Below are 121,896 nucleotides of genomic sequence, written 5' to 3'. Positions count from 1 at the left end.
GGACAAGCAAGAAATGCCTGGGCCTCACATCGCCTGCCACTTGCCCCCTGCCCAGCCCGTCCCCGGAGGTCGCCTTCCATTCAGGCACTTGCTAAATTTGAATAAAGCTGCGGAGACCTCCTGATGCGCTCCGGCAATTTGCTCAGGAGGCCAAGCTGAAAATTAAGTCCTTTCCTGAGTGTGCCGCAGAAGAAGCCAAGGGAAGCGCCCAAAGAAAAGCCTGGCAGCGCCCTGGATGTGCAAGGAGTGGGAGGGCAGGGTTCCCATCCTGCTCAGACCCCCATCCAGCTCATCCCATGCCCATCAGTCACCCCACAGCCCCCTTTGCCCCTGGGACGGGCTCCGGAGCAGCTCTGCCTCCTCTGTCCCCCAGCACATCAGCCCCTGCAAGGTCACCCCAATTCACCTCCCCACCCCAATTCACTGCTCACTTGAGGACATGATTATTTCCCAAATCACTAAACATCAGGAGCCGCTTTGTAATTTGCATGGTTCTTTATTACATTTATTGATTTTAAAATATTTTAACGGCTCGTTTATTGCTGTGTTAAAGAGCTCGGAAAGGCAATAAAGTCACGTGGCATCCCTAGTGATAAAAGAAATAATCCTTTGAGCTGCAGAAATCGTGCCTTCTCCCTTCCCCTCCGAGCTTCTTTCAAGCGAAAAACCAAGAGCAACAGTACCCGAAAGGCAAAATCCCCACACCCAAAGCAGGAAGATAGAATAAGTTGTAATAAACTGTAGCCAAAACTCTGGAGGACCAATGCAACCTGCTGCAGCTAAGAAACAAAGAAACCTTACTCATCCCCCTTGGTTAAGGTGCTTGACGTACACAGTAATTTTTTGCACATTTATTTACAGAGCTGAGGTGATTGGCCATGGGCTATCTCTGTCTGTCCAACATCAGCAGCGATGCTAAAACAGTGATGCGCCTCCAGGTCCAGCGCAAGGAGGTTTCGTCGATACCAGCTGGGGCGTACCACACTGTCTTATCCACACATATTTCCTAATGAGGGTCTCTTGAGACCCAGTGTACAGGAATCTGCTGGGGCGGAGCTGAAGTGTCCAGGCTGGTGCTGCCATGGACCTGTTGGAAAGGGTCCAGCAGAGGGCCACGAAGATGGTCAGAGGGCTGGGGCACCTCTGCTATGAGGACAGGCTGAGAGAGTTGGGGTTGTTCAGCCTGGAGAAGAGAAGGCTCCAGGGAGACCTTACAGCAGCCTTCCAGTACCTAAAGGGGGCCTACAGGAAAGACAGGGAGGGAATTTTTATCAGGGAGTGGAGCAATAGGATGAGGGGTAACAATTTTAAACTGAAAGAAGGTAGATTTAGATTAGATATCAGGAAGAAATTCTTTACTGTGAGGGTGGTGAGACGCTGGCACAGGTTGCCCACAGAAGCTGTGGATGCCCCATCCCTGGAAGTGTTCAAGGCCAGGCTGGATGGGGCTTTGAGCAGCCTGGTCTAGTGGGAGGTGTCCCTGCCCATGGCAGGGGGTTAGAACTGCGTGATCTTTAAGGTCCCTTCCAGCCTGAACCACTCCATGATTCTATGATTCAGCACTAACTCAGCAGATGCTGAGCAGAGGATCTTGCTCCAGGAACGCTGACATGGATGGCAGTTAACATGTCTCACTCCACGGAAAGTTGAAGGAGCAGTCAGGATTAGTTTTTGCGTGACTTCCTCCTGCTAATTACATGAGAAGTGCCTGACAAGGGCAAGGCATCGAAAGGTTGAATTAGAAACTCGTCGCCGAGTAGGCACCGTTGCTGTTTGTGAGGCAGCGCACTGAAACATTAGCTTTTTCTTGTAAGAACCAGAATAATAGACAGGCAGAGGGATTTCACTCAGCCAGCACATTCCCTGCCCCCCCCTGCAGATACTGTAAATGCCACCAGGCATACCCAGCACCGTGCTCCCCTCGGACCGGCCGGGGGAGACCCAGGGGTGACCTTGCAGCGGACGCAGCCCGTTTCCCTCCCGTGCACAGGGCACAGGACGGAGGGTACTTGTCCTCGCAGCGATGCTCGCAGGATGGAGCAGGGAGCTTGGGTTCAATTTGGGTGCGTGTTTTACAGCAGCTCGTACCTTGCAGCGCCCCAAAGGCTTGCACGCTGCTTTTACAGGGAAAAATTCGATCATCCTTTTACCATCGCAGAAAGCAAAGTGGTTTAAACAGCGTTAGGGTATCTTTCCCAAATGTTTTTTTTTTCCCTGATGCGGGGAAATTTCCAGGAGTTAATTCACCAGCATCTTATTTCTTAATTTTTGGCTTTTGTATAGTGAGGGATTGTGAGCTGGGAATTGTTATCATCTAACAAATAAAAAGGATCTATTTTAATAAATATGGTATCATAGCACAATAATAAATTAAATTAATAGCCCAATGAAATGAAAACAGAAGCTATGATCTAAACATTTCCTATTTACTTCGAGCGTCTTTCTCAAGTAACTTGGCTCCAATAGCATAACTTTCTGCAGTAGAGATAACTGGGTCTGGGCTGTAATTATGAAAAAAAAAAAATAAATCCTCCAGATGAGGGGTTTTGTTCCTTGGATTACTCTGCTAGTTTTACAGTCATTTCCAGCCCAGGGCATCTCCAGGCACTTGACCAACTAAACACTTACAGCTCAGCAGTGGGAGACGGCGGCCAGCAAAACCTGTTCCTGAGCAAGGTACCACTGGATTTCATTAATCGGCCCCCATCCGGCACACGGGTGGCACAGATGCCCGTGCTCTGCTTCCCAGCCTGTCTGTCCCTGCCTTACAGTCTGAGCTGCTGGGCTTGCTGCATGGGTACGATTAAAAGAGAAGCAACGGCGAGCTGTTGTTCAGCAGAGGGGTGTATCAAACGGGGCTCTTCTCCCTCCCCAGCATCCACCGTGGTGCCTGCCGTGCCCTTGTGCGGGCTCTTCCCACCCTCTCCAGTTTCCCCCTCTCCTCTCTCAGGCTCGGAAAACTGCTCTGGCACCGGGAAAGCAGATGTTATTCCCATCCCAAAAAGTACAGCACCCCTGAGAGCATGTTAGCCCAGAAATCCTAGAAGATATAGTGCTGGAGATGCTAGGCAGGGTGTTGGTAACAGCTGATGCGTGCCGCACACACCTGAGGGGGGGAGAAAGCCAGGAAAGCCATCCCCAACAAGGGGTTCAGTCCCAAAAAACTTGGTCTCTGAACATTAATGACTGCAGCAGGGGGGAAGCTTCCACTGCACGGCCAAGTCACGCAGAAAGCCTCTTCCCCAGACTGAACGCTTGCTCACGCACCAGGAAGAGCGGGGAAAGGAGGTGTGACGGTGCCATCTCCTGACTCCTGCCACACGCAGAGAGGGCTGCATCTCGCTAGCTGGGGCGGGCTCAGCTGCCACCCCCAGGCAAAGCTCGTCAGAGAGAAAGACATTAATAGCAACTTCTTACAATAATATTGTATACAAATGTCCAAGTCCGGTAGATTTGATTTTTCTCCATAGCTAAAAGAGCAGTAAAGATATATGTCTCTGTAAAAACTATGTTTGCATACTCCTTTTCCTTAATTCAATAGAAAAAATAAAATCAGTTGCTATCCAAATTCACTGTAATTATCTTTTTTTTTTTCTCTTGGCAAGCGCTATTTTTAGTCAATATGCATGCATAGTCATACTATAGCATAGCTATTTTTTAAATTACATATGCCAGCGTAGTTTATAGATTTTAATTAACCGGGGAGTTGGATAGCCATCAGCAGTCAGGAGCTGTATGTTGTTTGCATACAAACTCAGTGGAGAAACTTCCCCACGCAGCATCTGCTTGTACGACCGAGGAGGAGCAGACCCTCTCCGGCAGCCAAACAGTTTGGAGCCTGTTGAATGGTAATCGTGATCCAAGGGCTCAAACGCCACGGCTCTTCACTTGGAGAAAGGGGGCCTGGGTGGAAGAGGGTACTTCAGCTATGAGCGTGGATTTAGGAACACAAACACAGCGCACCACTTCCCAAAGAACCTGAAGGATGGGCACATGGGACAGGCACCCCTCCGCTGTCAGCGTATCATAATGCCACAGCCAACACTGGTCGTAGAGGCCAGTTTGTGCCCAGAGCACGCCATGCATATGCCCAAGCTGAAGCCATTACACAGATGCCTCTCCATAAACACATCGGGGGTCAGCGGTGGCCGTGGGAGACACAGGGAGCCCCGTGTGCCGATGGGTGTGATACCTGTGAGCAGAGCCAGGGAGCAGGGCTGTCCTGCCACCGGAGTGAAATGCAGCTGTACAGCCCCCCCGGGCGGCTGTGGCACCCACGCACTCACGTGCCTCGCTAACAAAACTGGCACCGGCTACATCTCTTGGCCATACAGCACTTTGTTTTAAAACAAAAAAATACTAGCAGAGATCAGAAATACATCAAAGTTTTCATCATTCGCTTAGCTTCTGAGGATGATTAGGTGGGATTGTCGACCTGCTTGAGGGTAGAAAGGCTTTGCAGAGGGATCAGGACAGGCTGGATCGATGGGCTGAAGCCAACGGTATGAGGTTGCACAAGGCCAAGTGCCGGGTCCTGCACTTGGTCACAACAACCCCGTGCATCGATACAGGCCTGGGGAAGAGTGGCGGGAGAGCTGCCTGGCAGTAAAGGACCTGGGGGTGTTGGTTGACAGCCAGCTGAACACGAGCCAGCAGTGTGCCCAGGTGGCCAAGAAGGCCAACAGCAACCTGGCCTGTATCAGGAATAGTGTGGTGAGTGGGACTATGGAAATGATTGTCCTCCTGTACTCAGCACTGAGGCCCCACCTCGAGTGCTGCGTCCGGTTTTGGGCCCCTCACCAGAAAAAAGTGATTGAAGTGCTGGAGTGGGTCCAGAGAAGGGCAACAAAGCTGTTGAGGGGTCTGGAGAACAAGTCTTATGAGGAGAGGCTGAGGGAGCTGCGGTGGTTCAGCCTGGAGAAAAGGAGGCTGAGGGGAGACCTTATCGGTCTCTAATACGACTTGAAAGGAGGTTGTAGGGAGGTGGGGGTCGGTCTCTTCTCCCAGGTGACAGGCGATAGGACAAGAGGAAATGGCCTCAAGTTGTGCCAGGGGAGGTTTAGGTTGGATATTAGAAAAAATTGTTACACAGAAAGGGTTGTCAAGCATTGGAACAGGCTGCCCAGGGAAGTGGTGGAATCATCATCCCTGGAGGTATTGAAAAGACGGGTAGACATAGTGCTTAGAGATAATGGCTTAGTGACGGTTTTTGTCAGAGTCAGGTTGATGGTTGGGCTAGATGATCTGAAAGGTCCCTTCCAACCCAGGCAATTCTATGATTCTATCTGTAGCTGGGTTTTATTTTAGTGGTGGTGGGGGAAGTACTTTAGTACAGTTTAGCCCCAAAGTACCCCAAAGTCGCGTGAAATCCAGAATCCCAGGACAGGCTCTGTTGTCCTTCGTCCACATCCAACTCTGCAATGACTTGTCGGATCCTGTCACAGGCGAGCAATTAGTTTACCTAGCAAAAGAGGTTTAAACTTCGCAAGTGGCCTCTGCTCTATGCCAGAGATGGGACAAATTTTCTTTCCAGCTGTGGAAAAGCTGCCAACAGAAAAAAGGAAAAAAAAAACAGAACCGAACATACTTCCCAGTCATTATCTGAGGTAGCTCATCAATTGCTCACAGGCTAAACTTCAGAAATCATATTGTGGTTATAATAAAACTAATCCAATTTTAGTGGTGATATTTTTTAAATAAAAGGCTTGATTTTAGGGTTTTCCTCATATTTTCCCTCCTCTGCTATTTTGACACTTCCATCATTTTTGAGGCTGGCATGATGTGCATACCAAAAAGCCTCTCCTGTGTCTAACAAGCTGAATTATCTTATTATTGCCTAGCCTACAACCTCGCCTCTACAGAGACCTGGATTACAAAGGCTGGTGTCAGCCTCCGCGTTGGTGCCGTTGTAATATTTAACACTGAGCACTTACATAAAGATTCAAAGCAGCGTGGTGATTAATTGCTGTCATTCCTGCGAGTCTCCCCGGCTCACATTTGACCGGCAGGGCCATGCTTCCCTTTTAAGAGATGCTGGGTTTTGAACAATATCGCTCTATTTTTTTGTTTTAATTGGCTTTTAGCGGCGAGCGCAGAGGAGGCGGCGCTGGGCAGGGCTGGCCGGGCAGCTGGGGCTGACCCACGGCTGCTGCCTGGCACGGACGCCCCGGTGACACCTCATGGGCACCGCTCCAGGCAGCTCCATCCAACAGTATTTCAGAGGAAAAGGTTAGAGGTGCATCAGGCAGGGCTGGCTTTGGCGTTGACGCTGCAAGGAGGCAATGGGCTGGACAAACTATGCTGCTTTCATCCCGACTGTTTCTCTTTTAAGGCCTCTGCTTCTGTTGGGCTCATAATGGAGATGGTCTCTCCTGCCTCACAGCCCAGCTCTCCCTTGCTTTTAGTGCTTGGCTTGTCTCATTGTTTCCAAAGGGCTCGATGCAGCACCCTGTGTTGCTGCGTGCCCGGCAGAGCAAGGAGGTCTGGTGGCACCACAGGGGGAACCAGGTCATCGCGTGAGGAGCAGCAGCACCCAGCCATCCCCCACCGACACCCTCTTTCCCACGGTGACAGCCCTTCAGGTGGCGGGGGACCATCGTCCTGACTTTCAGAGCTAGCAGACAAAAATGACAACGGGAGAAGAGAGAGGTTCTTCGCTTGTCCAAAACAGCCTGACCCCCCCACACTGGCACCCAGGGGCAGAGGGTCTCTGTGGGGGACAAGCAGGTGACATGGGCCACATGTACCCCACTGCAATGTCCAGCCCCAGCTGCTCTGCCTCGTCACCTCTGAGTCTTATAAGCTCGCTGCGAGATGGGCCAGACGTTTTAAAGGCAGTTCTTGCCAAGAAATGAAGAGCCTGTATATAGAAGTCTCTGCGTTTTAAATCCCCGGTAACTTTTAGCATACATACTATATATTAAACGTGAATTTGAATGTAAAATATAATGGGGCAGCTTTTCAACATCTGAATGCACTATTCATCCCCGATTGCAATGAAGGAGGAGGAAAAAAAAAAAGAGGAACCAAATACACCTAACAAATCTACATCAAGAAGGAACCATAAAAAGATACAACCGAGATAAAACCTTATGTGAGGAAGTTAACTGCAAAGAGTAAATCCTCATAGCTTTCGGAAGAAATACCTGTAGGCAGCAGTGCCTTCTGCCACGTGACGCTTAAGGGAAGACGCTAATGACGTAAATGGGGTTGCCCAAATTGTCTCGCGATGGGAAGCTGCCACCCATGGGCCGTACACGAGACCAAGGGAGCAACAGGCTCTCCTGCGCCTGAATTGATTTGGAGGGACCTGCAGAGCCAGGCAGTTTGGACGGACCAAATGCCCCATGCAAAACGAAGCAAGGACTATCACATTTCACCTCTTCATTTCAAACGACCAAAGTGATTGTCACCTGGGCCTCCAAATCTCGCCACCCTGTCATGGACAGTGTCTATTTTAGAGCCATTATAACCCAATCTCAGCTAATGTGATTTACACATAGTAATTAATGGAGCTTCAGCTGTAAGGAAATTGGTCATTCAATTTGAGGTTAATTTACTGCACATGAATACATTAGAAAGCACAAATTCCATTGCTGTGATGTGGCCATGGAGAAAGGGTTGTGCACCGGGAAGGAAAAAATAAAATGCCCAATAAACATTAGGCTGCTGGTCTTCCACATTTCCCGCTCCTGAAGGGTCTGCTCGGTGGGAGAGGGGAACGCAAATCCAGGCATGTCAGTACAGATGCTTAGAGGTATGAAGGCAGAGTCCCTGCTGCTACTGTTATCCCATTTCCCAGCTGCGGGAAACATCAGCCTGGCCTATTGGTGATATGGAGCCATTCTGACCCCTGCGTATGTTTGGGGGTGTATCCCTCCGGGAGAGCAGCTGAGTCAAGGGGGTATAATGGTATGGGGTATAATGTCTGAAAAAGCTGCTGTATCTGTGGCATACGCATGAACAACTCCAGTGATGGAAAACTATGCCAGGACAGCCTTTCACAGCAAGGACAGTATTTCATTTTCAGGTACCTTAAGGTAAAGGTGGCCTCACACCAGCCTGGCCTTTGGAGCATCTAATAACCGTGCCCAAGCAAAGCCAAAAGCAATGCCTGGGCGATCCTCGCTGCCCCGTGTGGGACCGGGAATGCCCTGGTGCTCTCCCGGCCCATGGTCTGCCCCGCAGGAGATACCCATATGATGTCCAGCTTTTCTATAGTTTCTCCCTCGAATGCCTCCAGCTTTGTGCCATGAAGCGTCTACCTACGTTGCTGGCATAAAAAAGAAAGCACTCGCACCTTATTTTAAAGTAAAGTCGGACGAATTAAAAACGATTGCTCAAGGTGGTCCATGCAGACTCCTTCGTGCCTACGAAATTCCACGCACGCAATGCAACTGTAACGTCTTCCCCGTTTAATTATTAGAGCATATACGTGGAAGGCTTATACACAGTGAAAGGCTGAAAATGCTTCCTGATTCTGCACACGCTGAAAATCAAATTCTAGGTAGAGTGTATGCAATTTGGCTTAAAAATACTATCATTAGCTTTAGAATCTATTGCGCTAATTAGATTTATTAATCGGGTTCATTGCCGGTAACAGTTCTGTTATTTAACTGAATGATAAATACAAACAATTTTGGCAGAAAATTGTTTCTACCAACTAAATAGTTTCTGTGTGGGCTCAAACTGCATCTTAAACCAAAACGTTGACGTGAAAGAAACGAAGGGCAAGCCATGAACATCCCCCAGATGTACGGTGTGTGCAAACTTGGTATCCCGTCCAGAGTTCAATACTGAAGGCGAGTCACCCAAAGTTTTCTCTCCTATCTGTTCCCCGGTACTTGCTAAGACCCCAACAGAGCACAGACAGCAGAGCTCCTGCTTACCTTAGTGAATAGAAATGAGTTTAAGCACACGCTCAACCTCTAATCCAGCACTCGGGTGCTCTGCCAAGCCTTCGACAAACCCTCAGAAGAGAGGGCGCCGTGGCCCTGTGCAGGTTTTAAAGACGATACCGCCAGGGGCATCTTTAAATGTGTCTCTGCAGGGAACGTAAAACTCAAGTGAACAGGGCACCCAGGTACCCCGTAAACCACCCCTTCGAGGCACAGGCATCCTCATGGTAGAACCACCTAACGTATCTCACTTTGCACAGCTTAAAACGCAGCCGAACTGGAGACACCTTCACGACGTCCACCGTACGCAAACGCATTTCCAAAAACTAATGCAAAGCAAGATGTAAGGCTCAAAACGGACTCAGTAACACCCCAATTGCTGCTACAAAAGGAAGCTCTGCCTTTCTTTCTCTGCCACGTTTTTATTTTTTAATAATAATAATATTAATAATTATTATTTCAATCTTAAAATAGGTTTCCTTCCGCAGTTTTTAAATGACGAGTCAGCAAGGTGTTTGGGGGAAACCCCCCCAGATAAACAGATACACAAATAGGGGGAATGCACATGTAACAACAGTTTATTTAAAAGAAAAGAAATAGAGAAAATGAAACCTCCACCTATGTCTCCCTCCTCCAAAAAGCGGGAAAAACAAAACCAAACCTACAGCTCAAAACACGCTAGGTATCCCCCTGGAAGAATCCCAGGGTTTCCTGAAGAAATCCATGCCCCTGCCTCCCCCTGCTGGAGTCCGGCCGGGAACTACACCCCGGCGCTGGGAAAAGCACCTTCTCTTCCTCTACAGGTGAAGGGTTTTCCACACTCACAAGACGTTTGCAATTTAGAGAGGGTTTATCAGTTTTTTTGCACAAGTGTAACTCTCTAGTCAGCCAGCATTAGAACAGAAAAAAGTTGACGCTCCCTTTAATATTAATTAAAGGTGGGAGGAAATGTTAAATCATTTTACATTTTAAAAAAACAAAACAAAACAAAAAAGAACAAAACCACACCAAACCCCTTTTATAACTCATTCCTTTCACCTACGCACATCTACTTCAGATTTACCCCATATTTCAACAAGCAGCGTTTATCTGCCCTAGATCATGGTACCGCCATCTACTAGTCAGCTGGGCCAGGAGGAGGAGGGCCGGTTGCACTTGCATCACCCTCCTGCCTATTCCAGCCAAGTCCCTTTTTTCCCCTTGGAAGCAGCTTCTGCCAGCCCTGAAGTGTTTGCAGCATCTCTGGGCAGACAGTCCAGCTACAGAGAGGAGCGCGACAGCAGGAGGGCAGAAATAAATCTATTCACACCAAAACAACGCTAGACGCTTTGAATTTATGCTTTGGCTACTATTGCACAGGGGGTGCAGCAGCAAAGCAGATTTTACTTCCAGAACTTTTTTTTTTTTTTTACTCTTCAGTTACTATTCCAGAGTTCCAGAAGAGTCAGGTGTAAAATCAGTTAGGTGTAAAATCAGGTAAAATCAGTCCTAAGCCCCATCAAAAAGCAAGATGTATACAACAGTGAACACAAAACGCTGCTGCTTCCTGCAGTTTTCCCCGTGCTGGTAACTCTTATTCAAGAGACAGTTACTGAACCTTTGAATGGCAACTCGAATTGTTCTCCAAAAAGTTATTATTAACGGTCACACCCCACCACAGACCAACCAACAGTCCAATAATCTACTAATGTTCCTAAGACTTGCGCGCCTGCAGTGGTGTTTTTAATTGCGTGAAGCTCTTAAATCTCTCCTCAGCCCCACTTTTGCATCTGTCTTGGAAGGTGCTGTAAAATGGTGCGCAACCATATAGCTTGTATTTTTAGGAGAAAAAACAGCAGCACGCCTTCTTCACATTATGAAGATTTCCAAGACCACCGTAATTCTTTTCCTCGCATCTTCTATTAAGTTACCTTGACTTTGCAAGAGGCTCACATTTGAAGAAGTATTAGGTTTTTGCCTTTGTTAGCTCAACAGAATTATCCTTGGTTTGCAGACTTTCAGTGTAATCCCAGCTGTCAGCTTCGATCTTTAAGAAGAAAATACTTGAAGTGTTCAGACCAGGGACATGATTCTTTCTTTTTTTTTAAATCACTTCAATGCATTCACATCTTGCAAGTACATACCTTGACTTTTAATAGTAACATTTAGGGATCAGTAGTGAGAGTATGCCCCCCCCTCTCCTGCCGTGCTCTTATTATCAATTATATCTCCTAACTATAATCACCTCCCAACTTTTAACAACCACAGCAGTTCACTATGAATTGTTCCGACAGACCAATGTAAGTTCAGCATTCATTTTGCATACGGAGTCTGGTGACTATTCCTCAAGCATTTCTCTCATCAGTGCAGAATTTGGCTTGAAAGCCTACGGACTGCAACCAGTACTTTTTAATTGTTATTTCTCTACTGTATTTTGCAAATAGAAATATGAGTTAAAAGGTATCAAGTGTGCACGGCATTTAATTTAAACCCAGTCTTCATTCTTGAGTGTGAACACCTGACACTGCTTATGCTTTGCAAGAGATTTTCCTGCACAATATGCACTTCAGAAGTACTTCGAAAGATACCATAATCTCATTTAGAACATTTTCAAATTTTATTTGCAACTATTGCAATTACAAAGAATATTGACAATGTAAATTTGCATTTAAAGTGACAACCCTTTCTAATAAACAAGGTCACAAATTAGTGTGCAACTATTCTGGCTTCGGGCAATTTTCATAGGATGGAAATTTTCCTGCATGATATTTTGTCACGTTTTACAGCATTGCATTTTCATAGTTCAATGCATAGGAACAGAAATACATCTGTTCCTACTTGCAGAACACTCCTACATATTTCTGAAATACGGAAATAGAACTTTCAATTAATCACCTTTGTTTGTTTTATTGAGAGGAAGAAAAGGAAGAATCCAGTTGTGGTTTTTGTCAAGTCATGCAGTGCTCTAACAGCCCTGATTCTCTCCTCCCTGAATTTATTCTCTAATTAGACTTGTGTTTTTTGCTTTTTGTTTTTCTTTTCCTTTTTTTTTTTTTTTTTGAACAGGGGTAAGGGAAGTATCACTGTCTTGTTCACAGCCCTGCAGGAGACTGAGGTAAAAAAAAAAAAACTCAGAGATGCACGCTATTACAAATGCAAACAGCCATCAAATTGTCCAGTTTATTGATGGGAATTCAAAATTGATACAAAACATGCTCTCTTTGCATGTTGTATTTTACCCTTAAAATGCTTCCAACTGTGTCAGGTAGATTCAGAGTTAAGAATATACTTCGGCTTCCAGCATGTACCTTTCATGCACAAAAGCCACCAAACTTCCGTAACACGTGGTCCCAAAATTGCTTTCAGACATTTTGTTTATCAAAAGACTCAGATCTTCTGCTGATCTGAGGAAATAAAGGCTTAAAAATGTTTTAAGCCATTAATAAGTATCCTATGGCAGAGTCACGAAAGTTTATGATTTCCATTATAATCTTGGGCGTAAAAAGGCAACAGTCCTAAAAAAGCAGCCCTCCAGAATATACGAAATGTGGCAATGGTTATGATGCCAATTTATAATGATCGAGTTAAGTCAAACAGATTTTTAAAGCTATGAATGATGTGAGCAGTATCACAGCAAAATATTTAATGAATACCACAGAACCAATCAAGTTTGAAAGTTGAGCAGATGTTGTTGCAATCAACAGAGATTTGTAATGTCAAATATACCAAAACGTTTTCTAAAATAATTTTCTAATGCAGAAAAACTGATTTAAAGTTTGCTCCTAGCTAATAGTACCTTTTATTTAAATTGGACCCTAAACTGATCAGACAATACATAGCCCACACTTTCGGACATTTATAATAAAAAAGCTTTTATTTTCAATTGAAACAAATGCACCATCCTGCACTCGAAGGCTATAATGAGCCATAAGCATATTCCAAGGTGTACCAATGGCAACAGATTTGTTCACCTCCACTGAGAAGTTACATAATGCACTCTTAATTGGTAAAGAAAAATTAAACTCAGCCTTCTCAAAGCTTCTGTACTGTGTTTCTTGGTTATTGTACAGTTCCACAGTCAGACCAAGAGTTTGCAGTGTGTGCAGATATTGTAGTCAATCAACAGTATTGTTTAATCATCATCTTCCTCCTCTTCCTCTTCCTCCTCAAAACTGTCTTCAAAGCCCTCGCTGTCTTCCTGGTCCTCATCACCTTCTATTGCTGTATCCCACTGTGGATGATTTTCTGGCACTGGTTTTGCTTCATGAACTTCCAGCTGTAATTGAATAAAGAAAAAGAAAGAAAAAGGAAGGGGAAAGGTTACAGACAATACACATTAAATTTGGGAAAACAAAAACAAGCCCCAAAAGAAATGACACCACACACAAAATTGGCAGTTAAAAACCCCAAACGCACACAAAAGAAATTGAAAACCACCGAACAAACAAACAAAAAAAACAATCTACAGAAAAAAATAAAACAAAACCAACAACTGCTTCCAGAAATAAGGCATGCATCTCATTAACTGGATGGATCTAGGACTAAGGGCAGGGAAATGGCACGGCAGGACTCAAGGTATAAAGCCAGAGCCAACTACACTGAAGAAACTGAATAAATATGAGAAAACATGTATTAAAATATGCAGGCACTGGAAAGCATTGCAAACTTTAGTCCCATCTAACCCATCATAAAACTGCCATCATAAAACGGCATTAGGCAGAAACCGCTTGTAAGTCCCTCCTTGCCACTGTTTTAAATAGGACAGCTTGAATTCTTAAAGATAACCGGACCTTTGGGGTTTAAATAGCCATATGAAGTAGTTTTCAATATAATACAAATACATAACACAATTATACATCACCTTCAATGGTTTAATCTGGTCCAATCCCATATATGAATCCGATCTTAAATAAACTGTGTACTGATAGTTTCCAGGCTTGCCTGGTGCTGGGAACTTCAGCTCTACCTACAAAACGTAATTCACGCCTTAAATTCTTACTGCTTTCAAGTGACACATTAGAATAAGTATCTAAGTACGCTAATGAGCAATAAATACTACTACAGAATAATATTTTTTTTCTTAACAAATAATTATTAATTTCTTACAAGTTACACTTCTCTGAAAATCTCTATATAATAAAACACTCGCAGAAGAGAGACAGAATACCCAAGCACAATACCTTCCATGAAAGACGAATAATCGGGTCACATTTTTTTCTGAATTAGATCAAAGTAACTCTACGTTTTTAAGTACACTCTCTTGTATGCTTCCTAAATCTCAAAAACCCGAACAGGTTAAAATATTTAGCCTGCTGAAAGCGTTAGTTCAACTCTACTGTTATTTGGAATTGCACATAAAATCTACTTTGAAAGAACACAATACATCAAATCTCCATTTTTCAGAAAAGCAAAGAACACAGCCAAAGGTTACAGTCTCAGAAAGGTTCATATGAGCCGAAGCTAATTAATTTGTCACAGCCTCTGCTTTACAGCAAAAGAACACTTAGTATTTCTCACACATTTGAATAACTTTAAGAATGATCATTGTGTAGGAATACTGGCTTTCATCAGCTTTTCGTATCAGGGAAAAAAATCATATTCTGCAAAGAAACTCGAAAGTCGTCTTAAATTATCTCTTCTTTCTCCATTATCAATTTTCTTTTATCAGAAGAGTAAAATTTGTCTTCCATCTTAAGAAATAAGCATGAAAAAATTAAAATCTAAATGTATTTGCATACCATAAGACACTTCAGTACAGTTTTGCAATGCCCCAAAAGAAAATTCTCCATGTACTTTACCTCTTCTTTATCTTTTAGTGTACAAACGTGATACGGCATACATATTAGCATCTGCTCCTTCCGATCTGCAATATATAGCCACCACCATTCTTGTTTTTCCTTTCATAAAAGAAAAAACAAAAACAAAACCACAAAACAAGATTATTGAAATCATATAAAACGATGTCCCTACATTTTATAACAGGTAATTATGATTCACTGGTCCTTACAATACTGATAGAAAGAAGGTGGTTTGTGTTCGTTTGGTTGGATTTTTTTTTAAACTCTTGGTTGTGTCTGAATAAAATATCTAGCATATACTGCACGCCGAAAGAAAACAGGTTATCACAAGTAACTGCCGGTCTCCAAAGGCTATATTCTGCCTAAGCTACCATGTGAGGCATGGAACCGTTCCGAAGAACTGTGTCGAGCGAGCATTAATGAGCAGCTTCATGCAATGTAACACTACCTTAGGTGCTTCAACAGAAGTCCAGCCTGGGCAAAAAGGTTGGCATATAAAGCAAGGCCTGCCAAAAGACAGATAAAGTACTCTTCCCAGTAAACAATCTTTCTCAGGAAAGTATGATTTGCCCCACTTCCCACTTTTTGGAGGGGGAGAGAATTTAATGAAAGTTGGTATTTCACAGAATGGTAGGGGTTGGAAGGGACCTCTGGAGATCATCTAGTCCAACCCCCCTGCCAGAGCAGGGTCACCTAGAGCAGGCTGGACAGGAACGCGTCCCCGCAGGTTTTGAATATCTCCAGAGAAGATATTTGGACATATTGCGATTGCACTTCAAGGAAGTACGAAAGGTCTTGCCACTGCACATGCTAAAGCATAGCTCCTAAACTAAATGAAATTAAACGAGTGCAGTTCTTCATAAAAGACAAAAACACCGTACAAAAGTAATAGTTTATCCCTCATTTGGAGTCAGATTTTTAAGACTGTGGTGCAGTTCAGCAGCACAGACACAACCATTCTCAAATGGGAAAGACTACAGCTCTTCAACGTCAACTGCTCTTCATTTAACCACTATTCCTTGATGATTAATCCTCTGGCAAACATTTTAAGGCAAAATCCACTTTGTTTTAATAGAAGCTGAAACGTTTCCATTGCAAAGAAGTTAGTTTAGTACTGCAAAGCAAGTTTCTACAACTACCTGAAAGGAGGTTGTAGAGAGGTGGGTGCTGGCCTCTTCTCCCAGGCAAATAATGACAGGATCAGAGGAAATGGTCTGAAGTTGCGGCAGGGGAGGTTTAGATTAGATATTAGGAAGAATTACTTTACTGAAAGAGTGGTCAGGCACTGGAACAGCCTGCCCAGGGAGGTGGTTGAGTCACCATCCCTAGAGGTGTTTAAGAAACATGTAGATTTGGCAGAGACTGTTGGACTCGATGATCTTAAGGGTCCTTTCCAACCATGAAGATTCTATGATTCTGTTCCTTCACCTCCTTAAGTCTTTTCTTTAAAAAAGTGGGGGAGGATGAGGGGAAGACTTCAATTTTATGAAAAAGTATTTTAGTAGATAGGTAACAGTCACAACTGCATAATCTTATCCTTGGGGGGGGGGGGGGGAAGGAGGGGGGGGAAACCCCACACCTTTTAGACAATGCAAAAGATATATTGCTGAAGTGTGTCCCAAAACAATTTTTATCCACCCCTGATGGTCTGGAAACTGATCACATTTGTAACAGAGTGCAGCCCTAAAGAGCACATCTTATAACAGTTACAAGTTAAGCTCCAAACAAGGAGACCAATTTTTTATATATTTACACCAACAACAATCAGTTCATTGTGTTGGTGCCACATCAAAGGGGTTGTTTTGTTTTGTTTGTAATCTAACAGCATTAGAAGGACTGAATGAAAGCACACAGTGGACTTCAACACCACCACTGAGCCCCTTCCAAATTCCACAGGTGGGAAGCAAATGCTGTTAATATGTAGAATTTGAAGAATTTTTGTCTCTACTCAAAGAGTCAAAAGTTAAATAGTTTTGGTGTGGTGGGGTTTTTTGGGGTTTTTTTGGGGTTTTTTGGGGTTTTTTTGTGTTTTTGTTGTTTTTTTGTTGTTTTTTTTTTTTTTTTTTTTGTTAAACACTTCAGAAGCCAGTGTTTGGTGATCTGAAATTTAAATAATGCAGGTTGAAAACTTACAAACGCTAAATTAACTCCTCTCTTTTCAAGTGACTAATTGTTATGCTAGTAATAGTTACCATCACCTCACTGAAATATTCAGCTAGCAAACTACAGATTTACAACGGCAAGACACTCACACCAGCAGCCGCAACACCCTGATTAGCACTGTTGAATCCCAGAGCAGGGGAGTTTAAAATTAACTCAATGCGTTAATGCCCATTTTACAGCGTATAAAAGTAAAAGCAACTGCATCACAGTAAAGCAACAGCATTCCTTCACGTGTTCAGCACAATAGGCAACTGAGAACAGGACAAAACCCTACTCACATAGTATTTAAGACCAGAATTTGAAGAATGATAAAAAGTCCTTTTAACAACTATACTAGGTGATTTTCTTTAGGAAAAACTGTCCCATGTGATTATAAGGCATAAGTTATTTTATCTGTAAGTTGCAACAATAAATATAATGTCAATCTGCTCGACAGCTGCAGCAAAGAAGAATCTTATGCAGTCTAAGTGTTTATTTCCTAGCCAAGGGGCCTCTAGGAATAGAAGGATAAACAGCATAAACAGTACAGACGAACAAGAACTACAGGAGCTAGCTCCATTACAGAAATGGCTACTCGCCATTTTGGGCCTATAAGGACTCTGATCACAGAAAAAAGAAACTGCATTTGTATCAATATGTTATTTTTGATGCTACCAAAACACTGTGCTGACTTACTATGCGTTGTGCATATTTCCACCACTCTCAATGGCAAGGAATAATTTTTTTTAGAACAAAGACAAAAACTGTCAACTGGATTTTCACAAAAACTGGTAAAAATAACAGCCGGGGTTAGGGGGGGAGGGGAGGGGAAAAAATACCAGAACAAATGACATCCACTGATCTAATGCTCAAAGGGATCTATAGAGTAAACTCATTGGAAGTAAAGCTCCTGACCCCAAAGCATCACTGCTTTTTTATAGAAAGGACAACTTGCAGGAGTGTCATTTTCCTCTCACTTATTGGGTGGAATTTAAAGTTTATGCCTGTGAGAATCTGGCAAGCTAACAGGCACGCGGGCAAAATGCCCTTTAACAGATGGGTGCAAGGTTTGGCATGCCAGAGAACCAGTATGTTCATGAAATTGGAACACCAGGGCCAGTTTCTACCTAAAAATGTCAAAACTACAATCTGTGCAGTTTCTGGATCCATGGATGTAGGAGTAGAAGATAATTATTTAGGAACCTGCATAGATAAAAGATGCATCTCTGGCAGAGTAATCAACTGCCCAAAAACTTAGATGAAACAGCGTTAAGGCTACCTCCTGAGAATAAATATATTAGGCTCAGCTACACTCAAACATCCGTAAATTCTGGAAACACAGAGATTCACACAACTACAGCATTTCATCCTTAACCAGCATCTCTGAACCAGCCATGACCAAAATACACAAAATACTCTAAATGACAGATGAAAAAAACGCCCAGGAAGTATGATGGATTCTGCTCTTCAGATGTTGCAAATCAGCTCTATCTGAACATGCTCCAACTGCAGCTACAGCACTATGTACAGCTGCATTCAACTTTCAGGGAATCGGTGAAGAAAGGTTGGAAAACTTACAACTGTGGTACCATGAGATAATACGCGTGTATCTTTCAAGTTCAAGTATTCAGTTCAGCCCTAGATACATTTTTTTAGCATAGTACTGCATTTAGGTTTTATCAGAAAACCCACCAGCAGCTTGGTTACACACAGCTGAAGCTTAAGCAGCTTTGTACAGAGTAAGAATAAGCAAAGTCTCCAAAGGAATCCTCAGTGCAGTAAAAAAGAAATACAAATAGTGCCCCTGTGGCACTGGGCATAGCATGTACTCACTGTTTGAGCTCAGACCAATGACCAAAGCCAGCTGCCTTCGCAGCAAGGAGGTATTAAGACTCAGCTGCATCTTTGACATGATCTAAGGCAGCCAGAAAAGCAGAATGCCAGTACACCTTTTCCTGTTATACTGGTGTACTGCTGGAAACTGTACTGAGAGACAGGAGCGTACCTCCAAGTGTCAGGAAAATACAGCATTAAGATCAGCCATTACGGAACTAGACGTCGTGAGGCCACACGACTCTCAGCTAAGGGCTTCTGGAAAACAATTTCTTTGGTTTATTTGTATATCCTTGCATATATATATATGCATATGCCTTGCATCCCGCCTCCCTGTTATTGGAGATAGCGTGATGGGAGAGAAGAGATCCTACGTAAGTTCCCCAGACAGACAGCAGGGAAGCAAAGGAAACCCTCTGAACCACTGGCCTGGAAAGAAGGCGTGGCCAAATACTGCTTCCTCCTGGTTCCAATCTGGTCACCTCCCAAAGACCTAACTTATTTGCTCAGAACACAAAACCCATGCTTTAAAAAAATCCCATCTTTTTGGAGGTTTCATTGCTGTAATGGGTTTTCAGACACTTAGTGAGTGGTTAGTTGTTTGTGTAACAACTGGTGTATCAGAACATACTTTCAACACCAAAGGCTGCTGTAGAGACACCTTGGCCTATCTACTATACTGAGTCACCACTCTCAAGTACATCCCTTTCTCTGATAGCCATCCACAATATATCTGAATATATCTTAAAGGTTTCATTCTGAATCTATCTTTATGTAGCAGATCAGCAGAAAAAAAACTTTAGCATTATTGCCATCAAAAAGGAACCTTAAATTGTATTCAAGTTTGCAAATGTCTGGGAACTGGACAGAAAGAATAATACATTAAAAGCTTTTAGGGAAGTACCTGAAGGAGTTTAAGAGGATTTTATAAATGAAGACTTTTTTTTAAAGTCAAGATTAGCAATTTTTTCACGTACTAGACTTTAAGAGTCCACTATTTACAGTAAAAATATAAAAACAGCAATTAATTTGTATTATATTAATTCTCACGTTTCACAACTGTAATGTTTTCTATTACTGACCTCAGGGAAAAAAAGACTGTAAACGGGATGCGTTATCTTTGACTTCGTTTCAAGAAGGGCTCGTTCCTTTCTCTGTATACTTTGCTGTAATTCTTGCCACTCCTGTCAAAGATAAGTTTAAAGAGTTACTGTGCACTAGCCATCTTTTGCATTAAAATAAACAGACATTTTAGCCCATGGAAATGATACATATGACAAGTTCTTGTGCAATAAGAAACAATACAAAAGGGAAAAGCACGCAGAGATTAAGTTATACAGTACGATGAAAAGCAAAAAAAATCAAGCAATCGTAAAACTAAAGAGACCATCCATGTTAATAGTAAAAACCAAAAAACATCCTCAAAACATGGGTCTGTGGGACTGCCACATGTTCTAAACTCAGTTCTACAGCACTGCCTATAAACACTCACTACTTGAGCTGTAAGACTCCTAATTACAAGCTTGATGATTATTTTCCCATGAGAAGCTTATTCTCACCCTGTACAGGACTTCCAGCTGTCACTCTCAAGTCTTCCACTCTAAGACCTGTGGTGCAGAAATCATCTACCACCACAATGCCTCATTCTCAATTACAATCTCTTAACCTACAATTTTGAATAACTAACTTAATAATTAATAGTTACTGGAGTCTATTAAGCCCATGTACAAGTTTGTTCAACTACTGCATGCTCATAGTGTCAGTATGCAACAGCCACTGCATGTAAAGAACGAAGTCCAAAGCACAGGCCGTATCTCACAAAATCTGCAGCAGCTACTAATCAAATTAAGCTGAAACATTACAATCTCTCCTTGAAATTAAGCTATTTTTCTCATGCCACTTTTAAGTTTTCTATCTATTCTGCAAAGACTCTTCACTGCTCTCTCTGAGACAGGCTTGCAATGACAAAGCTCTTATGCCTGAATGAGGTCTGGAAACCTCTGGAGAACAGATATTACTCCTTCATCCTAGTGTTGCCTAGCCTGAGGGGATGCTAGAGGATTAAAACGCATTTTCTCTCATCCCCAGAGGCAACATTACCCTTCAAGAAAAAGTAAGGCTTACAGCTTCATCATCTTTGTTTTGCTTCTCATCTTGCTCTCTGTCAGACTCTCTGTCACTTCCATCATCTTTTTCACTTTGAGAGTCCCTGTTTGTTTCTTCTTCTTCAGATTCACTTCCTTTATCAGAGATCTCCTCCTCTTCTTCCTTCGCAACTACTTCCTAATGGAAAAGAAAAAAAAAGCAACCACCAAAAACGTCTAACTTAGTCTGCATTTCTGTAGTACGCAGCATTCACAGCACCTGTCTGAAGGTCGTAGCCCTTATTTTCTATTTTGATCTACACTCTTCTGGTGTCACAGAGTATATCTACAGTGAAGTTTAATCCTTTTCACCTCATGTGTTAAGAGGAGCAGGGAAGCAATTTTCCTTCTCCATATGGCATCCACAACACAAATAGGAGAAAACAGCATTTGATTCTGGGGTCACGTTTCAAAAAGCCATTAAGAAAAGAAGAGAGAATACAAGAAAGTACCTACAACATGGCCCATGAGGTGGAGAAAACACCATGTAGTGGGAGCATAGAGGTAGTAAAGCTACTTAATTTACCAGAAGAAAGTCTCATTTCAGTTTTTTCCTTTAGAGGAAAAGTAGAAAGTACAGAACAATTCACTTCCCAGAAGACAGCATAACAAGAACTAATAAGAAGGGACTACGAAGCCAGACTTCTCAAGTAGTTGGGCACAACTTTCAGCAGGCCACTGGAAGCGTCACTGTGGTGGCACCCTGATTATTTTACTAGTAATTTTGAAATGTAAAGAAAAAAATGCTATTTTAGGAGATGTGCTTTACAAAAGCAACAGACAGATACAAAAAACCCATCAGATTAGGAATGAAAAACTGAACTAAATACTAAAATATCAATGAATCTATGAGCTACCCCATTAGCTTGTTTTTGCTTCTGCTGTTTCGGTGGCTGCAATGAAGGCGGCACAGGTTTCTTTTTCACTGGCTTCTTTTTCTTTGATTTTGAAGCTTTCTTGGTTCCTTTATTCTTTTGCTGCCATCCTTTGCTCTTAACTTTGTTGACATCTCCTTGCTGTAGGAAAGCAGTATTTAAAATATTTATTCTGTTCATTAAATTTCAGGCATTCACTGTACTTTAAGCATTTTAAAGTTAGATGTAACTTAGGAAGTTAGAAAGCATAGCTGAAAAGACACTTCAGTAGGCATTCCTGAAAAAAAAAAATACGCTTGAGAAGCGCACAATTAGCAACTCAAGATCTGAAAGGAAGTTCCCTTTAGCCAGCACAAGGAATATTCATTGTTCACTTACCCCATCTTCTGCTGGTTGCTCTTCTGCTGCACATATAGACTGTTCCTTTTCAAACACTTCCTGGTTAGAGAAAGATGTGAAAACTATTAATGCCTCTCTGTACAAAAAGAGCAAGTTATTATTTTATATTTGAACTTAAACTAAGTCATCTTAATCGGGTCTGAAGGTTTTACAAATTCTTTTATCAGTGACAAACACAACAGGAGATTAACAGATCAAAATTGAACAACGTTTCGAACATTTGGTCTAGGATTTTTCCATCACTAGCACTATAAAGAAATTCAGTAACAACATGTCATCTTGTTCCAAAGAATCTACTTGTTTTATAAAGCACAGAAATCCCGTATCACAAAAGCAAGCAGTAGTAAAAATGCAGATTCTGCTCCAGTTGCCAGAGCATTAAAAACTTCAACAGCTGCACTGCTACTCAGGGACACAGGACAAAAATCAAACCAGAAATATGAAACGTTAAGACAAAACACAATGTTAGTATTATGTAGACTAGAACATCTCTATGCAAATGGAATTTTTTCATGCATTTCTTTCTTCGAAACATACTACATGCCATTTAAAATAAAAATAAAAATCAGTAATAAGGAGCTGTCTTACATAAATACGGCAAATATGAGATACCACCATAAAAAAAGCATCACACAAAAGGCTAGCTCTAGGTTTTTAGGTTATGCATCTCAATGCCAGAGTGCCTAGCAGCATTCTCATAGAAAACTCATTTAAGATGTTTTCTATGTGATGTCAGATGTTTTAACTAATGTCAATAAGCTCACAATTTTCAGTTTCCTTCATTTATAAGGTCCAGCACAGCGACACAGTGCTTTTACTTTCTACCTACTGTGTCCTCAGTTATCATTGAGATGATGCATTCTGAAATCCATAGTGTGAACACACGGTACTTATATATACAGACTGCTTTCTGCTGAACTGGCTTCGATGGCTAGGCTGACCAACTGTCATACTCATGCTCGTATGCTTTACCTTAGAGGCATAACTCAGGCTTTCCATTTACTTAAGACGATTATCTGCACAGTACGGATGCAAAAATTGACACTGTGGGCTTCATTAGGTACTAAGTTTGTTTAGTTTCTGTGCTTCAAGTTTTTTGTTCAAAGAAAGCCATTGCTACATTTTAAGCTAAAAATAAAGCACAAGTCAGAACTTTAACTACGAGGGTGTAGTATTATTGTGGTTATGCCACATTGCTACCCATTCAGCAGTCCACTTTCTTGATGTGGCACTGGTATACCTCCTTTTTATTAAGTTATGTATATTCTGCTGGACTGAGTTTCTTTCATAAAAGTGTCTAAAACACCCAAGAGATTTGTAACATTATGAGCCCACATAAAGTGAAATCAAACACTGTCCTAAGGACTTGAGTGAATACTTTCTTCTAGTTCAAAAACTAAGTTTCTGAATGTCTCTTTTCCTGTTATTTACAAACCTCAGGGCAGTACCGCTTGCCATATTCTTTTACTGTTCCCTAGACAACTGCAACGGGTCAGACTGAACTTTGGTTTGATTCCAGGAAAACTTTCTAATTCAGAAAAAAAAAAAAAACATAAGGGAGGATTAAGAGCATAAGTTCTCAATTTCAAATCTTAATTTTACTGTTAAATCTACAAAATGCTATGTTAGCTTGCAAAGAAGAAATGCCTGTTTATTAGCATATACTTGCCATTACCCTGAAAGAACAAGTATTCTTAATACTTACTGCCATGGTCTGTCTTGTTAGTGTGACCAGAACAGTGACAAGAGAACCCACTGTAATATTGTTGCTGTCTTCATCATCCAAAACTAGTGTAAAAAGAAAAGCAACACATCTATTAAACTTCTTTAAAGCCTTGTTTGTCCATTAGACATTGTTTCTGTCTAAATATAAGCATACAAATTCCAGATTTTTTTAACAAAAAATAATTTCAAAATATTATTAAATAAGTCTCCTACAACCTCAAATATACTATTAGGATGAGGGCTGGTAATTCAGCAAACTATAAAACAGCAACATTGAGTTTGAAATTTTAATTGCATGAAAGTTAGAAAATTCAAAGTTATAGCTGCTGTGGGAACCATAACTCTGTAATATTGTGCATTATATATTAAAGCATAAAACTTCAGAAACGTGAAATACCACACATGACCAAAGGGACCCTGTTATATTTGTTCTGGGAATCATAACTTTGATTTTCCTGACTTTCATGTGATTAACAACTCAATTTCAATGCCACATTAACCATCATGCATTTAATTCTTTTTTAAATAGAAAGCAAAGGAAAATAAAAGAACAGCAATGATTATTTTAACTAAAACATCAAACATAAAATCCACAGGAAAGCCACTGAGGAGTTTATATATCCAGTAGATGAACTGGATATTGTCCCAGGCTGGGGAGGAATAGAGTTATATCCCAGTGTGGATTTCCTACCACCACCACCCGAGAAGGCAGTTTTACTACTCACTAGTTTTACATGTATATTTTATAAAATGGTAATATCAAGCTAAATAGAAAAGCATGTGTAATGTTTAATCCTCCATATCACACCCGAGTACAGTTGTGTGACAAATGAAGACTACAGGGAGAAAAGGACTGCTTGCCAAAATACGGAAAAGTACTCCAATACTAAATTTTAGGCAGATTTACGACTGCGTACAATTCTGTGCTACAAGATAAAGTCTTTTTTGTGTTTGTCTTTAAAATAACATTTAGAAATACCAAGCTCAACAGACTTTTGCTTCTTTCCATTAATGTTTGCTTCTCACAGAGGACTATACATAAGCCAAATTACAAATCAGGCTACCCAAACAAAACATACCACATTGTGAATTTCTAATTCGCATTGTTACCACAACTAACAATGCAAATTAGAAACAACCTTTCACATATCTCATATTTACTAGTACTAGTCTTCTACAAAGGAAAGGCGACCGCAGAACCAATTCACTTTCCACTGAAAGGCTGCCTAACAGGAACTGCTTAATATTATACCTCATCTTCAGAGAGCCAGAGCATTATACATTCATTGAAACAGTGCACACAAAACATAGCTAAGCAAAGCACGGACAAATTCTGCCAGATATAAAAACCATACACGGATTATCACAAAGGAACCCATGAATATTTAGTCACCAGGGTCTCCAACTCAAAAATCTCACAAAGGACTCTCCATGCTGGAGTAAGCTGAGCATAAATTCTGGAATAAGCACAACTTTTTAAGACAGCTAATAAAAGTGGTATTTCAACCAGAAATCCACATTGCTCACGAAATATTAAATCAACGGATGAAATACCAGAGAAGCTCCTGCAGGAGAAACTACTGCTGGCTTGGGAATCTGTGAAATGTTTTAATGTACTTTATCTCCTCAGACTATAAATCTTACGTGCAACAGCCCGCCACTCAAAAAAACATGTAATTGCCAGGCCACATAAATAACACTGAGTTGTGTTTCAGCATCCTCCAAAAGCTTACTGCCAACAGACTATCAAAATGTCAGAGGAGCAACATATACAGAACAAAAGGACCTCCCACTCACCCTGGGGTTTTATATCCATAGTGACATACGGAAAGCTGCCAAGGACAGCCATAACTTCATCATATTTCTTATCTTCTAGGAAATGCAGCAAATTACGACGATCAGAACCTTTCAAACTCACCAAATCCTGAATACTTTTGATTTTATACTGAATTTAAAAAAAGAAAAAGGAAGTCACATAGTAGCAGAGAACACAGTCCACAAAACCTCTTGAAAACACATCATTTGTATCCCCACATTACTAACGCATACACAGCATTAGATTTGTTCTTATAAAAAACATGCTTTAGGAAACTAGCAAGCATATGTTTTGAGAAACAATAAAACAAAGAGGTTGCATTCAAACCTGCTAAATAGTACTGCTTTGAACATTGGTGTGTCCCATACTATGTCAACCCCTTAGACACTGAACGTGTTCCTTTTAAAAGTACTACTTCAGACAGCTTCCTCAGAAAGCTGAGCCAAGAAAGTTTTACTAACTGGGTTCTTTATTTAGAGTAATCCAATGCTTTGTGATTTATATTAGCAGGAAGAAGTTACTTTTTTTTTTTCTTTCTTTCTTTTTAATACCAAATTGCAAACAAATCCAAAACCATTCATTTTAAGATCTGAAAGCCTGAGTAAAAAGGATAAAACAAACACAGATTTGTCTGAACACTTGATTACTTCGGTCCACTAGAAAGATGTGTATTTCATTTAAAACTACTTAATGCATCTAGGTAGACTAACCATACCTCCACTCCAGAGGACTGTCTTTTTGAAAAGTTCAATGAATGGGAATTCTGTACAAATAAGCCAAATAAACTGGTCTCATCCCTCTTCCAGGGGAAGGACAGGTAGGATTATGAGATGGCCAAATTCTTGATTTCTGTACTTTGTTACACTGCACACGTCAAAAAATACATTTAAAATGGTGCACTTTTTTGTAGGCTCCCTGTAGTTCAGGGCTGGATTAAGAAAAGTAAGTGTCTGTTGATACCTATAAGAGAATGGTTCTTTTATTTCGCCCAAGGAAAAGACCACTTGACTATTTGATGAATCTTCAAAGGGGATTAAAAAAAAATCAGTACTTAAGAATTCTCTATCTTCACACTAACACAGAAACATTTAAACACCACCTAAGGCTGTAGTTAGAGCTAAACAAAATTCCATTAGATAAAAAGAACATTTTTAAGATGGATAAGAATTAATCATTGTAATAAGACTATCACAAAAGTCAACAGCTTCTACTAGAAGAGAACTGCTTGTTTCTAACAAAGAATTCCTAGAAGATACACTACAGTCAAACAGACGAGCCGGTTTGAATACAGTGATGCAGTCAGTGCAACAGGAGTGAAGATACATATGCAGGTATTCAGACACGACTGTTCTCTTTCATGCTTAAATTCTACAAATACCAATTCTTATCCACGTAGTAGCAGTGCTACTACTATGTTATGCGGTTGCATGCTACATATCTATGCAGTATGCAACTACGTAACAATAGGTTTTTAAAGCATCCTCTTTCACACATAAAGGATGACAAAATCTGAAATACTTCCTACAGTAATTGATTTATATTTTTTCGTTTTATGAACTCCTCTGTGCTACCTCCCAAATATATTTTCTATCAAACCAGATTAAGAATTTTGTAAAGCCAAACAAGGAGGAAAAAAAAAATCCCAGTTGGGTATTCCAGCTCTATACTGGAAAAATGTTATATTAAATAGGAGATAGTACTCTGTAATAAGAAAGAAACTCTGTTTCTTCTGATTGCAAGGCCTACGTAGACTGATCTTTTACATGACAAGACCTCTGTTCTTAATTCCCACCTCCTGGTCTAGTGGGAGGTGTCCCTCCCCACGGCTGGGGGGTTGCAGCTAGATGATCTTCAAGGTCCCTTGTAACCCGAACCATCCTATGATTCTATGAGATGGCCTTTAAAGAAACATTTTTATTCTCTTAGGTAATTCATGACCTTCCTACCTTATAGGCAAACAGGTAAAGAAGTAACGGAAAATGTTTTAAAATGTTACCAAGTATCACTCATAGTTTTATACCTTTTTATGATTGGAGACCCGCCTAAGGTTGTCCTCTTCAATGTGAGGCAGCTGCAAAAGGGGAGACTTGAACTGCTGAAGTCCCTGGACAGTCATCTGGGAAAGCTTCATGCAATTTTCCAAAGATCCCAAAGATGGAGCACGGAACTCCCTTTCTTGGGGAGAATGAAACAGATAATAGAATTTTTAATTTTTTTTTCTTACACTTTTACAATGTATACTTATGTTACAGACTACAGAAAACCTCGGTTTTAGTCAAGCAAAAGAAAGAGGCATCTTAAAATGTTCAGCACAATTAAGCAGGCAGCCTTTTTACTCTCATTGCAGTCACACAGCTCAGCAGACATTTTCTTCCCTCTATATAGACTATCACACCTGAACTCTAAGAAAGGGAAAGACTTCCATCCAACATTGTCTCAGGAAAGAGCAGCACCGTGTATCTAATGCAATTATTATAAGAACTCCACCACTTAAGTTTAAAACAAAAAAAAAAAAGCAAGGGGAAAAAACCCCACAAAATTCGTAAGCATATCATTAAATACAGTTTATCATTAAACATTAATCTTTTACAATACAATACATTATTTATAAGATTTTTATCTTGAGATAAACATAAAGGTAGCAGCCTTTACGTGCAAAAAAAAAAATGGGTATAACTGAAACTAAGCAGGGCATATTATGTTAGAAGGCAGTACAAGTAACTATAAAAATATCAAAGGCATGGCTTTTATAAGTAAACCTAGAGGTTAAACACAGTATTTGAGCAAACATCTATTTGACTTTTATTTTAGAAATTACCTGTAATTCCTTTAATGTTTTAAAGTACAAAGAGGGATATACTCTACATAATTAAAATAATCAAAAGACAGACAAGGAGAAAGTCTTAGCCAGAACAGAGCAAAAGAAAAAAAAAAATCAATTATTTAATACTCTTCTTCATGTCTGCAGAGAAACAGAAAAGCAAAGGAGACAGGTTTCCATATAGCGCTACTTAACTTTGTTAGAGAACTGTCCATTCATAAATAAGACTTCTCAGAACCCTGTTTAGAAAACTCATTTCAGAATTCCCCTGCAGCTCATGAGCAATGTTCGGGTCACTCTATATATACACTTTACCATGAAACAGAAAAATAAGTTAGATTCTCTTCAGCGAGCCAAGCGAAAATTAAGGTACTTCATTCTTAATTTTTTTTCTGAACTCATATGCGGCACATAAAGGATTGAAAGCAATTTTAAACAAGTATTACAGAAAGCACTGGTAATTTATGATGCCTGTCATTTTATTTAAGAGTCAGCATGTGTATTTTCCCTACCATTTAAAACCTTTGCTCAGAAAGAAGAAAAAAACCCCAGCCTTTGATTACCTTGACTGTTACAGGTATATTCTGCATATAAATATATAAAAATAAGCATGGATACAAGTATCTCTGTGTGTACATACACAAATATATACATATGCAAATACGCAGATTTGGTAATGGATGTATTTGGCTGGTATCGGTATATTTGTGACACCACAACAGGGGCAGAGAGGCATCTTTCAATAGAAGGCTTAGACAGATGGTCAGAAGGAATACGCCCACTCTGTCAGGGCTGCGCGATCGCGCTTACCACACAATAAAGACAATTAGGGACGTGGATAAAAGCAGGTTTACTTACACCTGGGTGAGAAGGCAGACAGGCTGCAACCTGCACCTGACCAAAAGGGTACCAAAGCAAAAACTGCTGAAGGTTTAAGTGCCAATGGCCACGTATTTTGATAAAAAGCAAGTTTAAGTTAATTTTAAAACATTTTACAGAGTAACTATGAAAAGGTAACAAATCTGACCAAAAAAAAAAAAAAAAATCCAAATTCGGTGTTTTCAGTTTGTCTTGTCCTTCAGCATGTTAAATGCATATGAAAGATCACTCCACCACCTCTGCTCCACCTGCCCTTGTCCCCTCAAATGGCCTGTTTATTCATTAATTACACCAAGCTATAAATATATCAGTCATCAAATCAAATTACATGGCAGAAGCTGTGTTGGTTTTTTTTTTTTTTTTAAACCCATTATACTAATAAACACTGTGAAGATTATACACAAAGCAAAGAGAAAAAATAACACCAGAGGGTGGGTGTCAGGAGGATGGGGCCAGGCTCTTTTCAGTGGTGCCCAGCGACAGGACAAGAGGTAACAGGCACAAACTTGAGCATAGGAAGTTCCACCTGAACATGAGGAGGAACTTCTTTCCTTTGAGGGTGGCAGAGCACTGGCACAGGCTGCCCACAGAGGTGGTGGAGTCTCCAACTCTGGAGACATTCCAAACCCGCCTGGACGCGTTCCTGTGCAACCTGCTCTGGGTGACCCTGCTCTGGCAGGGGGGTTGGACTAGATGATCTCCAGAGGTCCCTTCCAACCCCTACCATTCTGTGATTATGAATGGAACTCCCAGCTAGAAATGCTGATAAGTAACAAAGATGTTAACTTCTACCTTTCAAAAAAAGTAGTAATGGAAAGACTAATTTTCCAACTAAACAGCAAAAAAATTTACTTTCCATCTTACCTATCCTTCACCTCCCCCATAATTTTTTGGCTGCTGCTAAGGAAAGTCATAGGATATTTAAATTAAAAAAAAAAACCATACTGAAAACCAAGTTAATAAAAGAATCCTACATATTCTCTGACAAACTGGGCTTTTGCAGGAAATTCACCAAGAGCTTTGAGACCACAGAGCGCTAGTCAAAATAGAAATGCTTCTCTTTTTTAAAGCATTGACTCATCATCTATATGACAGTAAAAAAATATTTTAACAAAGTTGTAGAACATTATTTTGGTTTCCTGAAAAATAACACAGGACTTCCTATTCCCCAAGAGCGGATTTGAGGAGAGACAGTATAGCTTTTAACAACACCCAACAGCCCCACCATAAAATGAAAGCTATTACTGCACATGTTTTGACAACTTCTGCTTGTCAAAAGCGCACAAGACAAGATGACCTTTAATCATCCAAAACATATGACGTTAAAGTAGTCAATCACAAATTTAAACGCAAATCATAGCTGCTTGTGAAGGAATGGTCTATACCTGGGTCAAACCACAACCTCTAAGTGACACTCCAGCTTCCCACCTGAATTAAGAAATGCACTTGGACTGGCAGCTGAATGCAACTGAACTGACACCTAACCTTTCTTCAGACAGTTACTAGAGCACATTCCATGTTTTTTGGCAGGAAACGCCTCACTTGGCAGAGCAGCCACCTGCTTACGATACTTAAGGATGATCTCAAAGAAGCCAGCAAGATAATTGAGACCCCCTGATTATCAACTACCAGTTAATCGTCACAAAACAAGGGATGCCACAGAGCATAGCGTATTTTCAGAGAGCTGCATGTAAAAAGAAAGTCTCACAGACTATGTGGAAATCAGGAAAGAGAGTACATTTTATCTAAAGGTAGCTCATAATTGCCACATATTCCACCGTGCTGGAAAAAGCTTAGCAGTAACTAAAATCTGACTGAACTGAAATGAAAATAGTATCAATTTTGGTTTTATGAAAGCAAATTAAAACTGTTCCTTACGAACAACAAAACCCAAATCATAACAAATTCAAACTCACTCGCAAAGAATGATAGCTCTGTTAAAAGTTAAGAAGTAACCATGATTAAACGTCTTTTATGCCAAACCTACACTCTTTCTTTGATGACAGATTGTTTCTAACGGGGTCTGATACGAAAGGCAGCGTCTGTGGCTTTTATGGGGATGCATAAGCAGCCTGAGGTACCACTTTTCGCTATCTGGGGAGGCAGGATGCTTGTCCTGGTGAAGGGCTCAGACAGCAGAGCTTCGTAAGTCTCATTCTGTGATGTGCTGTCCTTCATGTATCTCAGTCTTTCTTGCATCTCCTTCAAGAACAGCTGATACTGGACCAACAGTTGAATGCTACATGGACATTTTTAAAATTAACTAGGAAAACAAAGTGCCAAGATTATGAAGATCCATCCAAGGTGCTTTCCCTCAAAAGACGTGATCACGAAGTATGCGTAAATGGTTAAGGATAAACTTTTAAGGTAATTATAATAATAATATAGGATATTTGAAAAACAAATGAATGTAGCATGAAATGAGTCTCCTCATCCCATCATCAATTTAGGCTTCACAAAAGATTTCTCCACAAAATATTTCTTTAGCTAATGTTAATGCATGCCATCATCTTTGTATTTTCACAGATCAGGACTGAACATCTACGGCTAATTACAGCATGTGATAATTTTATGTACCATGTCAAGGCTGACATAAGTGAAAATTAGAACTAAACGCAGAAACATCTGTAGTTAAGTTTTAAGCCACTTAAAATTATGTTAATATGACAAATACATAAACTTAAACAAAATAGTCTCTCAAAATTTTCAATATTAAAGTTAATTTTACTCATATCTTTAAAAAAGTAAACAAATAATGACACCTTTTCAATTTCCATTTTTTTCCCCCCACCAGTAGTCAGCAGGGGGGCAAAATTCTCTCTACATGTACAGTCATCAAAAAACAGGGCCAACATTTAAAATTTGCTAAGTGACAAGTAGTAAAAATTGCAATTTTCCTTTAGATCAAAGACAAAATTCTGAAACAGTTTACCTTCAAGTCCTCAAATTCATTATTGTTGGCCTGATGGGTAACTGTTTGTTATCACCTTCCTTTTAACGCTTTGTGCTGAGAGCACTGGCATGGAAGTGAGAGGAAGTGTTTGGTACAAATGTCTGAATACTGCCATTTTAAAACTTTGGAAATAATTTTGAGAAAAATCTGATAAATTCCAAACAAATCCTCAACTATACCCATGATACACTTCTACTTTTTTTTCAAATCTACAGAAGTAACTTCTACCTTACATAACGACAGCTATAAATTCTTATCCGCCTTCACAGACTCATTGCTGGAACTCCAAAGCAGTTTATTAAATACACTGCATCTATAAATAATCATTTTACTGTCAAATTAAAAAGGCATCTCCAAAAGGTATATACAGAACTAGAGGAGAATAATACAGCTACCTGGAGGTCATTCAAGCTGTAAAGTATATCATGTACTCTGTTAAGTATCTTATTTCAGCTTCTACAAGAACAGCTATAGGTGCCTTGCATTTTTCAAAGGCTCCCAGTTCTGTTCCATAAAAAAAGCTTCTGGCTGTATTATTTTGGTTTTATTTTGCATAAGACCAAACAAGTACTTGCTATCTAATATATACATAGGCCATCCTAAAAGACATCTTCCAGAGGTTTGAAGAACTTTTATAAAAAGCCTATCCAGATTTAAAAAAAAAAAAAACCAAGACAACACAAACCTTACATTTGGCACACGCAAGGGCTTAGAAACAAGTAAAAAGATGTCTTCATTCAAGCTCTTTTCATAATTAGCTATAATACATGGACTCGGTCTGGCTGAGCTAGCAAAACTTTAAAAAAAAAAAAAAAAACAAACTAACCACACTTCCAAAACAGCTACTCAACTACTTGGCTTTTTATGAAATATATTATTAAACTAATAGTTTTTTTGCAACTTCGTTACAAAACTAGTCTGGAGAATATTCACAAAAACATATCCACAGCTGAGCTCTTAATTGATACTCACTAACAAATAAATATAATCTAATGTCTGGTGAAGACTACTTCCATAATGAAAAATATGGCTACTGTTTACTTCCAGGTTTCAAGTTTTCTCCCCAGCAGTCTCGCAGACAAATAAAGATAGGGTTTAAAAGAGAACTAGAAATATACTTCATCAATACTTCTTTCTAAAATAAAACACGGAAGCCAGCATGCAACGTCCTTATCTGTTCACGTCCCCCCTCTCATACTTTATCTGGTTAGGAACACGATTTCCAGCACCACTTGCAATAGTGCTGGGAAAGATACTCCCCAAAACCATTCTTGTTAGGAGGCTATCAATGCTTGTTAAAGGAGTTTTGGTATAGTAAAGATCAACCAGTAAGTATTATTTGATAGCAAACAAATTACTAGTTCGGCATTAAAAAAAAAAAAAAGCCTTGCCTATGTTTGTTGGAATAAAGGAATAAGATCCCAGTCTTTGTTTCTCTACACTGCAAGCAACCATTTCCAGTGTAATTGCCTTTTTTACAGTAAAAATAAAAAAGCTTAAATATGACATTTCAATTAAATTATAATTTCTATGGGAATTACAGCAAAGCACCTGCCCCTACAAGTTCAGAAAAAAAAACCTACTTAACAGGCTAAACAGCACAGGATCCTGAAATGGAGAAATATAAGCAACATACAAAGAAATGATCCAAAACACAAGTGACACTCATAACAGGAGGGGAAGAACCGTCAAAGTGTGAATGAAAAGATGGATGAACACAAGGTTTAATCTGTCTTATACTAAGTGCTTTACTACCAAAAATGGATGAGATCTTTAAGAAAAGGTTTTCAATTGCATTTAAGGAGAAACTTGTAATTGCAAAAATTACAAGATGAACACACATACTAAAGATGAATTTCACAGTAGGGCTTGGCAGCGGCTGCAGCATTTCAATCCTCAAAATAGAGAGCGCTCTCATTACAGTGAAAAGACAAAAAGTGCATTTAGGCATTTCTAAATATCACAGGTTATGTACCCACAAGAATCAAGGACTTTATGAAGTATCACAATGAAGAATCTTATTTACTGGTTTTAATTATACTGTTTCTTTTCTTACCTTCCCGGCTTCGAGCCATTATTATTAGTTGGCAGATTACATTAATCATTTCTTGAAGTAGTGCAGGACTCTTTTTCAGGATAAACTGCTGATCTGCAAGACATAACTGGCTGCAATTATGCTGCACTTCTATTAGGAAGAAAATGAGACAGTTTACATGAACTGGACATTTAGTGGTGCAGTCCTCATTTATATTCATTTTTGTGTTATTGAAAGTAGCACTTTATTCTCATTGACACATCCATCTGTAACATTCCCTAACAAAACAGGAAAGAGCAAGCGCTAAGAGAGATTTTTGTATTCCAGGCAAGTGGCTTCCACATCAAATGAAGAAGTATTTACCAGGCTCATCTGAAAAAGCAACAGAATGGCACAGACAATTTACCAGTCTTATTAAAATAGCTTGAATTCTGTAGATACTTACAGGTTTAAAAAAATGGATTTTAAATTTTAAGTAAAACACCAGTTTTGGGATAAACTTTATTTCTAAAGTACTAACTACTTTTGAATACAGATCTGTGAAGCTGTAAGTATAAACAGTAACTAAGTGGCAAGGAAGATGAGAGATTTTTAGTAACTACTTAAAAATCATCATTTTTCTTTTGAAAGAAACCAGAAAAAAAATGAAGGAAAGTATTTTCGCTTGTGTTTTGTTTTTTAATTTGCGTTAAAATATAGAACAACTCAAGTCTGCTGGTCAGCCTAAGAAACCATGAGTTTCATAGTTGAAACTTAAGAACTCCATTTAGAAGCTTTCAGTTTGCATATTTACAAGTATGAAAAACTGCAAAACACAAACTGAAGTTCATATGTAACTGATATTTAAAGTTCTAATCTTGTCATCTTTGCTTCACACAGTAAGCTAAAAACTCCAAAAATAGCCACATATGGAAATGTTAGAGAGCAATATTATGCTTGTCTTCAATTTCTTTACTCTGAAAAGCAAGTATATTTCACACATTTTAACATTTTATCCTATTACAAACAGAAAAAAAAATTATCAAAGTCAACATTTGCAGCCAAAAAGCATTAAGAAGTAGGATATCAGTATTACAGGACTGTCAAGAGAATGAGTAAGTGGTAAGTAAGTGTTTTAAAGACTCATTAAAGTTGAAAAACCAAGTATACTGCATAGAGATCACTAAGCAGAGATCCATGCAACTCTTTAATGGACAAGAATGAGTACTGTAGCACGCAATGTGTTGCTCTGTTTCCAACAATATCAAATTAGGGAAGAAGCCATTACCTTCTTCAAGGACCTCAGGAACTTTCATCCTGGCGAGATGAGTCAAGAGCAGAACTCTGGCTTTCAGGCTGTAAGGGCAGGTGAGCGGAGGCTCGTTCTTCTTTAAGTTTATGCCACCAATTTCTCTGATTAACTAAAATAGTTAAACACAATTAGCTATTTTGGTGCTAAAGAGAAACAAATACAGGAGGAGGACAGTTTACAAGTAAAAAAAGCTACATTCACAAAAGCAACCCTTTAAGTAACTTTTCCCTGTAAAGTTCTGTAGAGATGAACATTCGCCATTTCTATTCGTAACGCAGCTCCAAAAAGTCAAAAAAGTCTTTAAATGCCTTGTTTCAATGTGGAAGCGATGAGGGAAGTAAAGATTTGCACACAAGAAACTTTCCTCGAATAGCATTGAGTAAATTTGTATTGATAGATAAGTATTTTAAAAGTTGTATTGTCATATTAAACCACCTTCTGAAACAGCGAGAACAGTATGCTGAAAGTTATTCCCTGCAGAAATACAGAAATAGTAATGGCAACAAGGCTCTGCTAAGACATAACATGGAATACCGTGAACAATTCTGAGCAGATAAAATAAGAAATAATGTAAAATTTAGAAATGTATCAACTGGGAACAGTACCCCATTCAGCACGTAGCAGAATGAGGGAAATGAGCCTTTTGGGAAAGAGGGAATTAAAATACAGCAGCTTTTCTAGTTTAGCAGAATAAAGACAGAAAGAGAACAAATGGGCTACTGCTTCTGTCTATAAATGCATTAAGGATATACAAAGCAAGAATCATTTAGACTCAAGAATAAAGATGACAAAAAACGTGGCTATAAACTGGTCACAAACAAGACTCCTAACCACTAGAACAGTAAGTTCTGGAACAGCTTTTGAGTATGACATGGTTACAGGAGGCTTGACTGCCTTTTAAATAAAGAATGACTAAATGTAAAGGGCTTGTACAATGCCAATGCTTGCAACAGCACAGGAGAAGAAGTGATGATCAAGGTGACCTTTTCCAGCCATGTGCTCCCACTGCTGAAAAACCTCACCTAGCCACAGTTCCAGCTCCTTCCCTTAAAGTCCACAAGATGATAAAGAATTTGTAAAAGAGACAAAGATGATCAAGTAAAGAGGTATCTCAGTCTATTTTCTTTATGCTTAGGACATGAAAGTATGTTTACGACTTGAAAATTCAATTGTGTGCATGCAACGGTTAAATCTGTGAGACTACCCCCCACACACATTTTGCAAACTCTAATCATTTCCATTGGAGTATTTGTATACTGTGTTTTAAACTTAGTAAAACAAAAATGTTAGTTACTGATAAATAAGATTTAGTAAAACTCTGCCAGCAATAATTATTTGCCACAGTATGCATTATGGCATCTCTGTTGGGAAGACTGAGTGGAAATGAAAGTAAAAGGTAATCAGAGGGAAACCGACGTTCATGGAGGAATTTTTAAAATATTTAAAGACATTATTAGTTCAGACATCAGATAATATTTTTATTTCAACATTAACATATTTAACCAGATTTGTGTTAATGATTTAAGAGAACTTTATCAAATGGCAATCACCTCCTTATATCAATACTCAAAATTTGTAAGGACTGACACTTTAATTCCCTATTTAGTTTCCCCCTCCCCAAAAACCCAACCCAGCAGTCTATAAACTAAACTGATTCCATTTAAGCTAAGCATTATCACCAATTAATGGCATCTTTTCTTTAAAAATAAATAAATAAATAAAGTCTAGCTTCTAATTCCTATTTCTGTTTCGTCTCAACAAATTTAATGCCTTGAGAACTTGAATTCCGTCAGCTGGCCACCTGGAAGCACCACCTTCCTCTTCCCTTGAAGTTATTTATAAAACACCTCTTGATACAACTAACCTGTGGTATCTGGATGTTGTCTGCTGGTCTGCTCGTAGCCTCTTTATTGTACTGAGGATCAAATTCAGACGCCCCTGCTAAAACCATGATAAGCCCTGCAAAGATAATTGTAGGCAGGCAGAGAAAATGTCAGCAACATCCTATGCCACTGAATGATTTCTTCAGAACCCTCAGCCATGAAACTTATCCCCACTCTTCCCCCAGCAACCATGAATATCCGTGTTCTCTATCTAATGGATCACCTACTACTGCCACGGGGCAAAGGAGGCAAGAACCAGTGCCTGGCACAAGACAAAAGAAAGTGCTCAAGACTCCATTTTGCACTGCATGAAATCCAGCATTTGACCCTAAATGTCTTCACAAAAACACAGTCAGGCTTCTTTAGGAGTGGGAGACGTCACTGCACAGCAGTTTGACGACTTCTGCAGTCTCACAGAACCATTCCTCTCAGCAATTCGCACGCCTGCGGCAGCGCCACCACATGTGGAGGGGGAGCACCACTGGAGGGGGGAGCCAGGAAGGATAAAATTTCAATTCAATTTTCTGTCAGTCAGCTTTGAAAAGTCACCAAACAATTTTTATTTTTTTTAATTATTAGAAAAACAGTTCACTAAATAGCCCTGCAAACAAATCCCACAAAATGTGTAATTAAGAGGAAAGACCTACACAATGGGGTATTTTAGCCCCATTATGAGTTTTCTGCTCACGAACATCAAACCCCTCAGCCACAAACAATAAGAGAAAGCTCACCCCATCATTTGCTTCAGTGAAAATAACTTCTTCAGCAATAGTTACTCAAGCTTCATTCTTAAATTTTGAGCAAGTTCTCTACTGAGCAAGTCAAAGTTATTTTTGCCTACTTGCAGCGCTCAGTGAATTCCACCTACTAACAATTAGTCAAGTTCTCTGAGCATCAATTTTCATTTCCATTCTCAATTATCTATTTACTTCCTGAGCAGAGCATATTGAAGAGTTTCAGGCAACTATAAATACTTTCCTATTATTTAAGATCCACAATTGTGGATCATCAAGAAAGGAAGTTTTTTGAACTCACAGAATCCTAGAATCTGTTGGGTTGGAAGGGACCATTGTCTCTTTTTTAGGTTTCAAGACAAATGAGTCTTGAAACCTAAAAAAATATCTAACACAAGGCAAGTCACACAGATTTGTCTCACCATTTCACTATCCCAGTTTGATTACATCTGTCCAGGCTTACGTTTTGAGTTCTGGCACTGGCACCTTCAACCCCTGTGGCATTCACAACCGAGCAAAAGCCCTACCTGATCACTGTATGGTTTGTCTAAGCCACCTCTGCTTCACCTCATTTTTCATTCAGACAGCACAACAGACCTCAGTGGAAAAACCTGACCTGCCTCTGACCCCAGGACTCCCTGAAAGTGTTAAATCCTTAAATAAGGCCACTTAAACTCAGGGTTAACTTCTTAACCAACCTGTAGGAGACAAGGCAAGCCTCAAAGTTATGGTTTGCAGGTTCAACACGAAATTATCTACTGTTGACAACAACTTTGGAGAAAGAAGAGACCAGGTTCCAAGCGATTTCCCTAAACTTCTTTAGAAGTCTCATCTACTCTCTCATTCCTCCTTTCTCACCTAGCTTTTTGGAGAGGGGAAAAAGCATTAAGAGTATGACAAGGTGGAGAGCATAAACTGGTCCGAATTAATCACACACACATAAATCCATATGTGCTGTGACTAGAAAGCAAATGTATTTCCATACTCTCATCTCCTAGACCTCTTGGATTATCTGAGAAGCATTTCTGTTCAGTAGGAAAGGGATATATCAAGAGCAGATTCTTCCACCAATCTTCCAGCAAATCTAAAGCTGAACAGTGCAATTCAAAGGAGTAAGAGAATATATTTATGGACCCTTTTTAGAGGTCTTTTGGGTTTTGTTAGTTGTTTTTTTAATTCTGCTTTTCAATTGCTCTGAGCATGCAATCTAGTAAATCCAATCTAGAACTAACTAGTACCATGCTAATTCTTCAGGCCCATGCCAGCCTCCAAACTGAAAGGTACAATTCTGCACTAACATAATGCATCTACAGATTTCCCCAGTAAAAGGGTTTTTTTATTCCTTTAAAAGTGAGCAAACAAGAAAAATAAGTATATAAAAAAAACTATAAACAAGTAACAGAGTAACAAGAAATTGACAGGGAGTAAAATTTTTAAACTGAAATTTAGCTATAACATAACAAGTAAGAACAGAGAACCAGAAATGCTATTTTATTCCTTGGCAATATGAAAACGTTATGACAGCCCCTAAAAAACTCCGAAAGCCTATTTTGTTACACTAACAGAAGAAAACACACAGAGAGAGGCTGCAATCCTAGTGGGTACATAGTAACTCAGGACTACAGGCAGGTCGGCATGCTTTTCCCAATATACAATATCCTTTTTTCTTTTTTTTTTTTTTTCTTTTTAAGTGTATAGGTATACAGACATCCCTCCCCCCAGTACTTGTCTTCTTACAGGGTACTCCTCAGCTGCAACAAAATGAAGTTTTTAAAAACACTCTAAAAGAAACAGAAACATTATTTTAACCTAACAAAGGTTTATAAAGCAGAAGCATTGTAACATCAGCAGATCGACATTTCCAGATGAACACATCAACATTTCACGGTGCCTTTTACTTACGTTTCATGTCCATGTTCCGTGTTTTATAGACAAAATATGTATATATTTGAGTTGTCCGAATGAGAATCTGATCTCCACTGTATCGTATTGATCGGTACCACCAGGAACCCTGAGACATTTAACAAAAACAAACTGACATCAGCTATGATAAAGCATCGAAATAGTTATGCTGGATGACCTCATGTCTGTTCCCAACCAGCTAACTCAGCCCAACTGATTTTACCTATGTTAAGGTCAACTTAATTTCAGAAAGGACAGGGAAACAAACAAACAAAAAAAAATACTTGCTGACACAAATTTTAAAAGCACATCAATATGTTCATCTGAAAGAATCTGATGCCAAAGTTTTTAGATTACCTCTAGCCTAGAGAATTTCCCCCAACACACACACACATACACTGCTTTGTTTATTTTTAGTGAATCCACTAAACAGTTAAGCCTACCACTTTCTATATACATGGTAACTCCTTATTGTGCAACACATTCAAATCAAATTCAATTTAGGCAGACCAAGGCCAAACCAAGAACAAAATAAGAGTTTTCTTTCATTATAAAAAAAATATGAAAAAAATCATTTCAGTCACTTAATCAGAAAATGCTTTTCAGAAAGGGAATCTGGAGGTGGCCCTTGTTGCAAGTTTTCAGAATTAAGTCATGTGCCTTCAGGTTGACAGGAAAAAGTTTTCCAAGCCTTCAGAAACACTTCAGTAACTCCCTCATTAGCATTACACCACCAACTTGAAACAAGGTGGAACTCACTGTACAGTGATTGTACTCTATAGTATATTTTAAGAAAAATGGTGTGCTGGGTTATAAACTGCAGTCTGTTGATTAAACTCCTCCTTGTAAGCAATGCTCACTAACATGAGAAAAAACAACCAAGACACGTCTCAATCTATTGTAAAGTTTATCACAAGTGAAGAGTAACAAGCAGTAAAGTGATGCTTACTACTATTAAGTTAATAGGCAATTACTACTATTAAGTTAATAGGCAAGTGTAAATTCCCCTACTATAGCAAGAACTCTGCAATTTACTTCTTTGGGAAATGCTCTAGGACTGGCTCCCCACAAACTTTGTTTGTTTGTTTTAATAAACTAGATTTGATTTTTCAATTAATAGATGAATCCTGATACAAAACAGTACACAACATTTTTTAAAGTTTTTCCTGCAGAAAAATTAATTATAGTCCCATAGCAATCAAATTTTTGTCTAAGTGTAGGTACTGGAAGAAAAGTATAACTATAGCCAGTCCAAGTCTACATGAAAGAGGCTGCCCTAACTGCTTTTGCAGATGCAGCTTGTCTCGTGCATAGAACATTATTTAGGTCAGTGAGGTCTAAAGTACTACGTATCAGTATTTTCCCTTTTTGTTGATCTGGATTCAAAGGGTGGAACTAGCCTTTATTTTAGATGCCTATCTCAGATATAGGATGACTACACTGTAGTTAACTTCAGCTTCTTTATTGATTCATAAAAGAGAAACAGGCCCATTAAAAGCATGAATCATCTTCTATGTCTACTTTAGAATAAAATGATAAAATAGCTTGCTCCATAAAAATGACTATTCCTCTTCACTGACTATAAAAGAAATTTACAGTGACAAGTCTGAATACAGAAGTCTACATCTGGTACAGGGGCAAGAAGAGGCAGATTATTTTTTTCTCTGCTCAGAACATTTCTTTCTAACAACAAAAAGGATGTTTACTTTCACTTGAGCTATGACAAAGCTGGTATAAATCACTAAAAGTACATGTATACAAAAAAGCATCATCAAACAACAACTGAATCTTAAAAGGAAAGTCAGGAAAATATGCAGACATTGTACCCCGGATTTTAGACTACTTATTCAACAACTTGATGAAATAGCTACATGTAATTTTCTACACTAAATCTTCAATTATGTAGAAAGATTCTCAAAGAGGAGGGATAATGCCTGGCTGAGCTTCTGCACACAGAGATATAATCAGCTGCTGAGACCCCAGGACACTTTCTCAAATGAAAACCTTCTCTTCTGGAACAGGTTGCCCAGAGAGGTGGTAGATGCCCCATCCCTGGAAACATTCAAGGTCAGGTTGGACGGGGTTCTGAGCAACGTGATCAGTTGAAGATGTCCTTGCTTATTGCAGGGGACGTTGGACTAGATGACCTGTAAAGATCCCTTCCAACCCAAACTATTCTATGATTCCCAAGAGCATGAAGGTTTCTGGGTGTCAATTTTATGAGCCTTTCTTCATGCCATACCCCAAATGCACAATCACTGGAGAAGGGATTACTGTAGGGGAAACCCGAGCCCTGAAATACTAGTCACCTAGCAATTGATTCCTCACACAAAGAAATCTCAAGGACAGACATCTCATCATGTACAGAAGATAGATAAAAATTGAAGTTATGAAAACAAAGGCAGCTAGGGGAAACCAAATCAACCACCTGTTCCACATGCAGTAATCATTCTAGTACCATCAGCTACAGACATCTCAGTCTTGGCTCTACAGTAACACCACTGAATATACTTGAGTTCATCATATTATATTCATTTTCATGTGATGAATGACAGAAGGTACAACTCAGTCTAACTCTTGTGATATCTAATATTTTCCCTAAAGCCCTCTCTCTATCTTGGCACTGCATTTTTTTTGGAAACTCTACAGCGGCTACACTTTTTCCATAATAAAACACCCACATTTTAAAGTAATTAAAAAAAAAAGCTTGCTTGCTTGTTCTCTCCGTGAAAGGCAAGAATGAGCAACTCTACTTATATCTAAGACAGCTTTGTTTACAGCTTGGTTACAGAGGGTAGAATATTAATTAGGTAATACTTACCACAACAACTGGAAGAATAACCATAAATGCTAATCCGTATACAAGCAAAACCTAGAGAAAAATCATGAAACATACTGCATTAGATACTTCAGTTACTTAATACCACTCTTTTTTGAATCTTATTGTAAAATACAGTCAAGTAGTATTACCACAAGCCTACTACAAATTAATGTAAGCTTGTGGCATAATACCTGTCATTATTTCTGAATAACAACTTACAAGTAATATAATCAGTTGGGTAGGGTTTAATTAAGGAGTATCAGTTTAGTGTAAGTAATCTCTTAAATCATCCACGCATTGTATCGGGTGGGTTTCTTTAATAATTAAAGAGTTGGCAGCTAAACTGTGATGCAGCGGACAGAGATGATTACCACATTAAAAGAAAGCAGGCGGGTAAGCCAAATACCTTACAGCAACTAACACAACAGAAAGAACATTTAAATACTGTATGATTACAGCATCGCTAGCAAACCAAACGAACTACAGAAATACAGCAAACAAACGGCTCTATACGTGTCTCCTTGCAACAGCAAGCACACATTTTGTAGTAGCAGGGGTGACCGCAGTGCAACCTCATTATCACTGCAATGAGATCCTTCCAAACATATTAATACTTTACTCTCAAAGGTTAGATTTAAGCTACTGTAACACTTCGATTCCTGAAATTTGCTTCAGAGATGTGCATTTGGACCAAAGTAGTATTAACCACGTGTTTTGACTAAAATGTGCAGTATTAAGCACAAACATTTTAAAGTGAATGCTTGAAAGTTCACCTTAAAATCTTGCGCTAAGTAAGCCAACTCACCAAAATTGAATTTTTCTGATCCACAATCCAAGCTGGCAAAGCTATACCGAAGCTTGTGGCTGTAGGATGAAAGAAAGGAAATTCACTATAAAGTATTAAGGAATTGTTTTAAAGTCACATTAAGTCTAACAAACAAAAAAACCAACAAACCCACCAACCCACAAAAAAATCCTCATGTTTATCACTTCAATAAGCAAAACTAACAAATCTAGCAAAATCAAAAAACAAATTAGAAACACACTCAAGTATGCAATAAAATAACAAGACTTAAATGCAACATCTGAAATGCCATGATTTAACTTAACATATTGCAGGGAAATAAATATGCAGGATCCATTAATATAAAAAAAAAAGGGAGAAAAAGATTTCACAGATGGAAAGATTTATGAGCTTTGCCTTGCAGAGTTTTCAGCAGTTTAAATATATATAGTTCAGTGAATACATGAACTGCAAGAAAACTGTTTGAGCAAATGAATTCTATGGAAAAAGTTTTATTAGTTTGTAACTTTAGGGAAGTGTTCTAAGCTGTAAATTGTGAAAAAAACCAAAAACAAAAACACAACACACCACCCTTTGCCAGTCAAATTTCTGTGTGATTGGTAAGAAAGGAACACTTCGCAATTCAAAAGGAGTTAGGCTGCAGAAAATGGAAGACACGATGTCTCTAACAGTAACATCTACAGTACACAGATCTGAATAAAGAATAGCATAAAATAGCTTGTCTTCAGACACTTTAGTGGTAATAAATTGAAGTTTTGCAAGCACTACCTATCCCAACACTAAAAGTTGTAGGAAATCAAGAAAAAAGAAAATTTACAAATTTCAAGATTCTGCTAAAAAAAAAAAAAACCCAGAAAAAACCCCACATGCTTTCCTCAGTACTAGCAGGTATCAATGAGTAGTATTGCCTTAAATCAGGACAGACTAGGATCCCCTATGTACTTCTATAGTATTCTGATACTGTCTCCAACAGATTGTGACAGCCATCAGTTCACCAACCACAGTTGTTATGCACAAGCCTAAGTGATTTCTACATAGTTAAGCTGGAAACTACTGTTTGTTGAGACTCGAACATCTGACCAACTCAACCACACCTCAAGCTTAGGAGTTCAGAGTAACACCCAGTGAACTTACCACGTTAAGTTATAGGAAATGCCCTGCTCTGGAGAAGAGTGGAGACACTTTCCTATCTGTTAATGGTTATGTATTTTTAGAAGAATCTACTAAAAATGTAATGTGTCTTTTACTGGGGTAATCAATTTCAGTTTCCCACAATATTTTTGACCTTTAGGATTGTAGCTTCAAGCTGTTCCAGAACTAAAGTAGCTCAGTACAAGGCTCTTTCTCTTCTGGTCCAAGAGTCTCCTTGCCCTGTCCACGCTCACTGAGTTGAAGCACTAACAAATGCCAAGGGCAAATAGCCTGCTAAAACTGCCTTACATTATTGTCCATTTCAAGGACACTGACATACTGCCTAACTTGAAATCCTATGTCTTGGCAACACTAAGTTAGTACCTTATGGATGCAAAAAAATAGTTTAGCATCGGGAAAGGTGCTAGGAAAGCTATTTGTGCATATTCCAGACTAAAATTTACAGTACCATTTTGCTGATATTGTGACAGCATTTCTGAAGCAAGATCTTATTTGTATTTTGCAGCACGTGGGACAGAGTTCCTCCTACTTGCCTGGCTAGGAAACCAAGAGACGCTCGGAGCTGAAAGGAATTTGCTATGCTACAAAACACAATAGTTAAAGAAACTGAACCACCACCTTAGTCCATCAGAAAGTGTCTTTGTCAAACTATGATTTAGTTGGTGCAGTTGTTTTTCTGAAGGGAGAGGGAAGATTTTTTTTCTTTGAAACACTGGTTCAGGGGCTGGGGTTCCCCCTGCCCCTCCCTTTTAAAATTAATTTCCCATGTTGGATGGATAATATTCAGAAGAAGAACTTCCGGCACAAAGTTCCTTCGTGTCATCCTGTAACTTCACAATTAAGTTACAAATTCCATTTATTACTTCCAAGCGGGACTTAGCTCATTCCACGTAGACACGTGGTATAACTTAGTCCCGCAAACTGCAGGGCATCAGCAAGCAGAGATCTAGAGAGGCCTGTCCTAATAGATAGCAGGTTTCCTTTTTGCTTGTAATGAGTATCAGAAGCAGCTTGAAATACACAATATTCTTCCTCACAACTAGTCCACTTAACACGGTCACAAAAATGTTATATGTTATACAAGCAACTCACACAACTGCAAATAGGAGAAGGAAAAAAACCCTACATCTATTAATTTTATGTCTGAATTAGTTTTAATCATCTACTGCAAAACTTTAATACACCATCATCACGATTACTTCCATGTAGCTACCTGCCCAGGAACGATCTACCAGCATAGATCTACCTAGATAATCATCAGGACTCCTCAGGATGAAAGTGGCATAGAGCTACAGTCAAACACTACTGCTTCCAGCAAATGGAAGTGTCCTGGTTTGAGGTAAAACAGAACCAATTTTCTGTTCTGTAATTTTATTTCTTAGCTAGGCCTCTTCTAACTCTCTGAAATTAACGGCATGTTGTGTCTAAAACAGTTTGTTCAGAGTGATAAGACAGTTTGTGCCAAGGAATGGTATGCACAGAGGCTCTTGCTTATACTTATTGCTATAACCACCAAAGTAAGCTAATTTCGTTATTTGCCCCGTTGGAGGGTTGGAAGTGGAGGGACATAGAGGGGTCCCACCTGTGGGGAGGAGCAGACAGGACAGGTGACCAAAAATTGACCAACAGGGGTATTCCATCCCATCTGCCCCATGCTCAGTATAAAAGCTGAGGGATCAAAGGGTCAACTCTCTTCCTTCAATGGCTGACATCCGAGGAGGACCCTGTCTGTTCATCTGCCTTTGATCCTGATCCGTGTGTTCCTGACTCCAACTCTGGAACCTGGTTCCCACCCGTCACTGAGTCCAGCCTGGGACTTCCCCAGTGCCTGTCGGTGACATCATGCTGGGAACTTAATACGGTTTTTTATACACTGTATCTATTTCATTATTTTCCTTTTTATTTTATTATTAATATTTCATTAAAGTAGTTTAGTTTCTTCTAAACTCATAAATCTCTTTATCTCTCCTCCTCCTCTCCATGCACAAGAGGCTGGGGAGGAGCATCTGTCACCAGCCACTGGCCAATTTGGCCAAAACCATGACAGGAAGACAGATGTGCATACAGTATTTATTTAAATACATCTATACCCTCACATACGTCCTTTCAAAGTGTGTTTATTGCGTTACAGTTAATCGTTAATTTTTCAATATACATTTATAGTATCTGAACACAAATACTAAGACGTGTTCAAAATTGACGAGTTGCTGATGGGTATTATGCTGGTTTTCGCTTATACCTCCTTTTAATATTGGCAAGTCTCTCTGTATACTTACTGAAGCTGACTAATTAAAAAATATCCTTCTCTTTTTTCTCGAATGAGAAGTTTGAGAAATGTGAAAGCAAACTCTTCCCTGCCTTTCCCTCCCACCACCACCCCAGAGCCAATTTCACATGCAAAGAATTGATCGGATGCATTGCTTCAAATCACAGGAAAAAGTTATTCTATATACATTAAGATCTGAGTGCTTCTCAAATGATCAGGTATTACACAGCTCAATGTACAGAAATTACATGATTTATGTAATTATTACCTTGTGGTCCATCTGGATTACCAAATTCTTCCCAATTTTTTCGTGATTCTTCATCAGTTAAGCTAGTTTCAACAAGAGATATTAAATTAATACAGAAGAAAGTTCTCTAAATCATTAATATACAGAAACTTCAAAATGGGGCATTTATACTATCTTTCAGAGATGGTTTGGCTAGCTAAACAGCTTCTGCTATTGTTTGTATGAAAACTGATATGAAACAATAATGCTCTATTCCCTCACGATACGGGCGAATTCTTTTAGCTCTCTGACAGCAAAAGAAATCAGGCGCACAAGGTAAACCTTGGAACAATCACATCTCCCTTTCATGACAGTGACAGCGTAGCCATCAGCAGAGAGCACTTTTTAATGCCAGGAAACAGTACAGCAAATTTTGAAGGACAACCAAGGTTGAAAACATGATCTTTTTTTGGAAGGAAGGTGAATATGCAAGATGAGCTGATACAGCAGAAGTTGTCCGTGTGGGCTTTTAATTCTCTTATTCTAGATTTTTAGCCTTTGATAGCATGTGTGCGCTGTGTTGCTTTTTTTTTCCTGGAACTTCCTTGTTTCATATTTAAGACTAGAGAAATAAATTAAGACACCACCTCCTAAAACTTACAGTTTCTATGCCTGTTCTGTAATGACAGTTTCTTGGCAGTAATATACCACCTCAAACAGAATCCCTGTTTACTAGAAGGAAGAATACTGCTTTAGGAAACACAACATCACGCAGTCACTATATGGAAGATTTTTGTCTCACAGAAGAAACCCAGTGAATCAGATGTCTCCCCGTCATTTCTAAGTCTCACACTTGTTAACAAGCAGACTCATTGAACGGGTAGCTTTTATATTCTTTCAAGACAGCACAGCTGAGGAACTTCACTGTCATTTACTTCCAGATATGCCTCTACCACAGCCCCTGCACTAGCGTTTGAAGTATCAAACTGTATCACCAAGCATTTGAGCGCAAGCTTGCAAAGCAAAGACGTGAGATGTTCCAGGAGTTCAGAAAGCAATATCAGAATACCCTATTGAAGAGACTTTTGTAGTGATGCAGATGTGTTTAAGCAGAAAGTATGATTTCAAAACTGCTCAAGTGAGTATGGTGGTGGGACTCTCAAAAAGGACTCTCAAACAGTCAGTAAGGTCAATCACAGAGAACTGACTTTTAACAGGTACAGACTTGAGCATAGGAAGTTCCACCTAAACATGAGGAGGAACTTCTTTCCTTTGAGGGTGGCAGAGCACTGGAACAGGCCGCCCAGAGAGGTGGTGGAGTCTCCAACTCTGGAGACATTCCAAACCCGCCTGGACACGTTCCTGTGCAACCTGCTCTGGGTGACCCTGCTCTGGCAGGGGGGTTGGACTAGATGATCTCCAGAGATCCCTTCCAACCCTTACCATTCTGTGAAAAGCATAAATCACCAACTTGCTAGGTTCTCTGATGATGTGCGACTGACCCAATAAACACCTACAGTGGAAGAAGGCTCAGAGAGGATGGGCATGGGCAATGTCAGTCTGAGCTTTGCACCACAATGACTCACCACAGCTGCTGCAAAGAAGCTGACTCTGTCTTAACACACAGGGGACCGGAGGGTGGCTTTTGTTTCAGATAAACACCTATCAACAGCTGAGCAGATCAACTGGTGGTGTAAACTGTTTCCCCGTCCGGTGAGTTAAGTTTCCTCGAGTCTGCAAGACCAGCATGGGGGGAGTGCATACCTGGCTCAGCCAAATATATGGTATAAAAACTAGACAGCTGGCAAAAGAATTTTGAAGAGAACAATGGCCTCGAGCTGGCTTCAGTCCTCACTTGCCTTCCCAGCGCCTGGGGACGCCCAGTGTTGGGGCAGTGAGTGTATTAGAGAGACCAGTAATGGGAATCACATTGGTATTGTCATTGAACTGTGTATTGAAATTCCTATATTTTGCTAAGTTTAACTTACAAAACATACTAAAACCACAATAGAAACGTATCAGTCCACCAAACCAGAAATCATGTGTAACATCAACTGTATCCGGGTAAGCAAATTTGATATTAAACATACTCCACACGTGGAATATCTAGAACAACCTGGTCAGAGAGTATTGGACTCTGAAAGATGAATTTAGAATATAAAGCTGTATTAACATTCCGTGTATGAACAGCATTACAAAACCCAAACCCACATCTTGATTATTGAAAAATTCAATAAAAAGGGATATCCGTTATACCGAATTCTAATACTAGGCATCATCTCTCAGATAAAGAAAAAAAAAAAAAAAAAAGGCTAAGCTATAAGCAGAGGTAAGACCAAAAAATACTCTGGAGGAAAAGAAGATTCAAGGATTCAGCTTTTAAGAACTACAAAGGTAATGTGAAACAGTCACAGAGTGAAAAACCAAGGCTGCAAGGCAAGTGCAAATGAAAAGGGACATGGGGGAGCTGAGAACTAGCTGAGTCAGAACGAGAATGAAGTATCTTTGTCACTAGATGGGAATAGAGTTAAAATACTGTCTCTAACTTTGGCTTTATCACCAGGTGAAATGAACAGTATGTTTATTTTATAAACAACGCTTCAGAATTGCTGCAATAGGGCTGGTTAAAAACCACAACACCCATTTTGTTCTTTGTCATTTTTGAGATTCAATATGTATTGCACTGGAAACACTTTTCCTAGTTGACACGGGTTTTTAATACAAAGACCTAACACCTTACAGTATTTTGACAGTTGCTAAACAATTCAGTTATCCTTCCTAACTTGTACAGAACAAGCATGCACTGAGCTGAGACATGTTTTGACTTTCGTTACATACTCGAACACATTTTTCCTGGCTGCTTAGGTCACCCCTGCTATTACCTTACAGATTCCCTCCCCGTAATATCAAGTTCCCATTTTTGTAGGCAAAAAAGAAACTTACGCTGCATAGGCCTTAGCAATCCTCATGAACATAACTTCATCTCCTCCTTTATCTGGATGGTACTTTAGCGATAGTGCACGGTATTGCTTCTTAATTTCTGATACACTTGCTCCCTTAAAAAGAGAAGTTTTGAGTTATGAATAAATACCTTAAATCAAATAAATTCTTCTGTATTTATACTCCAAAGCACATTGTGCAATATTTCTCTGAACCATTCACTGAACTAAAGAATTATATTCTAATATGCTATGATGATGAAAATACATATGCATTTCATGGAAACATGATTATTTTTCTAATAACATTTTTATAACCATTGTATTTTTAAAGCAAGTTAGAAGTCACAGTCTAACAAAAAGACATTCAGATGGGTGGGTATTGGTTTTTTTTTTTTGGATTACCTTGTTTATCCATCCATAGGAAAAAAATGTAAGCCCGCCTTATCTGTTTGACAGGTTTTCCTAAACATATTCATGAATACGAGGAGCTCTCACTTGCAATATTCTTCTATTCAAATGGAAAAGAGTTCATAGATCAAGTATGATGGTTCACTTGCAGCTTGTAGGCAGAAATAAATCTGTCAGTCACCAGGAACAGCAGATTGCCCTGCTGCTTAAGAATGCCTTTGACTAGAATCACCCTACCCATAAATTATTTCAGACTTCTTGAACAAAGGGAATACATTACCTATACCTGAGAAAGATCAATTTTTATTCTACTACAGCATGTTGTTAAATGCTACCAACGCAACTCCTTGCGCATTAAGTTTCAGGTTGGACTGTGAACTTCACTACTCAAGAAAACCCACAAAACTTTATAGTAAGCACCGACAGTTTTTCTAGTAAGCTATCTGCTAAGTTTCACAGAAACATTACCATAGGACTTTTCAACATTGTGGTAGAAAGGCTGAGCATGCTGACCTTAACTGCATAATAAATGACAAACACACAAGAAGTTATGTAAAGATTATAGTACTGTTTCAAAAAATTTAAACCAGAATTTAAACTACCCTGAGGCTTCATTTGCTGTTACTTTATCTCTTTATTCAATGTGTCTATCATTTTCCAACACTACTTTTCAACAGCATGCCTGCCTCATTTAATGCACAGGATGAATTTACTCCATAATAAATTAGACTTCAAGTAAGAACAGCCATTTCAAGACTAGATGAAGAATGTCAGATGAGTAGCAGGAGCTGCAAAGTGGGAAGTGGAAGGGTTGGGGAGAGAAATCAGGTTGCTGAAGAAGAGATGGGTTTTCATGGCTCACATGAATGCTGTCCATAAAAAAAAAAAAAACTAATTTTTTTCTCTCTGACACAGAGGGTGCATGTGACCCCTAATAAGCTGATGACAAACTTTCTATCTATCATTAATTGCTTACTCCTAATTTTCAAAAGCTGGGCGACAGAGGTTAGGACTAACTTACAGAAATACTTAGTAGCCTAGGTCAGTTGGTGCCAGTCAGCACTCTGCTTAAACACAAAGCTCCCTAAATTAACCACTTACAAAAAAAAAATTAAGGCCCCGATTGTCTTACATAAAGAATCCAAAATTATAATCAGTGTTGAGCTTCACCTTTATGTCTCGGATCCCACCTGTAAAATGGCAGTATGGATACTTATTCAATAAATCAGTAATAATATCCAAGTGCCTTATGAATTAGCAAATTTAAGTGATGTGCTCCACGAAGAGCTATTCTATGTTCAAAATAAAGTGCTGATATTATATATAAACTAAGGTGCATGCACATTATCTGAACTTCATCCATGTTGTGGTTCTCCTCTGGAGAAAAAAGCCTCTTGTTATAAGCTGATATGCTAACATAAGATAAAAAAAAAATATCTTGGCCACAGTGTGAATGCAAAGAAGCGAATGAATTTTTCAGTATCAAAACTTTCAAGTGCTCGCATCTGCAACTTTACTTTAAGTTTGGGGTTTTTTTGGTTTTTGTTTTTGTTTTTTTTTTTTTTTTTTTTTTTTTTTTACAGTAACAACAGTTCCATTATCTAACAATGCTTCAACATCTGGATCAACACCTGCATCACTTCAACATCAGCAGAGCTGGCAATGACTCTAAAGGTTCTACTTGAATGGTAACAGAAGAAAGCTGTTAACTTCAATGTAGTCCGAAGTAGAAGTTTTTCAAGGGAATTCAACAATTCAAGATGCCATCTGATAGCACAGAAATAAATAAAACAAACACGCTCTGGAATCTTGGACTCTTATCTTGAGCCCTACTTCAACTGATCTATCTTCACACCCATCTCTTCAGCTCCCTTGTAACATCTCTGGCTTTAATTCAGCTTCTCCTTATGACAATATGCTCCATCCCTCTTATCAGTTCTTGGAGCATTCCAGTCTCAGTTTTCTTGCCTGGATAAGCTGCATGTATCTTGAGCACGTGTACAAGTTTTCATTGATAAACATTAAGTTACAATTCACTACATACATACTTTTTTCCCCTCAGGGCTGTTACTTGCAGAAATTTGCCAAAGATGACAAAAGAAAATCCTCTGATGACCTAATCTCTAGCCTCATTTGTTTAACCAAAGTTAACCCAGATATATGAACATTTAAACTGCACGGTTCCAACAGATACCATTCAGTAGTAAAAATTTATCTTGTTCCTGTGCGTCAGTGAGAGAACGCAAATCAGCATATCAGTCATTCACAGAGGACTGCGCAGAGGTTGAATTTAAATAACTTGCCTCTGCACATGACAGGCAGGTCTTGTTCTACCCGTCTAGCTAGAAACAGGCTGGAGTCACGTATTTGCTATAATGGCTTTCTTAGCATAGAAAAGCAGTACCGCTGATGCCTATCCTTATGTTGACAAGCCACATCACTAACGGCAAGAGATGTATTTGTTAATGTTCATATACATATTCAGCTCTCCCACACCAACAATATATATCAAGGTTACGCAAAACAGGTACATTCGAAGTTCTTACGAAGTCTTGTGCTGAGCTGTATCCACAGTGTATTTCCTTAGACTGGAGAGTAAAGCATACCTCAGACTTCAGAACTGAAAAGATGACTACTGTTATTCAAAAGAGGAGCTTTGTATCAGGAAATAATTACCATAAGCAGAGAATTTGCTCGAGGTGTTGTGGTTAAGATGAAGAAAAGAGTTTGACAAGACTAAGTAAGAGCTTAAGAGATGTACAGAAGTTCTATTTGTCTCCTCGGGATACATAACCTTTTATATCCATTTGCATCAGACCTTCAATACAAATAAAGCACTGCATCTGTTTTCTAGATAAACAATACATCTTTTTTTTTTCTAGTTTAGTAAACTAGTTGGCTGGTATTGCTATTTAGAATTCGTTGTTTACATTCACAGATGCAACTGAGATTCAAGGTAACCTTTACTACATCAAAACGTACATCAACACCCTTCAGTAAAATGTCTCATTTACAAGAGAAATATTGCTGTACAACAACTGTAAATCAAATGAATCCACATTCTTGCTTTTGCAGTTTATTCAGCAGCATCCCTAAAAATGGCTATTGAGAGGATTTTCACAGGCCATACAAAGCAGAATGACTTTTTTGTTTTACTGTACCAAGCGAGGAAAACAACATCCAAGTAAGATTCATAATAGCTAAAATAAACCCCACCTCACTGTATTAAGAAAGTCATTAGAATTTTGAAGGAGTTAGATACAAAAGTTATAAATTAGTACAGATATAGGCAAAGAATATCTAACGACTGACTTGACAATATGCAGCAGCAACTTTCACAGGCCTAAAAAGAACAAAACCACTAAAGTTAACTTATTTTGTTTAAAAAAAAAAACAAGTCTTAAATTTGACATCTAGACATAAGAGTCACAGTTATAGTAGTACAGACTAGTGAAAGATACTATTACTTACAGGATCCAAATGTAAAACCTCATAAGGATTGTATTCTTGATACTCTCGGTCGGTTTTGGAAACTTTGTATGCAAGAAACAAAAATAATGCCCAGCCAGCAAGGAGGACTATTTTCCTGTTTGGAAGAAAGAATTTTTTCAATATACAAATCCACTAGCTCTAAAATAATTCTAGAAACAACACACAAAGCCATTTGACATCAGTCTTTAAGAAGCAATATTAAAACAGTGAGAAACATTAAAGTCATTTTAAAGCAGGTATGAGTATTCCAGTTACAACACCACGTTTGACACAGATGAGACAGCTGCTCTGACTTCTAATTAATTTCTTTTCTCCTTTTTTTTTTATTTAAATAAAGGCAAGCCACTATCAACAAAGACTCTTTCCGTTCTTTAACTGTCTGTCCTCAGCAGGTATACAATAGTATTCCCTATTTTTAGAGAATGACTTTAACCTGATACTAGACGAAGTCAATGTTAAAAAAAAAAAAAAAGCTGAAACAGATGCATAACAGACAGCAAAATATTTTGAGGGTGGGAGAAACAACCAAAGAACTGAACATACAAATTGTTATGTTACATACTTGAACACATATGTTTACATATTAAATATTTAAATCAAAAGACATCGCTAGCAACACTAATTTCAGTGAGATAGGGTTATTTTTTGGAACAAATAAATGCATTGTTTATTTATTTATTAGTGCTGAGGTTCCCTGGTTTCATTTAGCAGATATTTTATAAAAGGACAGACAGCATCCATCTTGATTTCAGGCCTTACTAGATAATGATTAACTATTAATTATTCAAATATAGCAAACTGCAAATGTCTCTTCTGTGACACAGAAGCCATTATTATATAATTAATTCCAGCTGCTTTGATTATGAAGAAATATATTTTTATAAAAATAAAAACGTAGGAATCACTTTAATGGAAAGTCATGCAAACGAAACATACTTACTTTACTGTAGGAATTATGTTTTGTTGCGGTTTTAGCAGTCGCAAACGATACCACAAGCATCTTCCATATACGTTTCTTATATTCTTTAATCGAATTTGCTCTATAAAAATAAAGAGAAAGGTTGTGATTAACAAATCTGCCAGAAAGCAGAACGACAAACATGCTCACGTCATCTTGGAGTAGGTAGCACAAGGTCAGTTGGAGGACTAAAAGAAGGTCCAACAACAGAGGAGGAAAGAACGCCTTTTATCCATTTAAGTGACACTGCACATCCATAAACATTGATGGTCAGACCATTCTCCACTGCCTAAAAGGAATCTATTCTATTTTCCACATGTCACAGAGCAACCATCACTTGTGAACCCGGCCTTTGCCTAGCTAACGTGCACCTGTAAATTTTACTTCTGCCGTTTTATACTCAACTCCAACAAGTCCCCCATCTCAGTATGTCAGCTACTGTGTGCAGGAAAAAGAAGCAAACAAAAAAACCCCTAACCCACATGCAAAATGGTGTTTGTATACAACTAAAGAGTAGCAACAGCTACTTCCTCAAGTCAAAATATGATGCAACATCTGCTTTTTAGAAGATGCCTTCATTTAGGTTTTTCCTGTTGAAAGGGAAAAGGAAGGAAGAGTAAGATAATAGTTATTTGTAAGCTATGTAGCTCAGTAATAGGGGCCCTTGGCAAGAGTACACACATTAACAACAAAATAGACAACAAGATTTCCTATTTTCAGGACAGGATGGGCCTGGAAGGAAATTTTATTTATACTGCCACCATCACCATGACAAGGCATGGAAGCTCTATCTGCCACAGGAGTTTCAGTTGTATTTCAGAGTTACTCAAGACCAACTTAGTCTTGGTCAAAGAAGTCTTTTATCCTAAGAAAAGTACAGTGGAAAGCAAATAGCTTGTACAGAATTTCTGTAAACACTGAAATTATGTGTTATAAAGTGACTTCAATGCTGTTTATGTTTTAAGTAACTTGTCTATTCATAGGCTATGCAATCTGACCTGCAACACTTCTGAAGTGAAGAGGTCACTATAAATACCTTACCTGCAAAAGAATAAGATCACTTGGCCCTTTTCAGACTGAAGGAGAAAGAATTGAGGAAAAAAAAAAAAATCACCCTGTCTCAATACATTTAGATATTGCTGGTGAACAAAGTGACTAAATTTCCCCATTTAAAAGAAGCTTCTGAAGTATCTAAACACAGATTAACAACTGTGATCCAAAGTACATGTCAATTACAGCCTAAAAAGTCTTAAATCTCACCTTTGCACTTTGAACAAGGTGATGCCCTCATCTTCACTAAAATAGCAGTTATGACACACAGAAACATTTTTCTCTGGCAAATTTCTAAAAGGTGATTATGGAAGACAGTGACAACTTCTGCTTAGTTATTTTGAAGATATCTGGAGGTGGGATACAGTGCTCAGCGATCTACTTGAATTTCTAAGGAAGCATGCAATTCAGATGAAACATCCAGAACTTCCAATTTGCAGCCACCAAACTATCTGAGGCCAGACAAACATGACCATAAATGCCAATATTGTGTGCCAGATCAACCACGAGTTCAGATTTAACCTCGGATCAGATGTGAGCACAGGATGGTATTTCAAACTCTGGCTGATTTGGCAGAAATAGAAAGTGGGAATACCGATGACACCTGGCCACTCACAAATTAGTAAAGCAGACAAATATTAAAGCTTGCAGAGACAAAGTACTAGAAACAGGAAAAAGTCTATCAGCTTGTTCTGAATGACTTAATTCTATAAAGTATATCTTCCCCCAAATTCGATATGACATTAAACAGCTTGATGGGATTTCCTTGAGAAGATTAGAGTAGCAGTCCTATCACCCCAAAGAGGGAGAGATGGAGATAAGGGAGACCAATTCAATCCTTTGCAACTGATCCAACTATTGCAGGGCTTCAAAATAAGTTTCCAAACCTGTCTCACAATTTTGTGCATCAGATAAACCACACAAGGATTTTGCAGTTCTCCTGATCTGCGAAGATTGTTCACATACTCGGAACAGGTACTAAACATCAAACTTTCTAAACAAAAAGGATATAACTAATATTTGGTTAAGCAACTGCCTGCTTAATTTCACTTGTCTAAGGCTTTAGAAATCACTGTGAAGGAAAAATTCAGGAGACAATGAAAACAGGGTTAAAACGCAACACTGACTTACTACGGGTAGAATGCAGATTAATTTGGCATCTTCTCCTTGCAATTTTTTTTTTTCTTTTAAAACAAAAATTTGGGGAGATCACTATTGGTTCAGATCTGAAACCACCACAACTGTAACGGAAGTAACTGTTACTTAAAATTAAACATTTTTAAATGCAAAACTAAGAGACATGACCAGCACACAGAACTGGCATTTCAAAAAAAAGCTGATGGCATTAAAGACTAGACAGACAATTAAGTTACAAGGACTAAAGAGCTCTGCCACTGAAACAGGGAGGAAAACGTTGTGGGAGTTTTAAACAGTCACCGGACAACCATGAGCCATAGCATGATGCTTTTATAAAAAGTCACCAATGATACGTGAACAAATCAGGCATCTCAGCTGGGCAGGGTGCTGGGCCACCGTGTCTAGACCGTGCTTTTGCCAAGAACAGTTGGACCAGATGATCCTTGAGGTCCCTTCCAACCTGGTATTCCACGATTCTATGATCACAAGCCTCATACAAGACACACGTGCTTACGTTAAGTATAAATAACTCATTTCAAATATTGTCGATAAATTCAGTTGTGTGGTGCTGAAGCATGATGAAACCAACTGTTCAGTTCAACCACACAGACCCAGACCAGCTACCTGATCTAACCTGCATCGCAGCCCCACAGCCACTTCTGCAGTACAACCAAGGGTCAGTGCGGTTTGGTAACACTCTTAACTGACTACACAGCTTGCAAAAACACCTAAAACTAATGTGAGAACGGATTACTGGTGCTCTTGGAGAAACAGAACGTGACAGAGAATTTTGTTTACTTAATCCTGTAAAACTAAGCCTAACAGGATATGACTCCTTTTAGTGTTTTTGCCAGGATGTTCTTATCAAGCTGCTGTGCCTCGTCTTTAAAAATCTGTGCCACCCTGTGACACTGTGCCCCAGTTCTCAAACCTGCCTCCTGTCCAGCCCCTAAGTACCAGATGAGCCTCTCCTTTCCCCCTCTCTGCAACCTCCCTGTGAGAACAGCCAATACCCTTCACCTTACCATGCCAAAAAGCCTCCAAACGGCCCTTAGGGGAAGGCACCATGGAGAAGAGAAAAATAGTTGTGCGAGGTAAACTAAAGAATTGTCATAATGTCAAATAAAAACTGACCACAGGGGAAAACGAGGCTAGAAACTAAAGGTGTTTTATAATAACCAGAGAATTGAGGGTTTGTAACAGCCTTCCAATAACAGCTGCAGGAGTCACATTTTGTGAACAGTCTGACAATAGCACCAAGAAAAAAAAAAAAAGAAAAAAAAACCACAAAAACAAGGCAAGTGGTGTGAGCAAAAATTAAGCCCTTTGGATAAGTACCACACACCTATGCCAGTTAAGGAGTCCCTTGCAATGATGTCCGGGAACAGCTGTGGTACACAGGGGACACCTCTTCAGACAAATACTGAAATAAGACGTGGTGCTATGCAGCTATCGCCTTGACTCTGGATCAAATCTAAATACAGTTGGTTAAGCCGTATCAAAGCAAAAGCACCTCATTAATTTCTTTCCAGTCTTGGCATGGCAATGGTCTCATTCGATTAACAACCCCAAAAGGAAACAGGGCACTAAAGAGACGAATGATTTTTTATAGTTATCTGTCCAGAACATCAAGAGAGAATCAAATCCTTCCCAAGCTGAGGCTAAAGTCCAGACTATTCAAATTATTCAGAGCTATCCTGAGGCACTTCCTCTGCCACATGTCATCATTAACATGTATTAACTTCTGTCATTCAAGAACAGGCAGCTACCTGGAAGAAAGGAGGAGTACAGACAGCTCAGGCAGAAAGCCATTGGCAAACCACCACCCTGAGTAAGAAAGCTGTATTTCTGCTGTATCCAGGTAAAACAGGCTTCCTGTTTATTTACAGACAAGGTACATGATTGCACCAAATACAATACTTACCTTGTTAGGAAGAAATTGGTTGCAGGGGAAAAAAAAAAGGCAAAAAGAAAAGCCTAACAAGCTGGAATACCAGATCGTTACTGGGTTTAACAAAAGCATCAATGTATTCCTAATGAGCAAGCTGTGGATAAATCAGGTCCTTTTTTGATTTGCCTTCCTCTCTCAAGAGACTTGCTTTCACACAAGTGGATTTGTCATGTCACAGAACTGGCACACTGTCCCTGTGAATTGGGTTTGCACAGCAAGGTTTGGGGCGGGGGGCGCTACAGAGGTGGCTTCTGTGAGAAGCTGCTAGAAGCTTCCCACAGGTCCAATAGAGCCAATGCCAGCTGTCTCCAAGACGGACCTGCTGCTGGCCAAGGCTCAGCCCGTCAGTGACAGTGGCAACACCTCTGGGATAATGTATTTAAGAAGGGTAAAAAAAAAAAAATCCTCACGCGACACCAATTGCAGCCAGAGAGAGGAGTGAGAATACGTGAAGAACCATGCAAACACCATGGAGGTCCACGGTGGAGCAGATATCCACCTGCAGCCTGTGGAGGACCCCATGCCAGAACAGGTGAATGTGCCCGAAGGAAGCTGCGACCCCGTGGGAAGCCCCCACTATGGGGGACCCATGCTGGAGCAGGCTGTTCCTGAAGGGCTGCACCCCAAGGAAAGGGCCCACGCTGGAGCAGTTCGTGAAGAACTGCAGCCCATGGGAAGTACGCATGTTGGAGAAGTTCATGGAGAACTGTCTCCCGTGGGGAGCTACCTGCTACCCTGGAGCAGGGGAAAAGTGTGAGGAGTCCTCCCCTTGAGGAGCAAGGAGCAGCAGAGATAACGTGTGATGAACTGACCACAACCCCCATTCCCCATCCCCCTGCACTGCAAGAGGATAGGAGGTAGAGAAATCAGGAGTGAAGTTGAGCCCAGGAAGAAGGGAGGGGTGGGGAGAAGGTGTTTTAAGATTTGGTTTTATTTCTCATTACCCTACTCTGATTTGATCAGCAATCAGTTAAATTAATTTTCCCCAAGTCGAGTCTGGTTTTTGCCCATGACAGTAATTGCTGAGTGATCTCCCTGTCCTTATCTCGACCCACAACCTTTCCTCCTATTTTCTCTCCCCCTGTCCAGCTGAGGGGGACAGTGATAGAGCAGCCTGGGTCAGCCCACCACACCCTGCAATATCCTGCAGACCCCAAGCATGCAGTAGTAAATACATTACATGCTGCTTGGAGCAAACCTTTGCTGTGAAATAGGAATTGTACCTTCTTTGGATTTTATCTCTGGAATCCTTGCTCTGTCAGGGAAAGTGTTCAGAGTCCAGAAAGCAGATAAGGGTTCTCTGTTTCTTCTCACTCCAGATCATGGCTCTCCATTAACGCAGAAGAGCACTTCAGACACCATCCTTTGACATGGGATTACAGGGAGACAAGTTGGGAGAGGGGAGGGGGAAATGCTTTTCCTCTAGTAAAAACAACTTCTCATTTAATGGGTAAAACCTTTGACAATACCAAATCTCTCCTATAGTTTTTAAAATAGGTATTAAACAGCCTTGAAAAGCAAAGGCATAATGCATCCATGGGCTTTTGAATTAACCTCGCCAACAATAATCCATGCATCAAGGTACTGTTAAAGCACACCTTGCAGACGAGGATGTGCACTTGCCAGTTCATTTCTGTAAATAAGCACCCCACGCTTTCTCCATTTCCCCCCAAATTTTTCTGCATGCATCCAAAGTTCCTGAGAATCACAAGCAATTTTTCATCAATACAACTCTCTCACTTTCAGAGGGTTCTCACAAGTGCCTATCACAATATCTTAACAAATTTATGGGAATATCCAGACAAAAATTATATCTTAATACTTTCTTCAAGTTCTCAAGAAATAAAACAATTACTGGTACAAAAGGAAACCCGAGTGCCATCTCTTTCAATTCAAAAAGAGCTAATCAGGTCCCCCAGTGATACTAGTAGGTATTTTAATCCAACATTGTCTAAAGCTTTTAGACAAATGAAAGTAAAAATCAAGACCCTAGCACAGCAGTTCATTTGTGAGAAGCTGCTTATTACTTTTGGATGAAAATAAAGTAATTAACAAGTATTTTAGACTTTTGCTTCCTTAAAAGTAGCTGTCCATTTGTCTACATGCCTTAACTAGAGAATGACTAAAGATGGCTGATAGATCTGTAAGTCTGAGATATAGTCAACTTTATGTTGAATCCAAAGAGGTAGGCAACATCTGAAAGACAAGTTCAAAACAATTATTAAAACAGAAGGGGGGGGGGGGGGAACAAGGAAAAAGACCATCTTTGATCTTTATTTCTTTTATTTGGTGACTAAAGGTTTTCTTCCTTTGTTTCCAGGCAGCAACACAGTTTTCAGTACAGAATGCTTAAGTAAAATATTGACTTCTCTTTGTCAGAACTTACATATGCCTCTTGAATATCCAGGTCTTTAGAGAGCAATTTGAGGATGAATAAACCACAGGTAATCTGCTTTTTCTGTGTGGGTAATTCAGATCACACAGTTCTTGGTTATCACAGAACAGCTGAACATTTCAGGTTGGAAGAGACCTCTGGAGATCATCTGATATAACCCTGCTGCTCAGGGGCAGGTCAAAGCAGCAGGTTGCTGTAGCCATAGGCCTTTGGATATCTTCAACGACCCCACAGTCTCTGAGCAACCTGTTCTAGCATTTGATCACCCTCACAAGGCAAAAAATTCTTCTCACGTCTGTCTCAACATCTATTAATTTACCCACACAATGGGTGAGGAAAACGGGGCACACAAACAGAGAAGGAAGCTGATCACAGGTTGGATTTGCTGTTTCCACAGATCACATCTAACCTGTGGCCTACAACTCAGCCATGCCTGACTTAAGTTTGGTTTTGATGTTCACCCATACCCATACCTTCCTTACAGGCACACACACTGCCTTTCTGCACTCCTCCCCTGCCCCTCCTCATAAGAACACAAAGTCTTCGGCTTCTCATACAAACGTTGTCTTCAAAAACCAAGGTCTTTATAAAATGCAGCAATTGCATTACCACACTCCGATCACCACCACCTCGGCAGTACTACTAATGACTAGCAAAGCAGACATGATTCTATCAGCACATGAGGAACACAAAGGATGCTGCCAACATGGGCGCTGCCAGGCAGCTCAGGAACCTGAGCATTTCTGTTGCCAGAAGAATCTGTGACACACATGCTGACATGACTTCACGAAACATGTTAAAAATAGTACCCCAGAAAGAATGAACCACTTCTGTGGGCAATGACAAGGGCACCAGGTAAGTGGGCTACGCTAAGACATCGAAAGAAAGATCTGGGATACAAGTCATTTCGGGCTGAACACCATGAAGCAAAAGAACAGCACTGCACGAGTTTTGTTTCATTTTTAGTAACCCGTGTAGGATAACCTAATCTCACTGTTACTTCAGAAATTACTTCTGACCTGCTCCTTTCTGACAGTGAAGCAGAAGTGGTCTTCACTATTCTACTATTGGAAGTGCTTGAGAAGTCTTACATACCTGTTTCTGAAGAAATAGGAGTACCCATTTTATCCTTAGGAATGCCTGACAAATGATCCCTACCTAGACCTAGTGTTTTTGTTTCAGATTCTAAAGGCTCCAACAAGTGCTCGAAAATAAAACCTAAGAGAGATTCTTTTTCATATTTTAGATCCTCCTGAAAAAAGAGACAAGATTACACATTTATTGGAGATGGGCAACTCTGGAAGAGAGGGTATGGAAAGAGGTACACCTGGAATTACATAGAAAAGTTTTAATCACTGGAATTTTGTTTCAGCTGCAAACACAGGTCAGTTTTAGGAAAAAAAAATACCACAAAATAAGACTATTGGCATCAGTACTCATATCTAAAGCATATAAAAGTTTAAAAAGCTCATACAGTCAATTTCTAGGACAATCAAAAACTAACAGAAAACTTAATATCCAAAATAAATGGAAGCCACTGGTTTTCCATCATTCTACCTCAAACAGTAGGAAAGAACAGAAGTACGTCCTAGCCTCCTACGTCCTTTCTGCCTTCAGGCTATTAAGAAAAGCAAAGGCAGCAAGTCTAAAATACAGCTACAGTGGACTCTGCCAGAAAAAGAGATATGAGGAAGCGCGTATGAAACATTCTGCCTACCAGATGCAGACAATTCACCTAAGGGAGAATGCTGCTTGGTTTCAAAAGAAAAGGACTCCTTTCAGCAAGAGACACAGAGTGGCAGAGCTCTGCAGCCTAGGAAATGCCAAGATCACTTTAAAGACGGACTTTCACAAAACTTACGTGCAGCATGTCATCCTCTCTCTAGCCTTGTCTTGGAAACTTGTACCTGTGGAATGCGTCAGGAGATGCAAGTAATATATATAGTATGCAAGTCTTGAGTAAAGGTTATGATCCAAGGGTACCACAGCTCTAAGCATTAAACCTGTCCTGTTTAAACACAAGGTAACAGGCTCAGCTGAAACACTGCTCTTGAGAGTTTCTGATTTTCCTGATTTTCCTTCAGAGTTCTACAGTTTTAATCCTCTAAACTGTGCACTAAATAGGTTCCCATTTCCTTTCAACAGCTATGTATATGTGTATATACACACAATGTATACACACGCAAGTGGCTGAAGTCTTGGACTTTTTCCTACTTCCACAATCACAGAAATTAAACAATGGTATGGACAATATATTTACTGAGATCTTGAAATGGGGCTCTCTGAGCAAATTTACTTTTTTAATCACAGAACTATTTCTCACAGAACAAGTGATGAATACAAATATGAAAACACTACCCTACTGCCTTACTAGGCCATTTTTGCTTAACTCTACTGACAATTTCCTTGATAATTATTGTAAAATAGACTCCACACGGATCTAGTATGGTACCCAGAAATAATGTAAAAACCACAAGATCAGGAAAAAACCCTACACTTACTTTCAAAAGAACCCGCTGACAAAGACTGATAATGATGTTTTAAAGCAGTAACCCATCTTCCCCAGCAACTAAGAAACAGGATTCAAACTTGCAGCAACTCACAAATTCAGCAACTCCTCTGAAGTACTAAATAATTTCAAACCTTATTATAATAGGATTGACTTCTACTGTAAAACCCCCAAATTATGAGGCATGAAGCAAGTTAAATTGATTTAAAGCGTTCTAAAATGCCATTGCTTAAACCCAAAGCCTTCAAAAGGCCACCAGTGTTTCAGTTAAGATTGTTTGGGTTTTTTTAAACTGGAAAGCATGTTCCAGGACTTTGAACTGACCGTACCAGTGAAATGATCTGAACAGACACTTTCTAATTTTCACGTCTATTATTGTAAGAATTGTCCTCATTACTCCAAGTTTCTCTATAAAGAGATCATGTCCAAGTTATCCTCTTCACTAAAATGTTTATAGCTGAATAATCTGACCCTAGTTGTTTCCAAAGATTTTTTTGTCTAGTAAATATTCATAGAAATAATCAAAAAATATAATGTTTCAAGTATCACGTTGTTGTTAACTGTTAAAACTCCAATCAGTTCATAAACTACAGAAAGTCCTGTGAAAGACCTTAATAGAAAGGCTTATTCTTTTCTAGAGCATGTTTTGCAGCAACTAGATTAGGCATAAAAGGGACAAAAAGTAACGTAACTTTTCATTACCACATTGTTCCACACATATCTGCTGACCGAAAGATAGGATTTGTTACTAACAACTTTAATAAATAGTAACATGAGATGAGTCAACATCTTGAAAGTTAACTTCTTTTCAGAGTTTACTTACTTGGACTTTCTGTATACAGAGAGCCTCGCTGGTCTTGGGGCACACTACACTATTCCTAATCAAGCCATTTCCAAACCTTCTTCCTGTTAGTATACTGTCTCATTTGTGCCGACAAAACTGCTAGTGGGACTAACTATATTATCTTTTAAGCTACATCACCTAAATTATCAAATTTTTAGTAGGACTGGACCTACAAGTGCATCAGCAAAACTTTACAATAGAGTCTGAGAGGAATGAGAAAACTGGCCATTTTAATATGGAATGACACCCACATGAGTCAAAGTTAACATTTTAGATTAAATCAACAGCACTGGGCTCCAAGACTTACATGTCCTTAATTATTAGTTTTATTTTATCAATTTTGTGTGGGGAGAAAACCAGAACACATTCAATCCAAAGCAAATGTAGACAAAAATCACTTAGCATACCACCAATCACTAAAAATGCAGTCATGTTCTGATGCACACCTTGAAGAAACTATAATAAAGGTCAGAATTAGTGGACACGGGGATCAGAACCATACATCCATTTATCATCAGTGGGGCTTTTGTAAAGGGAAAGTGAGCTTTACAAACGTTAGTCCTCTAAAGGAAGTAACCATATGGAAGAGGAGATCCTACTGACAGTCTGGGGTTTCCAAAAGGCTTTGGAAAGGTTCCCCTTAAAAGTGTTTCAGGACAACCATGTAACTATTGCAAAAATAAATATGTGACTAGAAGACAGAGTGAATGGCCAGTTCTCACAGCAGAAGGAAACCACCAGGAGTTCTGCAGGAATCTGTGCTAGAACTATGATACTCACATTTCACTAATAAGTAACCTGGGTAAAGGAGTGAGCAGTAAAATAAAGTTTCTGGGCTGTATTGACTTATTCTAGGTAACATGGACAAGGGTATTGTGGAGAACTGTAAATATCAAGCAAGTGGACTACAGAATGGCACATGCAATTCAGGGTATGAAAATGTAAAGAGCAATGAGGACTGTCCTAATTTTATATATGCAAGGATAAGCTTGGGGCTGACCACTACCTCTCAGGAATGCGATCTTGGCACTGTGAGAAACTGTTCTATGAAAACATCATCTGAATACTTATTAGTTACAAAAGGAAAGCAAATGTTTAGAGCATTCCTATGAAGAAAGGGAGAGAATATTATTCCACCACGTAAGCTTAAGGTATGTACAAACCTTGAGTATGATGCATAGTCGTCCTAGCTCGCACCTCTCAAAGAGGAACAACTAGAAAACATTCAATTAAGGTGAACAAGGGCCATCAAACGTATGAGAAGATTTATGTCCAAAATATAAGCTACAAATCTTTCAGCTGGGAGAGAGAAGTGCAAGGAGAGGTAACAGAAGGCTGTAAAAAACCTAAGTGACAGCCAGGACAGGCAGGATTGAATGTTTACTGCCTCTTCCAGTACAGCACATAAAGATCGTCAAATAAAATCAGATGCAGGTGCAAAACAAAGGCCATTACTTGCAGTGTGGGCAGCAGAGCTGGTGAACTCCTTGCCACAGGATGGTATACATGCTATGCTAAAAGAAAGTCATTGAACTAAAAACCATTGGAAACTGGGAGAATATGCAAAGGAAGCATAATTTATGCTTGTCCTGTCATTCCCTCCTTAAGGTATGCACTATCACATAAAGATGACATCTGACCTGACCCACTATATCCACCCTTTTGTTCTTAAAAAATTTAATAAAAATTTTAAAAAAACTATCAATATTTGAAACTTTATTGGTAAGCCTTTGTAGAAGTCAATGCTTTGTAGAAGCAAATATCCTAGTTACAAATAGTTCAAACAGCTAACCAAGATAATGGCATCTTTTGAATCTAAAAATGCATTCTCTCCAACAGATATATATTTAGAATGCTTGTAAGTAATTTTCTGTACAAGGGAAATATTAAGTGAAAATCTGAAAACACCTCTTCAATATTCTCAACTGTACGCTTATTTAAAAACTGGTGCAGACACAAATCTTTTTGCTCAGGAAAGAAATTAAGTACCTATTTTGGGCTTCTCCTTACTCTTTGTATGGTCTAGCCAGCATTACCTCCCTTATCATGAAGCGGAGGCACATGCGTGTCCGGTCCTGGCTAGCAACTGAGGGAAAGGACTACAAATTCCTCAGTGGGGAGAAGGCAGCACCACAGCATGAAAGGACGCAGCAGCAGCTCCAAGCTAGACTTGTTCAATTGCTGCAGATCTGCACCCTTCTTCACAAGCATGAATTTGAAGGAAAAAAAAAAAAGCCACCCCAAAATCTTCACTTTGGAATTGCTGTTGCTCCCATTCCTCATCATTTACCTTGCTCCTCTCTCAAATTCCTGCTCCTCCTGAAAGAATGGTTTAGCTGCTCATAAAAACAAAACTAAATCATCACACTTTACCCTTAAATATATCAGGTTAAAATACCACTAACTTGAATTCTCTAATACATAGCCTATACATCCTGGTAGTAGTTCAGTGTCATCTACATGAGTAGTTCAAGACATCTTTGCAGCAAGTATAAAATGAACAACAAACTCTTACAATACTGTTTTCATAAGCTTCCATAAAAAAGGCTGAATTAAAAAAAAATAGAAATAGCTTTAATGTAATGAGAGATAAGGTTCTTGTAATAGCTTGATCTTTATCTTGCAACAAAAAGCTTTTCAGAATTAAGTGTTCTGGACAGTCTTGAAGCTGCTCAAGTAATCTCTAATAGAGGGTTATTAATTTTATTTTACTGCTAGGAGGCTACAATGCTTACAAGAAGATAACAATACTTCCAAAAAAATCCATGAAAAGACATGCCTTTTTTCCAAATAACAGAACAGCTTAGATGACCCTGTCCAAATGCTTTGTTTTGAAAAATATTTTTAGAGATAATTGCTAGGCATCACTAATGACATCTCATAATGTTTGCCCTTTCTTCAAATGTTTCTGCAAAAAAAAAACCCAACCCTACTACTTCAAAATAGCAATATAGCAAAAAATTAACAAAACAGTATTAAGTATCCCTGTTATATTCTATTCTCCCATTTAACAGTCACCTAATAAGCTGCACTTTTCTGAACTTCAAATGGTTTAAGTTAACCATATCTCTCAATACCTCAAAAAAAATCGATTTATATGTAATAACAGTTCTTAAATGCATAACTGAGTTTCACTGACTCTCCTCCCACTTCCTGACAAAATGCTCAAAGGTTATATTAACAGGAAAGGATAAGCACATGCACATACAGGCACAAAATGCTTATATTCACAGATATCAAGTTTTCACACCCATGGTCGTCTACCGCATTAGCGGTGAGCCTGGCATCCTGTGGTTTTATCCCATCCTTTTATCCTGTCCTGTACCAGCATCCTGTACTTTTATCCTGTACTACCAAATACCGAAATACTGTGAAATACTTTTGAGGTAATGTTAATGAGATCTCAGTGAGCTGTGAGCAAGGACAGGGGTCACAATTAACCCACTCCCAGTCTTACCTCACCAGAGGATTAGAAGCAGCACGGAAGAATTTTACCCCAGAGTGGGAGCAGCAGTATTAGGTAGTACCGAGATGCCCTTCCTCTCCCACAGCTGCTGTAAGGTACAAGTGCTCATTACTCCGTTACAAATAAAACAGAAGAAATGCTGCCTGCATTCTCTACATCAGCTTGAGTCACATCCAAGTTGCAGACTCACTGTTTGGCCTTAAAGAGCCAAATAAACTTTATAGTCTCAGTTCCTCTGCTTCCATCTTAAAGCAGGGGATTAAGATGGATCTCTGAAGACAGCCTCGAGATCTACAGATGAAAAATACACCAAAAATTACAGAGAAACCTTCATATTTACACTACTACATATAGGGATATCCAGTGTCATGGGTAGATACACTTCTATTCAAGGTTTTGAACATGGGTGCCAAGTATTATATATCTACAGTAATAGGCAAAAAACCTACTGCTTCAAAATAACAATATAGTAAAAAAATAATTAAATAGTATTAAGTATCACCATTATATTCTGTTCCTCCTTTTAATAGCCACCTAATAAGCTATATTTTTTAAGTATTTCTGTACTTTCCCCAGCCTCGATGCAAAAACGCTGGACTAGAACAGAGGTCCTCAAACAGCCTATGCTACCTCCTAGAGGCATGGCATCTTCATAGATTAGCAGGGAATAGCCTCCTTTAACCAGATTTTTTTAAAGTTTTTCTTTGTATTAGCCTGGTGCTCTTCAGGAAAACTTCTGCTACGTCTCTGAAAAATTTGAGAGGGGAGGCTGCCGGCGAAAAAGGCTAGTGAGCAACAAGGCAACATATAACTTGGGGCGGATGGAACACAGGACCAACAAAAAGCACCCCCACACTTCATATGGACTTCTATCACAATGAAAGTAAACTGAACAGCTCTTATCCATTTCATCACTGTTTTTTTCCTAGATATGAAAATTCAACAGCTCATGGTTTGTTGATGGGGTTTTTTTCCTCCCCATTCCTACAATAGGTTTTTCTGTTCTTACACTTCAAGTAGTAAGATCCATGTTCCAAGCAGAATAGCTCCTACAGCCTCTTTCCTCTCTTAAGAAGAGACTGAGACAGAAATCTTTCGTTAGCATTATCCCTGCACTCACAGCTATTATACTTTGGGTTTTTTGAACTGTTTTCAACATCTTGTTTTGTTCAAGCTACTGTAAAAAAAATACGGAGAGAGACTTTTATTCTTTCCAGCAGCTTTGCAACACATTATGAATATCCAGTGCCCTAAACCAGGATAATTTATTTCATGTAGACCTAAATCAACTCAGAAATTGGACGAAATGACAAGCTTTCACAGATACACGTACTTAACTACAAAGCACACTGCACTCTATGACCACCTGTTTCAGCACAGCTTTATAATTACGTGTCTCAATTCAGCAGCACAGGTATAAGTCAAAAAGTACACAAAGTTCAGCAAACACATCTGCATTGTGCAACAACTGGTGCATTATCCAACTAAATTCAATCACCTCTTGCTCTCCATTTCCTTTCTAGATGCTGATGATGAGCCACACAACCTACAAGTGAAACTGGTTCAAAGCAAGTCCAACAACACGAAGATACTTTGACGGGCACTGAGACATCCCTAATTGCTGAGAAAAACCATCTTCTCTTCAACTCTCACAATTAACTTTTTGAAAAACAACTTTAGAATTCCCACTTCAGAAAATACTCTTTAGTTAAGAAGTGAATCTGCAACAGAATAACTTTTTAGCAACCATAATTTTTGTTTCAAATCAAGAACAGTCCTTGCAATAGTTTTCCTCCCACAAAAAGTTGTGGGCTTTTTTAATAATAAAACACACACACACATTTTAAAGATACAAGTCAAGGATAGACAACATGGCAGTTTCACCATAACCTGAAGCCATCACCACCACTGAAAGAATCAGTCTTCTCCCCTCCCAGCTCAAAGTTACGTCCTGCAACATCACAGGCATCCACAAAGTGAGTCATTCCCAGAAACTAATACATATTAAAAGACAGGGGGAAAAGGCAAAAAAACCCCCCCATTTTAGCTCAAATGAGTTAATTCCAGTCCCCCACACTGCTCAGATGCTCTATTTGGCACAAGGGAGGGGGAGAAACACAAGACTTACTCCATCAGAGCACTGTTACCTTGAAGCAGTTATGAAACTGCAGCCCAAGACACAAAGCTAAACAATTAACCTTTTACAAGAGCCTTATTAGTTCCACAATGAACACCAAGGAGATAAAGTCATTGGGACAAATCCGTTTTACAAAGTCAATTACTTGCTTGTTTGGTTTATCAACGCCGAGGTAATGAAATTATAGGACAGTTCACAGGGTGACTACCACACCACAGCAAAACCATCCCAAATATAAATATTGATCCCTACCACAGCCTGCAGCAACTCTTCATAAGGCCTCTCTCAGAATGCCTGGAGAAAGCAGGTTTAGACACCCAGGAAATAAAAGCAGCTCAAATTTTACTCAGGATTAGAGCGACAAAACAAGTTAAACCATGCTGTTCTTCAAGACAGTGGTATTGAAAAGGCCTTTCAAAAGTTTATTTAAAAATAAAAACAACTTCAGAGTAAAATCTTAATGGCTTGCCAAAAAAAGCTATCCTGCTAAAAATCTGACATTAGGTAACACATTTTGAGTTTTCTCAAAACAGTAAAGCAGTATAGAACTATTTTTATGTTCCAATCTTCACTATGGCAAAAATAAACACTGATTTTTTTTTTTCCTTTAATTTACTCTATGGGCATTTACCACAAAACTACAGCCCAGAACAAATGTTACAGACCATCGGCAATTCCCAGATTTTTGGTGCCAAACCTCACTTGAAGAGAGCCATGAACGTTTTGCACTCCCGTTCCTCCCCCTCTGCTGGCGCTCCCTACTCTATCAAGTACCAGCAGTCTTTGGCAGCGCACTTGTAGGAGGAAGTAGCGGGCACCAAAGGCGCAACCTCCCTGCTATAAGCATTTCACTCTTGCTTCAGACTAGCTCTAGTCCACTCTCATAAAACAATGTGGCTGAAGGACATCTTCCCACCTAATTTTTACCAAAAAAGGCATCTGCTCTGTGCCTTTCGGGTGCTCTGGTTTGCATTCCAAATAGGTCTTGAAGTGAGGAAGACAGGCATGTGATTTGGCTAAAAGTTCACTCCAACACAGTCTTCTCACTCCCGTCATGCTGAAATAGTTAGCTAGTCCACCTGGACCTCACCAGCTCTGCCCAGGGCCACAAAGGCATCTCTATGCTGGACTCTCTAGCACAGGTAGGACAAAACACAATTCCAGAACAAAAATGTTAGCTGGTCCTACATGGAGGGAGCAGAAGTCTTGGCAGAGCTTATTCAGTTTGGCCCTGTACTGTGCCTCACTGGTTGGAAAACCTGCTCTAAATTAGTATCAAAATAAACATCTCTTATCAAAGTCTAGATATTCCGGCTCATTACAGGAGTCAGAAGCTAGCAGTGCTGGAAATTTTCTCTTCTGAAGACAAAGGTCTTCTCTTAGCTTCCAAAAAGATATATGAGCTTTGGTTTGTTTGGCTTTTTATACTGAAGTATTCTGAAAACAAGAAGTTGTGGCTAAACAATCGGTACTTTGCATCATCACAAGGTTTTAATTTATTCCCAACATCTGGTTCAAATGCTGGAACAGGTATGGCTGAATACATACAAAGTTGAGTGAAGACTACTCAGAGGATTTTGCTGGAAACGAGTCGCACAAGAGGCATACAAATAAACAACTAGAACACCACAATGAAGCATGGGAGCGCTCCAGTAGTCCTGACTGCAATCTGCACAACACCTCAACTCTTTATTCAAAAAGAGCCTGCAGAACAGAACTCAACCTGGAGACTGCAGGCACACTATTAAACCGTATGCTAAAAATTGGACTACACTGACATTTTAAAATCCATTAAAACAATTATGAGGCAGAAATCATTCTTTCATTTCCATTCATTGCCATGCTTGGTGATTTCCACTTAGTTGACTCATTTTTGTACCAACAGCGTAATAAAATTTACCTTGTGTTTTGGGAAGTATGGTTTGATACAGCTTTGTAAGAATCTAGCGCTAATTGCAGAACGATATGCAGCAGGCCCTCCACACATCTGACAACGCTGGCTAGAGGGAAAGAAATGAGTAATGTTTAACGGCATGCCTATTTGGAAACCGGGTACAATCCATATAGCCATATATTCTAAAGTCAGGTTTTCATTTTCTGCCATTCTGTAAGGATATGTGAAGATCAAACATTAGGCTAGTAAAGCGTTTACAAGTTTGACAACATTTCTACGGCTTTTCCTGCTTCTGTCAGTCCCTTGAAAGCAAAGTTAACAGCACTGAGCATCACTGCTGATGGTGCCATACCATTCTGCACAGCATCTCAACTAAGTCACATCAGTTCTCCCAAGAAGCAGCTGCCAAGAACTACAGAGAAGGTAAAACAGTATTCAAGAGAAAGAGCGATTTTCTTTCCCGCTGCCTCCCACCCTTCACCAGAACAAAAATAAAACAAGAAATCTTGAGTTCTGGAGAAAGGTTACAGAAGTAGAGTTGTCTTCTCTCTCTGATCCCCTGCTCCTTAAAAACAACCCCAAGATTACAAAATGTCTTCAACAGCAGTAACGCCTCCCTCTTGCAACAGTCAGGACTCTGCAAGACAAGGCAGAGAAACCTTTCTCTACAACAGAAAGAACTAACTCCTCAGCTGCACAACAGGTAGCATCTGGAGGGCAGAGATAAATCCTCCAAAGAGGTTCTTGAGCCTGTGCCCTGTCAGAAGCCACAGGCATGTTCGCCAGCAACCAAGATTGCAAACAGCCAGGATTTAGCACCAACACAGCATTTGTCCTGTCAATTTTTCTTCTACTTACTCCTTACTAGAGGGTATAGAAGTAAGATTTCATTGTTGAGTACTTCTTTTACGTACAAAACTAAGTTAAACAGAACCGTACAAGCCATTTAAAATGTCGTATAAAAACCCTAAATAACCACCACATAGTGAACGTAAAAAAGACGCAGTGAATAAAAGGGGTTTTTCTCAGATTGCAAAGCACAAGCATTCTTAAAAGGTCAGTAGTTTCAGCGATAGGAATCGGCATCAAGCATTCCTGGCCTGCTGAGCATTTATTGTTCTGCCTTCAAACACAGTTACTACAGCCTTTTTAATCTCAAAACTGTGGTTAAAAAGGGGTTCCTGGCAGCCTACGTACCAAAATGCCTTCTTTCTCCAAGAACAGAGGGATGCAGGAAAGACAAAGGGGGAAATTACTGCAAAAATGAAATTTAACAGTATTCAGAGAAACTTTCCAACAACGCTTGGGCCACAGAACATCATCCCAAAGGGTGGAGCAGGAACCAAGCACTTGGGACACTGCATGACTTGCAATGGGAAAAAAGAATTAGAGCCCCATTTTCACGCTCGCTGTGACCTTTCAGCGCATAAAAGCGGAGCCCGGTAACTTTTCCTCTTTGGCCTCAACTCCAAAAAACAACGTTCAATAGTTTATTCTTTTCCCACGATGCAAATTTAGGTCACCCACCCCGAAACACCCAGGGAAGACAAGGGGGGGGGGGGGCGCAGAACAAAAAGGAAAAAAAAAAAAAAAAAAAAACAAAACAAAGCGTTACACCCCAGCGCTACAATGACTCTGCAGGAGCAGAGGCGCGGAGCCGAGCGCGCTTTCGGGGCGGCGGGCTCGGACCCTCACGTTTGCCGCCTGCCCCCCCCACCTCCCGGGGTACGGGGAACCGCTAAATGGCTGACACCGACTACTCCGACAGACCGGCGCCCCCCAGCCCTTCCCACCCCCCCGAGAAGCGGCTGCTCCCGGGGCCGCTCCCCGCAGCGACGGCCCGGGCGGGGCGGAGCGGAGCCGGTGCGGACCCGGCACGACGGGAGGCCCGGGCCGGCCCCGCTCTGCTCTGCCGTGGGGGCGGCGGGGTCGCGCCGCCGCCGCCGGGGGTGGGAGGGGAAGGCCCGTGACGGCAGGCGGAGGCGCAGGCCGGGCCCGGGCCCGGAGCCGGGCCCGGAGCCGGGGCAAGGCCGCTCACCGGCGTGCTGGTCCCGCGGCCACAGGTAGTAGGTGGCGGGGATGACGATGAGCCCCACGAAGCTGGTGAGGAAGTAGAAGAACGTGTTGCCGCTGTCGTCGTACTGGAACTGCTGCCCCGCCATGGCCGCTCAGCGCCGGGCCGGGCCGCGCCGGCAGCCCACACGCACACACCCCCCCGCCGCTGCCGTCCCCGCCGGCGGCCCGGTGCGAGGGGCCGAGCAACAGCCGCTCCGGGATCCCGCGAGAACGAGCGCTCCCCACACACACACACACCCCGCCTCCTGCCGGGCGCCGCCGCGGAAGGAGACGTGTCACTATGCAGCCACCATAGCCATTGTGGCGTCACGGGAGGCGCGCGCCCGCGTCCTCCCCACCCACCCACGCCCCCGCCCGGCCGCTGATTGGCTGAGCCAAAGCTCCGCCCCTCGCCATGCCCGCGCCGCGAGAGGCGCCTGAGGAGAACCGGAAGGGGGGGCCGTTCCGTCCCCTCATGTCCCTGTCCCGGTCCCCGTCCCGAGGGGCGTCGTGACCCGGCCCGGCTCCCGCGGGCGGACGGCCAACCGAAAGCGATGGCCTGCAGGGAGCCGCCTCTTCCCCGCAGGATGGCGCCCCGGCCCCGGGGTAACGCCTCGGCCGCCGCCGCCGCCTGTCCCCTGCCCCTAATCCCCGCGCGAAACGGGCGTCCCCCGCAACTGCTGGGGCCTGGAGGCCGGAGAGGGCCGTGACCGGCGTCTTGCGGTGTGCAGGGGAGATCGTGGGGTCGGTGCTGGTTCTGTCCCAAGTGGGACCGAAGCTGGGCCGCTGTGCGGGAGCAGCGGGGGTTTGCGCTGGGTGTGGGGTCTGCGAGGGGAATGGGAGCGGGGAAGGCTGCGGGAATACAGGCGGCTAGGGAAGAGAGGAGGGCAATGAGGTGGAAGCCAAGAAGCAACATTCGGGGATAAATAAGGGATCAAGAAGCACAGTGTTCTTAAGACGTCTGAGAACTTGGATAAGGAAAGTAGTTCTCACGTATGAATTCCAGCATTTGGAGGGTGGACCCTGCGCAGCGATGTGAGGGCAAACATTTAAAATGTGTCTAATCCTTAGTTTAGTTGCAGGAATTATCATATCTACAAGAGGATGTGACCCTAAAGGTGTGAAATCAAAAGGGAGATACTGTGTCGGAATTCATCACGCATTAATGGCAAGTTACCGCTTTGAAGTAGAAGGGGCTGCTAATCATGCCCACGCATGAGAATATGCCCGTCACTACAGCTTCAGAGTCAGGTGTAGAGACACTCATAAACGGGATCTCATAAATATCTCACCATTTCAGTACTTGCAAGTTCACAATATGGGAAAACATGACACGGAAGTTGTGATGGCATCACCATGCAAGGGAGGTGTTAGGCATACCTTAGAGGGAAACAAGTGCTGTCCCAACATTAAGGAAGACTCTGATGTGGGAAGTGGGGAGAAAGGTAATAAGCGAAAGGTAATAACCAATGAGTGGCACCAAATGCCCTGGTGCCATGATATAGTAATCCATAGATGGAAGAAGTCTCTTTATTTTTTTCAGGGAGAGGACTTTGTTTTAATTAAAGTTTTTTTAAAAAAGATTTTTTTTTATTGATGCTCTGTAATTGTTCCCAGTTAGATCTTTGTAGAGGTCATAGGCAAAGTCTAAGATATTTCCTTCTATGTCTTTTGATATATACACTGCCTTTGAGTATTGTGCACCCTCTGCAGTGATGACAGCTCTTGCAGTAGCTGTTTTGGAAGATACCTGAATGCATGGAACTCACCTCCCCCTGGGTTTATAGTCCTTTATGTTTCAGTGAGGCAGTGAAAAGCTTCTGTACAGTGCAATATGCAAGACAGATAAAAATCTGCATGTGTACTGAACCTATTTTTGTAAGCAGAGAAAATGCGCTTTCTGCAACTGTGTTCGGCCGCTGAGTCTGGTACTTCAGTCAGATAAAGAGGCAGAGCTCTCAAAGATTATTCAGTTCCTACAGGTTTTGTGAAAGCAACCTGTTAGATGAGGAGAGCTTGTGGGTGCATCAGCTTGAAGGCCCAGCAGTGGGTGAGCTAAGATCTTACTGGACACTGTAAAATCCACATGGGAGACAGTGTGGGTAAGTGCCCTGTAGAAAATTGCTGGACGATGCATTCAGCCGATCACAGGAGCCAGATCAGGAGGAAAGCAGGCATCACTCATGTTGCAGATGATGAGACTGCTTCTTAATGCCACTGTTTTGGAGCCCAACTAGGGATTTTCATCAGTTGCTGGCAGCATCGCTCTTTTGCTCTGTTGGCTTGTGAGGGGGTTGCCTCTGGCATTAACTGACCTAGTGAGGGAATCCCTGGAGGGCTGCTCTTGGCCTCATCCTGTTTCTGCTTTCCCCCTGCCAGTCTGTCCCAGGAGCCACTGGAGAGGAGGGCCTGGGAAAAATAATTCCTGCTATCCGGCTCTGGTAGTGCAGGGCTCCCTGGGCAGGAGGTAGATTGCCTGGTACTTGAATAGCAGTGAGCAGAGGCCGTTGTAGCATAGACCCCAATGGTTTATTTGAGTGGCGTTCCTTGTGTACACAATTTCCCCATAAACTGATGGTGATCCTGAGCATCCTGGGGGAAAGGGAGAAGCAGTGTTGCTTTTTCCACTCATGGCCTGTCTGGAAGGTCATCCCAGTTAAAAAAAAAAACAAAACACCTGCTTGTATTTCAGGGGCAACTGGGACCACTGCAGGTGAAGACAGTATTATGAGAACTCGACAGTAGATAACTATTTCTATACTAGAGGAATCTGATCTTCCCAAAACGCTCTCAGAATACTTTAAGCACCCATTGTGTCAACTCAGAAAAGCACTCTTTCTCGACACAGCATTGTTATGCTACTAGCAGTTGTACTGGACCCTTCCACGGGGGCAGGGGCCATGCAAATGTGTTACTGCGGCCATGGGGGCTGCCCCCGATATCTCACAACATACTTCTGCAGTCCACCTGGCTTCCCTTCAGCACCCTGCACCAGGTTCAAATCGCTCGGTGTTATGCACCCAGTGATTTGCACAGTGGTTTCGCAGTCACCAGCATCTCTTGCACATCCACTGGTGATGTTTCCGGTCTCGTTGGAGATTGTCAGCTGCTGACTGCCTCTACCAAGCATGCACCTTCAGACCTTCAGGCTTTTATCAAGAGAATGTTACCAAAATGTAGCCTACTGAGTTCAATCCTACCTTAATTCCTAACCACACAAGCCAGAGACCCAAATTATTGTCAGGAGAAAGTGCATTGACAAGATTCCATAATTTCTGTGAAAGAAAAGCAATGACAAACCTGATAAGATACCAAAGATGACAGTCAGACTGGTTTAGTGGATAGGAATGGTGAAATTTAGAACATTTCATCTGTAACAGATATGTAGATTCCAAATGGAGTGGAAGATTTTATGACTGTGAAATGGAGATTACAATCTAGCAGATACGCCTACAGCTGTGGGACGTTGTGTCCCAGATGTCATGACCTTCGTGATCTTCTGTAAGGTGGTGGACTGTCTTCCCGCAGACGATGGAGTCTGGAGAGCCTGCATTTCCAGAGGCAGGGACTGTCCGGCAGATGGTGTTATGGAAATTACGCATTTCAGCCACCATAACAGGGTTCAACTCTAGGTTTCTGCTGAATCAATAAGCTGAAAAGAGGTTCTTTTATAAAGTCCTTTTTATTTATTCTTTAGAAATTCAAATGGTTTCAACCTCCAAAGTAGCAATTGTGATAGATTCCTCCATCACCAGTTGTTGTTCATCTACTCAGTGATCCTCAGGTAGCCGTTTAACGTATGAGTAGTGGATCCAGGCTTCCTTCCCTGTAACCTTTACAGCAAAGTAAGAACTTAGTAAGACAGTGTACAGCCCCTCCCCCCTGGGTTCCAGTTTAGATTTACAGGAAAATACTTTAATTAGAACTTTATCCCCAGGCTGCAAATTGTGTACCTGTATCTCTGGAGGGGTGGATTGGTACCGCTGACCCTTTTAATTTTGGAACTTTCCTGTAAATTTAGAATATAGTGTGTTAAACGTTCATCTCCATTCAAGAAGCTGGTTTTGGCCAGGGTATAAATTCCTCATTTGTTGAATTGGGAGACATCCTCCAAATGTCTCCCAAAAAGAACTTCAGTGGGCAATAGTCTAAAGGTTGCCTCAGGGCATTCTGAATGTCCCATAAGGCTAAATTTAATGCTTCTGGCCATTTTACCCCTGTCTGTCTGCAAATTTTTGCTATTCTCTGTTTAATAGTTCAATTCATTCTTTCTACTTGACCAGGTGCTTGAGGGTTCATAAGGAGCGTACAATCTTTTTTCCATCCCTAAACTCTTATAAAATCAGTCAATTATTTCTGCAGTGAAATGCGACCCTCTGTCTGATTCAGTAGAGTCTGGGACTCCATACCTAGGAATAATTTCTTCAAGGAGAGCTTTTACTGCTCCTCCAGTGTCTGCTTTTCTTGTTGGGAAGGCCTCTGCCCATCTTGATAATTGGTCTACTACCACTAGCAAATGTTTATATCCACACACTGCAGGCATATCAGCATAATTTATTTGCAATCTTTGGAATGGGAAAAACAGCTGTGGTCGATTCCCAATTGAGAACTTTTGACAGGTAGGACAGGTATTAATAATTCTTCCAGCAGCTGCATAGACACCTGGGGCCGCCCATGCTTGCTGTACGTGATTAGCCACTGCTTCCATTCCTCCGTGAGCTTTATCATGCAACCATCTAGTTACAGTAATCAGGTATTTCTTCAGTAAGACAGGTTTTCCCCCTGTTGTCCGTATTCCATCTTCATCTGCTGCTGCTTCCCACTTTTTCCACTGTTCCTTTTCTTCACTTGTCACATCTGATCGGTGTAATTCTTTTGGACGATCAACATCAAGCCATGATCTCTTATCTGAAGTAACAGCTATGATCTTCACCACAGGTTGACAGGCCACAGCTTTCGCTGCTGCATCAGCAAAGGCATTCCCTTTGCTGACTTCAGTTGTGTCCCGTGTTTGGGCTGGACAGTGAGCCACAGCAATCTCTTTGGGAATCTGAATTGAGTCCAACAAGTCCCGAATTTTTGTTCCACTAGCCACGGCTTTTCCAGAAGGGTTGAGAACCCCCATTCTTTCCGCAGTATGCCTACCGACGTACGCCTTGAATCCGTGTAGATGGTTACTCACTTTCTGCTTCCCAGGCAAGCTGCTCGGGCTAACGCAATTAACTCTGCCCCTTGAGCACTAACCATTGCTGGAAGGGGTCTGGTTTCTACAACCTGCCATTGGTCTGCAATTGTGTATCCAGTCTTTCATTGCCCATGTACATAGTAGGATGATCCATCTGTAAATAAAACAAGATCCAGGTTTTGTAAGGGGAGATTGGTGAGATCTGCTTGTGGCTTACTAATAGTCTGGATTACCATGTCTCATTGGTGATGTTCTTCCCCTTCTCCAGGTATCGGTAGCAGTGTTGCCATTTTCAACGTGTTACACCTCTTTAGAGACACATTATCTGCATTTAAAAGAGTTCGTTTATGTTTATGTGCACACTGGGGAGACAAGGTTTGCGTTGTGTATTGGTTGAGAAGTAATCCAACTTCGTGTGGCACATAGATCATAATTGGGTGCCCTAATGCTAAAGATCGACCTTTTTCCCACTATTGTGGCTGCCGCTACTGCTGACGTGATGCATGTTGGAGCTCCAGCTGCCACTGGATCCAGTTGAACAGAATAATATGCCACAAGTCTTTGATGAGGTCCTAATTTCTGCATTAACACTCCACCAGTCACCCCTTTTTGTTAGTGTATATACAGATCAAAAGGTTTTGTGTAGTCTGGAATCCCTAAAGCTGGAGTCAAAGCCAAGGCCCCTTTATAGCTCTAAAGGCTTTTTCCCATTCTGGCCCCTATGTAATGGGTTCTGTTTCTTCATTTTTTGTTGCCTCTGTCAGAGGTTTGGTTCGTTCCCCTAATCCTGGTATTTACTATCAGCGAAACCCAACTGCACCTAAAAACCCTCGTAGCTGTTTTTTTGTAACTGGCCAAGGAATTTCAATTATAACTTTTACTCTTTCTGGATCTATTACTCACTGTCCTTCCTTTAAAATGAACCCCAGATATTTCACTTGCTTTTGATACAGGGGGACCTTGGATGGAGATGCATGACGTCCCTTGGTTGCTAAGGCGGTACATAAATATAGTATCTTTTAAACAGTTCTTACAATTTCTACTAGCTATTAGTAAATCATCTACATATTGCAATAAAACTGATCCACCAGGTAACTCAATATCCTTTAGATCGTCTTTCAATAATCCAAGAAAATATGGTGGGAGACCCAGTAGACCCCTCTGGAAGGTGAGTCCACGCCGACTGTTGTCCCTCCCAGGTGAAAGCAAACAAGGGTTGGCTTTCTTCATCTATGGAAATAGTGAAGAATAGAATACTGGTGTCAAAGCAATCACAGTGAAACACTGAGCCCAACATGGTATTTGCAAGAGTACAGTAGAGGTTAATGGTTAATTAACTTTTTAATCACTCTCAAATCTTGAACGAATCGAAACTCAGGTTTCTCACCTTTATCCAAATTATTTTTTCTTACTGGTAACGTCATGGTGTATGGGGATTCACACACTGTGGAGATTTCTTGGGCAAGGTGGTGGTCTATGTTTTCAAATCCTTTTCTCTGTTTCCCGGAGCCAGGCTGCTGTTGTACAGCAGAGGGCGGCCCTCACCTTGTTTTGAAGTGTCTTGGCTGTGCCAGTTCCAGCAGTCCCACGCCAGCTCCCGATTTATTCCACAGTTCCCTGGGCACAGCTTCCAGGGGTTTTGGTATCTCTAAGTCAGGATCCTGAACTTCAGATATTACGCATACCCCCTCGCTTATCAAATCAGCACCCCGGGTGATAGATTTACTTGTACATCCTGGGTTTGGAGGAGATCGGGAACTCCTCTGCTATTACAAATCTTCCCCACACCCCTTTATTTCCTATTGTTAATAGTAATGGCTCACTAAAAACATGTTCTTCTTTTCCCGCTACCCCTTGAATTAATACCTTGGCCTGTGACACAGATCCACTCGGTACAAAATTTAAAAGTGATAGTGTTCTTCAGTGTCGACTAAAAGCTGAACTTCCTTTCCTTCTGTTTTCCCAATTATACATCCCTTACGATTCAGATGAGCTTTCCACATCCCATAGACTCCAATTTACACAGAATCTTCTGAGTTCCCTGCCTCCAGTCATTGCGGATGACTTCTTGATTCCTGTCTTACCCCTCCCATGTCCACTTTTCTTCGAGGACATTCGCTTTGCCAGGGACCAAGTTTCCCACAGTAATGACACTGTTCCTCCCAGTTATTTCCAAGTCTTCTCATTCCTCTTTCAAACCTCCAGTCTGACCTACTATTCCTCTGTTTTGTTCTTTTGGAGGGGGAAATCCGCTCCCTCACCCTCTTAGATGTAAATTCTGTGCCACAGCTTCTTGTTGCTGTTTCTTTTCCTTTGTGAGCTCAGCTCTATGTTTTTCCTCCCATCCATCAAACACAAACACTGTCACTCTTGGGATCTTTCATAACATCTCCCCTTGCCACCCAGGCATATGTTCTTTAAAATATTTCCATGTGTCTGGGGCGGCTTGATCAACAAATACACTTGCTGCTAGCTCACTGTTAAAGTTCTGCGCGGTCATTCCTCCATATTTTAATAAAGCTCACCGTAATCATCCCCGATAGTCACTTGGGTGTTCATCTAGCCTCTGCCTACGTTCCTGTACTTTCATCCAGTTCGCTCCCAATTCTCCACAAGCTTTAACAGCTTCCACTAAATTCTGAGTTGCTGCCTGACAGTTGCCTCTGTCTCCTGCATTATTAGAATCCAAATTTGGATCATTTGCCGGCCAAGGATTCCTATTTCCCCCAGCCTGTCTCATCAATTCTGAATCCTTCTGAATTATTTTATCCCTTTCATCATATTGAAATAACTCCTTCAATAATATTTTAATATCCCTCCATGATGGATTATATCCAGTACAAATGTTTGAATATAATTGGGCACACCGATCCACATCTTCCCTCAATCTAGGCATTTTACTCCCCCTCACAGCTAAATCTCCCGCATTCCAGGGTTGACTGGTAAATACATGCAATACTGGAGGAGGAGCCCCCCTCACTGCAGGCCGCATCGCAGCTGGATTTGGAAGAACATTAGCAGAAGCAGTAGCAAATATGGGTTAGAAGAAAGCTGAGAGGGGGCTGCCCAGGGTAGAGCAGATTCCACAAGCCTATCTGTTGGATCAAATATGACTGCTGCAGCTAGATTCGTAACCCAGCTTCTCTGTGAACTTTCTGACCACCTTCTTTATGGTGATCATGTGCCCAGTTGTCCCATACATTAAAAAAAATCCATTTGATAAGGTTTTTCATCTTGCAGAATATGTTGTAGTAAAATAAATTAATTTTACTTAAAGGATCATTCACGGGGCCACCTCCCTGTGTCCAGTCATCACCGTCCATTCCTCCTGGCACAATGCTGTTGCTTGTTTTTTTGACAGACTTGCAGTGACATCTGTTTTCCTCCGATTTTCTAATACCTTGGCTAAGAGCGTCCCCTTCTCTATGCTGGGCACATTCCCCCTATCTGTATGCCAAATTTGTGCACCTTACACTGATCAGGCCGCTCATAGCTCTTCTAATGCGCTTCTGAGCTGGGATTTGAACCCACTCAAACCCATAATATCCAGAATTTAGCAGAGGAATTTTAACAGTCACCAATCAGCGCCTCCCATCTCCAAAGGTCCCAGGTGAACTCACCCGATGCTGGCAGCTGGATGTTTGGAGACGAGAGGGCCCGATGTCCAATGGGGGTTGCCCCAGAGTCCCATCTGGGTCACCAAACTGTTTTGGAAATTATGCATGCCAGCCACCATAACAGGCTTCAACTCTAGGTTTCTGCTGAATCAATAAGCCAAAAAGAGATTCTTCTATAAAGTCCTTTTTATTAATAGAGCTACATCTTGAGCTGGGTGCCTCCAAACAAAGAAATCCCTGGGCAATTATACCCATACAATTTCAGTTCCCCATTCCTCACGCAACAGTTTGGACCAATAGTAATATTAAGGTTTGGGGTTTTCTTGCTTTTTATTGGTTTGATTTGCTTGCTGTTTCATTGCTAAGCAGTTGCTAAGTGGTCATCTTCTTATACAAGATATATGGTATATGGTTCTACATCCTGTTTCAAATCCTCTTAGGTCAGTTTTGGCCGGTTCTGTAGCTGGCTATTCAGCACGTTGTAATATGGTTGTTACAGTTCATATACCACAATCTGTAGGCTTTGGCTACTCTAGCTATTAACGTTTAAGATTCTAGTGCTAAGTTTTGACTAACTTTCTTCTACGACAATGGCAATCCAACACAGCGCTGGGAAGTTCTCCAGCTCACAGCGTTGCCAAACAAGTCTGATAAGGTGGTGATGGATTTCCAACTATTTGCCAGTTTTATAGGTATATTAGTTTCCAGCAAAATACAATGTGACATTATGTAAGTCTAGCATATCTGGGTCATTAAACCAACAAAGGAAGAAGGCTCTTAGTGTGTGTAGGTGAGAAAGAGAAAAGATAACAGGTTTGCATGGCATATTTCATTGAAATGGACATTGCTAACAAAATAGCTCTTTGTAAGAGCTTCAGAAGCACCTGTAGCTCTGGAAAAGCTACAGGCATGAGAAAGGCAGTGGGATCTGCACTGCATGTGTAGCTGGGACCCACTTTGGGCTGCCCGGAGGTGTTGGGAGGCCAGGCAGATCCCTGCCTTTGTTCTTTCTGCTCCTGGTCCATTCTGCAGGCAGTGTCATACAGCAGCGTTTGTGTTTGGCCCAGCTATTTTAGAAATGTTCTTCCTCTGTGTGTGTCCTGTGACACACGATGGTCCATTCAATTAGTTTCAGTCTGCAAAAGTTGCGTGTGACCAACCTGACAAGCCATGAACCAAAAAAAAGACCCTCATGGAGAGAAATACACCATGGGAGGGAAGGTGTCTGCAGCTTGTTCCACCATGGCAGGTGAGTGCCTGCACCCACTTCCCTGCAAACACCACTGCCTTTTGCACTGGCACTTTTTATTGCTGCTATTTTATTTATTTCTGGCAGAGAAGCCAGATTCAAGTTGATGGCCTGGTGATCCACCCTAGGACCACAGTGGACCTGTCTTCTTCGGATTTGCATGTTGGTTTTGAATTTTTGGGGGGGAATAAAACTAGCAGTTGCCCAGAACCATAGAGGAGTTGAGCTGTACAACACATCTAATATGACCATACAAGGAAGAAAAAAATACCATGTTTTAACCTCTTCTTGGGGTGCCCACAAGACTGTAACTCCCTCTGGTTGGGATTACCACATTCTTGTGTCCCAATGTCCAATTTGCTTCCAAACAGGGGTGAGAAAAGATACATATCATATTCTCCTTGGCACGCTTCCTAACGTTTTGGTGCGATTTCCACAAAAACTTCCGTAGATCCACTCCTGACTAGTCACAAGTATTGGGCTAGACTGATAGCGATAGGATGGGGAAAGTGGAGGAGAAGCACTGAAGGGCGGTGGTGTGGAAGTCTGTAGGATGAGGGAAAGGAGATTTCCTGGGCAGTGCACTGAGTGCTGCAGAACTTCATGCGGTGGGCAGTTACAGATGACAGGGAATTGGAGGGGTTTTCCTGCTGAGAGGTGACAAATTCAGGAAAAAGGTACTAGAACAAGTTGCTGGCAGCTTGTATCTCAGTTGTGTAGAGGTTAATGGCAGCCCAAAACCCCACAGACCCTGAACAAAGTGCAGTGCCAGAAGAGGCAGGAGAGTGGGAAGACAATGTGTGGCGTTTGGGCTGTGATTCCCTGGAGTCTTGCCCTTGGCAGAAAATCCAGCGATTGAGTTACATCAGGGATCAATTTGGTTGGCATTTTGGCCTACTTTCTTCTTTCCTGTTGGGTGTGAGGGAGTAATTGTGGGGATGCAATCCTGAGGCTGAGCAGTGCTTTAGGGGCTTGAGGGTTTCCGCTGGCCTAGGTCCAAAATGCTGACCGTCCTCCTCTTTCTTCTGTCTCTTTTCTCATCTTTCTCTATTCCTCTCTTTCTTTCTCTCTTTCTCATCTTTCTCTCTCTCCCTTTCTGTACCTTCCCTCCATCCACACGCAGGGAGCAGCCATGAGGAGGTGCAGGCTTTGCCACAGGGCTTCACAGGCATCGGAACAGGGCAATAATGTTGGGAATACTAAGAATGAAAGCTGGAGCGCGACTGCTGCTTCTCTGGAAATTAATAAGTGTTGTGGTTAAATCCAGCAACTGGGACTCAGGGGTATTATGAGGATAGGCACAACAAAGATGCAGTAAGTGGATTATCTGAAAAGGCCTCCCCCCTCTCTTTCCTCCGAGTTTCCCATTTTTGTTTAAATTAACTATTTTATGCCATATTTTTAAACGTGGCCTAAAAATGATGCAATAGCGCTGCCTTTAGAAATGGAAAATAACTTGGGAATTATGCTTACAACTTGGCCTTCAGAGCTCTTCAAACAATATCTGTTTTGATAGTTGACCTTGCAAATTGGGGAAGACAGAAGTAAGTCACAAAGATTCCTGCGGGTTAAACTATTTTCCAAGCTGATTATGAAGCTTAGAGCTCAAATGGTCTTTGCCCAGAAACTCACAAAATACCTTTTCTTTTGAAAGGGTTATCACCACCTAATTCATTTTACCTCCGATTTCGCATTAGAGGTATTGTTTACTCCTCTGCTGCTCGGAAAACGCTGAGGAAGTGTGATATTATGGTCCACCCCACGAGCCTGCTCCAAGGTACGGCAGCTTAGCACCGCATAACACCCCCGGCTGTTCACTGGGGCTGGGCTTTCTTAACCAATGCCATTTGAACATTTAAGAAGGGCTTTCCCTGACATTTTATTTTTTCCTCAGTAATCTCAATCATGCTGCCAGCGGTCAGGCGAAATTCACATTGACACCATTGCCTGGCTGCTACCGGTGGAAGATTTGCCCAAAAAATAGTTGCAAAACCACGAATTCAAAGTTTTGCCCAGCAGCTCGTGCTAGCTTCCAGAGAGTTTTTATCAGCTTTCATTAGTGTTTTATAATTAACTACAGTTCTCTGGTTTGCTTTCTCCTCTGCTTATTTTTAAGGGGCAAGAGTGTCTGGGTTTAGATTAAAGTGTCAGAAGGCAAAGGATAAAAACTGTTTTTCATTAAGATTAAAAAGCAATTGATATCAAAGAGAAGCCCTGGCAAAAATGAAAGGGACTTTAAAAATAGTACCTACTGGCTGAACGGATCTATGCCTCACGTCTGCGGCTGAAGCAGACGCTTGTTAGTATATACCCTCGATAAAGAAAGCAGAGCTAGAGGAGGCACGGGGAAGGGCAGCTGAACTGATCAAGGAGATCATCTTAAAATCACCTCACAGGCAGCAAGGAGGCAGGCTGGGACTCTGCAGAGGAGGTGGCTGAGAAAGGAGGCGGTGGAGGTTTACAAAGCTTTGGCAACAACAGCCAAGCGGAAGAGCTGCTCGCAAGTATTGCAACATCAGCAGGGGGGAAACTGGAAGGAACCAGTAGGAGATTGGTTTAAAACAGACATTCTTTACACAGATGGTAGTGAACTTCTGTTGCTGGCAGCTACGCAAGGCTGGGGGAGTCCGACGGTATCACCAAGTTGGTAAAGGGGTTAGATGGACAATAGATCCATGGATGGATACTAAAAGGACTAGGCCAGGACAAATATCCCTAGCACAGCGGCGCTCAATACAGCAGAGAAAGGGGGCAATGGGCTACAGGAGGTGGTTATGCTCATGTGCTCTCTCCTGTTAGCCTCTCCTATTGCCTCTGCCCAGCAAAAGCAGCAACATGTGTACTGGTGTTCATACCCACTGACTTCAGCCCACTTCTTCTGGTAGAGAGGTTTTTTTGCTTCAAAAAACTATATTTTTTTTTTTTTTCATAGACAGCCTTCTTGTCTGCAGTGTAATCAAAAATCTCTTGAAGATGCTTTGACTTTTCTGCTTCTGCATCAGAAATCATAGAATCATAGAATCATAGAACCACAGGGCTGGAAGGGACCTCTGGAGATCATCTAGTCCAACCCCCCTGCCAGAGCAGGGTCACCCAGAGCAGGTTGCACAGGAACGCGTCCAGGCGGGTTTGGAATGTCTCCAGAGACGGAGACTCCACCACCTCTCTGGGCAGCCTGTGCCAGTGCTCTGCCACCCTCAGGGTAAAGAAGTTCCTCCTCATGTTTAGGTGGAACTGCCTATGCTCAAGTTTCCTGTCCCCAGGCACCACTGAAAAGAGCCTGGCCCCATCCTCCTGACACCCACCCTTTAGGTATTTATAAGTGTTGAGAAGATCCCCCCTCAGCCGTCTTTTTTCCAGACTGAAGAGACCCAAATCCCTCAGCCTTTCTTCGTAAGAGATGTCCAGCCCAAATTAATCTTGAGCGCCTGCCTGAATTGTGTACCCAGGGCATCAAGAGTAAGATGGCCTTTGGTGGCAGGCTCTGATCTTCTGCTCGGTGAGCTAAAATAATGGTCATGGGAGGTTCAGGCACAGAAGGCAGGGACTGCAGGTAAGTGTTTGAATCGGAGGGATTTAGCCTAACCTGGAGGGGGGACGGGAACACACACGTCTTTGCTATGGATAGGGCCAGGCCACCACTCCAGGAGGTCCTGGCCACCTAGTCATTGACGCCAGGCCAGCAAATACACAATAGCGTCAGGCCAGCTAAGCACAACTCACAGCTGCAATGGGGATGGCATGCCCAGACAACGGGCAGCTTTGCTGCTCAGTGGAGGTGTATTTCAAAGCTTTCTTTTTTACCTTGATGTCTGCCAATCTGTGTGAAGTAAAGATCTGTAAGAACACCGTTATATGTTTTCATATTTATTTTTCCTTCACTGATTTCCAGTTTGCCTTTTTTTTTTTTTCCTCTTTAACTATCAGGCTGACAAACCCAAAGCTGTATTGTGTTCTCCATCTGACATGTCAGGCACCAGGTGATGAAGATCTGTAAACCAAATGCAGAGGCTATGCAAGCATAATGAAGGGAATAATATAGTTCTGTAGAGCTTTTATTATCATTTCTCATGAAAGTACTGTACATAAATCTGCGACCACAATCTTTTCAAACACGGGCTACTACAGAGAGTTATTACTTAGGTGAGGTGAGGATGTAAGATTGATTCGTACAATGTCCTCATACTGTGATGACATTGATTCCATTACCAGTATTTATTTTCTGTGCTTTTCCACGTACAGATCATTCACCTTTTTAAATTCTTGTAGCAAAGTGGCTGTGTTCAGTGCCACATCCACAGCTGTACCTGGGCTCCCGCTTCTCCCCGGCATAACATATACCCCCTGCCCAAACTGCACCGAGCGTTCCATGTTATTCTTTCAAATGCGTAATGCTCTGCATTTTGCTACAATGACATCATTTCCTGAATTAGTAAGGGAAAAGGAAAATGTACCAATGTGGTTTTTTGTGCGCTCCTAAAACCTACTTAAAATTGACTGAGCAGATTTTTAAAGACGAACGCAAGGACCTTTAGTGCTCTTCTCCAACTCTGTCAAAGGATAACAGAGATGGCCACTAGGCTGAGACTTTGTATGATGCTATATTGATTTTTTTTTCACAGCTGAGCTATATATTTCCAAACACCGGGGTTTCTAATGCAAATGCTACAGCCTTTCACTGTAGCAACTTAGAGAAGCAACGCTATGATTTTAATAAAGCTGTCAGATTAAGTGACTGCGTGGTTACACCATGATATTAATACAGGTTCTTAACTGTCAATTAGTTAACTGGCTAATAAAAAGAGCCTAGCTTATAGGATTTTACTAATGAATATAATGCTTTGTTTCTGGGCAAAACATATGCTTTGGATATATAATTAGAAAAAGCCCCCCTCTCTCTCCCCCATCGAGAGAGCATGTGCAGCTGAATAAAGGAGCTCATTATACCTGCGAGGGGTCAAAGTCTGTGGATCTGTAGCTTATGGTATTATGACAGATTACAAAATCACTCTATTATGTTAGTCAATCTGTTTCCAAGCACAAACTAGCGGGGAGCAGGGCACTAGAACCTCCCGAGCAGGGCGCCCGGTGGCTTTCCCCGGAGGTCTTATGATGGGTCAGCTGGCGGTGACACCACCTCTGACAGCTCACATGTCAGACCTTCCCTGCCTGACTTCTGCCTTTGTTATCGCAGAGCCTCTTCACCGACAATCAATCCCTGCTTCAGGTTGCAAAGAGCTCCCAGTAAGAGCTGAAACAAATTTGAAATCCGTGGGTAGCCATCACTTGCGCTAATGAAAGGGAAAAGCGGAGCACTTATGCGCCAGCTGACCTCTCTCAGGCTCTTGCCTTCAAAAAAAAAAAAAAAATTAAAAGTTTTTAAGTAAAGAGGGCAGCAGCTAAACAGCAGCAGCTGGGAGGGAAAGCACTGGCTTCAGCTTTAGTGCGTTTGTCGGTTTAAAAGGAAAAAAGTCGTGCATATGCAGGATAAAGAGATTTCAGACATGATAGCGATCCTAAGAAATATTTGACTTTCCTAATCTTCCAGGGAAATTATTCTGCCGGAAAGTCTTATTCAGTCAACTCAGCATAAAATTCCTTGGTACCAAGGGGAAAGAAAATCCCCTTGTATTTGAGAAACACAGCGGTAGTCAGCGCTGTGGGCACATACGTTTCTGATGGACCGCACCTTTCCAAGTTCCTACTGAACACAGGTGGTTCCACCACAGCCTTGGGCTGGTTATTTCACCCTCACACCAGTCTGGCACCTGTAGGAGGGCCCCAGCGCTGCCAGTGTGACACAGAAAGACGGGGGATAAACCAGAACCGGCTGGCTGGCTGGCTTAGGTGGCCCCTGAGGACTGGAACTAAAAGCCACATTTGCCCCGTTGCCACCATTTGACCCTTTGACCACATTGCCCCGTGGTCAATTGATTGCGGTACCCAGGAAGATGGAAAGTCTGAGGGAAGGTTTTCCTACAGCTGGTTCTTGTGCAGGCTCCGTCACATGGGATTTTGTCATGTCTAACAGACAGTCAGGTCAGGCTGCAGCCTTTCTCTGAGGGGTAATTTCTAGGTAATTTCTTTCCTCTTTATCATGAAACTTGCAGGAAGTCATTTCTCTTCGCATCTTCTCCCCGCACTCCAGTTTGATTAAGATTTGCAAAAAGATTCAAAAGCTATGAGGGCGTCACCTGCATTCACACCCCGTGAGCACGCAAGCTTGCTTTCCCCAGGAAGCCAAGCTCAGAAATGTGCTTGCCCTGTTATCCATTGAGGACGTGGTGTTTTTTTTGTTGAAATACCGTGTTGAGAACACACTTTTAACCATTCCGCATTTACAACAGGCACCAAGTGTCACACAGCAGCAGCAGCAATAGCAGCGGCAGCTTCTCTCATGGTTAAATGACCTACAAAGACCCCGGCAGAGAGGACAGCAGGAGTGGGGAAAGAAATGCATCTTGCAGGCTACCCAGAGAGGTGGTGGAGTCTCCGTCTCTGGAGACATTCCAAACCCACCTGGATGTGTTCCTGTGCAACCTGCTCTGGGTGACCCTGCTCCGGCAGGGGGTTGGACTAGATGATCTCCAGAGGTCCCTTCCAACCCCTACCATTCTGTGATTCTGTGATCTTTAGCTCTCATAGTCCAAGATCATGGAGAGCCAAGTGCTGGGCTGTGGCAGAGAGGGCATACAGACGAGCAGGGAATGGCTTGCTGCATCTCTTTTTTATTATTTGATGGTAAATCAGACACTGATGGAATGAATAAAATTTAAAACAGCAAGCTGAGTCAAGAACCTGGGGTCTTTGGCTGGCCCCAAAATGGAGGAGTGCCACCATGCAGGTGCCCCCGTGTTCACCCTGGATTGGGGTCAGCAAAGATTTAGGCAGCTGTTTGGCTCACCCTGGTGCTGACACAGGGCTCCCAGTTGCTGCACCATGGACCACCCGGACCTCCAAGAACGACAGCAGGAGCTTAGACACCAAATCTGCACAACTTCCCTCCTGGAGACACCTGCTTTTGGGGTTAGGGGCCGCCAGAAGCACACCATGGGACAGCCATTGCATCAGGAGGAGGAGTCACAGCCCCCGGAGGATGCAGGTTGGCTGAGGAGAGATTTTTGTAGGATGATGTCTGACGCCATCCTGCCCCAGCAAGGAGATGGGCACAGGGTCTGATGCCCAACAGCCCCTTCTCAGAACCTTTCTGGAGCCACCAGGTTCACTTTCAGAGGTGCCCCTGCAAAAGTGGATTATTGGGAAGTTCTGTATAGACTCGTCTTGGGGCAACTGGCTTTAGGTGGCCCTGCTTGTGCCCAGGAGGGTTGGACCAGAAGACCTCCAGATGTCCCTGCCCTGGTAATAAACCTCACTGCAGCTGCAAAGCACCTTAGTAATTTTAACTTTGCCTTTTTTAGTACCCCTCCAAATTAGCTGGAAAATCTCTGAATTAAAATACAGGTTGAACAATTAAAGTCAAAAACCTCTTTTCTCTTTGAACCATCAGCTCAGGTGAGGAGAGGAAGAATTTGCTGTAATCAGGCTTTGCTGTTATTATAATGAGACCTGAAGAGAACCCCTCCTTTACCAGGGAGCAACCTTCCCTGGCAAAAACCAGGAAGTCAAAATCGGAGTATTCAGAGCAAAGTGAGGTTTTGAATAAAATTTCCCAGGTTTTTAGAAAAGACACGGGTTGGGGTTTTTTTTTCCTATTAATTATGTCAAAGATAAACAGTCTGTCAGTCTCTTGGAGATATCTGTTGTATTTCAGGAGGTAGCTTTTCTTCTCTCAAATACATTCGCAGATTTTTCAAACACATTTATCCCATTTCTTTGCAGAACATACAACATTACCGATCAGACAAACACCTTCTCAATCCCCAGAGGCTGAATCCAGGCGTGGCGAAAGTCAGTTCATGTCCCCAGAGAGGGACATTAGCTTACGCTGGGCAACAATTTGGCCCATACGCTCTGATGTATTTGGCTAGCAGCTGAGAAGTTCATGACTTTTATACATTTCAACAAAAGGCATTGAAAAGAGCTTTTGACATGGTTATTTGGTGAAAGAGATCAAACATCTCCCCTTTGCGTTAATCCTTTTCATGTTTTCAGTATATAAACTAAATTTTAAAAACCTCATCCTGCAGGTGTTCAGGCACGTGGTTTGAGAAATAATTTGGGGCGTACGTGCTAGTGGGGCGACTGCAGAAGAGAAACGGCGAAGGTTTATGAAACAAAGGAGAACGTGAACCAAAAAGGGTAAGTCCTACCCATCGTGCCAGAACTGTCAGGCACAGCGGGGATGGGCTCCTGGGCCAGAGATGACCCACACCGCAGCTCTTACGTTCTTCATTCAGCATTGCTCTCACGCAGTTGCCACCCTAAAGCTCATCCCTGTAGAGCTACAGGTGCCCAGGATGAGCATTTCAACTGCACAAGAAACACACCAAAGTAGCCCCGTTTTGTGAGCGTATGAGTGGACCCTTCCCGGCCGCTCCTGGGCTCACCGCCCCGGGCTCGGGCAGACGAGGGTGGGTTTGTGGGTGTCTGCAGGGAGCCTTTCCTCCTGGCTTTCCTCCTCCTGGATCATCTCTCCTGGCGGGGCGAGGGCAGAGAGGCGCCTGCTTCCATAGGGGCAAATCTTGGGTGGGTTCCTCTGAAGCCGGTGAGCATGGGAGGGTTTGCCCAAGGGTCAGGAGAGACTGAGATCAGCTACCCACCGCTCAGCGCTTGTTTTCTGGCCTCTGCCGCCCCTTTGCGAGTCCCAGACAGGGCTTGTTTGTATGAGCACGGCTATTGTACGCTTCACTTCTCCAAAGCTGCCCCCCAAATGAGATTTATTTCTAAGAAATAACAAAACCCAGGCAGGCAGTCATACTCTCTTCATCTTTCCTGGTTTTTTGATTTCTTTTTAAATGACCTCTAAAATATTTTCCCATTAAAGCAAGGGCTATTTTTAAGCTACCACTGTCATTTAATTAGTCATTTTTTCACGAGAGGCACATCTGACTGGAATTTATGCTCTTTTTATCCCTTTTTAGCAGCATGTACATTTTTTTCTACCCATGAGTAAAACGGGGTCTCTTAGTCTTAGATCTAACAATCGCTACTTTTTTCCCCTCTTTTCCCTCATCTTCCCCCTCAGATGCTGGAAGCAAGTACACTAGACAGTCTGTGCACCCCCATTTCACAGGTTGTCTCACAGGTTGTCCTGTACTCACGGTACAGGAGCTAAGAAGAAATGCGCTCAGAAATCAAGAAGATGCACTTAGCAGAAAAAGAAACACATATATATATTTTTAAAAGTCTATCTTAGACATCTTTATCTGTCGCTTCTATACCTGTCCACATTGTCTTACGCTTATTGTCCCCTTGGAATGAGTTTCCAGTGTAAAAACATGAGAGTTTCGTAGTGTCAGACCATTAAGATAACATACAGCTTAATTTCTGCCCTGATCACATAAAGGATGGTGGTGTTCCTTTCCTCAGCACTTGCAGCTGAGTCAAACATAAATGTTGGGGAAAAAAATGCGCAGACCTTTAATTGAAATGTTCATAAATACAAACCACAGCAGAGCAGAAAACATGGCTTTGCCCAGCTTAAGTGCCTTCAAGATCTTCCAGCTGATTTAGAACAGTTCAAACGCAGAGCACATTGGTCACATCCTGGCATCCTCGCGCAGGACGGCTGCGCGTCTGAATCCCCCGTGATGCGGCTGTTTTGCTTACAGACTTCTAGACATGGCAGCAGCAAAACCCTTGAGAAGGTGAGAGATCAAGCAGAGGCAAAACACATCTTGTATATGCTTTGCTTTTTTCTTGAGGTTACCTACGTCCACATACGAGACCACTGGCTGCTGTACAGTGAGGTGTGCGCTGCGGGGTGGTCACCTCATTTGGGGATAAACCCTGAGCCCAAGGGAGAAGCCCATCCCAGAGCTGTAGTCCCCCTGCGTCGCCAGTGGAAAGCAAAGAACCTGTGAGTTTACTTCTACTTCTTATTATCGGGGTTGCTTTCACTTGAACTAAAGCGAGGGTCTAAGTTCCTTAGATATTAGGAAGAAATTCTTTACTGTGAGGGTGGTGAGACACTGGAACAGGTTGCCCAGGGAAGCTGTGGATGCCCCATCCCTGGAAGTGTTCAAGGCCAGGCTGGATGGGGCTTTGAGCAGCCTGGTCTAGTGGGAGGTGTCCCTGCTCATGGCAGGGGGGTTGGAACTAGCTGATCTTTAAGGTTGCTTCCAACTCTAACCATTCTACGATTCTAAGTGGATGTCCGTATGCATAAGAAGTAGAAATCTGCCCCTGTACCCTGTTACCAGTCAGCTTTTATATGCAATCTACAAAGGAAAGCGAGAGAGAAGCTGTTATAAGGGAGCTGGGCATGGTAAGCCCCTTCACCAGCTCCATTTTCAGAGCAGTTCCTCGCTACCCAGCCATGGTGTGTGACTGCTGCATGCTCCCCAGCGAGGCTGGCACATATGGGGCCCTGGCTCAAAGCAACCTCCGCCACATGGTTCTTTGAGGACGCAGATACTGTGCACGCTGATGGCACTGCTTCTCGGGGCTCCCTAAGCCTCTACTCAGAGATGTAGAGCCAACCATTACTATTATCATTAGTGCCCTGGACATCTGCTTATGTACTAGAACCTCGTTATGCTGCACAACCCATGATAAAAGCCCAGTACCTGTGACCCCCCAACAGCCCCAACAGCAGCGAGGCTGCGGGTCCCTGACAGCAGCCGTACCGGGAAGGGAGCCCGTGGCCCAGTGAACTGCAGAGGGGGGCCAGGTGCTTCTGCAGAGAAAACAAAACCTGTCAGTACTGCTTCAACCTCTGGACCAACACCAGGCAGGAGAGAAGACCCTCCCTGCTCGGGAAAAGCCATGTTGAAGTTTGCATACTAGTTTCGTGGGCAGCTTTTATTGCAGCCCCGTGCCCCCCCCGGGTGTGCAGGAGCAGCCTCTGCTCGCGAAGGGCTCCTGTACCCTGCAGCTCTCCGCAAAGCTCCAGGATTTGTAGCGTTCGGTCACTATGAACTTGGGGTTACTGTTGAATGTGTTACTGGGAAGAAAATCTCAGTGTTCGTGTCTGAAGGTGGTTTTGAAGCATTTGGGTACCAGTGAGGGAAAAGCAACACTTCCTAATAAAAAGCCACAATCTGCTTGTGCCGCAAAACATCAAGTGTTAAAACGATTTTGCTGCAAGACTGTGCTAAAGCAAGTGCTGCTCAGCACTTTGGGAGACAGTCTAGGTAAACCTGCTTTCATCTCCGATAGTTCCTCTTGCCCTCTAAGGCTATGGACTCCTCTTTGCTTTCTGACCCTAGCGATCGTGAATCTCTGCTGTCCCTCGCAGTCGCTGAGTAACACTTCCTTGGGGAAAGCTGCCGTAGTCATTTGCATTGTGGTGAGAACCGCAGGAAGCTGCGGCCACCCCTGCTTGAATCAGGATTGCAAATATTAGAGATAGGGCAGCAACCACGGGGTGCAGAAACCATTCATTTTGAGACGGCAAATGTTACTCCATCACATCGCAATGATATGGAGCCAGAAAAACCAGCAAACATCACGGACGTTAGAGCTGGGAGATGTGACACGAACGCCTGGGAGAACAGGAGAACACCTGGAAGGTGTCGATTGTAGATTTCAAAGCCAGAAGAAACAGTCTGGGAGAAGCTGTGGATGGTTGGGTGCAGAGCACCAGTCAGGGATGTTGGGATGCTCACCCTTGCGTTGACCCTGACAGCCTGTGTTTGAGTTGGAGCTGTGATTTTCAACCTCAGGGGTGCCACCCATTGCACAGCAGGGTTCCATGAGAGGTGACCTAGAAAAGTAATACCTTTCAGATACCCTAGAGAGCAAACCTTGGATAAAGCAAATTCAAAGCCCCACTAGTGAAAAAACAGGAGACTATCAATTGAAATGAGGTTGATAAACATGAACTAAAGACCATTTGAATGCTGAACTTGACCAAGTATTTTCAAAAATACCTTATGGATGAAAAAGAAGGAATATTATTCAGAAATAAGTCTCATAGGAGCCCCAGTCCTGCTTTCAAAGTAGCTTAGCTTTTGGGATGCTACACTGTCCTGTGGGTTAGTGGGCTTGACCACACTTCTGAAGGCTGGATTTGGACTCCCAAGTCACTAATGGGGAAAATGGTTATCATTTTTCCCCTCAGAAGTCCTACCTGTTCCCCCGCGGATACCACAGATGTGGGCCTGGCTGACATGGGGCAAGACCCTTTAAAGCTGCAAGCATAAAACCAGGCTGCTGGGCTTTACCATTGGCAAGGTAGATGCCAGCAGCCGCCCCATGCACAAAGATGCAGCAGCGCTGCGGGCAGCAGGCTCAGGCCAGAGGCTCCAGTCCCTCACGTTACCATGAAGAAAAATCCAAAAGGCAGAAATCCCCGAGCCTGCTGGAGAAGCTGAGCTCTGGCAGGTCCTGTAGCCTTTTGAGCAGTGAGAGACCCATTTTACTTCGGGAGCTTACACCTGCTTTGATAAAATGAAGGGGGTTGTTATATTTACTGCATTTTCTTTCCTTCCCCAACAGTGCTGTCACCAGCAGAGAACAGACACCATTTCTGGTGGGTGATGAACCTCCTGCCAGTGGCCTTCCCTGGTGAGATGCTGCTGTGGGACTCCATGGGGGGAGCTGGGCGCAAGAGTGCAGCCAGCTGAATATCACAGAAACAAACAGGCGAGGTTGCCTTGGCCATGCCAGCCAGCCAGCAAGCTAAAAGCCAAGGAAACTGTTCCAGGAAAAAGAAAGAAAAGAAAAGAAAAGCTTAATCTTAGTAAAAATATAGTCCCTGAGCACTGGCAGGGTCAGGGTCAGGTTGGGTTACGTGTTGTATAAGCCCCCGTTATACAAGCCAAGGCAGGGCAGAGGCTTTCCCAGGACTATTCAATCCTGCTCTCTCTTGCTCAGTTTTGCTGTCGCTCCCTCATTCCTTCTTCTCACTGTCCTTTCTCCTGATGCTTGCTTGGAGTTCAAACAGGTCAGTCCAAGCACTTCCATCGCCGTGATTTAGGAGATCACACAAATCACTTGGTCTTTCAATAAAATACGAGTGCGGGAGCTTATGAGCAGACTTAAAGTAACTCACGTGAGTGGCTGCAAGAAAGGCAGCTCCTCACAGGCTGCTTATCTCTGCAGCAGACAGAAAGCACCCTCTGCACTAAGGACACAGCCCGCTGTAATGCAGAGCGTCCAAACCCCAGGGACTAGACACAAGCATCACTTAGACCCGTGCAGTCTGGACAACAGCAGCAAACGGTGCTGTGGGGGCTCCTGATAATTGAGAGAAAAAAGGCCCTGCACGCATATTTCAGGGAAATGCCACGACTGTTCCTTCTCACCCCTTGACCAACTTTAAACCAGCTGCTCAGGAGGGTATTTTCCTTTTGAAGCATGCATGCTCCCCTCAGGGCACTCCATTCCGTTCACCACATGAGTCTGTTTTTCCATGAAAAAGCATGATATCACTGGCAAACCAATATCTTTGCCAACACTCACCAGTCCTCTCTGCATCCCAGCACTTGCCCTTCAGGCAGACGTTCTGAAAGCTTCTTCAGGCTTTTTTTTTTTTTTTTTTTTTTTTCAATGGAGAAACGCAAAGTGAGGCTGCTCTTCTTAACAGACTTCCAGGGTGCCTTTCCCCCTCCAGAAATAGCTGCCTTCAGTCCCTCGACTCTCCCTTTGCCAGATCACTTTTGATTCTCTGTTCTGACCAACTAGAGAAATGCAGCATTTACCAGAAGAAACACAACCTCCATCTGAAAACCTACTCCAGCACAGTGCAAAGACACTACTTTTGACATTTTTTTACTCATTTCCACATGTCTAACTAATTGCTCTCAACTCAGCACACTTGTGCAATACTTTGAAGCTCGTTTCTCTGGTTTTAGTATTCTGGGTTTGATCGCGATACCCCGAAGAGCTTCTGAAATACGTACCCGCAACTCACTGTAGCCTTCCAAAGAAAAAGAAATATAACATTGTATTGCAAACAGAAAATTCATTGCAGTTTTTAGAACTACGGAGAATATACCGGTGCCCTAACAAATACGACTTGCTTCTTAATGAAGAAGAAGGGAAGGTGGTTATCTAAAGCAGTCTTTTCACAACAGAGGGAAAGAACGAAACAGTAACCAAAACCCACTGACTTTACAGCCTCCCGGTTGAGGCTTGTCCCTGTTGTAGGAAGAGAAGAACCCATGGTTTTACCTGGAAACTGGAGAACTTAAAACTTTTCACACCTGGCCAGTATTATACAATAGAACAGACATTCTATTAGACATCATACAACACCAGACAGGTGTAAAATACCTGTAGCGCTCATATTTCCCTGCCCCCCTTCTATAGAATCCTTTGAAAATCTTCAGTCTTTACCACATCTATCTTAAGACTCTTCCTTGTGAAACCAAGACGCCCGCTCCTTGCAGTTTGTTTTTCCTCCAGCACAGTAAATTGCTACTGTTTCAAATGCTTGGAAAAAAAAAATTTTTGAATGAAGTCCAAAGGAATATTCCCATTGCCAGTGGCTGTTCTCACTGTCTTAACCTAGATCAGTTTGACATAAGCCATTTACTTCATGCAGGGAATATAAATTCGTGCATTAATCCTGCTCACCGGTTTGGTTCCCCTTAGGTTCGGATGAAGGAGGTGCTGTGTTGCAACCCCGACTCAAATTTACTGCTTCGAATGCTTTAACAAAACCCCACTCCGGAGCCCTTTGTGATCCTCACACAAACTCTTTATGGCAGAGGGGAGAAAGAGACAACACCGTAAGTGCCGAGCATTACAATGAAACATAAAGCAGCATTAAAGTTGCTCCGTGCTTAATGCTGTGGTTTAAGCGGCTAATCTTGTTTCGGTTGAATGGCATGTTCATTACAGCAAATAAATCAGTAACGCGTAGGATTATTGAAGAGGAAAGACATATTAAACCAGTTCAGGGCATCATATTGATTTGTGGGTTTTTTTTTTTAACGTCCGATTTAGCTTGGCGTTTTTCAACAGTCAGTTCTAATAAATGCTTGTATAGCACAGATTAAGCAGGTGGGAATGCTGCCCAGAAAGAGTATTATGAATAACTTAAGGCACTTGTTTAATTGCAGCAATCCATGATACTTACTGTGCTGGCACCAGAGGGGAATTTTCAGTATTAAAAGTTAAAACTTCAACGGAGCTACTAGCAAGCGAGTCTCTTTTATTAAATATTTGAAAGAGCTTTCCAATATTTTCACCTCAGATGGGAGTAGGGGAAGATTTCAGAGTTCATTTAACTATTTAACTTAATTCCATCATAGCTCATTCAGTTATTTTTAAAAACAAATCATTAGCAGTTTACCCAATGCAACTTTGCGTCCCTGACTCCGCCAAATATCGCAGCAGCGTCCCTGCCCTCCCTGCCACCCCATCAGCCCTATTCTGCCTGGTCCTGTTTGCCAGGAAGATATACAGAAGCAAAAAAGCCCAAACCTAGCTGACGCTTCAAGCAGCAGGCTCCTTTCAAAGCTACACTAGACTACAGAGCATTCCCATATTCCTTCCCCACAGTGCCAGTTCCCTGGCACTATCCTCGCCACAGCTCAGAGAAATGAGTAGGAGCAACTTGATCCAACTTTGGAGATCATAGAATTGCCTGGGTTGGAAGGGACCTTTCAGGTCATCTAGTCCAACCATCAACCTAACTCTGACAAAAAACATCACTAAACCACATCTCTAAGCACTATGTCTACCCATCTTCTAAATACCTCCAGGGATGGTGCCTCAACCACTTCCCTGGGCAGCCTGTTCCAATGCTTGATAACCCTTTCAGTGTAAAAATTTTTCCTAATATCCAGTCTAAACCTCCCCTGGCGCAACTTGAGGCCATTTCCTCTTGTCCTATCACCTGTCACGTGGGAGAAGAGACCGATCCCCACCTCTATACACCCTTGTGGAGAGCAAGAAGGTCTCCCCTCTGCCTCCTTTTCTCACTGCTTGAGCAGGGACTTGGACTAGATGACCTCTGTGGGTCTCAAAGTAGGACTGACAGGAGGAGAAGAAACATGGCTAAGGTTTAGGTGAAAGCAAAGTGCTCCCCAGCACCAAAGAGCCTCCCCTCAGCACTTTGTCTACGTCCATGTAGAGTGGAGAGCCCCTGTAAAACACCGGTGACATTTGCAGTAAGCAAGGTCCCGTCCCGCACATCTTACACAAATACATCAAAGCAAGGATTCAGCAGGACACAGAGGCGGGGAAGTTGTTTTATCTGGGGGAAAATTGCAGCTTTTTCTTCTCTGTGTAAGGCTGGAAGTAACAAAAACCTCCCTCTTCCCTCACCTCTAATCTGTGCGAGCTATGAAGGTCCATCTTAGCCCACTGCATCTCCAGAGAAGCGTGGATGCTTGTGGTGCTCCCACACGTCCACATTATCAAGACCACATCAAAAGTGCCTCCTCAGATGCTGGAGGAAAACAGTTTGGAGCAGCACCATCTTTCAAGCAGAGCAGATGCAAAGCGTTGAAGCTGTGTGCCATAGCAGAAGACACTGGTCAGGCAGCTCCCAAAGCCCACAGCCACCCCTGGGTACGGATCATGCCAGAAACCCTCCCGACGGCCACCAGAGACACTGGCATCTCTGTATTAAACACCTGCACTTGGAAAAGGTTATCACACAACTGGCTCTGGTCATCAATCACACCATCTCCCATTTTCTTCCTTTACTTGTTATTTTTGCCTCAGGTTAGACCAGGGTCTCCACAACAGCAACCGCATTTCAACTCTCAGCATAACACAAAGCTACTGCTTGCACACAAACCACCCTGGCTGACTCCGGCAAGTAGCAACAGACACCGATTGCAGTGCTGGGAGAAGTAACGCTTCAGAGAAGTTGCAGAATTTATTCGCTCTGCTCTTCCAAACGTGTAACTTTTTACACTGGCAAAAACACAGAAGATGCACCCTGCACAAACTTAACGAAAATCAGGCTAAAAATGCTTATGCCAGTCCCAGAAGGAAAATTCACAATAAAATAAGAACAAAAATTGGTAAGTTACCCATACGTTCTGATTAGGAGTACAGTGACTTTGCTGATCACACAAGCTATCATTCCAGAGAAGCTCTATATTCAGGGCATTAAAATTAATGTATAAATCAGCAGAAATGCAAGAAGATTTGATGATACTTGATTAACTGGACAGCATCAGAAACAAAACATTGGGAAACAAGCCATTTTGTGATTGCAGCAGGCATTTAATAAAGATGGAAAAAGCAGCCATTACACACACACACAAAATAAAAACCCAATTATTTTTTTCATATATTTTAAAGAAAAAGTACCCTGTCTAGTGCTAAACAGAAGCCTTCACTCAGCTCGAAATAGAACAGGAGCTTTGTAAAGAGGCTTTGAACCAAGATTACCCCAACACCATCCACAGCACCACACAATGCAGGCACCTTCCCAGAAGAAAGCGGTTGCTTTTGAGTAACTGAAGCAAGTCCTTCTTGCCATCCCACTACTTGCTCCCCTTCCCGACCTGCACAGGTAGCCCACATGCGTGTCCCATCACAGACCAGTGGGGGAACTAGGCTCAGCTGGTCCTTCTTCCTGCTGCCAGCACCCCAACCTCACTTCCACCAAGGAGCCAGAGTCTCCCCTTCCCAACTCACCTGCAATCAAGTCCCCATTTGTACCCTCTTTCCTCCAGCTCTTTCAACCACCCGTGAACTTTGTCAGCCTCCCCCTCCAAACCACTTTGTTCTGAGTGTGTTTACAGACCCGCATTCCCACCTTCAATTACTCTATCGGGTAAACATTCCCCGCTTCCTACTTTCCCTTCTCCTGTGCTTACCCCCTTTCAAGTTCCTCTCCCAAGCATACAGGCAACCAGTTCCTAGTTTTCCAGCTGAAGCCGCACCTCACACACTGGCATTACAACTTTCCCAGCCTTGCAAACGACGCACTGAGATTTAAATTTGCCTTTGAGACAGCCATATCCAACTGCTGCTGGACAAGGCTACTACCATCAGGCGAGACGCTCGCCTCTCCCCATGGTGAGGCACTGCACTGCCATTTTTAAAGAAATCTTCCAGCTCAACAGCAATCCAACACAGCTGCTGAAGCTGAAAGAGTGGCCAGTGCAGGCAACCAAAAGCCTCCCCACAGAGACAGCAAGTTGTCCCCGCCAGCCTTACTCACGCGCGCCCATCCAAGAAACCCTGTTGCAACTAGCGGAAGCCTTTCCCTAGGCTTCAGCAGCTCAGACCGAGCTGAAACTCCCCCCTTTCCCAGCAGTTGCAGTTCATTTATTCTGCAATTCAGCGCAGCGCTGCTTTGAAAACATCCTTCTGATGCTGTTTTCCTGCAAATGGCATAATGAGGAATAATAAGCAGGTGCTTCCGAACACAAACCCAGAACAGCAGGGGTACAAAACTACTATAAATGAAGCAATTAAGTAACCACACTGTTCACTGTTTATTGACAATCTTTATTAGAGCTGACTTTCCGTGTATAGAGGCTTCCTAGCAAGTATAAATATGAACCAAAGTGCCACCCCACAGTAAGAAATCTTTATTTGCACAAAAAGATACAAACAACTAATATTTCAAAGATCGCCCTGTTTAGTACATACAATGCCAAAAAGGCAAAAATAAACCAAGATGAAAGACTAGCAGCAAAAAGAATTCTAGTTCTCCTTCAACACAGTCTGTGTGCTTCAAACATTTCGCTAGGAAACAGAGTACAAAGAGGATTCAACCGATTTATATATGAAATATCCCACCAAAAATAACACTGTGTAAAGAAGGTTAGTAGTACAAAGTCGGGTGGAAAGAAAAAAAAAAAAGAGAAGAAAATAGTAGATGTAATATTAAAAATCTCAAGTGTAAACTTTACTGCTGCTTTAAAATAAAAAACAACAAAAGTCACATGAGTATTTCCGTTTGGCTTAGCAGCCAGGAAAATAAGAAAAGCTGATTTTTTAATTTATTTTTTTTTTTAAAGTGCTTAACCACCATATCCAAAAGTAATGACTTTCAGACCTACTTAACATGAATGTGCTCAAAAAGCCACTGCTTACAGTATAAAAGCCGTCGTTCTGAAATGCTGCGCATACAAACTGGCTTTATCTGCGCGAATGAAAGATTGCTTTGAACAGCTCTCAATCATATGATGTCCCAAATCAATGTAATGCTATTAGAGCAGGCAGCTGAATAAGTCCCAGAAAGTTGAAGTTTAAGAATAAGAGACATAAAAAAATAATCTTTTTTTTTTTTTAAAGGCAGCATGCCTCTCCCAGCCACAAGAAGGTAACTTTACGTAATAAGTGAGAGAAACACAGTTTACTATTATCATAAACGATGTAAAACAACCTGACTGTTGACCTAGTAATTCACATGTTTAACAAAGGGAGATAAACGCTTCTCAGTGATAAAATACAAAAAGGTAATCGTGTGGGTGGGACCAATCACTAACACAGTATTTCACTTACTATTAAACATACTGTCAACTTGCCTTTAAAACTGGCAGTATGTCCTAACTCAGAAAAAAAACACACCAAAAAAAAAAAAGACAAGAAAAACAAGAAAACCAATGCCTTGACCTTTAGGAGTGTTTTGTTACATTGTTATATATTTATTTGAGCCTTAGTGCAAAGGAAAAATATAACATTCTAGGCTCCAAAGCAAGTCAAATACGTAAGACTGTTTCACGGGGGTTTTTGACAGACATCAGACACACAGATTCCAAGAGAAACTTCAGGTTTTTTTATAATGGCTGCTTCGTAATGGCCCTTCATTTTTATCTCACGGTTAGAAAACACATTTAAAAGTGTCGGCAAAGACTCTGGCATTCATGAGCCTCAAGTACAGCCATAAATCGTTTCAAGCCCACCACTCTCCCGTATCAGGACTATCATAACCAAACCGAACCGTCGGTATTGCTGCAGCTGTCGCACTGTGCCCACAGCCTGTCAGGAGCACTATCCATCCCCGCAGTTATTGTACCAATTTCTCCATCAGCTTTGGGAATCTGCAAGCTTCAATCTGTTTACATTCATCTATTTCACAGGCCTTATTTTTGGAACTGTTTCTTGAAAGTCATCAATTCCCAACACAGTGTCTTCATTGTCCTTCAGGACAGTTTTTAAATTAGAGAACCCTCTGGTTCATTTACCACTAAAATACATATTATCCAGAAAAGGTAACTTTTCCCCTACAAAGTTCCTGTAAACACCTCTGTATTAAGCCATGGCAAGCTCTAGACCAGGAAATTCGGCATCTCCAGTGACTTGACTTTACCTCACTTCTCTACAAAAACAACAAATAAACAAAAAAAAAACCCTTTATAATTAAAAGTTAAAGGAAATAACACAACAAACAAATAGTGAAGCATTCAGTTAACCAAAGCAGACATCTAAAATAAGCGTCTGAAAATGTAACATTTGGAAAGCAATGATTTTAGTGGTTGAAGTGTGCAAATGACTAAATACGTCACCTGTTTCAGAGATAACTGAATACTGTAGTCATCAATGATTACCATTCAAGTCTAGCACTGGCAGTTCTGTTGCTTCTGTTGCTGGCTTTGGACATTATATATTATCACTTTCTCTGCATATTTCAAGCCTTTTCGTTTTGTTTTTTTGGTTGGGTTTTTTTTTTTTTTAAACAGATACCAGCAGCATCACTTTAAATCAGTATAGGAAAGATGAGAACTTTTTCTTTTTTAAAGATTTCCTGTACATCCCAAGTCTGGCAAGACTGAATATTATGTGAAATTAAACATAATGTTTCAAGCAGGAACATCAAATATTATTTCAAGTTTTGTCTGTCTATGTAAATCACCTCCAAAAGATTCAGAATCTCAGTTTTCTGTGAAACAAATATGATAAATATGGAAAAACACCATGCAACGGAAGCGTAGCTATTCTATTGATGAGAAGTACAAAAGCTTAGAAACAGAAAAACACCAGCTTCAGCCCGAGACTGAAAAAAACCCACAGATTTTTCAAAACCAGAGTCCATACAGTGTCACACAGCCCTGCCTTGTCATGTTTGTTAATATCCTCGCTTAGAAGTCAGACAGCATTTTGTTTAACTTGTGTTGCTCTGTATCATTACGCTAAACCATAATTAACTCCTCTTTTGTGCCGGCCTCATTCCAACACAATTGTACCCACTGTATACCAGCAGCAGTTCTCAGGTTTTGTTTTGCAGCTCAGCTGTATTTTTCTTGGATATTCACAAGACTGGCATTTGACTGGATGCGCTTGGCTAGAAAGGGAAAAATTATATGAAAATTAAACACAAAGAATTCCACAAAACTAGTCTCTCCACTCCCTCTATTTATCTGACGCAGACTTGCAAACAGCTTTCCATTCACATCCAGAAACTTTAATGAAAAGATATGGCTGAAGCTCTTTACCGCCCTTCTTCAGGGGACAGCAGCAGACTAATAGTCGCTATTAGCGCCGTCAGCACAGCTGCAGGCGGATCTGGCTGGGCCCCCTCTCCCACGAGAGCCAAGCAAGTCCCTGGCACCACCCGACTCTAATGGCGAAACGCCAGCACTGTCACTTACGCAAAATGAGGATCCGCTTCTTCTGCTTCGAGTGAAGGAAGCTGCTAAGATAAAAAACAATAGGTAGGAAGAGGATAAAGGAGGAAACCGCAATCACTGGGACCGTATCACTGCAGGGAACAGAACAGTTGAAAGTCCTGCTCCAAAGCTTCCGAGTGATGTTCATCTACAAGAAAAAAATAAGCAAGGCATGAGAGCAAGCACGTGCACATCTGCTGCACAGCATGGCAAACACTCAGGCCTCAAGACGTGCAAGTGTTCAAATATGATCACAGAAAACAACAGATCTCCCCTTAAAAGCACGCAAACCCCTGAAAATGTAGAAACAGACAATTTCAACAGAGCTGAGATTTCACATCAAAACTTTCATGAGCTCCAAAAGCAGACTACGCTCAGATATACTGTAGACATTGCCACATGCTTGTTTCCCAGAGAACTCACTGACAGCCTGCGGGGACAGGGCTAATCCCACATTTTCGACAATGCTCCTTTTGCCCAGCCACTTAAAACCCCACAATACAACACAGCTTTATCCAAACATATGTCACCAATGCTGAGGACCCCCAGAAACAGCTGCTCTAATAAGGAATCAATTATTACACTGGCTAGAACAATAGCAGTAAAGCTTTGCATTAAAAGCCAGAAGATTAAGAGATTTTTCTTCTAATTTTTTTTTTTAAACCCATCCCCTTCACGGTAACAAGAAATTAAAGTGCAGCTACTCCAACTGGAACGCACTGGGGTGATCAGGAGCTTCAGTCACGCTCCTGCTGCACTGACTGAGGACAGGACAGAGCGAGATAGCCCCACCGAGATCCGAAATAACTTCTTCCCCTGGCGACATCAGCCAGACAAAGGTAGTGCCGCTCGCACCCTCCCACACTGAAAGGGAAAAGGCAATCCCTAGCAAGACAAGCACAAACTGCTCAGGTTAATAAAGACCTCCATGACAAGGCCTCTCCGTTGAGTATTAATAAATACTTACTGCATCCTCCACGTCGATACACAAGTGCGCGGAGTGCCCAGACTCTCCACCTTGCCTGTTCATCCTTTGCAAGTTGTTATACAGGTCATTCAACATTTTGTAGGTTTCGTTGCAGTTTTTACATACTTCTGTATAGTTATTTGGTGACAGATAGATGGCTTGTCCCTAGGGTTATAAAACAGCATTCATATAGAGTTTTAAGGCATTATAAAAAGAAAAATAACCAACCTTCAAAACTGGAGTCAAGTTTGAACCAAAATCCAGGTTTCTAGCATCCTAGATGGAGTAGAGGCCCAGACAGACAACTCACATGAGAATGCAGGAGGAAAAGGGACCAACTCTAATTCAGTAGGGACAGGATCCATTTCCTGCAGATCATGCATCTCAAACTGTTCCCTGAACTAGCAGCTTTTTTTTTTTTTAAAAAAAAAAAAAAAAGAGACTAATTTTTAAAGTACCAGTTCCCAGAAGGAGAAAAAAAAAATAAATAAATACCAGTAATTAAATGTTATTCTGGAGCCAGAGATCAGGTTCCTTAATACTGTGTTTTGGTTTTCCTTTGCCCATACCTAAGAAGTAACTGTTGTTACTGCTGAGCTGTACTGACAGGGACAGACTTTGCCATAATAAGTAATCCTTTTCATTTGTGGCCTTCACCACCCCCAAATGCAATATGACACACTTGAAAACAAAACTGCAATCTCTAAAGATATTCTAACCCAGTAATGGTTCTACCAGCTACCCACTGACCACTGGGTTAAGCCCTAGTTCAGACACTGAACTGATCAATAGGCCAGTCCTCACAGCTCCTGGCCACGGCCTGTAAAGGCACATTTCGGCACATTTCCTAAAAATCATTAATAATTTAAAAAAAAAAAAAAACCAAAACAAACCCAGTTAGTTTCCTCAGAGATTGTTTCATACCCATCATTTCCCATTTTCACCATTGAATGATCCCAGAACTTGGCCAGTTTCCGACTAAAATGGAATACGCAGTTTCTTAGGGCATTTTCTCTGAGGACAATTACCACATTTGTTTCACTAAGTGAATTAAATTGCCTTTGCAACACAGACAAATGTTGTCTACCCATAATTTTACTAGTCAAAAGAATTGTTACAATGATTTAAGGTACTGGTCTTTCTGAACTAGTCTATACTATCAAAAGGCTATTTAAAGATTGAATTGTTAACTCAGAAGACAACAGTTCTCCAAAGAGGTAGAAAAAGAGACTTCCAGCATGCATGTTTCTTACTATATAATTATCAACTGTTGTGAACTCAGAAATTCTGATGTGAAGTAGCACTGCAATTACACACAAAATGAAGTCAAGGTGAATATCAATTAGAATTAATTTTAGGCTCTCAATCTGTAAACATCTGCATTTTACAGATCATTGCTTTAGCTGCCTAAAATTCACAAACTCACCTGAGTTTGTGACAAATAGGCAGTCTATTTGCTTAATATGCATCTGCAGTTTATTCAGCACACAGAAGATTTTGCTAGCAATTAGAGGATTTAGTGCTTCTCTTAAATACACAGCATAAATACCTGAAGGTTATGTTCAAAACATGTCAGAGATTTATTGAATAAATCCAGGAATTCTACAGTAGAATTTGATAATCCCTCACTGCTGTTCTTTAAACAATCTGTCAAAGAGAAAGAAAAACATCAGGATATTCTAATTTCTAACATTTCCATAGCCGACAAGCCCCAGACACTCCACTCCTGCAAAAAGAGCTCTTGACTATAAAAGACAGGTCTAGTCAGCACTGCGGTTTCCTTATCTGCCTGCCATTGATGTCTCAGACCTGCTGACCTAACCCTGCATCGAGAACATATTTCAGAATTAACTGGCCTTGATTAAGTGAAAGATGAAGACTATTATCAAGAGCTTTCTGAAGAGGGGGTCTGAATTATCTTTGGACTTTAAGATAAAACAAGGCATTACTTTTATTTTCTACCCTGCAAATCTGGCTTTGCCCAGCAACAGTAACAGCCATTATGCAAAAGCAGAAGCACCGGCAGTGGAGATGAAATAGAGAGTGTCCAGGAAACAGCTAGACCATGGATACAACGGCAGAATGAGAGCGTAGGTTATTTTTCTTAAAGAAAAGAGCTGGCCATTTCACCAGCTTTGAGGGGAGCTCTGTGTCTTTCCTCCCAGTCACAGGCTCAACCCTACCATGCTACTGTTTCCATCCATCCCACCCCACTTCAGGTGCTCTAATCATACAGACCCTTGAAAACAACAGTCGTTTGGGAATTTAGATGTTCAGCAACTGCACCATGAGAGCAAGCCGAGATACTAGAAAACTCTCCCGAAAGAAGGAAGCACTATCAGTGCTGAGGGCGAGCATTCAACTGGACATTGGGCAGGCAGCACACAGGTCACAAGCTAAGCACGGCAGGAGAACATAGACCACAGAGCTCCTCCTGCACTGCCTTCTCAGTCCTCATACAGCCCAGACTCACAAATGGAAACAAACTCTTCTGGGCTGTCAAGGAACTCTGCAGCAAACCCAGCGTCTTTAACACTCAACTCCATAGCGCTACTCCCTCTGTTTTTAGTGCACCTATTAGTGTAGGGTCCCCCTTCCCGCACCAGGGCAATGGCAAAAAGCCATACTTTAGCTGTAAGCGTGGCACAGCACCGTCAGCACGGGGATGGTGAGATACAGGAACACCTTCCACCCATAAAATGAGATAAAAAGAATGGCTGCGGAGGCAGATACTGTTCAATGTGTAAGCATTCCAGAGTTACTGACTTCACTAACAAACAAGGAAAAGCGTCTTATGTCAGTTTTTAAAAAAATGGGAAGACAGAAAAAAAAAATAGAAGAAACCACAATGAAGCCAAGGAAAGTCTCCAGCAAGGTCTGTAGATCAAAAAGAAAACTGACATGACTACCTGTCGTGGTTTAGCCCCAGCCAGCAAAAAGAACCATACAGTCGCTCACTCACTCCCCTCCCCGGCAGAGACAGGAGAATTGGAAGAAAAAGGCAAAACTCGTGGGTTGTGATAAAGGCAGTTTAACAGAACAGCACAGGAAAGAGGAAAATGACAACAACAATACTGATAAAGGAATATATAAAACTCAATTAATGTACTACTGCTCACGGATGGGAGTTGGGATAAGCCCCCTCTTCCAGCTATATACTTAGCACAGCACCACATGGTATCCAATACCCCTTTGGCTAGTGTGGGTCAGCCTACCAGCTGTGTCCCGTCCCAGCTTCTTGTGAAAATGAACCCTATCCCCACCAGAACCAGGACACTACCTTTTGAAAGAATAGCCTAAAAGAAATATTTATATAACAACTAAGTTTTCTGACAGGCTAGTGCCCTCAGATTTTGGCACTATGCCTTACAGACTAAAAAGCTCTGCTACCCTTCATTGGAGTGGCTCTAGTTTGGGATTTTTGTGTTATCTACTGACTGTATTTAAACAAATAAATACAATTCTGACCTGTGCAAATTTTAGGGGCTAAGTCATAACAGTAGCATGAAAGCTACAGAACGAGTCACATACTTGCACAGTTGGCTGTCTCCCAGGTTTCGTTAAAGAACTCCGAAAGGGTCACGACTATCTGCAACCTGTCTGAGGTCAAGATGCTTTTGGCACAATTGTGGCTCTCGGAAGAATTCTAGAAGAAAAAGAAAACAACAAAAAAAAGCGATCAAGTGTTTAAAATACAAAAGGTAAAATTTTGACAAGTATTTTAGGCAAGCACAGCTAAATAATCACAATGCATCACATTGATATTTCCAGAATCCAGGGCAGAATTGACGGAACAATAAAAATCTTTCAATCCTTCAATTCACACTACAAGCAATGCAGCACATGGTCTTTGAGGACTGCATGTGACTGCAAAAAAAAAAAAAATAAAAGCAAGCAGAGAGGCATGGCCTGCCCTGCCAGGTAGCTTATATTCGTCCATTTCTGGGCTGCTCCCCCAGGAGCCAGCTCAAGGCACATGCATTCAGAAAGAAGGATGCGGTCATTCTCGTTAGGCTGAAGGAGCATTTTAAGGAGCTGAACCAATGGACTGGTCTCAAAACAAGCCAAACCCGAACAACAGAAAACAACCTCCAAAACCGCTGTACCAACATCCCTGGTTGTAGGACGTAGTCCTTCGCAAAGCAGCGCCCATGGACGCTCCCCCAAGCCTGTGTCCAAGTTGGCTCTTGTCCTCCCCAGGCGACAGTACCACCCTCATCTGTCTTACTGAGCCACCCAACACACCCCGCTCTCAAAGCAGGCACAACTCTTACAGCAACTTATTCTCTGGACCAGAGTGACTAAAAAAGAAGTTACAGAATAAACAGGAGGTATCCCTACCAGAATTTAGAACTACTTTTTTCTCCTTCAAAGCTTTATTTTCTCCCTCAAACCACTGATATGAAACCATGACCTCCGGTCAGCTGACTCCTGTGCTCTAGCTTCTGGTTTCTGGCTGCTAAATTGACTTAAGCACTCCTCAAAATTGCCAAAGCTGCCAAAAGCCTCTTTGGTAAGTGACGTGAGAGATATAAGAACATAATCTCTTTAACGAGAAAGATGTTCCTTACAGAGTTTTATGAGAAATCCAGTTTCTGCTTCTCTTTGTTAAAACAGGTTTATTTTAAAAAGAAGTTTCCTTTGGAGGCTCAACTGTCAAATATTGCCACATCTGGTAACTCCTACGTTCAACCGCTTTCATTTCTACTAAATTACAAACAGATATGCAAGAAAGTTGGTTTTGTGGGAAACTCTCTGGTTGCTTCACAAAGGCCTTTAACTGTGAAGCTTCCTCACCAGCTGGACCCATGAGTGGGAAAAAGCACTTTAAATTCAAAACTGAATCAAGTAGACCAACATGATTCCTTAAAGAGGTTTCCCTAGCCTAGTGAGGAGGATTTTACAAGTCAGAGATGTCCAAAACTTCGCTGCTTCTTTCACATTGCACTATAACTATTGCAGGATGGCAAAGATAAAAACATCAGATATCTGATTACTTGCAATCACAGGCTGAGGTCATAAGAGGTCAGCTCATTTATTTATGTGGTTAGTTAATCCACACACAGAAGTAAAGCCAAACAGTCTCTAACATAGATGTGTCTTCCAGATGACATACTGGACCAGCCCTCCCAGGCCGACAGCACTCAAGAACAGCAGCTGCAATGCATTCATACATATTGTTAGTACTGGGATACGTCTGGCAACCTAATCTTAGCCAACACATTGTGCTGAAAGTACCCAAGAGAATTACATGCTTGATTTCTTGCCTTCACGTTACCTAGTCACTAGTATAAAACAGCTTCCATATGAGAAACAAATAAACAGACTACACCTCTGCAAACTAAAACAAGAGACCACTGGCTAGATATTTGCCCCTGAAAGGCCAATTACCAAACAAACATCCCTGCACTTTTCCAATACAAGCACGGATGTGGTGAGGGGAAACAGGCAGACAAGGCATCAACACCAGAAAGTGACAGGTAACTGAGCTTGTGAAACCGTTTGCAGCAGCACACTGCAGCACCAGAAGTTTAACCAGGTTTAAAGATCAACAGATTTTTCTTATCACAGTGATTCTAAATACACTCTACACTGGAAGGACAATCGGGGTGGCATACTGCTATAAACTTGCTCTCTGCTTGTACTCTTACCAGGGCACACACTCCTAGCCATCATCAGAGAACGGACAAAGATCCTTCGATCTGATCCACTACTGTCATCCTCATGTTATCTAGGAACTAACTTTTACAAATAGATAAACTGGATAACAGCATGCAATACTACCCATGAAACACCTCCAACACCAAGAAATGAAATAAAAAAAAAAAAAAAAAGATCGAGAGCCTGGAGCATGTAAACAGACAATCCAGCTTCAGGCAAGGTTTCCCACTGGTGGGGTCCACAGGCTCCAGCCAGCACTCAGGACTTCTAGTTTGCTGCAACATGTTCCCACCAGCTTTGGAGCCAAGAACACTGTGACACAGCCCACCACTAAGGATGTGCATCACTCGCCACAGCTTCAGAGCCCATCACTTTTCCAAGAAGCACCAGCCAACTGAGCCCGGTCAGCCTTCCTCATTAGTGCCGTACAACGACCTGCGAGCCAGAGAGCTCCTCCGGGTATTGCTACATCAGCAAGAACGACTCGAGTTTTTCCACTTGCGCAGAGAAGCAGAGTTTTTCCCGCACGGAGAGCTGCCTGCCCCCAGCCACGCCGGCAGCACCGGCCCGGCCGCCGCACCAGCCAGCCATCGCCGACCGCGGTGCTTCCCAGAGGCTCCCAGCTCACTCTCTGCGCTCTGGTACAGACCTGACATGACTGGAAACCTCAAGGAAACAGCCCAGGCCTACTCCCCCACAACCCGCCACCGGGGCGTGGCGGGCCGTATCCCCGGGCCGCCTGGCAGCCCCCAGCCCTCGCCCGCCCGTTTCCCCCGCCACCCGCCCCCCGCCCCGGACGCACCCCGACGGCGCGGGCGATGCTGCCGTACTGTGCGAGGAGGCTGCGGTAGTGTCGGTGGCAGTCCTGACAGAGCCGCACCGGGCGGGCGCGGCGGCCCAGGCAGCCCGTCAGCGTCGCGCTGCCCTCGGCGAAGGCGGCCAGGAGGCGGCGGCACTCGGGTTCCAGCTCCGGCAGGTCGCCGGGCAGCCCCTCCGCGTCCCACAGCTCCTCCGCCAGCTCCTCCGCCTCTCCCAGCGCCAGCGGCCGCCGCAGCTCCCCGGCGGCGGGGCCGAGGGCGAGCGCCAGGGCAGGCAGCAGCGGCAGGAGGCAGCGCACCGGCGCCATGGCGGCCGCGCCGAGGAAGCGGAAGCGGCGGATGGAAGAACGGCCCCGCCTCCGCCGCGGGGAGCCGCCGATCATTGGCCGAGATTAGTGAGTAGGCGTGACCTAGGGAGGGGAGCTGCCGCTCATTGGCCGCGGTAGGTGAGGGGGCGGGTCTGAGGGCGGGGCGGGAATGGGGTGGGCTCTGGTCGCTGGCATGGAGGCCCCAGCCCCGGGCGTGGGAGGGGGATGCGGTGGCCGGGAAGGGGATGCGGTGGCTGGGAGGGTGCACCCGGCCCGGGACACGCTCTGCTCCATGGGGAGCGCAGTTCCAGTGCTGTGGATTTCCGCCAGGAAACCCTCTTTTCATCCGCAAAGGGGATTTAAACGTTATCTGTCGCCTGGGAAGTGGCTTTGAAACACGCTGAACATACAGCAACCATTAGGAAAAAAAATAAAAAATAAAATCCCAGAACCAGAGAAAAGAGTTGACGAGGGGGGAGCAAACCGCGCCTTTCTGCAGTCAAAGCACCCTCCCGTGTTTTATCTCACGCTGGGCGCCTTTGTGGGCACCTGGCCCCAAACTACCCCCACCCAGTAAAACCACAGTCACCAAAGGAAAACTCTTCCCAGTGCAGGAGGAGCGAGTGCAGCAGCGGGTAATCCCCCCACTCCCACCCCGGGCCGGGGACTGGAGTGCCAGGCTCTCTAGTAACTTCTCTGTCTGGCAGGACCTTGACCCGGTGCCTGTCCCATGTCACTAAAGCCCATGTCACAGTCACCTCCACGGGATTTTGACCTGAGTACTGGACTTTGGTAAGGCCTTTGACACCGTTGCCCACAGCATTCTCCTGGAGAAGCTGGCGAATCCTGGCATAGACAAGTGTACTCTTCGCTGGGTTAAAAACTGGCTGGATGGCCGTGCCCAGAGAGTTGTGATCAATGGGGTGAAATCTTCTTGGTGGCCGGTCAGCAGTGGTGTCCCTCAGGGCTCAGTTTTGGGGCCGGTTTTGTTTAATATCTTTATCAATGATCTGGATGAGGGGATTGAGTGCACCCTCAGTCAGTTTGCAGATGACACCAAACTAGGTGGGAGTGTTGACCTGCTTGAGCCTAGGAAGGCTCTACACAGGGACCTGGACAGGCCGGATCGATGGGCCAAGGCCAACTGTATGAGGTTTAATAAGGCCAAGTGGCGGGTCCTGCATTTTGGTCACAACAACCCCAAGCAACGCTACGGGCTTGGGGAAGAGTGGCTGGAAAGCTGCCCAGCAGGAAAGGACCTGGGGGTGCTGGTGGATGGCCAGCTTAACGTGAGCCAGCAGTGTGCCCAGGTGGCCAAGAAGGCCAACAGCATTCTGGCTTGTATCAGGAATAGCATGGCCAGCAGGAGCAGGGAAGTGATCGTGCCTCTGGACTCGGCACTGGTGAGGCCTCACCTCGAGTACTGTGTTCAGTTCTGGGCCCCTCTGTACAAGAGGGACACTGAAGTGCTGGAGCGTGTCCAGAGGAGAGCAACCAGGCTGGTGAGGGGTCTGGAGACCAAGTCATATGAGGAGAGGCTGAGGGAGCTGGGCATGTTTAGCTTGGAGAAGAGGAGGCTGAGGGGAGCCCTCATTGCCCTCTACAACTACCTGAAAGGAGGTTGGAGAGAGGTGGGTGTTGGCCTCTTCTCCCAGGCGAATAATGACAGGACCAGAGGAAATGGTCTGAAGCTGCGGCAGGGGATATTTAGATTAGCTATTAGGAAGAATTACTTTACTGAAAGAGTGGTCAGACACTGGAACAGCCTGCCCAGGGAGGTGGTTGAGTCACCATCCCTGGAGGTGTTTAAGAAACGTCTAGATGTGGCACTTCAGGGCATGCTCTGAAGGGCAGAGATTGTAGGTTGTTTGGTTGGACTTGATGATCTTAAGGGTCCTTTCCAACCATGAAGATTCTGTGATTCTGTGATTCTGAATTTGGGTTTCTTAGCACTCTGGCCAGGCACACATCAGAGAGGCAGAGTAGAACCCTGCAACTCCATACCATGGTGCCTGCGGGAATAAGCGAGCTGGGCAGGAATGGTCCCATTCGTTTCTTGCAGCTGATTTGGTAGCCCACATATGGCTGTGGTGACGGGAGGCAATGCTGGCTGATGGTGGTGGGATGGTTGTGGCAGCTGCCAGGAGTTCAGTGCTGCTTGAACCGTCTCCTCGTGTGACCAAACCTCGTCCGGCTCGGTGTCACCTTGTGCCAGTCGTGCAGTAAGTGTCACGGCACAGAAATGGCCGGGATGGATTTGTGCTGTCAGGTGAAAACATGACCGCAAAGGTGATGATGAAGACGCCATCAGGCAGGCAAACCACGCAACAGAGAGCATCTGACTTCTCTGAGCGGGCTGAATACCCCAGCCCTGAAGAAATGGCTTTCAAAGTGATGGGTGGAAACAAAGGAAAACCACGTCACAGGTATGACACAGAGAAATGACAGCGCATGGGCAAAAATGTGCCAGATGGCCTGTACTTGCAAACTGGCCAGGGTGAGGGTCCTGATTTGGGTGCTGGACCTTACCTGAGCCCCACTGCCCAGCCTCCTGGGCAGGCCCCACCGAGGTGTTGGCCAAAGCCGTGCAGAGCCCCCCGCACAGCGCCGGTGTGTTTGGGGACTGTATCTGGCGAGGCCACTGCGTTTGCAAGCCTGAAGCTGCTTAGCAGGACGCATGTGGCTGGGTGGCTGCGGGGGGAAGAGGGTGTCCCCCCCTTGCCCGGTTCACTAGCAGGGGTGCAACCTAAATGCGGAGGAACTTTGGGGCAGCGGCACCGCCTCCACCAAGCCGGCAGCCCCGAGATGGGGACAGGGGACACTTGCCACCCCTAAGCGACCCTCAGCCAGAGAGTTTGCCTGGCGCGGGGGATAGGGTGGCCCCACACTGCACCCCCCCCCGGGCAGCCCAGGGTGGCGGGCAGGCAGGAGGGCAGGCAGGGACGGTGGGCAGGCAGGCAGGGGACGGCAAGGCAGGCAGGAGGGCAGGGGCGGCGCGGCCGGCCTGCCCGCATCCCCCCAGGAGAGGGCAGCAGCATTCCCACGCATCGCCCCGCCGATGGGCGCAGGGGGGGTGGACCCTCGGCGTGTCCCACGCAGCCCCGGCAGCATCTGCCTCCCCGGGGAGGGATGGACAGATCCCCCCCGGGGAGCAGTCGCTCGCCCCCTCCCCGCCGGGGCTCTCCCTCCCGTGGGCCCGCACGGGGAGGACCGGCCGGGGCGGGCAGAGCTGCGTCTTCATCTCCGCGGGTCAAGGGGGATGCGTTTTACCGCGACTAGAGAGAGTTAAATATTCTCCTTCGAAAGAACGTGTTCTTCCTGGGAGTGGAAAGCTGGTTTCACGGGAAAAGGAAAAGAGAAGGGGAAAAAAAAGGAAAAAAGGAAAAAAGGAAAAAAAAAGAAGAAAGAAGAAAAAAGAAGAAAAATTAAAATTAAAAAAGAAAATTTAAAAAAAAAGAGAGAGAAGAAAAAAGGGGGGGGGGGGGGGGACCTCTTAAGAGTTTCAGTTGAAATCTCTGCAACATGACCAGAATATAAACATTTCTAGCTTCTAGCATTAATAAATGCATTGCTGCGGACCTGTAATGAAGACATCTGGTCACTCAGTACATCTCATTTTTATAATAATAAACGTGACATTACAGAGCAAAATTAGGAAGTAACTAACTTTTTCAGCTGTGGTTCAGAATCAGGGCCTGAAAAAGGCATGGACCTCTTCTCTGATAATAGAAAAATTTTGTTACCAGGCAGAAATCGGCATTTACCCTAACTGACAACTCGGCTGTTGAGCAAACTTAGTTAATTTTCTTATACGAGCGGTCCCGTTGTCTTTCTGCTCAACCTCATCAAAGGGCTTGTACTCACAAATAAAGCAAGCAAGATTTGGCCTTGGCCAGGAAATCTCAGAAATAACTCTAACAATATCGGAAGTCTTGTGTGCCTATACAGTCCCAGTTATTCTTGACAACACATCTTGACAACACATCCCTGACTACAGGGAAATGTATGTATCATTCAGCAGAAGGAAGAGCCTTAACACCGAAGAAACAGAACACATCAAATGAGTATTGATTTCCTATGCCATCTTGCTGGATTTGTGGAGATGGCAGTATGAACCAGGGAAAATGAGCAGTTTGAAGCTGTGGACCTGGTTCTCCTCTGTCTGTCTCCCTGCTGCCTTCAGTGTCCTGATTTACGCCACTGTGAGCTGAGAACCAACCCCTTTTTTTGAGTTTTCTTGGCATCTTCAAAGAATGATGGCTTGGATAAAGCCTTTTAACCGAAGGGCTGGAAAAGGAGGGACAGACCGTAAATGTCACGGCAGTGCCAGAAAATTAAGTGATACCCTGGATGTAAGGAATAAAGAGGGAAAGGAGCCAGGGAGGACTGGGAGGCCGGGTGCCTGGGGAGTGGGATGGCCTCGGGAAGGGAGACTGGGGCAGGCAGCAGCTCAGAGGGGAGAAGGGGCTCTGCCCCTTGCGCCGAAACTGCTGCCCAGGGGACAGATGGCTCCTCGACTGAAATAGGGGCCAGTGAGAGCAGGGGGGTGTGAGGGTTGTCCACAGAGAGGCGTCTCTGAGGTTGTGAAAATGGAAGTCTTTTTATTTTTGTTAATCTTCACTAATTTCTTTCCGAAAATGGCGAAGCTCAACATGAGCAAAGATCAGTGTATCACATCTTCTTTGCAAAACCATCCCCTGCCTATAGAAAAATTTTCTTCCCTGTCTCCATTACAGTCCTGCGCATCCATGTTAATTCACAGGGCCAACGCTGGCTCCTTCATGTGCTGGTCGTGGCTGATGCCGAAGCCTAACAGCGCGTCACCCAATTCAATGCCCATTTTCCAGACTTCACAGAGCATCAGGAGGCGGTCCAGACGACAGTTGCACAAAAGTAATAAATTAAGGACTCAAACACACATCCCCATCACACCCAGGAAAACGAACTTGTGAGGAAATAAATATATTAAATAAATTATTGGCATGTAGACTCATTTTTGGTAAGCTGCAAGTGGAAATCATCATGGCAATACTGTGTAATGGTCCGAGCCAATTCTTATTTTCAAAATATTATGTGAGCTTTGTTTAAAAATGGTTGACAAACACTTGTCTAGCTGCACTATTTCTGACCAGCCTGAGCCACCGTGCCTCTTAGCACAGTCCTGTTGGAGAATTATTTTTCTTTGTGCGTAGCAAAGAATATGAAAGCATTTTCTCTCAGCGCAAGAAGACGGAGTCACGCCTGCACTAAACCATGAAGAATGAACAAGGCAACAAGTCAGGGAAAAAAGCCATTTTTAAATTATTTACAATCATTTTGGTCTTTAATTCAGAAGAACCCCAAAATTTATTAGTGGCTTCGCAAATCGAATGCCAAATCCCATGCTTCAGCCAGGAGCGCTTGCGAGCAATAACGCTGCATCAGCTACTTGGGAATCAAGGAAGGTCAGACACTGGAAATGCAAAGACATGCTCAGGAACGCCATTCTCTAGGTGAGTACAAGAAACTGCTATCGCCAACTAAAACTTCGGGCATTTTGGACTCACAGGAAACGGGTGACAGTGCCTCATACAGAATGCATTTTTAGGAACCCTCTGCAAATTCAGGGATTATTTCCTGAAGTAGCCAAATGAAACGAAGAAGGACTAATAGCAGCGAGGTTTTCCAAAGAACTGCTGAGTAGATTTGCTGTGCCTGACTGGCCGACTCGACCAGGATGTGCAATGTGTTTGTCTTGGTCAATTATACAGCAAATTGTGAGCAGAGGATTTTTCTCACCCTGATCCAAACCACCACATTCTCGTTTTGGAGAATCTTGAACCTCCTCCATGTCAGAGTTTAATCAGAGTTAGACGCAACCTAATACATCCAACTCCTCCTTGTGGCTATCTGGTTCACTTGGGGGGAGGCTGAACCTCCACCCAACATCCTCAAGGGATCAGAGGTTACTTTTCTGACCACCACTGTCCACAGGGACCTGCCCAGGACTCATCTGCATTTCTCCATAGCCACCCGCTCCTGAAGCCCATGGCTGTTGTAGCCTCTGGTGGATACTCAGACCACCTCAGCCAGAATGAGCTGGGTGGAGGAGACTTGGACACTGTCCTGTCCCCGGGGCTAAGGTGTCAGAAGGAACTCAAGTGACCTGAGATGGTGAGCCAGAAAGCCAGCATTAATTTTCCCATTTCCAACCAGATAGACAGAGAACAGAAAGACAGGCCATCCCTGTCCAACCCTCTTCCCTGTTTAGCACCATCACACTTCTGAAGAGGGAAAACAACCCCACATCTTCGTTTGAAGGTTTTTGTTGTCTGTAAGCGTATAACACTGCAATAGCTTGAGAAATCATAGATAGCGCCATATGATCTTTGCTTAGACCTTAAATGTTCGCATATAATACTCTCTATGAATCCAATGCACAGAGAAATGTCATTTCCATGCACCTGTCAGAATTTTTGCTGTAGGGAAAAAAAAAAAAGTACATTATCTTTTTAGAATCATGACTAGAAAACAATTGTCAGTAGGCAATCCTACCAGTCTGAAAAGATCCAGCTTGAAATAAGTTTATGGGGTTTTTTTTGTTTGCTTTCTTTTTTCAGGATGCTGCCCTTGAGCAATTGAATGATACCACATTTAAGGTCCTGGGTGGCATGCCATTTCCTTACTCATATGCATCTAATTAAGTCTTAATTGTGCCATTCGTTATGAAATGAAAGAAGAGCTGTTAGACTGGGTATCTTTCGTGACAGTAAAACAGGGTGATACTGATGAAATAGCTAATGTATAGAAAAAGAACAAAAGTGTGCGGGGGAAAAAAAGACTTTTTAAGATAATTATGTTTAAAATGCAGCAGAAACATTAGAAGCAGCATAACAATGAAATTGCCACAAATAACTTCTTGATCAACACAAATAGCATGAAAGTTACATTCTTCTTATAGCTCACCAAAGTGTGGATGACTGTCCACACTCAGAAATACCCAGTGAGCCAAATTCTGCTTTTAGTTACCTTTGTGTTGGTGTGGTATCGTCCCAGACTCCTCTTCAGAAGGAAGAAACCCAAAACCATTCTCTTTTGCACAGATTGTTTCTTGCTACTCATACGTCCCCACTGAATTTCACCGAGTTCCCAAAGCAGAGGTCTAAAATACAGCTCATAAAGGAAGTGATGGGCCAGGCTTCAGCAGGCACTGGATTCTCTTCCGCACCCATCCAGTTTCACTCCTTCTGCATGCAGCAAGCCCAACTGGGTCAGTCAAGGACACCCGCCAGCAGTCCCACAGGAGCAGCAGTCCTTCCCTCCTGCACCCACGTGGCTGGGATTGAAGCAATAGTGCAGGACCTGATATGAACTTATCACCTGAGCTAAGGAAGAACATTTTGACAGGTGTGTCCACTGAAGATATACCTGCCCTGCAGAGTTCTTTGCTTTACATCTCTTTGTGTTGCACCTAAGCACTTCCTTTTACCCTCAGTAGTAGGAAATTATCTATTTACCAATATAATTCCCTAGGAAAAGTTCTTCCTTTCCTCTCTGGATAGAGGATCACAGCAAGATGAGCCATAACAGCAGAATGGCCCTAAACATGATGGATTATTTCAGTAAAGTTCTCCTTAGTATGTAAGGACTGATTATCCTACATAGCTGCAATCTTACCCATCTATGTTGATAGTGGAAAAAAAGCAAAAAAGGCAAATTGGGCAAAATTTCAGATTATTATAACAGCAAGGTGTCTGCTGGTGAGGAGTTGGCAGAAACACCAGTGGAAGGGACAGCCTGGGGCACTGTCGTTGAAGTCCGTCATGGCTGCTTCCCACCCAGCCTCAGCCAGCTGCAGCCACTGCACCCCAAAATAGACCAGAGGCTCTGAGCCTCGTGACG

General features: G+C 42.3%; 2 protein-coding genes across 2 annotated transcripts; both read right to left on the bottom strand.

The window, feature by feature from the left end:
* Positions 1-12,731: 12,731 nt before the first annotated feature.
* On the bottom strand, positions 12,732-74,938 carry SEC63 (SEC63 homolog, protein translocation regulator). The gene is made up of 21 exons (XM_054195147.1): positions 74,598-74,938; positions 55,159-55,258; positions 54,198-54,312; positions 50,320-50,432; positions 47,419-47,480; positions 43,733-43,791; positions 42,928-42,978; positions 40,107-40,215; positions 37,452-37,546; positions 35,564-35,696; positions 34,318-34,410; positions 27,629-27,783; positions 25,590-25,737; positions 23,773-23,855; positions 22,047-22,106; positions 21,651-21,809; positions 20,774-20,932; positions 19,732-19,833; positions 14,675-14,773; positions 13,738-13,842; positions 12,732-13,152 (listed from the first exon to the last, which is right to left on the bottom strand). Exons 1-21 carry the CDS (start codon positions 74,719-74,721, stop codon positions 13,009-13,011), a joined length of 2,268 nt encoding a protein of 755 aa, XP_054051122.1. The 5' UTR covers positions 74,722-74,938; the 3' UTR covers positions 12,732-13,008.
* A 28,195-nt stretch (positions 74,939-103,133) lies between these two features.
* On the bottom strand, positions 103,134-114,033 carry OSTM1 (osteoclastogenesis associated transmembrane protein 1). Its single transcript, XM_054196306.1, has 6 exons — positions 113,692-114,033; positions 110,760-110,874; positions 108,778-108,875; positions 107,229-107,393; positions 106,244-106,409; positions 103,134-105,936 (listed from the first exon to the last, which is right to left on the bottom strand). Exons 1-6 carry the CDS (start codon positions 114,013-114,015, stop codon positions 105,881-105,883), a joined length of 924 nt encoding a protein of 307 aa, XP_054052281.1. The 5' UTR covers positions 114,016-114,033; the 3' UTR covers positions 103,134-105,880.
* Between the last annotated feature and the right edge of the window lie 7,863 nt (positions 114,034-121,896).

The sequence above is a fragment of the Rissa tridactyla genome, chromosome 3 (genome assembly GCF_028500815.1).
Source record: "Rissa tridactyla isolate bRisTri1 chromosome 3, bRisTri1.patW.cur.20221130, whole genome shotgun sequence".
Lineage (NCBI taxonomy): Eukaryota > Metazoa > Chordata > Aves > Charadriiformes > Laridae > Rissa > Rissa tridactyla.
The sequence above is the reverse complement of the archived record's forward strand: the minus strand, read 5'-3'. Positions and strand labels throughout refer to the sequence as shown.

Bases quoted from the DNA above. Each gene is read 5' to 3' on its own strand.
- OSTM1 (XM_054196306.1), bottom strand. From the start codon at position 114,015: ATGGCGCCGGTGCGCTGCCTCCTGCCGCTGCTGCCTGCCCTGGCGCTC. The intron at 110,875-113,691 runs GTGCGTCCGGGG...TTTTTCTTCTAG, and splicing joins GCATCGCCCGCGCCGTCGGG to AATTCTTCCGAGAGCCACAA. The intron at 107,394-108,777 runs GTATTTATGCTG...TTATAACCCTAG, and splicing joins GTTTTGAACATAACCTTCAG to GGACAAGCCATCTATCTGTC.
- SEC63 (XM_054195147.1), bottom strand. From the start codon at position 74,721: ATGGCGGGGCAGCAGTTCCAGTACGACGACAGCGGCAACACGTTCTTC. The intron at 40,216-42,927 runs GTAAGTATTACC...TAAATGTCTCAG, and splicing joins TTATTCTTCCAGTTGTTGTG to GGTTCCTGGTGGTACCGATC. The intron at 37,547-40,106 runs GTAAGTAAAAGG...TTATCTTTGCAG, and splicing joins ACGGAACATGGACATGAAAC to GGCTTATCATGGTTTTAGCA.